Source organism: Plectropomus leopardus, chromosome 10, assembly GCF_026936395.1.
Source record: "Plectropomus leopardus strain MGB_pleo_1.0 chromosome 10, ASM2693639v1, whole genome shotgun sequence".
Classification (NCBI taxonomy): domain Eukaryota; kingdom Metazoa; phylum Chordata; class Actinopteri; order Perciformes; family Serranidae; genus Plectropomus; species Plectropomus leopardus.
The window spans coordinates 30,089,171-30,206,256 of record NC_142185.1 but is presented as its reverse complement, the minus strand read 5'-3'; the positions used below and the strand labels follow the sequence as shown (position 1 = coordinate 30,206,256).

The following is a 117,086-nucleotide window of genomic DNA, read 5'->3' as shown; positions in this document are numbered from 1 at the left end:
GCCTTTAGCAAACGTTTAATCAAAACTGAAGCGTTCAACATCATATACAGCAAGTTTCTGGCATCTTTTTTAAAAAATAAAACTATCTTCCTGAGGTTTTACACAGTCAAAGTTCCTCCCATGCTGACATTTTCTTTGCATTTTTAAATTAATTTATTTTATCGGCGATCATTAAAATAAAATGCCTGTACAGAAAATCTGTCAACCCTTATTCAGACATGTGGTGTAAGAATGCAAGAGTGTGTGGTAAATGGAGTGGAAGTTATTTTGGAAAACTTCTCTGCTTTGGTCTGAAATCCTAGCCACAAAACATATTTTCCCAACTGAGTCAAAAAATCACAGCACACTCTGGATGTTACAAAAAAATAACCGAGCATGCCTGACAGTCACAGAGTCCAGTCCACCTTAAAACACAGCTCTGACAGACTGTTCATATACATTTCCTGAAAACGCCCCGTGCGCGGAGAGGGAGGGGAAAAGGAAAACTCAAGTGACTCTGAATAATAATAATAAGGCTGCCGTGTTTATCCAACGAAGGGGGGCTGGACTTCTGCTGAATTCTGCAAATAACTTTTTTTTAAATTTCCCTTTTCCTCCCCCCTCACAAAACTTCACCGCTTTGCATTCAGTCTGCTGCCTGAACCGCACCGCCGACCAAGGTCAGCGTCAGTGACCGCCCACGGGAGCTGGTAGCGCGGCATCGAACCTCCGCGCACCCCGGCAGCTTTTTTTACGGAACATGGGGGTTTGACTCACAGGCTGAGTAAACTACGGACTAACCGGCCGCGGATGGAGGAAGCGTCGGTAACGAAGGAGTGAATTAGCTTATCAAACGTTTGTGAACATGTTTGAGAGCGTTAAACGAAGTGACACCATGTTGGGAAACCCAGGGTCTTACGCTAACAAGAAGAGGAAGAAGCCTGTTCTCAAACAGTAAGAGCTGTCAGAAACCACTGTGTGACTGAGGAGCTTCCCCCTCTGCTGCGGTCACTCAGTTTTGGGGATTATTTCGTTTACGAGCGAAACTACAGGCAAATATTTTTGAAGTTAAAGTTAAATGCGTAAACGCACCATGTAACATTAGAGAGCCTAACTTTTAGTTAACCCTTCGAAGCCTGAAGCTACATCACTTTTGTGCTGCTGCTTTCAGGCGCCTTTTATAAGAATTTCAACCTGTCAACTTTGAGCAAATTGGTGCCATTTCTTTGAAAACTATCTTTTTTGAAAAGATAGGGAAAAGAAGAAAGGGATAATTAGACTATCGTAATTAAATATTTGAAATTATGTTAGAATTATTATAACCAATAATACGAGTCTTGATTGCGTTGTTATTTGTTTTGTTTAATTTGTTTTATTTTTACAAATTTTCAGGTAAATTACTCGTACTTTTTACTGTTTTTTGCAATTTTTTTCATTTCTTTAATTTCTCCTTAAATATTTTAAAATTTTCTGCATTTTGGGGGTAATTTTCTTTATTGGTATTGCTTCTTTTTTCTTGCTTCTTTTCAAGTATTGTTTAGTGGATACCTTTTTGTTAAAGTAATTTCTTGCTCATTTTGGTTCATTTCTTATGTTGCGCATTACATTTTTTCCATGCTTTTGAAAGAAATCAACCAACTTGATGTTTCATGTTTCAAAGTGTTAACTCAACAGTCAACACAACTTGACCTAAGTGATGCGCGTTACACGGACGGACTGGCGTTATCAGAGTCAGAGAGTGAATGTGTGCTTTGTTTTAAAAAGCTGTAAATGAAATCAGCTCATGTTAAATCAAACTAACGTTAGACATCGTTAACATATAAAATGAAGATAAACCGAGTTAAGGTGGACCACATCCTCGTGTAAATTTCTACCATCAGCATGTCAATGATATATACATTTTTAGATTAACGTGTAACTCTCGGTAAATGTTGTCACGGTTAGGGTTACGTTACGGTCTCCTCCGGTGCTGTTTCCCGTTTCCTCTGGACCACCTTAAGAATGTGTCTAGCTTGGATCTGGCATGGATATCTTGCCCTCGCGCATTAATCACAATCAAGTTGGAGAGTCGGCTGCTGCTCTCACGCGATGCTCCGAGGAGGGCGGAGGGGGAGGAGGGCGAGGGCTCGCGGGCCCCGAGTATGTTATTGTAATCTGATACGGCCTCGCGCTCCATCTTTGTGGGATCAACTGCTGGCTGTGGTGTGTGTGTGGTGTGTATATGTGTGTGCGGTAGTGCCTGTTGCTCTCTTTTTTACCTCTCCTTTTACAAGTTTATTTCACAGCAAACTTTGACATTACACTGGGTAAACCTGCACAGTTTTGAAGTTCAAGATATGTTTGAAAGTATAGTCCAGTTTTTAGATTGCTACTTTATCAAAGTGGTCTCTTTTATCAACTGAAGCTGTTTTAAGAGTTAAATTGTTTATACTTTGACTTACAAGCAGTATTTTGATGTTGGAGTGTGTCCAGGTGTAGCCTGTGTATTGCATTACAGTATTTTGTGAGGCTTTTTTGTACGAAAGTGGACCAAATCGTTGTTTTGCAAGCCTCAATTAATGCTAGTCTCAAGTCTTTGCACTCAAGTCCAAGTCAAGACAAACATGTCACAAGTCAAGTGCCAACTTCTAAACTTTAAATATAGATTTATGATTAGGGTTGCAGTGATATACAGGTTTCCAGGTACACCATAGTAGGATAAACTGACAGTTGTCATACCGTCTACATTTGCTTATTTATGATATTGGAAAAAAGATCGATACAACATAGTATTGTGATAGTATCTGTAATATTGAATTGAAATACAGATGCCAAGTATCAATTTAAAAAAAAAAAAAAATGTATAGAAATCATTAATATTTCAAATACAAATTTAACTTTTTGTGGCCCACTAGCATTAAAAGATAAATTAATTCCTCTATCAGTCCATTAGAAAAAAATGCTGGACTAAAAATGATTGAAATGAGAAACTTTGTCTTTAAAACTTTGTTACAGATAAAATAGATGTCCTATCCTCAGTTTGTATGTGAACAAAATAATCTTTGGCATCATTTTAGATAAGTTTTTAATGCATTTCTTCATGGTTTGAGTCTAAAGTAATAAAATCTGTGACTCAAGTCTGACTTGAGTCCGAGTCATGTAACTCAAGTCCACATGTCTGCATTTTAATAATGCAGTGCATTTGGGGTTGCAACAGTTTTCTTGCTATTGAAAAATGTCCATCACATTCACAAAGGACATGTTGACAAATTCATCTGATAAACTCACTGAACCGGTAAGGCCAGATTTTTTTTTTTTTTTTTTGAGGAGTTGGTGGAGACCAAAATAGAGTTAAACGGAGACCTAAGTATGAAATTTGAGTATACGGTTTCATCACAGACATTGCCCTCATGTAAAAATTCGAAACACTGCGTACAGATATTACTTTTAAATGTACTGGTTTAACGGGATTAATAACAGATTACCTAAATAGACAAACTAAATCCATGTCGTGGTTTGTTTACATATGTAATATTTGTAAACATGTGGCGGCACTTTTTAAAATCGTATTGTCAAACGCAGACACACTGTGAGTCAACAGAGTGCAGATACGTGTCCTTATAGTGATCTGGCTGTTTGGCTGTTCCCAGTGTAAATCCCAAAATAAAAAGGTGGCCTGTGTGCAGACGTCTGTGTCTCTGAAGATGTGGGGCTGAGCAGCGAGGACTGAGGTTTCCTGGACAGCCAGCTGGGCTCAGCTGCACAAAGGCACCATTGAGCCCGACTGTAAAAAGCTGTGGTCACTACACAGGGGCATTCCACGGCAGATCTGGCCGTCCAAATTCTCTGTTTTTCATGACCGTGGACGCCCTTCTGTGTATGCGGCCAGTCTCCTTCACTGTGCATCCTGCTACATTATCAAAATATAATGTTTTCTATGCATTAAGTCTTTCATTCTCACATCAGCCATTTTGACTTAATTTGCAGTTTATTCATGCATTTATCTACGTAAACACTTAAAGCTGGAGTGCAGACCTTTTTACTGTGAGAGTAATTGCATCAATACACTTAACACATGATTATAACATCGGCCTGCAGATTAGCATTATCTTCAAGATTTTTTTTGTTTTTTAATTTTTTTTTAACTTAAGTCCTTCCTCTGAATGCTTGCAGATACTTTTCTTGGATGCTTCTGAGGATTTAACCGTAGCGTCCGCCATTCCAGCCTGCACCGGACATCAGAAAGGCATTAAACATACTAAATTTCAACTGGATTGCAAATTTGGTTGACAATATTTTAAATCTAAGGACATAAGAATTTCAAGTTGTTGGCTTCAACATTATGATGTTTTTCTCGACGTTGAGTTTTGGTCTCCATACCTCAAGAATAAATGTCGTTATTCTGCGTTAAGATGATGTCTGCATGAGACGTTTGAAACACGGTGGAGTTTGGTTACTTAACAAGACAACTTAAAACTAACAAAGTATAAGTGTCATCTGTCGTCAGTGTTGTAAGTTGATTGATATTGGCATCAGACGTTCTGCTGGGATATTCCTGGCTGCTGATCCTATATGCTATAGTCTATTCTCCCTTCCTTAAAAAAAAAATTAAATAAATAATATTATAATATAATATTATAATATCAGGAGAGAACAACAGAATCAGGCACATAAACCACAATGAAATGCAGTGCTAAACAGAAAAAGGCAACAAAACAATCGTAAAATAAATCTAATAATTTCTCTCCCCTTCTGCTCTGGGTAGTTGACCTCAATTTCATTGCGCATGCCCGTGAAAATCACAGAAACCTGACACCAAAACTCTGGCATAATGTGAAATACAGAGAGCTTTTGCTCAATCAGCATTGTGTGAACTTGTTTGACATATAAAAGTCCCACAATCCAGCTTTAACTTCCAATGTCATAACACTAACTAACAAGCTCCAAACAGGCGACTTTCATGTTGTCACAAGACCATAAAATGATGAGAACTGACGCTGATTTATTGCTGTGCTTTTGCTGCAATGTCTTTACACAGTATACCTGCAGTGCAGCACTGCTGAAGTAATACAAACTAGCAACAGATAAATTAATTAGGAATCTGTCCTTTTGCTAGCCTTTGACTGTATTGTTTTCAACAGCAGCAGCACTCCTGCAAGTTTCTGTGAAAATATTAGTTAATTATAGTGCATAAGGCTCATTAAAGCCCCCCGAGAGAATACAGTGGCAATGTGGACTTAACACTGAGTAAGCAGATTATAAATTAGACGCTTTATAGTGTGACTATGCATTTATTTTAGCAAACAATGGTAGCCTTAATCAGAAGGGATAATGTGCTTCACCAGTGCAAATGTTTTTTTGCACAGTAATCTAAAGGGATTGTGAGAAACACACACACAGGCAGACATGCAGATAAGAGGTTTGGAAGGACGCCAAACCACTACTGGTGAACAGCAACAAAGTTGCCCTTTGTTCTTTGCCCTTTGTTTCATTTCAAAGAGGAGTCTTCACAAACAGCAGCTAAACACTTTTGTTTTTATCATCGTCTAACACTCCTACAGGAAAAATGTCTCCATTTAAGTCAGAAATAGAACCTATAAGCACAGCTAAAATAATATGGTAAAGCTGTGTTAGAATACCAAACAATGTGACTTAAAGGGACAGTTCACCCCAAAGTAAAAAAAAAAACCATTGTTTTCCTCTTACCTGTACTGCTGTTAACCCTTTAACACCTGGGTCTACGCCAGTGTTCTTGCGCTGCATTTAGGGCCTTTTACTAGCATTTCAGCCTCTAGAATCTGGGAAAATTGGTTTGATTTATTTCAAAAACATGGAAAAAACATAATGAGCATCTTGTCAAGAAATGTCCCGCAATGTGCAAACGATTAGTAAGAAATGACAAGGTAATGATCCTGGTATTATAAGATAGTGTAAAAAAAAAAATAACAAGGGAAAATGTCCAGATAGCTATGTAATTCTCTTAATTGTATATTTAAAATTATCTTTCAGAAAAAAATGAATTGAATCATGTAATATTTAACCAGTTTCAGGTATTTTTTTGTAACTTTTTAGTAATTTCTTGCTAATTTTGGACCATTTCTCGTTGCTCATTGCCCCCTTTCCATGTTTTTCAAAGAAATCAAGCCAATAGATTTAATCAGTCTAGATTGTTTTGGAGTCAGTTGCCAAATGAAGATACTGGCAGCATAGATGTCTGCCTTTTCTCCAATATAATGGAACTAGATGGCTTGTGGTGCTTAAAGCACCAAAAAATTACTTTTGAAAACCTCAGCAGCAATGTCTCTTTCCAGAAATAATGACGCACTTACTCAAGATAATCCTTGTTGCAAACAGTTTCATTTGGGAGCTATTTTCTTTCAGCATGCAACTACACATTGGCAAGAGGCTTGTGCTCGTGACAGTGTGAGATGTAAACATTAATGGCGTCCACTTCAGCTGAGCTGTATTAACGAGCTCAGCGGTGATCGGTGAGCTAACAGTGATGCGGTTGGTGGGTGTAGTTTGGCAGAAAGAAGATTGGTTCTTACATGAAACTGCTCACAACAAGGTCTGTGGATTATCTTGAGTAACTTGAGGTCATGATTTCTGGAATGAGACATTGTTGTTGAGTTTTTCAAATGTTTTTTTTCTTTTGGCACTTTGAGCATCACAAGCAGAGTGCTATCTAGTTGCATTATATTGGAGAGAAGGCAGACATCTCTACAGCTGAAATCTCCAACACTTAGAAACCCACACCAAAACCATCTAGACTGATAAACAGCACTTTGGGTAAAAGAAAAAATGTTTATTTGGGAGTTTCTGTTTCTTTAAAGTCAAATTCGTACATTATAATTTTCTCAATAAAATTTGAAAGCTGTTGTGTTTCTCAGTCAGTCTAACATATCATGTTGTCAAAACAAATGAGGCAGGTGGGAAAGCTAGTAGGTCTAACAGTGTTGGAGATTTGATCCCTGGCTTCTTGTCCACATGTTGAAATGCCTTAAAGGAAAACAGAAACCCAAATTGCTGCTGGTGTCTGAAGGTGAGGGGAAAATGTGTCCTTTTGTACAGAAGTGTTTGCCAAAGTGATGTAATGTAAACAATGGCTCAAACAAGGGATTTTTTCTCCTGATGTACATAAGTACTGTCCGTGCAGAATCTCTAAAATAAAAAATAAAAAGTTGCATGCGTGACACTAAGACAGAAACAACCAGCGTGCCTCGCTCTGTTCCCCATTGGACAACAAAATAGACAGCTTTCCAGAGCACTACTCTAGCCAGAAAGTTCAGCCCAAACCAGTCCCAGCCCAAGAGCTTTGGGTGCAAACCTGACCTGACGCCAGTGTTCGAAAGTTCAAAAAACTCTAAAAAGGCTCTAAACAGTTTGTGGCTTGCTCCCTTCCTGACGATGGCACTTATAATGATCTCCAACGGTTCCCCCCCAAGAGTCACAGCCAAAAACTCCCCATGTAAAACATCTATAGAAAACGTCTGCATCCAATTCTCCACTGTGTATCCACATGTTTCGAACACTTTCCGAGGTTTCTCCAGAACATAGCTGAATACATTACTTCTGTGTCACGCTATTGCCTCCGCAGATCTCTGAAGCTTCTCTACAGATTTAGCAGTCTATTGGCAAAGTGATGCCTCAGATTGTATCTGTCCTTGATTTTTGTATGCATTCATGCCGCTCCATAATTTTGTTTTGTGCCACATGATGCAACCAGAAACGGGCATTTACCACATTATCTGTGGTGTAAACAAGAGTGGTTTTGGTCTCAGCGTGAGCATAAAGTAACAAAAAACCTAAAGTTTGGATTGATTTCAGAATGCCGCTCTGTAGGATGTTGTTAAAAAGAGCTGCCGTCCATGTTACCCATTCATCATCCTTGTTCTTGTGCATTTATGTGCAACATATGTTATTTTGTGTGAGTTCTCGATTCTATTTTTTACCTCTCTGTCTGGAGAGCCCTTTGTAGGCTAAGGCCTAATATTGTAAACTATTCTACTTCCAAATTTGCAGTCTGTGTTTTCCAGCAGCCAAACATGTGTATAGAAAGCACGCTTTTCCTACTTTTGAGCCACTGAGTCATCCCTCTGGATCTGGCAGTAGCTCCGCCTGTTTTGAGCAGACAAATGTGTGTCAGTGTCATTACAGCAGACTGAGAGCAACATGGGCTGCCTTGACTCAGAGACAGAGGTGACTGGGTTCACATCTCTGCTCTTTTGCTCTGGAGATAAGGAAATGAAATAGAAACAGAGGGATGAGGTACAACATCTGCCTCCCGTACAATGAACGTCGTGATGTCTGCTGCTCAACCCCGTGATCCATAGCAAATCAAGGTGGAAAAAATGGTTCTGAATGTTGGCTTTTGTCTGCTCTCGGCATTTCTTGAGAGTGAGATCAGTCCTGCTCCATTTCTGAGAAGGTACAGCTTGGGTCTGAAGCCAGCAATCAAATTCAGGCTGCATTCCCTGCAGACTATTCAGTGGCAGCGGAGGAAACTTTATAGCCTATCATTAACCAAAGTTTCGGTAAAGAGAAAAATTTAGGGAGGAATTTGGTTAGGGAATTTGCAGCCTGAAACTGCAAAAATGCTTTGTTTAGAACAGACCTGGATAAGTTGTTGCTGCTGTGTTTTAGGGTTGAAACCAACTGATTTTATTGATTAGATTTGCAGAGTCTGATGCAGATCACAGATTTGTCCTTTTGATAAATCTTTGCAGAGAAAACCCTCGCACAAGGACATGTCAAAGAGCCACGGCTTATTTCTAAGAATTAACCACAAGGCTTTGCAGTACATTGATAACAATCACGTCTCATCTATTACACATTCCTATCTCCACGCAGTCAAGTGTAATGATCAATTACACAAAGTGACATGTGATTTTGTTTACCTAAACTAATTACATTATTGAGTAATCGTATGACACATGCACATGACCCCATTCATCTTACTGACCTCCATATTGCCCATCGTGTTTACACGTGTATGCTTACACAAGAATTAGCCAACTTAATGCCAGCATAAACAGCATGGTTTCTCTCAACCATTATCAGACATAAGTGCAACGATTATCCCTTTTTTCTCCACCCCTTCCTTCAAAGACGACACAGCGTAGCTTACCGGTAGCCTGCAGCTGCAGTTTAAGAGTGGAAGAAGCACAGTCCTGATTGTTATTTAGCTTGCCAGCCTCTGGCGATGAGCTTAAAAGTAAGTCTTTTGTAGTTTTACCCTCCAACAACTTCATCCTCCATCCTTCATTTTGTATACCACCGCCCATCTCCCAGGCCACCCACCCCCCTGAGCTGACTTTAGTGAACACCAGCTGCTAACTGTGGTGTGCCTGGTGCTTCTAAGTCAGTCTAATAGTTGCAAAAAGCATCACTTAGTTTTTTATTGTTGACCATATTTTGAATTAAGTCAGTTAAACTGAGACATAGTTGTGGATTACACCTACGAAGGTACTATAAATTTATATATACATTTTTATATATTGTTTATTTTATATGTTATTTACTTTTTTAAAAGATATGTTAATATTTTTTCATATTCCAAAGTCTACTTTCAGGTCTATGTAACTTGGCCAGTATACCGCAGTTGTCTCTCAAGAAGAGTGTGTGGCTTTACGGCACTACACGCACGCACGCACGCACGCACGCACGCACGCACGCACACACACACACACACACACACACACACACACTAGCCTTTAGCTAAAAAGAAGCCAGTTAGCTCGTCTGTCCTTGTCGATCCTTATAAGTAAGCCTTATAAGTTTGCAACCTACCAAACCTTTCTCACTCGCATGTAATAAATTACAATTTCCAAAGTGGCCATTTAGCCAAAGCCCGTAGACTTCATGGCAACAGTTTGCTTGAATATTTACATACTGATGAGCTGTAGACGCTAGCAGAGTCGTGTCTATGTGAAGTCACTGTAGCTTGTAAGGCGGTTCTGGCGGACATGGTTCTTCATCCTCTCACGTCTTTTCTGGCACTGCATCCCTCACCTTGTTAACAAATGCAAGTTTTCTATGACAGGAAGGCGTGTGTGTTTTACGACAGTGGTCTTGCAGTCAGAGACCTTTGATGTCCAATACGTCAGACAGTGCTGTCCACCACCCTCTCCATGTGACCAAATGATGTGTAAACGTTCATCTACTAATCTACTTGGTGATGTCTGTGGTTGTCTTTGATGCCATATGTCCCTCTTGTTATGTCTGGCAACGTTTGCTTTTCTCTTTGTTAGCTGCACTCAGGTCTCTCTTGCAAAAGAGATATTGATCTCAGTGCATACTGAGACATGCATGTTGGTTTTTCCTTTAATCTGTCAGTGTCAGCATCTGAAAACCTGCCCGATCATCAGTTAGAGAACGGCAGCCATTACAGATAAGGCAATGAAAACACTATTTGAGGGTTTTTTATTTACTTGCCAACCAGTGTTTGTAATAAAAACGAGCTGACTTTCAATCAGAGCATGCTTAGTTGACACCCTGCTGTTCAGTATGCTTACATTAAATACCACCAATAATCATTTTAAAGTGCAAAGGTCTTTGATAAAAACAGATTAAATCAAATATATACAGATTTATTCTTGTTAGGTCTTGACCGTCATTGCTTGCTATTCTTAGAGGGATGCAATGATTTGGTGTCCACTCCATGTACATGTATGGGATAGGACAAAACACAGCAACAGTCCACAGCAGGGATTCACTACTTGCATTGCTCAGGGGCCACTTCTGTAAAATGAGAGGAGGCCGGGGGCCAGTTTCCAGGATTTGAGGACATTCAGGGCTAAGCCTGGAACTCAGTCTGGCTTTATGGAGGATCCTCCCCTGGCACTTTTTAATAAACAAGCCCTATTTTGGTGCTTTTTTGTGCTCTCTGGCACCCTTTTTTTACATTCACAGTTCCAAAAGAAATTCGATGTCAAGTCAAATCAACTTTATTTATATAGAACATTTCGTACAATGTAAGCTCAATGTGCTTCACAAACAGCAAATATGCACAAAATAGAATAAAATAGGCCGTTGACTGCAAATTGAAATACATATACAGAGAAGAGAAAAGAAAAAAGTAATTGTGATATTCATAAAAGAAATACACATTGTTCAGTCCCTGCCCATCCTCCAACACAGAGAGATAGAAGGAAAGAGAGACGGACGGAGAGATTAATGCACTATTTAACCATTTGCCTGAGAGAACAAGTAGGTCTTAAACTTGCTTTTTTAAAAGACAAGACGGTGACATGATGTGATTCAGTATTTTCATCATGGCTTGGAAAATGGTTGGTGGGCCAGCTGGTAACCCATTGTGGGCCACGGACCGTAACTTGAGTATCACTGATCTAGAGTCAGCCTGCTGCTGTCAGCTGGGTCTCAGTTAAAATCAGATGTTGACGCTTGAATAATAACAAAACTGTGACTAGAGTCTGAAATCAGTCTCACACCCAGGATTGTCATGGTGGCCTAGTAAAGATACGGTCAGACCATAAAATTACGACCACAGTTACCAATTAAGTTGTTAAGTTCAATTAATTTTATTGATAATTTCTATTCCACAATGTTAATGGTGTTCACAGTGCACACAAAGACGCTTTTGTCTTTATGGAGATTAAAGACATGTTTTTGGCCGTTTGGCACTTGTCAAGATTCAGTGATTAAATGTGGTTAAACTAAACAACAAATTACGCTTATTAACATTACTTTCATCTCTTTTGGTAAATAATCTCGTTAGGCTCTATTCATCTGCACAATGCGACCTCAGAGCTGTATATCAGCGATGCTGGTCTGGTAGAGCAGCTCAGTTGGCAGGAGAAAATGTTGGCATTGTACGTTTCTGCAAAGCAATGATACATTAAATTTGGACATTTCATACATATATCAATATTTCTAATATGGCGAAATGTATGACCTCACTTTGTCATCAGGAGGTGCAGAGGATGGTGGATGGCATGACACCTGCCAAGCTGCAGATCACTGTTTGAGACCAACAAACAACAAAATGTGTTGTTTAAAGTGAGTCATTGTTGCGTATCCTGAATGTGGGTGTTTTCAGGGACATTTTGCTCCTTTTCCACAGAGGATAGTAGCACAAAAAGTGGTTATTTTTTTCATCAGGACAGATTTTTTTTTTTTAATCCCCAGCTGGGATTCTGCCACCAAAAGCAAATTTTTAATGTCAAAATATGATCTGTTCCTAACCTTAACAAAGCGTTTTGTTGTCCCTTAACCAAACCACATGTTAACCTCAACTGTTGAAACATGAAACATTAAGTTTCAATTTATCTGCTACATGATAATGTACAAATGTAATGTGTCTGAGGTGTGCAGAAATGTACAATGCCATAATTTAATCTGTTGATTAGGTTGGGCAAAGGCAAATAGATGCTAACTAAGCTGCCAGCTGGTGCTTTTATAGAGCTTTACATTTGTCAGACTGGACTGAGTAAAAAAAAAAAAAAAGAAAGAAAAAAAGTTCAACAATTACAGAAATGACACTATAAAATTCTAATTTTGACCTAAGAAGTAAAAAATGTTAGATACTAGGATTCAATACACTATAATTATGCTATCATGGTTTTGGTTTACTATGTAATAACAGATGTGTATCATACTCTTGAGACTTATCTTTTCCTGGCAGGACTGAGCTTCCATACATCAGCTGTGGTGTTTTTCCTCAGCAGGTGTGTAGCGGAGGAATGACAACAGTGGTGTTGTGTGTCGTCCCGTTGCACCCTTTCACTCAGACTTGGGTTCACTCCCGGTGTAGCATGTGTGTCTGATTTGTGAGTAATGACATGTATCTCCAGCGAGCATGGGTGGTCTCAAACCTTGTCGACCTTAAAGTGAAAGTCAAGCAGAGTAAACAAAGCTGCTGTCGTGGTAAAAAAAAATGGTTTCCATTTTGATAAACTACACAAGTAGTCGATGGAATGACTTGTGGTAACTCTGTATATTTTGCATGTTGGGATCTGTGCTGTTTAGTCTAGTCCGAGGATTGTGTCCTTGAGGAAAAAAACCTGCTCTGTATTGTTTTTGTGTTTGGAAAGATAGACAGTGGACTGGATCTTTTTGCTGCTCTGAAACTGATACATTTTTCTCATGCTCAATGTCCACTTGATATCCTGTACACCACCGCAAAGACAAGGCGAGGGGTTTCATTCCTCTTACTCTAGCTTGGTGGTGCAATTAGAGGCCCTTTAAAAAAAATTCAGTTGTCAAAAAAGTTGCCAAATCTTAGGTTGAACCATCGTCTTTAACAATAAATCTTTGAATGTCACAGTTACGGCTAAAAATGACGACAGACAAAAACAAGTTTTCTGATTTCACATACCTCTGAATCGAAATCAAATGCCCAGTATTGACTATTGTTGTTGTTAGCACTTAGTCACACTGATCTGCTCGATACAACAGTTCTACAAGCGCCATTTATTAGTCAACAGTGAAGTGACACAGATTATGATTGGTTTGTTTATTTAATCATTTATTTGGCTCCACTAGTGCAAATGGTTCCAGAAATAGACCGGTACTGGTTTGTTCCCAAGCACATTAACATTCCTGAACACTAAGTACTGCTTAACCCTTTAAAACTTGAGCAAATCTTCCAAAAACATGGAAAACAGGTAATAAGAAACTTAAAAAAAATGACTAAAAATTTGTAAAAAGGAAAATTAACCAAAATAAAGGAAAAGTAAAAGAACAAAAAAACCCACATATATGTGTGTGTGTGTGTGTGTATATGTGTGTATGTATATATATATATATATATGTGTGTGTGTGTGTGTGTGTGTGTGTGTGTGTGTGTGTGTGTGTGTGTGTATTTAGTGTTCTTGCTACTTACCAATTAGAAAATTTTCTTATGATTCATTTTTTAACAGATTTATTTTGATGAATTTCTTCAGATAAGATTTATGAACGCTTCCATTGTTTTTACCAAGGTCTAAAAGCCAGATATAGTAAACGAATAAGTAGAACACTGGCTCAAAAATATTTTTGATAAAGGATAGAGTACAGTTTAAAACAGGAACATGAACAGTTCTTGTTCCTTAAAAAAAAAAAAACACTTTTTATACTCACGTTTCTTACACTCATCATGGAGACAGATGTTTAGTTGACTCACCTAACCTGCAGTGTTTATTAGTCACATTTTCGGCTGCGTCTGTATTCCCTTAGTTGGTTTGAAGCTGTTGCAGCATTGCTAAAAGTTGCTATGTCTCATGTTTAATTGGCTTGTGTCACCATGCACACCCCCTACAGGTGGCATGCTCTGGCAGGGCCGGTTCGTCAGGCCTGATCTGAATCAGTCCTGGTTCATAGTCTTAATCACAGGCTGCATATTTAACAACTATATGTTTTTCTTTTTACTCTGCAGGAAGAAGCCCGCTGATGGCAATGAAGTTGTCAAATCAAACCCTTCAAAGCGCCACCGGGATCGGCTGAATGGGGAGCTGGACCGGCTGACCGACCTCCTGCCCTTTCCCACGGAGGTCCGCTCACGTCTGGACAAACTGTCGGTCCTTCGCCTCAGCGTGGGTTACCTGAGGGTCAAAAGCTACTTCAAAGGTGAGGATGAGTCTGGATCAGATAGCAGCCAGTGCTAACAGTCGGTGAAACTGGAACTGATTTGAGAGAACATATGCAAATGTACCGGCAGTGACAGCCAAGGCAGGAATGAGAAGCATGCAGGAATCTGGTTTTAGGAAACAACACATCCTCAGTACTTGTAACCTTACTCCACCCTCTCTGTTAGCAACACCTACAATAGTACCTATGAAAAAAAATGTTTTTAAGATTCAAGTCTGCACTGTAAGTTGATTAAACTTACAGGCACCCTGGCTTTGAAAACATGACGAGTCATGTGTGAGTCAATTATATGTGAGTCACGCATATAACATCTCCACCACCCGCAGATGATAGTTTTCTTTGAGTTAAACAGACATTTTAGCCGAGGTGTTGGCAGACGGGCTGCTGAGTAAGTTGCCTGGTCGCCTCGGGCTGCACTGATGTTGTTAGAATTTATGCGTCTTGTCTCCGTTGCTTTGTGGTACATTTTCTGTGCATTGTTTTGCTTGTATGATCTTGTAGTTGGACCCGTTGCTCTGAATCTCTCTGCCAACAAAACCCGACTGACTCTTGGATGGATTAGTGAGGAGTTTGCAAACCAGTGAAGTTGTGGCTTAAATGTGCACAGAATGTATTCCAGCACATAATATTATCAGTATAAGATATCTTTATAGTTTATCCATTTTCATTTTTGAGTAGAGCTGGGTTTGGCAGAAGTCTTGAAAAGGCAAAAAACAGTACACCCTCCTCCTGCAGCTCTCTTCTCTCTGTCCTAAGCCCCTTTGTGACGACCACAGGCAAATGCACACACAGACACATACAGTAACCCAGTGTTTTCTATATACTTTTAATAATTTAATCTCATTTCATTAAGTTGCCTGCAGTGTATTAAGTCAGCCCCTTCTTGCCTTGCTCTCTCTCTCTCTCTCTCTCTCTCTCTCTGTCTCAGACCACAAAAGAGATAAGAGCCGCTTTTTCTCTGATAGTGCTCACAACAACCCGCATCAGCGTCCCACCTTTATACTGCCTTTGCTTTTTTTTCTCCAGTGTGTGATTATACACTGCATCGTGGCATCCAGCAATCAAAAGAGGCATGACAGGGATGACATTAAACACACATGCGTCTGCCTCTAGTATGACATATAATGTAGGTGTGGGCAGCGCAATAACAAAGGCGTAATATGTCAATCACAGTTATTTACCGTCTCTATTATATGACAGCTGATCTCCTCTTCTCGGAGGGCACTGAGCTCCTGAATCTCATTGTTTTTCCAGTTTGCGGACATTTGCACCCGCTGTTTTTCTTCTTTGTATTAGCCGTTATGCAAACAGCTGCTATTTAAATTTCCTGCAGTGGGTCGCATGCATAAACATCAATCGTTGTCAAGATGTCACACTCGTGCCACCCATGGTCACAGCTTTCCGATTTAAACAGACTTCATTTTACTACCTCTGTTCCCCGCTCAGAGGCGAGACCACTTTGTCCCCCCTTTGTCCATGATCGGACATTATACACAGAAGGGTGAGCCAGCATAGCGGCATGATATTCCGCCTTGAACAGGCAATGTAAATGCGGCTAAGAATTAGCTGCTAAGCACCCCACGGTCCCTCTTCCTCGCTCCCCCGGCTGCGGACTGCAGCTCTGGAGAAGCACCCTTGCTTGGTGACTATTGTATTCAGCCGGCTCCAACCCCCCCAGCACCAGGTGTCAGTGGTGGCCAGCAGCATCACCAGGTCTAACCTGTGTAACGACAGCAACTGAAAGTTCGTTGATCTGGCGGAGAGACGGGGCTGTCCATTCTGTATGTTCCCCAGAAACTGAGGTTTGCACTGGCTGGATTTGGGTTGCTACTACTGCTGATTGGAGGTCATTCTGCGGAGTTGCTGCCGGCTGAACTGCATTTGTAGAGTAGCCAATAAAAACATGCTCTTTCTAAAATGATCTGTGATTGGCTGAAGTCTCTTTCACTGGCCAGAATTTCTAAAGCCTGAAAACAGAGCCAAGAGGAAGCGCAAAAGTCTAGTTTTCGTACGGTAAACTTGAATTACAATATTCTCAAAGTTCATAATGGGACTTTTTGAGGGTTCTTCTGAATAATGTATTTTGTGCAACCTGTTATTACACAACTTGTTTATGTATACAGTAGCTCACATTGTTCACCCAGTGAAATGATGAATGAAATGAAAGGAAGACCTAAAAGAGCCAGAATACAAAACGTTTGTAGTTGCAGACTGTAATTAGCACAGTGGTTTGCAGTGTGAACATCCAGTATGAATGGACGTGTTTCATGCAGACAGAGGAGTTGTGACATTCCAACGCTGCTTGTTCTCACACCCTTTTGCCTACTTTCTTTCGCTATGCAGGCGAGATAGGCTGAAGAGCTGTAGTTGCACCATTGTGTAATCATTTCAAGTAGCAGTTTCCATAAAGTTGCTCACCTGCATTAACAACTTGACATTTTTAACCTTTGATAAACTTTCCCCAGCTTTGTTTATGTGCTTAAATTCCATCTGTTTTTCTACTTATAGACATTTTTCTTAGGATGTTTTCTCGATGTCTCAGAAATTCTTTATGCCAATTATCTTATTGTGTTAACCCCAGCGTTTGTAACTAATGACATATGGCTAGAAGTTTAGAAGTGGAACTCGGGCTTGTAAACTTTGGTTCTGAATTACGTGCATCCAAAGAGATTTTGATCTGAATTGGACTACCTAAAATATAGGTGAAATTAAGTCAATCAGTCTACATACGGTGTATTATTTGTGTGGCTGTGTGCACCAGACAGTGGCATTCTGTCCACCACAAACCACTACAGCCCTAAAAGGTGCATCCTCTCTGGTACAGGTTCTGTCATGCAGTTAAAGAAATGTTTTTCTAGTCTTCCATGCAAGACGGCTTCTATGTACATGGTTTCCCTCCACTGTATTTATACATGGACAGACAGCACATGTAGAATATCAGCAGTCACGTCAAACTCCTATGAAACACCTGGGACCAGATGCTTTATTGTTTAAACTCGTAAGCTATGCACATGCCATTTCTTAACATAAACTGGTGCTGATAAACGAAGAACATGCAGAGCGAATATGCGCACCTCACGCCTCACCGGATGAGGTTCATAAAGCTGACATGAAGAATTGACATGCATTTTTCTGGTGTTATGCATTGTTGCCTTGAATACTGTTGAATGTTTTCTTTTGCAGTCCTTTACCAGTCACTGTTGTCCTTATCTATCTCCGATTTTTCATGTACTGTCCTAATTTTAACCCACAGCACTCTCTAGTCAAAGGTCAACCAAGTCACTGCACCAAAGTAACATTTGCAGACACATACAACCACAGAAAGCAGAAATGAAACTTTTTCTCTCTGCAGCACTGGGTGGACTAAGTGTGTAAACAGCAGCGCAGTTGCTATATGAAAATGTGGCATTTCACATTTCTGCAAATCATACATAGGTTGCATTTGCCTACCTATTTTATCAAAGTTTCTAAAGTGATGTAGTATAAGAGCTAACTTTGTAACTGGGAGGCGGAGGGGGCGTTGGATGCCGTATCATATAGGCAAGATGCCTGAAAAACTCCACACCACTGTTTCACACCAACAAACAACAAAACTGGTTGTATTGAGGGATCCGTCAATGTTTTTACTGTGGCTTTTAAAGCAGCAAGCGTGGGTCTTCTTAGGAGACCTGCTGATGTTTTTTCAGTGAAGATAGTTCCACGAAAAGTGATTGCTTTCCACGAGACATTGCTTCGTTTCCAGAGGGGATAGTGGCGCCCAAAATAGGTATTTTGAGCCAAAACATGATCTTTCCTGAAGTAATTGGTTCTTTTTTTTTGCCTAAATTTAACCGTCAGTTAACCACAGCGCTCTTGAATACTAAAGTTTCATTTTAGCCGTTACACAATAAAATAATGTAATGTATCTGTGGTTTGCAATGCCAATATTTTTTCTCAGTCGACTAGGTTGCAGACAGCCTTTCTATAATTACTCCTTCCCCACCTACATTTTTTTTTAAGTTTATTTCACATCCAAAATATATAATTGCTGTTGAAAGTGTCAGGGCTCCTGCAGTCAAAGAAAACCCAGAAAAGTAATATAATTAGTAAAAATCATTTGAAATTTTGGAAAAGTTACGAAAATATGTTGTGTTATGAAACTTCCACATAATGTAACAGCAAATGCATTTTCTTTGGCTGTCAACTAACATAAAATGCATCAATTTGTGACTTTTTATTTACCATCATGTACGTGATGGTAAATAAACGCCCCTAATGCATGCCAGCTAGCTGAAATCATGTCAGAATAAAGTTTGAATCTAATCTGTTTGAAAAATGTCGAGGGCAAGTGAGGCAAGAAAAAAAAATGATATTATGGGTCCTTGAAAAGTTATGGAAAAGTTTTAAAATTGTATCTACGCAAATGTGTGGGAACCCTGAGGTGTGTGCTGATTTAAAAGTCCCTGGTAATGATGCATTCTTGTGCAGCCATTTTGGAAAAACATTACTTCTCTAATCAGTTTTGGTCGTGAATGCAGTGCTGCTCTCCTGCTGACTGAGTCGAGTGTTTTGACCACAAATAAACTTTAAACTGTGGGAAACGCTAACAACTGCACATTGGAAATATCCAGTGGTTCGTTGGAGAACATTGAACTTTACTGAAAACCTTAAAACTACCAATATAGTATATAGTAATAGTAAAAAACTCAAAATTAGTAATTCTCATGGAGAATTTATGTCTCTGTGCAGCTGTGCACACCGCAGACATCTTCCTCTCTGTGTTTATGCCTCTGCTCGTCTGCTTGACACTGCCTTACTCTTCACCCGTCTCCTTCAGTTGATTTGACATCAGCAGCAGTCAGACACACTGAAAAGACAGTCTGTGCCCTGTAGCAACTGAGGGCAGGATCAAAATCACATGTCACAACACACTACCCATGTGCAACCCATCACCCCATAAATACTGCTGCTCTGTCACTATAGATATACACTTAGTGTAGTTCACTTTGCTGTCTCAGTAATAACAAATAATCTTTGACCTTAGTTATTCATTCAATGGTCTGTTAATGATCGGTTTGTGCTGATGCACATAAAATAAACCAGCATGGCTCATAATCAGACAGGGTTACTGTGGGTGAGATGAGTTGTTTACAGAATCATCCATTAGTACTTATCAGTGCTTGGAGCCTGTCAGTCTGTGGGATATTGGCCTCCATTTCAAGATAGTCTTTGTTTGCTGAGGGGAAAGATTCACCACTCAGTAAATAGCTGTTAGCAGGCTGTTAGCTGGAAGAACAGGAAGTTTGTTGCAGCCTTGAGAGCATTTAGAAAAATGAGAAAACAATGGATGAGACAAGTTTGAAGGATGTCATTAGCAGAGCATCTTTGGTATGTTTACATTTACCGTGTGAAAGCTGATAGAGAGTCAAAGATGGTTCGGTGTGTTCGCAGGCCCTTTCATGACTCTGACATCTGAGTTCTGCACGCTGTGTTTGGTGCATTACATGTCAGAATATGGGCTGCACTTCACTCACATTGCTGCCGTACAAATTTTACACATAAAGGTCAGTTTAGCAGTCAGAAGGCGTGTTGCACAGCCTGCAGTATAATGTCCTCTGTTGATCTGGAGTTTGTCAAGACTAATAAAATGATCTCAGCTTCAACAGAACATTTTAGTTACTAAGTGGGAACATGGAGTTATAAAGCTGTTGGCGTTTTCCTGGCAGTACATAGATGCTATTGATGATAACATTTTGAAAAATGTACGGTCCAGTGTTTTTGAAGTCTGACCCACACGAGGTAATATGAAGGATAGACAGGCCTCTGCTGCTTTAGGTTTTGCTGTTGTGTCTACTATAGGTTTGTCACAATAATTAAGTTATGTTAAGGATGTATGGGCATGACCTTGATATTTTGCAGATCGTTGTGTTGACTTGTGTGCTTGTTTGCTCATGGATATCGTCAACATTTAACCAAAATGATGCAAAAATAAACAGCGGGGTTTTCCTGGTGGTTATAGGACTTGGACACAGCCATTGCCTTTTTATTTTCTCTCCACACCCGCCTATTTAAACAAATCAAAAGAAAAATAAAACTTTGAGGAGACACAGTCACTAGCTTACCAACCCCTTCAAACAAGCCAAAAATGCTGTCATTTGTAGTTTTAGTTTCTAATAACTTCATTCTCCACTCTGTAAAACCACCAGAAAACCATCTGTTTCTCAGGCCGACTATACCACACCTGCCGTATTATAGTGGTAAGCTTGTCTATTGGCCAATTTGTATTGTCTGACTGAGTAATTTTTGGCCTCTCCTGTTAAGGTACTATAATGTTATATGTACTTTTTTGTATGTACAAAACCATGTTAAATATTTCCAATGTCTAAAAACAGTAGAAGTATATATATATATATATATATATATATATATATATATATATATATATATATATATTCCAATAGCACTCCTAATGAAGGTCCATCTCTAAAAATAAAAAATCTGTACTTGGTGACAGATGTTATAATTGCCACTGCCGCAAATAAATGGATGTTTGAGAAACCATGAATGCTATTACATTACTTTATACCAATGGCATGAAATAGTCTAAAAATGACCATAATATCATTTATCACTATCATTTTTTTAAACCAATTATTTCTCAACAAGAGTAGTAATTGTGACAGGCCTTTTACACGTTTCTCTCTAAGTTTCTGAAGATCTAAATCAATGGACTGCACCTGTAAACGTATTATCTTTGATGTGTACGTGACGGTTGCTTCTCATTGCTGACAGTGTGATGTGGGTCAAATCTGGGTCAACACATAATCAGCTGACACTTCCTCATTAAATTCCTCCTGACCTGGTTGAAAGTTGGTGGTAACCAGTGTTGACCAGGCTTCTTAATTAAATCAATAATAATGATGTTAAAAGTAGTTTTAAACTTGAAGAGACTAAGAGAGGGGAAGAATACATGCGTGAGAAAGAAGAAGAGAAAGGAAATTCAACTGGTAGTTATGTAATGTAAATTGTGCATAATTTCATGGTTTAGCAGTAAATTGTAGTAAACTGCAGACTGGTGTCTCGCTACTAACAGTTAACATAGATTATACATTCAATAGTCGTCCCATATTAACATTAACAACGCCTGTCCTGTGTAAAAGTGGTATTGAGGTGTGAATTAAAACAGACCGCCCCTGAACGCTTTCACAGGCATCAGACACGTTCACATAGACAGACACTCATTCTTTACCTGTTGGCACTGGCATGGATGTGAGATGTGATACGTCTGTAATGACATGGAGTGTCAACTTTCTCCTTATGTGACACGGCTGGTTGATTAGTGCCCAATCGAAGCCAAAAAAACTGTGTTGTTCATTATTAGGAAAGATATCAGATTGCAGCATGGAGGATCTCAGCGTTGCGTTTGTCTACTTTTAATAAAGTCATCAATCTTCTTCAGTATCACCTTTAGATGGCCACATACAAGTAAAGTTTGGACTAGACCCTTTGTTGTGTAATAGAGCTAATTTTAATAATTGAAAAGAAAGCGCATTGTTAGCATGAGTGCAACTCACTGCATGTTTACTCATGAGTGTAAGCTTCCTTTTTTATTCTGAAACAAGCATTTACATCTTAAAGAGGGTATTCAGAGCATATTAAACACGGGTCTTAACATGGAATTGGTAGGATTGTAATGATGCATCAAATCTGGATCAATACAGGGTTTCCCACATTCTTTAACTTGTGGCAACCCGCCACGTATTGATTCTGTACTTTCGGAGCAGGACCTACGTTAGAAGTGCTATTTCTCCACACTCTTGTAGCAAAGAGGATACTCTGGGCACAGATGGAGCAGCAGGACATCAGATGCATTGAAAGTGAAACTTAACTGTTCAGTGCGCTGGGTCTTAAGGTTTGCATTCACTCTCTTCTGCAGCAGCTGCTCCTCTCATCCATCAATCTTGTCTGATCAGCACTGATTGGATCGAAGGATTAATTGTCCAACCCACAATGCAAACTTCAGTGGAGTAAAAAAAATAACTCATGAAGAGTTCTGCCTGTGCCGCGTTCATGGACCTGTGTAAATATTTGAATTTAGAGAGGGGATATAGAATGATAGCACAAATGGAATTACTGCATTATATATCAATTAAATGATCAATGATCCAATATTATTGATACAAAGTGAAAAATCATTATATATTTTTGTCTTTTAAACCAAATTTATTTTGAAATTCCTGTTGCACGTCTATGTCACCATTTCCATCCACCTCCTTCTGAATCATTCAGACTGTGCTGACAGTCTAGCACCAGGCAGATCGTGGTAAGCAGCCAAAAAAGAAGACCCCTAGGAAGAGTATCGTGGCAGACTTTGTGATATAAGAAAATATCTTATCAAAGAATCAATGTAATATCGTATTATGTTAAAACTTCTCCTAGCGACTCCTAGGAGGTAACTGAGCAAGCTGCTACCATGTAACGACACTAACTTTATAGCAGTTTTAAACAATGGCAACAGTGCTAACAGAGTTAAAAGTTACAATGCATACAATGCAGTCTTGATCAGTGGTAACCACTTTAGTGTAGTGCAAAGTGGCGTCAATAAGCTAGCCGGTAGGATACAGACATTCACTAACATTAAAAGTATCACTGGCCCAGTTTACCACAACAAACCACAGATAAACTCAGATTACAGCATACTAGGGTAGCAAGACTTTATTCTCTACCCAGGATACTGTTACTCTTTTGTATCTTTACATCGCAAATAGTGTTTTCCTGCTATATTAAAGAAATACTGTTTCACAGAGATAATGGCCCCAGTCACTGTTTGAATCTTGTGAGAAAATGTTTTATAGCTGAAAGGTTTTGTAAAATGTTTAAAGACCTCTGCATAATGTTAAGTTAAAAACACCGGGTCAATGCTGTGTTGTACCATTTCACCCAAAAATAAGCTCTTGAAAGAAAGTGTAGAAAGCAAACACACATTTCCAGATATACACACATAGACAGCTGTGCAGTCTGATAAGCTCTAAACTTCCTCTATTTAGGAAACTCTGTAGAGTTAAATAACTTAAAGCCAGCCTTAGTTTCAGATGAGCTGAATTTGCACAACACATTTAGACAGAAAATGGTTTTATGCAGTGATAGATTTTTCTTTGCTGAACGAGATCACCGTGGTTGCCTCTCAGGGGTTATCCCAGTCAAAACATCAGCCTAGGACGTGTATTCAAGTGGGGACATGCCCAGAACTTAAGATAATGATCCCATAAATTGTAAGGTAAAAGAAAAGGCTTTAGAGAAAAGAACAAACATAAGCAATTTCAGGGGATACGAGTGAGATTTAAAGAGCTGATAATGAAACTAGCTATTTATGGCTGCCTTGAAAACGGCAGATCTTTTTTGGAGAAAGCTGGACTGTTCGCCTCATCGCGTGACTTTATGAGGCAGTACTGGATATTTTGAAAGGCTTGTGGCTCGCTGCTGCTGAAAAATGTGGATTTGCTTTCCAAGTTCATTGAAAACATCCAGGGCCTGTTAGCAATCATAGTTGATGTGGTAACACCGTATCATGTGCTATAATTTGATATAATTTGGTATTCGGGATATCTGAACCATGTACACAGAAACCCATACACATGACACAAGTGTAACAGAGGGAATAAAGAGGTAAGAAGAACGTTTTAAGTCCTGGCAGACGTTTGCAGCTCGGAGGAGAGAAAGTATCAGAACGGGGAAGCCCAGTCTTGTTTGTTATTGAATCCTGATGGGCTCATTATGAGGATTTTTTTTTTTGAACGACGTGTGTTTTACTTATACATGCCCTTAAAACCTCAGCATAATTCACCTGTCATCTCCATATCATAATATGTGAGAGGAGGACATCTCACTGAGGTGACAGCAGTTGCCTGTTGGCTCTTGATTCATGACTCGCCTTTCAGTATGTCGTGAGAATGCAAGCAACCGCTGGGAGACAGATTTAATCATGTTTTCATTTTTTCCAATTTCCATTCTCTGGAAGGTTTGTTCTCAGTCTCTCCTCCAGCTTTAAAACCACAGCGCTACATCTCCCTTCATACCCAAACCTTTTCCTTTTTTTTCCTGTTGGCCGGAGCTGAGCTCGCCCACCAACGCTTTCTGTGACATTTAGAGTCTTCCAAAACTGCTCGTGTTTGTTTATGTGTCGAAACAAAATCAGCTGTCGTCCCACTCAGAGTTTGGTTGGGGGATCAGAGACACAGAAGATGTATTATTTCATTTATTTAAGGGCCTTGATTAAAATCTGTCAGGATTCGGAAGGAATCTGAAAACATAAACAGTGATTTTTATCCAGGATTGTGGTATATTAGCTTTTAGTGTTGATTGTAATTTGCATATATTTACAGGATTCAGACATTCATATTGCAAGTACTCACTATATGTGGGCTAAATTTAGCAGGCAAAGTTGGTATTTGTGCCTCAGACTGTTGCCTTACATGATTCCTTCCCTCTGAGAGCTTTGATGAGCGCCTGGAGACTGATAAGAATCATTTTTGCGATATGATATGTGAGGCACGCCTAACACAGCGACCTAAATTTTGCTTCTTTTTTTTTTTCTGTGTCTGTGCCCAGTACCAAACCGATGACAATACTTATCAAGCAGATAAAAAGAGTCCAGACAGCCAAAAATAACTGAGCGGGTGTTGATTAAAAAAACAGATGCCCTCAGACTCCACTACCACCAGCACTACCAGCAGCAGCAAAACAGACATTGTGTCTTGAATGGTATATAATCACTGTTTATTTTGATCATCAAGGCCTGCTTGTGGGTTCTGTGCTGCAGCACACAAACCTTTTGAAACCTGCAGTACAACCCTGGCTCAAGAAAGCTTTTGAAGGCCATAAACACAACTAAATGGCCAGAACAAATGTTTGCATTGTTCGTCTCTGCAAACCACTGATATGTTTCATTTGTACGTTGTTAAATAACACATAGGTTGAAAGTTTACATTTCTCTATGTTTCAGTAACACTAAGGTTAACATGGCTAGGTTAAAGCACAAAAAACACTTATGATTTGGAAAAGATTATGTCTTGTCTTACAATGCCTGCTATTTGTGGCACTATCGCGGCAAGAAGTGCAGTATCGATATCTTGGTAAAACACAACTGCTTTTTGTCGCACTATGACGTCTGGAAACACAGCAATATCTCAGTTTACAACAACTGCTTTTTGTTGTACTATCTCGGCGAGGAATGCAGCCGTGTCTCCATTAAAAACAATGATTTCAGGGCATCCGGTGGCTCAGTGGATAGAGCAGGCACCCCATGTATGAAGGCAATGTCCTTGCCGCAGTGGCTGTGGGTTCAACTCCAGCTCACAGCCCTTTGCTGCATGCCGTCCCCTCTCTCTCCCCCTTACATGCTGTCACTCTGTTCTATCAAGTGAAGGCAAAAATGGCAAAAAAAAAAAGTTTTTTCGTGGCAAAATTTCACCAGTATCTAGGCAGGAAAAGCAGCAATATCTCAGTAAACAATCGCTTTTTCATGGCACTATCCTGGCTGGAAACGCAACAATGCAAAAAAACAAATGCTTTTTTATGGCACTATGTAAGCTGGGAACACTGTGTTGTCTCTGTGCATAATAACCACTTTCCATGGCAACCACGTCTTGGAAAAAAATAATCTTTCTCGTTGCACTATCTTGGCTTGAAATGCTGCAATGTCTCTGTAAAAACAACTGCTTATTGTGGCACTCTCCCAACAGGAAACGCAGCGATGTCTCGTTAAAAAAAAAACAACTGCTTTTCGTGGCACTATCCTGACTGGAAATGCATCAGTGTCAACAATCGGTTTTCGTAGCAGTTTCCTGAGCAATTATTTGCTTAATCATAGCCGGTTTTGTTGTTTGTTGGTCTTGAACAGTGGTCTGCAGCTTGGCAGGCGTCTGGTCCTAGGTGTCACGACATCCACCATCCCCTCCGCCTCCTGATGAGAAAGCTCATGTTCCAGGTCACTTTTGAAAGGTTGATATGATCGGTATAAAACCTTCAAAATGTTAAATGTATTCGTGTTTTGCAGAAACATACAAACACTGCAAAATGTACATGGACTTTTAACATACACACACACACCCCACCCCCAACTTTGTAATAACACTTCAAAATCCAAAAATTTGTAATATAAATTATTTTATTACAAAATAGCACCTCCATAGCCATAATAAGCATGTGCAAACCTCTGTTTTTCATCCAAAGCTGCTCTTTACTTCCGTTGCTTGACATATGAGATGACACTCTTGTCTGATCATGGAAAAAAAAACATGAGGCTGTTTCCTTCCCCTAAAGTCATGGAAGTAAACGGGGACATTAATCAAAAGACTAATGGGAGGTTGAACCTGTGGACTGAGTGATCCAGCTGATTGGCTGCTAGTTGTTGCAAGCACTGCCCTTTCCTGCACATCTGCGTGAGAACACACATCTCTGTACAGGATCTACTGGAACTAAATGTTTTCAAATCAAGATAATATTCCCCTATGCATTGCTGGCATGCTTTATTCTCTCTCTGAACCTGGCAGTCTTCCAACGCGTGACAGCATTTCCTTTTTCTCTCTTTAGTTTCAGTGTGTCCTAACTACTCCGTGCCACATGCTAATACTTTAAAGTAGAAACTGTAGTTTTTCTAGTTCAGCTTCAAGCATTTCAAGATTTAGTTTCTGTTTTATTTTCCATTGTTTGAACACGACCCCAAATATATGACTTAAGCCAGTTATGTCTGTGTTTTATTCTCACTATTCAGGGCTTCGAGCTTCACTGACACTACTTTGTACTTTGACTTGTTTTTCTTTGCTTTAACTTGTTTCCCCGAAAAACTCCTCCTCGGCTCCTCACAGTTCTTTGGATTTCACTTAATTACCCCATGATGAAAAGACGTCAAATCCGTTAAAGGCTACCTCATCCCCTGAGTGACAGGGATGTTTGCCTGGAGTGAATCTCGCATCAAAAGCATGCTCCACATTTCACAAATCCCATAATGGCCTGTTTTCTCTGAAAGAGGAAGCGACAGTTTGATGCTGAGAAGTGACCTCTCGTGGTGTCAAATTACACTTTGGCCTGAAAAAGTTTTTAAAGTATTGGAAAAAGCTTTTAGGGCAGCAGTAAAATGTTTTGTATGAGTGCGTAACATCACAGCTGGATATGGTATATGCTTTAGTGACTGTTTTGCCAACAGCCATAAAATGTGAATTTCCCAACTTTGTTTTTTAGATATCAGATGTCAAAAGCAAATCTAACCACTATTACATTACTATTCTTACATTAGACTTTTTTTTTTGAGAATACCTCAGTAATCCATAATAATGTAATGTGAGAACTAGAAAATGGACATAACTGTAAGTGTCTATTCACACCATCAGATGTCATCAATTTATAAAAAGTATCGAAAAATTATTGTGCAACAATATTTGGCTCATATATGAAAACCCCTCTCCTGCTCTGTGAGGGCATTGTGTGTGTGTGTGTGTGTGTGTGTGTGTGTGTGTGTGTGTGTGTGTGTGTGTGTGTGTGTGTGTGTGTTTGATGTTAGTGGGAATCTGTGTTTCTGTTCCTTCACTACCTCCCACAAACTTACAGGAATGTCTTTCCAACTTCTGGTCAAGCTCTGGCCAGGAATCATCAAACATGTTTCTCCTGCAGCCGCACGGAGAACTGTAAGTGCACACGAACAACTCCGCAGCGCCATTAAGTGTTGAGCCGTTCGCAGAAAAAGAAAGGGAGGGAGAACATGATGCAGAGTCGACCACTGGGGAAGAAAAGCCTAATGAAAACAAACAGACGGCCACAATGAGGCCCACTTACTCACGCAAACACTGAATTAAGGAAAAAAAATCAAAACATGAGCGATGTGGCGGATAATCCAGATTTGGACTTCATGAGGCAGGGTCTACGCTTGCTTGTGTATGTTTGGCTGAATGTGTGCATGCCTGTTGATTGACGTGATTTTAATTTTCGTCTACGTGGCTGCACATGTAACTCAAATTTTATTCCGATTGTTGTTGTGTGCATAGATTACATTGTGTGTCAGAACGGCAGCTTTTTGTGGTGCAGACTTGTGATTGTCAGGCTGTGCAGGTCTGGATGTTGTTGTAAACACTGTGTGAGTTCTCGCTAAAGGGTGGGGAGTGTCTACTGTATGTGTCTGTGTTTGAGGGGGAGTGTTCAGGGGCCCCTTCCCTACTTAAAGGAGTTGCGTGACAGGACTGGACAAACGGGTTGGGAGAGGCCATATCCTGGGATTTTCCTGTAGTGGCCGTCCAGATAAGGGAAGCGCTCTTGTCGGCTATTGCTTACAACAAACCCCCAGGGACAGATGCAAGAGGACACAGTGTGTTTGTGTGTGTTATGTCTGTGTATGTGTTATGTGTGTGCAGATATGCAGGCTGCCAGATCAGTTCACCGGCAATGAGAAAACCTGTCTTTTGGCGGGGGATCAACAATTGAAGCTCAACTCGAGCCAGACAGCTGATCCAGCACACTCATGATCCTGCAGTCCGATTTTATATTGATCCCAAAAGAGTACACTGTGTGGCCACATGGGTGTATCAGTGAAAGGAACAGTATGTTATTTAATACGCCATATAATGTGGATATACCCTCTAAATCAAACATATCATAAGAATTCAGCATAAATCCTAAAGTTACATTATGCAAAAACTGTCGGTCACGGTTTGTAAACGGTATCATTAGCTAAAGTAAAAATGAAAGCCAACTCCATATTCAGTCTTCTTGCAGAACAAGCTTTGTCTGTTTGCTGTTTTCTACGCTATATTGTTTTTGGCGCTGTGTCCGCTATAGGGTTGCAAATTGTAAGCACTTTCCTTAATCAGTTATTGGTTAAATTGACGATCGACTAATCAATTAATCATTACTTGAAAACATAAAAAGTTTGCTCATTTCAAACAAAATACCTTTTTTTATCCTCAAGTAAAGCCTATAGAACATATTGCATATACTTTTTAGTTAACTGATTAAATGCCACATGTTCAATTAAATTCTTAAGGAGCGATTAATAAATCTTCAGTTATTTGTTTTTCCTGGATGCGTGCTACTTACAGTGTGGCACCTGGTCACTTTGGTAAAGTTACGAATTCGCCTGCACACTTTGCCCAGGAACAGCCTAAACACAGAGAAAAAGAAGAATGATACCTTGGCAGTTAACCGCTGTCAAAACTCTGTTTTTTGGCTTGCTGTGCCACATCTAACTTATACTTTAGTCGACTTCTGCATCGTATCCAGCCTTAAAGCTTGCAGCTTCAGCATGTTCAACCACTTGGGACCTTAAACCTGCAGAATTATTCCAATGTTAACATCTCTCAGAACAATAGCATGACTCTTCTGAATGTGAGAAGCATTTTAAACATGACATGACATGTCGGGGCTGCTCAGAGAACAATGACGAACAGTGAGACGACTTTCAGCAGGGACTGAGTGACTTTACCCAGATGCCAAGGTAAAGCCAAAACAAACAGCGGGGCTTGTTTGTGCACTTGGTGAAGGCCGTCGTTCCATTTGGACATGCACACTGCCTTTTACAAAGTGATGCAACTCCTGCTCACACTGGGGGTTTGATTATGTGTCTGCACCAAAGGTACCCAGGCTCCTCACACATCTCACTATTATAAAAAACACAACAGAGACGTTGCCAAGTTTTCGTAATCCCATACCTGGAAATGGTTGTCTAAACTGGCTTTGTTCTCTAGCTGACATGTTTTCAACACTCAGCGGCTCTAATGAATGTCAGCAGTGTCCTGTTACTTCAGATTCTTTCAGTCTGAGGACCTCTGAAATAATGCTGATGAAGGTGGGGATCAGTCGACAACTTCGAGTACAGTCACATATGTGATGGGTGGACAGACCTCTTAAGTGGCTTCATTATATTAACAGAAGAGTGTGTATCTATAGCCTCAGAGAAGAGACCCATTGTGCCATTCTCATCCTTCAACATGCCGAGGCAATGAAACCGTTTCTCAGACATCAAATAAACCTTTTACTTCAAAATGAATAATCAATCAAGCTACATGCTGTGCATCTGGAATGTGTATGAGAGACTACAAACAGTATGTCTTCAGGCAAGATGCAAGATTTGATGCTGTTGCCATATGATATTTTGCCAAGTGCACTATATAAAAGGCCCATTATCTGCTCCCCTGCACAATGCTGTGTATACAGTGACAGTTTTGAACCCAGAGACCCCGACTACTGCCATTTGTTACAACCAACAAACTTGCTTGCGTGCATGGTTTGTGCTTAAATACCTGTCAAATAGAACGTCCATAACTTTTCCACAGTGCTTTAGGACTTAAATGATTCCAAAACATATAATTTATTTCAGTGGAATGGTAATAAAGTCATATTTCAGACTTTATTGTTTGTCTTACTCTCTGTATGTGGTTATGGCTCTCTACTTTATTAAAAAGTCAGTGATGATTGATAAGAAGCCGCTCTAAGAAAAAACTTTAGAGTAGAAGAGATAAAAACACTTTTCCATTTACTTTATTGAAATTACAGGGAGTCCTGTATAAGGGATGGTTGGGATTTTTTGAAGTGGGGTTGTATGAGGTACTTATCCATATTCAGTATATTACATACAGCAGATGTCTGTTGGCACGCCCCCAGTTTGGAGCTGTAGTGCTGACACGGAAGCTAAGCAATGTACTGCTGTGGACGGAGGCAGCAACATAATGTCCTCCCTTAAAACATCTATAAGCGTATGTTATGTTGAGAGTATTTTTACTGCTTTACCTTTCTGTCGGATAGCTTGTTTTTACAGAGATGCTGTTAAAGGCTTAAGTTCCCCATCTACGCTCTAGTCAAAGCCACCAGACTCCATTGAGAAAAACACTAATTTAAAATTAAGGAACATGGACTACTACTGATGATTCGATCAACGAATTACTTTGTGTTATTGTGTGACTTGGTAAATCCAAACCAACGCTTTTAAATGCCAAAGTCACACAATAACACAAACAAAATAGCCGGTTGAGGCAGCTGCAGACCAGCATCTCCTGCATTCAGAGATGTTAAATCATTGTTTTTCTCAATGGAGTCTGTCTCAAGAGAGTGATATAAAGTCTGTAGTTCCCCACTGGGAAATAGCAATCCGAAAGTAAGGTAAAGCAATGAAAATACTGTAAGTTGATGTTGAATTTTCTTAATATGTGGCTAAAATATGTCTTGCTCCTCACCCATCCACAACAAGAGGTCCTATGTTGCTTAGCTTTTGTGGCAGTACTTCTGCCAAACTGGGGGTGTGTAGACTACCATCTACTGTAGGTAATACACTGACTATGGATAAGTACCTCAAACAATTGTACTACAAAAATTGTCAATATTTCCTTTAAACCAATAGTTTTTGAAAGAATAGTGTTGTAGAAGTGAACTGAACTGAATTAAAACGTTTAAGATGTTAATGTAACCTCTCCTTTGTTTTGTGCAGGGGCCATGAAGAACACTAACAACAGTCTGATGTTTCCTGGAGTGAACGGGCAGAACGGGAACAACAACGTGGACACCGCAGACTTCTCTGAGGGGGACCTGCTGCTTCAGGTAAAACACTGACAAGTTCTTGGTGAATTAAATAGTGAATATAAACTATTCCCTTTTCTCCCGGGGACCTCCATGAACTCTCTCAAGGACCCCTGAGGGTCTCCAGACCTCTGATTGACAACCACTGCTATGGAGGACAACATGGAGAACAGCAGTCTGAGACATACGCTGAATTAAAACGGTCTGCTGGCGGGTGTTACAGAGGAGTCCTTGACTTGATTTCACAGCGCGATTGTTTGGAGGACAGAATGATTGACTTCTATTTCTCATGCTTTATTCATTAACCCTTAAAAACCTGTTTCGTCATCAGTTTTCTTGTGCTGCTGATGTCAAACTGACCTCTTACAGCCATTTAACCCATTGAAACGTGAAAAACTGGTTTGATTTCTTTTGAAAACATGGTGGAAAAGGCAATGAGCAACTTGGTAAAAAATGTCTTACAAATTGCAAGACATTAGTGAAAGGTGACAAAGAAAATATATTTATATTTCTATATAATTATTCTAATTTTATATTTTAAATACTGGAAAAATACTCTAAAAAAAGATTTCTGCAGTTTTTTCTTGTTTCTCTTTGTTTTTACTTTTTGTGTACTTTTTACTCTTTTTTTGTAGGGATGCACAATAATATCAGGATGTCATCAGTATCAGCAGATATTGGCTTTAGAATGAAATATTGAATATTCACGCTGATTTTTGTTGATATCACAAACCAGTATTTCTGTTTTTTTTTTTAAGAATTATCGTTAACCATAAGTGTAAGTATTTTTTAAATTTTGCACAATGAATGAATATTACATACACTGAAAAGCTGAAAAGCATTGTATTTTACATCTCCATCTGCTGATGCACCACTGTGATAAGAGTATGTATAATATGTTAATATTCTAAAGTTTAGTGGGAAAAAAGTCGACATTTTGATATCTGTATTGTATATCTATTAAATGAGTTGTTATATATCGGCATATGAGATATCAGCAAAAAAATCCAATATCATGCATCCTTTTTTTGGCTTATTTTTGATCATTTTCTTGTAATTTTTTTATTCATTTCATGTTATTTTTGGGGATATGTGTTGTTACGTTACTCACTGCCTTCTCCCCAGGTTTTGAAAGAAATCAAACCAATTAGCTCAGGTTTCAAAGGGTTTAAAAGCATCGCCAACGTAGCTACATAATTACTTACACCTATGTTGATCACTGTTCACTTGTGAAAATAACGTGTAGACAGTCTGTCTGATCTGAGAAGCAAATCTGATTTGCCTGTAGCATAGCATAAATGTCATTTATTTGCAAAAAACAACAGATAAACGCGCTATCCCTGTAAGAAATACCTATTCTTACATACTGCCCAATTTTAACTGACGGCAGGAGGAGCAGGGTCATGAGGCCAGCACAAACTCAAACACAACAAATTAAATCCAGTAACTTTAAAATAGTATAAATACACCTTTAAACACTTTGATTGAATGCTATTACTGTGCGTTGAAGAAAAAGTCCTACAGCCAGATTGATAACTAAACCGCCTGAGGCTAGCAGGTGCATTAATGCACAGTCAGACTTTGTTTATTTGTGCGCTAGTCGTGTTGTATAGAGCTAATCCAGATCTCTCCATGCAGGAGGAAGTTTTGACAGGTGAGGCTGCTCCTCTCGGCGACTCTTGCCAAAGCTCGGCCACGCTTTGTGGCTCATAACAAAACCTGTGCATTGTCATGTGCTCTGCACCTTGTTTACTGAGCTCACCTGTACATTTTCACACTTTGTTCTACATAATGAGCACAACGGGCAGTGATTGTGTAATACAAAGGGCTGTTGAAAATCCGCAGCTGGTGGCGTTATTTGGATTTACAGTTGTTTGTTCCCTGTACAGCTTCTCTCAAACTGAAAAATGGATAGAAAAGAGCATAAGTATCACTCAGCAATTATTATCATTATGAATGATAATAATAATATAGTTCTTTTAATTATTTATTTATATTTTTTTGACCGAATGTCTGACAGCATCTCACATCTAAAGACAATGTGAGTCTTTTGTCACAGTAGCATTTTGAAAAGACTGAGGATCTTGCAGGATCACTAATTGCAGGACTATAGCGAGGTTTCTTTTGAGATTATTTCCCATCCTACTTCTGATAGAAAACATTACACCAAACTTCCTTTAAAAAATGTGACATTTAAAAAGTTCTTATGTATCACAATAACACATAATGATAGAAACACAAGATTAAACGTGTCATGTATCCACAGTGTTTTTGTTAATTCGGCATCAATATACCCTGTAAAGATGAACTGTGTTTGCTTACAAACTTTAAATTATGGACTTTGTCGCCTCAACTCGCTACCAGCCTCAGTTGGTTAGCTGTGCTATTTTAGTGAGACGAGATGCTGGATATGAGAGGCGAAGTGTTGCATAAATTAAGATATCTCACTAAAATAAGGTTTATCTGTGAGTGTGTCAGAAACATACCTGACATGTGTACGTGCATTTTAAAGGAACCTCTGAGTGCTGACTGATTGTTCCTCTGCAGGCGCTGAACGGGTTTGTGATCGTGGTCACGGCGGAGGGGTTGGTGTTTTATGTCTCGCCCACAATCAAGGACTACCTGGGCTTTCATCAGGTAAGATGCTGGCCTTTATAACTAGTAATACTACACACTTATATATATATATTTTAAATACTTGAAGTGTGACTGTTAAAGGATTTGCATTTTCCTCCTTGAGATTTATTCACTTTCATGCCTCTTTCACACTGGACAGAAATCCCACTGACAGCCGCCAACATCTGATTTTGTCTATAGTGGGGAAGGTTACAATCAGCATTCGTTCCCGGAACAAATTATTCTGACGTCACGTCATTGAGCTGTTCGACTGCTGGAAATCACCTGTTTTTACAGTGTTTTCCCATGTGTAAAACGCCTGCATATCTGTGCTAATTTTTGATATAGTCAAAGCAGGGGTGACAAATTAAAAGAGAGAGTGTGTTGTGTAACACTTTGGTCCAAAAATATACCAGAGAAATGGTTCCAATTATTTATCAAACCATTTATTGATCCTTTGCTCCCTGTTTAAAGAAGCATGTATTTGTTGTATTTTTCTGTTTAGTCATTTTGTCACCCAACACCAGTCCTGCATTACAAACCAATCCTGAGCTTTCATTTCGTGTGATCATTGTCCTCTAAACCAGTTATTTTCCATTAGTCAGCCATGGCTTACTGGTGAACCTCAGAGCGCCATCTAGTGAGCCACAGAGGTATTGCTAAAATTATATAAAAATGTATGGTAATTTATAAGGATGGTTTTTTTTTAAGACTGCAAGGATTCACATCCATAATTTCAATAACTAGTTACATTTGAATATCACCACACTACTCACAAAATCATTGGATAGAGACAAATCAGAGTTGGGCCTTAATTACAACAGGTTGAAAAATCCCTGTTAAAAAAACACTGCTCCTATGAAGGCTTTAAAGGGTTGGTAGCTCTCTGGAAAATTTCCAGAAACTTTCTGGAAGTTTTTCAGTGGAAGGTTAATCTCAGGAATTTTTAAAATATTCACATTTTTTCACATTTTCAGTATAAAAATTACACCTTTGTAAAAATTAAATTATTTTGGAGCAAAGAAGCAAAACTGTTGTAATATTTAATTGTAACATATTAAAGTTTAACTACACTGAACTTTTCAAAAAAATGTATGTATATATATATATCTGCTTAAGATCTAGTAGAAGGTTTGGTTCTACCTGCATATGACATATTAAATATGCAGCCTAAGCATACAATAGATAGTCAGCAATAATATGGTGTAAGATGAAAAAGGAGGGCATGAATAGAATATACATATAAATAAATAAATAACCCCTATATTTCCTGTCAGTTCCATGTTTCAGCCTTTAGTATTCCAGTTTTTTTAAACCCTACTCCGCTTTTAACACCAACTCTTTCACAGGATTCCTGAATTTATGTCCACCTCATGTCTGAATGATCTGAATTGTTGATGAAGTCTTGTGTTGCCTCTTCTGCCGACAGTCGGATGTGGTTCATCAGAGTGTGCTTGAGCTCATCCACACTGATGACCGGGCCTTGTTCAGACAGCAGCTTCATTTCGCTCTAAACTCCCCATCTGCCGGCGCCAGTGGAGACGGTGAGAACTGTGAATGAAAAATAAGCCATTTTCTTTAATCTGGTTTCAACAGGAGCTCAGACTCTCCACACCTGTGTGTGCGAACAGGACGGAAGGCTGACATGAATCAGTGGCTGAGGTAAATTGCTCTGACATGTTTTATCTCTGCCTGTGCTCTCAGGCCTGCCGAGTTGTGGCAGTACAGCGATGTACAGTCCTGAGCAGCTTCCCCCGGAGAACTCCTCCTTCCTGGAGAGGAGCTTCGTGTGTCGCTTCCGCTGCCTGCTGGATAATTCCTCTGGCTTCCTGGTTAGTACAGTATTTTAAAGAGACAGTCCACCCCAAAACTAAAAACACATATTTACCACTTACCTGAAGTTCTATGTATATGTCTAGATTGTTTTGGTGATAGTTGCTGAGTGTTGGAGATAACGGGTGTAGAGATTGTCACCTTAGAATTTGAGTTATTTATATATTCGAATTCTGTCACATATTTTAACAACGTGAGATTTTTTTTTACATGCATTTTTGGACATTTTATTTAGAAAACGAAAAAGTTTCATGCCATCTTTGCTATTTGGAAATAAAAACTTTGAACCTCAGTTATTGCAAAACTGCTCCAAATGCAAATAGATCCTAATCATTTTAAGCTGGCGAGATGTCTGTTTTCTCTCCAGTATAATTGAACTAGATGGCACTCAGCTTGTGGTGCTCAAAGTGCCAGAGAAGTACACTTTTAAAAACTCAATAGCAATGTCTCTTTCCAGAAATCATGACCCAGCTGCTGAAGATAATCCATAGACTTTGTTGTGAGCAGTTTCATGTAGGAGCTATTTTCTTTCAACCAAACTACATCTGCCAGCTGTATCACCACGCAGCAGGAAGCATGCATCTACTCATGAATGAGAGGCTCATGACATTGCAAATGTAAACGGTGTGCTAGTTGAGCTAGCAGTAGATGCACGCTTCCTTCTGCATGGTGATACGGCTGGTGGGTGCAATTCTGTAGGAAGAAAAAATTTCCTTTTGAAAGTGCTCACAACAAGATCAGTGGATTGTCTTGAGTAACTGGACCATGATTTCTGGAAAGAGAGATTGCTGTTGATTTTTTTCAATTATTTTTTTGTTGGCGCTTTGAACGCCACAAGGCGAGTGCCATTATTTAATTCCATTATATTGGAGAGAAGGCAGCCATGTTACTGCCAATATCTCAAACAGTTGGCAACTCACATTAAAATGATCTGTATTGATAAATAGCACTACAGGTAAGAAGGAAATGTGTATTTTTGATTTTGGTGTGAACTTTCTTGTATATATTATCAAAAAATTGCTAAAGTTGGGTGCAATGTGGATTGATAACCTTTACTTGAATTGTCATCTCATAAATCTCATACAGTTCTGATGAAATATTGAAGGCAATTTCGGGATTTTTTTTTTGCCTTGTTAAACTGTTTTAATGCTAACCCTCATAGGCTACTGATCTAATTTATTTATTTATTTTTTCAACTCATACCAGGCTCTAAAGTTCCAGGGACGACTGAAGTACCTCCATGGTCAGAGGGTGTCAAGGGACAATGGGAACTCTAGCAAACCTCAGCTGGCTCTCTTCTCCATCGCCATGCCCGTCCAGCCTCCAACCATTGTGGAGATCAGAGCCAAAATGCTCCTCTTTCAAACCAAGCACAAGCTGGACTTCACTCCTACAGGCGTAGATAGCAGGTGCTACAAATTCTTCCAGTCCTTTTTTATTTTGTTTTGTTTATTATTTATTCCAGTCAAATCTAAAAAAATAAATAAACTGTGCAACAGAAAATTCCAGATGCTGCATCTCACAATCTTCCAGTGTCGTCAGCTGAAGTGTATTACAGCTTTAACAAACTCAGTGTTGTTTTCTTTTGTCTCTCTCCAGGGGGAAGATTGTTCTGGGTTATTCAGAGACTGAACTGTGTATGAAAGGCTCCGGCTACCAATTCATCCACGCAGCTGACATGATGTACTGTGCCGACAACCACATCCGCAGTATGTTGGCAATTTGAATTTGACTTTTACATTAAATATGAATAAATATGAATATGAATTTAATATTTGATTGAGATGCAACAACATTATTTGTTCATTGCAGGAGGTAATTAAACAGGCAGCCAAGTATTCTTGAATGCATTAAGTATTGTTTCTCACAAGAAAAGACGTCCGAAGAAATATACTTGTTTTTAAGAAAATATTGTAAGATACTCTAATACTATACTTTTAATGGTGTGATGTTTTGGAGGTATCATAGTATAACAGAGATTAAAGTTGGATGCAGAGTGATATGTAAACTTCTGCCCATACTGACTTGAAATTTTGTTGTGGTTATTCTGTGCCCCCCCTTGAATTAATCCTTAACTTTCAACTAACTAAAATAAAACTGTTTTTAGTCCAGAAATAATGATAGATTAGTTGGGAATCCTGAAATGTATGCTACATAAAGGATGAAGCATTTTGATTTTAATGTCCCAGTGGTCTTTCTCATAATCCTACCCTCAAGAGAAACTTTATTTTTTGGTTCAACTTTAGTAAAGCTCAAAGAACAGAACATTTCAGTATACTGTGTGGTGAATTAACCATGACAGCAGTTACAGCATTTACATTTACTGCCACTTTAGTGGAAAGCTCTCATTGTGTGTTTTGTTTCTGTCTTTCTATCACAGTGATTAAAACAGGAGAAAGCGGTCTGACTGTTTTCAGGCTCCTGAGTAAGTCGAGCGGCTGGGTGTGGGTGAAAGCCAACGCCAAGCTCATCTACAAAGGAGGAAGACCTGAGTTCATCATCGCATATCAGAGAGCGTTGGTGTAAGTATTTGACTCTTAAAAGTTGCCATAGGCAGCGGACCTATAGGAGCTGTTTGAATTCAGCCAGTGCAAACCTCCCAGTGCTGGGTGTCACAGCGAGCTGGTGGCCAGCTGCAGCACCGGGTCTAAACTGTGTAACGGCAGCAACAGAGACTTTGCTGACTAAGCGGTGAGTCTGGGCTGTCCCCTTCGAGCTGGGGTTTGCACTGGCTGGATTTGGGTTACTGCGGCTCCTGACTGGGGGTCTATCTCTAGAGCTACTGCCCACCCTCCCCCCAGCGAGGTGGTCTGTAGAGTGAGGCGGAGGACACACTGGGATTTAAGGATCTAGCTAATGTTGGCTACAGAAATGTAAACTTGAAGCTGCAACTGTGAGCGTTAAGCTTCAGTTAGCAGCAGACTTACAGGGTTCCCACACTCATAAAAAACAACCCAGGAAAGTCATGGAATTAGTAATAAACATTGAACGTTTTGGAAAAGTCTGGAATTTTGTTGTGGGTACTGAAATTGTAACAGTATTTTTTCTTTGGATAATGTCCATGTAACACAATGGCAAATTTATTATATAATTTAACGTTGCTGTGTCTATGAAATTATGTTTATAATCACATTCTTAAATTTGTCCCCATTTTCCAACACTCCCTTCATGTGTGCCAGCTAGATGAAATTATGTTTGAACAAATAACTGAAGAAGAATGGTTTGCTATTTGTAAAACGCAGTGCACGGCCACCAGCTCCAAGATCTGGAGAGAGTTCAACTGGAAAAATATGACTAGATTTTTTATTACTCCAAAAATTAGGAAGGAATTGTTATCTAGCCAGCAGCCATGTTGGAGAGCATGTGGACACATGGATGTAGGTCACACACATATATTTTGGTCTTGCCAAAAGATAAAAGGATATTGGGAAAAAATATGGCGAGGCCTTAAAAAAATAATTGGGTATGAGATACCCAAATCATGTAAGATATTTTATCTAGGAAATTTGACACAGGATATAGTACAAAAAGAGGACGAGTATCTACTTAAAATATTGTTATCGGCAAGCAAAAAGGCAATTACAAGACTATGGTATAAAGTGGACCCACCGACCGAGGAGCAGTGGCTGTGCATTGTGGAGGAAAAATGGAAAAATTGACACATAAATTGAGATTGCAGGAGACGCAATTCAATGAAAAATGGGAAAAATGGACTGAATACAGAAGCCAGGAAGAGGACACCACCATTACCACTGGACAATAAGGACTTTGAGAAAACTATAAATGACTAATGAACTATTCAGGATACACCTTCTAACTGTAATTGTTCAAAGAAAATGTTAATAAAAAATAAGTTATAAAAAAAAAAGAAATTATGTTTGAAAAGATTTAGAATCTGTTAATAATAAGGTCGAAGAAAGGTAGAACACAAACAAGAAATGACCCCAAAAAGGTGTTGATTTTTTTTTTATATGTAATTTTTCTGTTACATATTATATTTACAATAATTATGTTTTCTGTACATTTTTCCTTTTTTTAAATTTACCCCCTTTTTCAGGTGTTTTTCTTGTAAAGTTTTACTAATCTCTTGCAATTTGTGGGACACTCCTTGGCAAGTTGCTCACTGCCTTCTCACCCGTGTTTTTGAAAGAAATCAAACCAATTTGCTGAGGTTTCAAAGGGTTAAATAGTTTGTAAAAGGTGTCTGAATGCAGCACAAGAAAACTAATGTCTGTCTAGGTTTCAAGGGTAAATAATGCCAAAATAAAACTGCCTATCCCAGCTTTAAAGCCCTTCACTGTCAGTGGCTCAATTAGTTGCTAAAATGATGAATGTAGATGACATGCTGTCAACCAGGACAGGAGATGCACAAGCAAAATAGACGCCTCCTCTACCAAGGTTACTTATTCAACTCAAAAAGATTCTTACCTTTGTGTCAGTAATGTAATATGTGCTGTTTGGTCTGTTTCAGCAATGCTGAAGGGGAGGAATATCTGCGTCAGAGGAGGATCGAGCTCCCCTTCAGCCTCACCACGGGAGAGGGCTTCCTCTACAACACCAGCCCCACAGTGGACATAAACCAATTTCAGTTCAATAAAATGTTTGGTAACGCAGACGACTTGAAAAAGGATGTGACCCCTGGCTCTCTGCTGGACTCTTTCCTGAACCAGGATGAAACAGCCTACATACAGCCGGTGGAGCTGCCTCTACCTGTGGATCAGGTGTTCATGGACAGCGAGGCCCTGATTAGCGTTGGCAGTGACACATGGCACGAAAATGGAGCTAACGATACAGCAGGTGACGCTGTTGTGAAAGAGGAAGCCAAGCAGTCAGTGATGGCTGTGATCGACAACCTGGAAAAAATGGCTCAAGACGGTGACTTCTGTGCAGCGCTGCAGAATCTGGAGGTGGGAGACACAGAGCTGATGGAGTGGGAAAACACCCTCAAGTCATTAAGTCAGGGTGAGGATCAGCAGAACAGCGTCAGGTCTGAGCTGGACAACATCCTCACCAATGACATATTTGACTACATAGATAGCGTTTTGTTTAAGGAGAAGGGAGAGCATTGTCTGAATGCCAGCACTCCCAGCTGCCTCACAGCAGTCAACAACAATCAGCAGGACCCCTTCACTCCGGCTGCTCGGCTCTCTGCAGCTGGACTCCCTGAGCCTCAGTTGTTTCAGACGGATAACGCTGCCTGTACGTACTCTTCAGTGAATGGTCTCTATGCTCACCAGCAAGATGCAATGAACGGTTCAGTTATTCCAGAGCAAAACTTAGCAGAGTCTGCTCAGATATTCAGCAGCACCCAGAAGCTCTCTCACCACGGCCCCCTGATGACTCAAGCTGACACCAGCCTGCCTTCTCTTCAACAGCTGCAGCTCCAGGACATCTACAGCCCCTCTATAGAGCTCCCAGAGCTCACTGTGCCGGGTGCCTCTGCTGGTGCTGCTTCAGCCCCGTTTCAATCCTGTGGGCAGACATCTACCAGCCACATGGGCTACCCGACTGCACAGACGCAAGCCGGTCAACTTCTACGGGGTCCTCAAAACAATCTGCAAGCTCCTGCAATGTCAGTAAACGGACAGATGTTGCAGAGCTCTGTCCAACAACCAAACAATGTAGCACCTGGCGTAATGGACATTTTGCCGCCCCTGATTCCCTGCAATGACTTTACTTCCTCAAACACAACTGATATTTCCATTTCCTTTCCCACAAATTGTCTGCAAGGAAGCCCCGCTTTTGAAACGCAGAACCACCAAGTTCAGCAGTGGCCGCAGAGCCAGCAGCAGAAGCTGCCTCATGCTGGCATCATGCAGAATGGACACGGGCTGATATCGGCATGCCACAGCCAAACTCCACAAAGCCAAACATTCCCACATGCTGGCCTTTGGCCAAGAAATGTCACCAGACTGAGCCACACTCAGCAGGGAGGGCTGATGTGTGGCCAGGCAGCTACTCAAAGCAGCTGCATGTTTGATCAGCACTTTTCTTCCAGTCCAGCAGGAGGCGACGTCCTGGCTCTGTCTGGGTCGTCAGGCCTGAGGGGGGCCGACATGTCTCTGGATCAGAGTCCCCCTCAAGGTTCCTGCTACTTCCAGTGGAGCCGCAGTGAGCCTGTGGTGGGCACATCGGCCATTAACCAGGAGAACGTCAACATCAGTCCTCTGACTGCTCCGCCCAGCATGTCCTTGACAGAGCACACACTCGACATTCTGCACGACCTGGAACACCACAGACAGACACAGGTAAACTCACCAAATCACCTACACTCAAAGAAATGATCTGGTCTAATATCAGTTTTACGGACTATAGTTACATTTAAAATTTCCATCCTATTGAGTGTCATGTAACTCTAGCAGAAACCAAGAAACAACATTTATGCAATTAAATCAAATAAAGAAGAGAATAATAACTTAGAATAACAAAGACTGTTTTAACATTAATTACATAAACTTGATTAAAGTCTATTATGTAATTTTATGTGCCATTGTTGCATAAATTCCCATTGTCTATTTATCTGATTTTATTTGATTTAATTACAGTTTGTTCTCTTAGTTTATGTTCATGAAATAGTGTTATTCAATTCGATGGAAATTTTAAATGTTATTGAAATACATAAACCTAAGAAATATGCCAAATAATTTCTTTAAGTGCAATAAGATAAAAGGACAAAAACTGATGATAATAAATGTTTTCAGACAGTAATTAAATGTAGAGCCTAAGCTAACTATTATTTTTATGATCAATTCTGATGATTATTATTTGGATTAACCCATTAATTGTTTAAGTCTGAACAATGTCAGAGTATAGTAATAAATTAACTTTACCATTTAAAGTTCCCAAGAACCCAAAGTGATAAATTCAAGTTGTTTTTTCTTCAGGTCAGCACTTCAAAACCCAAAGACAAATTCTCTGTCATGATATGAAACAAACAATTTGAGCGGCTAGAATCAGAACATTTTTGCCATTTTTGAAGATAAAAATAGTTAATTTTCTGTCATTGGCTCTGTAAACAGTAACTTTACTAATTGTTTCAGCAGCAATAAAATGTAACAAAGTTGAGAAAACTGAAAATTAGATTTTAGATTGATACTGACTCATTTCTTTACCAATATGACTGTACAACATTATCTCATGTGGTTGAGCAACTGTTATAGTCTAAGAGGCTAGAAAGTCTGAGAAATGCGGCTGGGAGGGGAAGTGAAGGGGTCAAACAAACTCTGGACTTTCACCTGGAGAACTTCTGTTCATCTCCTGTGTAAAACCAAGTCAGCTGACTTATTTAGATAACAGCGTGTTATGTGTTGCATACTACAATAGAGACGTATATCATGTGATGTCTCATGATGTTAGTAACAGATGTCAAACTGTGTTTTTATTTTCTGAACATAACCACGGACTTTGGTTGCATAAACCTAAGTAAACCTAAAAACAAAGTGTTTAACCCACATTCAAAGTTTGTTTTGAAACGAAAGTATATGCTTTTAACGAGCTGAAACTGTACATTTCCTGTGAAAATTGAAGTTTATTGTCAAATATCACAATGCGTGTAACCAGGGTAAATTGACACGCTGTCCCCCAAGCGCCCAAAAGTGATGCTGAAGGAGTCCCTAGAGTGTCATAGTTTGATGTGTAGGGCATCTGACTGAGCATCGGTCATTGACGGATTGGGAGTGAGAATGTGTTAGTCTTTATGAATTTGTATTGTCTTTATAACATTTAATTTGTGGCTTAATATTGTCAAGTTGAAAATGATTACTTCACACCTTCTTCTAATATTTCCATACACTGTTTGTGTATGTGTGTGTGTGTTTGTGCGAAAACAACTCTTAACCATAGTTTTCTTTAACCATGTGTCCTCTCTGCTCTCTCAAGCAGGACGACAGAGTCTCAGCTGAGCACGGTGGGATTTTTGCCGCACCTGCGTGTCATGTAGCCATGTACCTGGCAGAGTAAAGCCGCGCGCCATATTGTCATTTCCGACAAAATCCAGGACAAGGACAAAACTCAGTACAGTTTGCCTGTATCAGTGCTTATCCACGGACTCTTGAGCTTAATTGTCATGTGTTTTATATCACTCTGTATCATTTATACTTTGTCCCGTCTGCAATGTTTAAACGTCTGTTGCTTGTCAGCTTTTAGTGAAGATACACTATAGTAGTGATGAAGTATAAAGCCACAAGTGCGCTTAACCAGGATGGAGCTTGAGCCAGCTAGGAGGATTGGTCAAGTAAATCCAAATAGCCAAAGAAATAGGCTTTTATAAGGGAAACCAGGTGTCGTCACTTCCTTGTTTTCAGCCAGGGACATTAAAAATCTCTCAGTGAATCGAATACCTGAAAATAGTTTAAAAAAAAAAAAAATAACCCAAGCATGCTGTTGTTTAAAAAAAAAAGTAATCATTTGATGCTAAACAGAGTGGACACTTTATATAAAAAACTTTGTCTTTGTAAAAATTTGTGTAAAGAATCACTTAAAATGATAACTACCTGAGCGCACAGCTGTACTTTCAAATTAATAATAATTACAGATAAAACAATCTGTATATTTCAAATGAAAACCTTAAACAGGGTTAATGTAATTGTATAAATACAATTTGTAATTGTTTGTAGCAACAAAAGTTCTGCTTTGGCTCACAAAAATGACACCTCAGCATGTGATGTTTTTTCTTGTGCGGGATGCAGAGAAATCTCAAATCCCAAATTTTTAAGTCTAACCATCAATAGAAACAAGCAGAGAAATCAGGAAAACTTTGCATCTGAGGGTCATATTTACTCTGTACTGACTATTTTCAAAACTGAGAGAAACATGGCTGCATTTGAGTGTCAACATGCATCTTAAAATGCAGTCTTTAAAGGATGCAGTCCTTAAATTTGGACGTAGCAGATGAATAAAAACAGCCTCCAGACCTAAAATCAGCAGCGTCCTTCATCCAAATAGACTTCTTTTATCCATTCTCCCATATCATGTGATCCTACATACCCTAAAATATATATTGCCTCAACCCAAACATTAAATTCTATTTTAGCATACAGCATGACCATATATGTTAATCAGGTGCCTTAATGCCAAATCAGCAGCTTGAACGTATCCTCATATAGACTGTTAAAAACTTGACAACATAAACGCTCTTTAAATGGGTCCCTTTGTGTTTTCTTCATGTGAATGACATCAGTTGACAGGAAGCGACCCAAGCTGTTGCCTTGTAATGCAATTCAAGGGAAACGGTCTATAAATATATCTGTGCCTTCTCATATAAACATCTTCAGTAGTTTTTGTTTTTCTAAAGTAATCCTTCAGAGCTGCACTAATTCAGGAGAAGCCCTGTCTATACGAGATGCAGTAATCTTACTGTTAATTAAAGGTTTTATCCGAAAGTGTATTTCAAGGCTCTGAAAGTCCATTTTCCATTTAACAAACGTCCATAACAAATGGAAACAAGGGAAAATACTTAACTTGACCTATCTCTGTAGAGATGGTATGATTTCTTTCACTGATGTAGTATCAAGATCGTGGAGATTTAAACCAGTCTAACAATGCATTCAGATCATATTTACTTTGCTTTGTTTCCTGTTTGTGCTCTTTCATTTTGGCTCCTTTTTTAAAAAATCTGCTTTTCAACAAATCTTCATAATATTCACACTACCAAAAAAAAAAAAAAAAGAAAAAAAAAAAACAGCATTAATGGTTTGGATTAACCTGAGCGAAAACATCATTAACATGGCAGCTTTACCGTATTCCTGCTGCACTGTGGGAAATCACTCAGTATTTTATCTTTCCTTATGAATCTATCATGTATGTTTTTGGATATACCTTTCCGTACAATGCTCATTAATGGAAAAACATTACCACCTTAAGTGAAATCTTAAAAAAAAAAAAAAAGTCACACCAGACTGTGGAGGCTCTAAGGACAGCCTATAAATCGCCTTTGATATCAAACTTTAATACAGACATGCCATAAATATTGCCACTATTAAAAAATGAATAAAAATGGAGCCAAATGTTTTATTCACAGCAATGTTGATGTTTTTATCCTAACATGTGCCTTGCCATATTTCTGTTATTTGTTAAAAAAAAATAATAAAAATGGAAAAATTCATCACATATTACGTTTCATGTAATCCACTTATATTTAGCCAAGTAGTTATAGTATCTATATCATAATATATGTTAAATAAATAACCAGCCTTTGTCTACTGTTAATTCTTTTTCATAAATACACGTGTGCAATGACTTAAACTGTGTGTGGCTCAATTCTTTGTAAATCAGATAGAACTATATTGAAGCATAAAGGGAAATTTGGTGACGCTGAAGCAAAACTAGTTGGAAAGCAAGGATTTCTCTTATACTATGTGTGGATGAATTTATTGTCATCTTGCTAATTTATCTGAATCACCATCAGAGACAGACCATCAAGTGTCTGAAAACATGGAAAGGATCCATACAAAGAGAGACAATTTTGTTTAAAAGTAAAATCTTTTTTGTTTAACCAGAAACAACCCCGAAATCAAATCATTTGACAGTGGCAATTTCGGGGTTGTTTCTGGTAAAACAAAAAAAATCTTATGCTTTAACAAAATCTATCTTTGTAGAGATAATTTCCATAATGTTACCAGACACTTACACCAATAATCTGAGCCTGTCAGTGGCAAAAACAAGCACTTTTGTTGGATGTAAATTAAAGGTGCACAGTTGCCCAGAGAGGTTACATTGCAGCCTGATTTGCTGCTGTGGCTGCAGTGCTGTCCCTCAAAACTGGACCAATTTTAAAAATATTTGTCTCCATTAGTCACTTGGACACAAAGATGAGAAAAAGTAGGGTCCAGGTTGAAAAAAACAGAAGTTCCCCTTTAAACAAAATCTGTTGTATACTGTTGAAGTAAGCATCTGTCTGCTGATTATATTTGTTTGTCCTCCTGCCTGTTTCCTCTCCCCCAACGCATGCCGACTTGTGTCTTCTTTGGAGGTGAGAGTCGGGAGGAAGGAGTAAAGCGACAGAAGTGAACAGAATTGGGTCAGCTGTTCGTTTTTTGTTGTCAGAGAAGGCAGTTTCTTTCTCGTCTTTTCTGCATGTAAATGCATTTGAAGCAACAGAAAAACAGCGAAAGTCAAAACAAATATGTGGACTCAACAAGAGAGAGAAGCATGTGAGCATATAGAGCCGAGCCTGTTAGAACCTGTGTGTATATATATATATATATATATATATATATATATAACTAAAATGTACTGTTTCATCACCTTGGGTTTAAAGAAAATGTCATTTTTTTACGCCATGATGTTTTATAGATCAAATATAAATGGTTAGTCCAGTCTAGAAAAAAAACACCTGTGGGGACTGAAAAAATCACTCTCAGCAAAAGAATATCTGTTTTATTTATCAGTCATTACACAACATGATCAGATGTATGCAAAATATAAATCATAAGTTGGTTAGAAAACCACCTGTGATCATTAATAATAAAAGGAGGAGTTGGTAAAAGGGGAAAATGAGTGTGAGGGTTTGAAGGAGGAAATAAAACGCAGCAGTGGTGAGAAAAGATTGTGGGCTGCACTTTTTTTTAGGAATATATTATGTTTTGTCCACCAGAGGGCTCGGTTTCCCTCTCATCACCCATCAGTATGTCATGTAAACAAGACCAATATACTGAGGAGGTTAGGGTGTATAAATATTGCAAAATAAATAATCATTCAATCAATCAGACTTTATTTGAATAGCTCTTTTCATACAACAAATTGCAGTGATTAAGTAAAGCATGAAAAGCACCAGAAACTAAGGAAACATAACCATAAGTGAGGAAACACCAGAGGCAGGATAAAACTTAAAACTAGAAACATAAAACAGCAACAATGCAAGATAAATAAGTAAAATACTCAAACTGTAAATAAGAGGTAAATTACAGGATAAAAGCAAAAAGTAAAATAATAACTACATATGCTGAAAAAATAAAATGATACAGAAAATGGTAAAACTGTGAAACAGACTAAATGTATAGATAAACAGTCAATATATAAATTGATAAAGATAAATTAAAAGACAAACTAAAAAGGTAGGTCTTGAATACATTATTATTATTATTATTATTATTAATACCATTTAAGATCAGTGGCTGATATAATCCTGATTTAACTGGAAATAAGAGTCCTTGCTATGTGGAGGGAAACAACAGTGCGCATGCTCACAGCCGAGCTTGATTGTTGCACGCGGGCATTCACCTGCAGCCCAGCTGTAGTTTGATTGGCTGTTTCCCAGACGTCACATCATTAGCGTTTCCTGTAAGGAAGACAGCAGTCACCGCGAAATATACGGAGTACTTTCCACAAATTTCAAAGTTTGCCTTTCGAAGAAAACCTTCAAAATTGAACACCTCGGTGCTCGCGGGCCGCGGGATGTTGTTACGGACCTCAGGTAAAAAATAATCAGATTTAAGGCGGAGTGGTTCACCTGGAAATAAATGGCTGACTGCTAGCTTGCCCGAGAAGATGTTTTTCGGAGGACTTGATGTTACCTGGTCCAGGAGAGACATTCGGGTTTATAAGCATCTTTCTGAGCGGATTTTAAACCTGAAAGCAGCCGTAAAACTGGGACAAACATGGCGACCTAAACTAACAGGGAGTGGAGCAGCAGCGCTGCCGGACGTTGAGGAGAACAGGTATGTGACCAGTCATGTTGACGTGTGTGGAAAATGTGAAATACCGCATATGTCAAATTGTAAAGTTATGTATTTTCCGGACTTTATATATCTCTAAAGAAGTTGTGGCCCCATCATTTTTCCTAGCACATTTTATAATGTGTGACGGTAAAAGCAGCTGATGTATTATTCTAGTAGGCCACTAAAAGCTTAATTTTTTATTTGTAATATTAATAATTTACATAATGGGAAAAAAGAGATCCCTATACGATATCGTCATGTAAAAATATCACAATTCTCTGTTGTATCAAAATATCAGCCCTTATTTTTACAGTTCAATCAGTGTGATTGATTTGATTATCATCAAATAAATGACTGTATTGCATGTGAAAACATTGGCCAGTGTCAGCTGTGTTTATAAATCAACACTGTTTTAACATGCATTTAACTGCATATAGAAAACATTATCAACTTAGTCCCTGTATTAACCCTTTGTACCCTGATCAAACTGGCTCGATGTTTGGTTTTTAGGCCCCCACCTTTATTCTGTTACTGTAAACCAATGTAATTTTCTTTTTTAAAAAATCAGCTTTTCCATGCCTGAAGAATATCCGTGGTTTTCTTCAGACAAAAAGAATAATAAAATTTTGTGGCCTGCGTATTGATGTTGTTTTACTTTTGTTAAAGGAGATGGTGACAATGTTTTCACCACCAAAGTTATTAATTTGTATTTTCTTGAAAGCAGTTACATAACAGGCCCCTTTTCCCCAGATGAGCCCCAAACCACAATTCTTAAATGATGACTTACAAAGCCACAACCCTCATTCATTTTTCAGTAGTTTATTGTTTTCCACTGCAAAGGCACATTTTAGGGTTTGTAGACAAAGAGCCTGCATGCTAATGTAATATAAAGCTCTTTATATGAATTATTTCCCAGTTCTCTTTGAAAGCATGTCCCTCTCATTTAGTCATGCTTACTTTTTTATTTCCTTGGAAAAATGAATACAGTTAGAAAACGAGTCCAGGCAACGTGATGTACAAGTAAAAGATCAAATAAAATAAACCCACGCATGTTATCTGTCCAGCTCCAAACAGCCAACAAATTACTAATTATTTTGTTAGGAGAGCAATCACAGCTAAAATGCCCAGAGTTAGTGAAACCAATTTGAGAGTGAATATTGAGTTTACTTTTCTTACACGATTCTATGGATTGACATTAGTCAGTTGTTTAGCCAAAATAGATAACATTTGAGGTTCTGGGTTAGTCAACTTATCAGTTCTTCTGGCGTGAGTCATGCATTAGCATGCCTGATTGATAATAGACACTGATAAAACTGATAATAGACAGTTTACTGCAGATCAGACTGACAAATCCACTTGTCTTTTTCCATGTAAACAGATACAGTGAGTGATTGTTTTTGTCGTCAGTGCATTTTTTTGGTGGACTACACTTCATTAATGCATAAGCTATGTTGGCTTTTTGCTCACATAGCTTTAAGAGTACTTGTAGCAGACATAAGATAAGACAAGATAAGATAAGATAAGATAAGATAATCCTTTATTAGTCCCACAGTGAGGAAATTTGCAGTGTTACAGAAGCTATGAGGCACAGAATAAAAAGAACAATATAATAGCAAAAATAGAAAAAAAAATACAAATATAAAAAAATAGTGAATATTAAAAAAAAAGGTGCAAAATAGTAACATAAAATGACAAGGTGCCAACAACTCACAGTCTAGGAAAAAAAATAAATATATAAAATCTGTACAAACAATATATACACTAATTGCACATGGAGGATAATTGCACTTGTGTAAAAATTGCACTTTTTGTGTAAGTCCGGTTGGTCGGCGTGTACGTATGGTCTACTTGGAGCAGTGGGGCAGTTGAATCTATGGTTGTAGAAAGCTCATCAGGCTCTCCTCCGCTCCTCTTCTCTGAGCAGGGAGCAGAAACAACACATGCTGTAGTTGAACACAAGATGCGAGATTGTCTCATACTAAGTAGGGGAGAGTGGACGAATGGTGCGCTCCGTATTGTTATGCACAAGATTAAAACATCTATGTGACAGCCAAAATTGAACAAAGGATCAGATTGCTTTTTTTAAATATAGCAAATCTTGATCAGTGACAAAATGCCTTGATTAGCCCCGAGTCTGATGTTTAAGATCAGATCGGGACATCGCAAATCAAACAATCACACCGCTAACTACATCAATGTGAACCTTAACTATGCAGTACTTGTTGTAGTTTACTGGTTCTAAGAACCACCTCGGTGTATAATACCTGGGAAGACATGTGGCAGCTTTTTTTGGGTACATTTGTCGAAGCGGAATTTGGTTTGGAAGAAACACTTTAACAGTCCCACATCCACAAGCCTGATGTGCTCCTTCCAGTCTGAATGGACTCCTCTGCTGAGTGCTCGGCTCCCCTGCGGGCCGACAGGACGACCTTGACTAGCAGACAGACACAAAAGACCACAGCTCTCTTTCTTCCTCGTTGTGTCGTGTTTAGAGCATGAAAAACACATTTACAGCTGTGGTGGCGTCTGTCCCAGGGGACACGCAGTGTCTAAACAAACACGAAAACCTTTCTTGTCCCCAACCCAAAACTCCCGGAGGAATGAAGGGCAATACCTACAGATTTCTGCAGTGGTGTCTACAGGCAAAAAATCCAAACAAACACATTGTAAATTCAAATTCAAAAACAAGCCTTATGAATGAGAGATTCATGTAAATAAGTGTTAAACTAATGTTTTTGTTTGTCTTAAAACTTGTGATCTGAGCAGCCAAAAGCTGAAAAGGTAAGGCGACCTGGATCTAAAAGTGCAGCATAAAAATATGGTTTAAACTGGACAAAAATGTGGATTTATGAGAGAGCTTCTGGTGGAAAACCACGATGCAGATGCACGCGTTGACCCTGAGAGCTCAACACTCTGCAGAATTAGAAAACAAGCAAATAAAGAAACATCAACTCAGCAACACATGAAAACATCAACTTAATACGCAGCACGTTTACATATACATTGTGTAGTTGATTTTTAAGTTTTTTGTCAGTTTGATGTTTTAGTTTGTCATCAAATTGCTGTTTTAGTCTGTCGCAAAGCTGATGTTTTCGTGTTTTGTCAATATGATGTTTTAATGTGTCGTCAAGATGTTGTTTTGAGTGTGTTGTTAAGTAGGTGAAGATGTTTTTTCATTTCCATGCGTTTTCTTAATTTGCTTTGTGTTGAGCTTTAGGGGCCACAGTGGTCTGCACTTTGACGCTCAGAATATCAAGGGCGTAAAGTAAAAAAAAAAAAAAGCACCTTAGTTATAAATTGTTCCTCCGTATGTTGTTGTCATCTATGAAAAGACTCAAAGTACACCGAAGGCAGACTAATTGATAATCAAATTATTCAAACGGCATTTGTATAGAAAGAGAATCTTTCTATACAAATGCTGTTTGAATAATTTGAAGCTTTTTACAAGCTTCAAATTATTCTTTTTATAAGTTGTTGAACACTGTAGGCGCTTTTCACTGTATCTATGAATTAGACACTAAATAAATGTAGTCGACTACAATACAACCGATCAGCATGTTGGCCTAGTTTTCTTCCTCCGTGTGTTGTGGGGGTCTTCGGCACCCTCAGGGAGTCTGATCTGGTCATGTGACTCAATGTATGCATTTATAGACATATCTGTCTTTGTCTGCTGTCACAACACAATTGCATCAAACCTCTGCATCTCTTGTTTTCACACAATGTGACAAGACTGAAGTCTCCCCGAAGGCAAATAATTTGAATTACTTATATTTCATTTATTCTGTAAACTGTTCAGTTATATTTTCTGTGAAAGTAATTTACCAACATTAAGGGAATTTATGCTTGTTAAATGCATTATGTCTTTTCAGAGAGATATTGGCTTAAAGTATCTGTTTAATGTACCATCATGTGATATACCTCACATATGTCAAGTGACATGCATCACTACTATAGAATGCTACACATACTAGAACGCTGCGTTTTAAAAAAAACCCCGACATGATCGACTTTTAGTGTTGTTGAGGAAATCAACAGCAGTCTCCAAAGGTTTGATCTATCCCCCCTCCTCCAGAGCTTTCTCGCTGTTTATGCTACAGCAGTTGCTTAGAAACTCAAAAAATTGTTGCCGCCCGCTGCGTCTCATACTGCTGCTAAAGGGTGCTCCAGTACATGATGAGATCTAAATGAGACAGGGTTGGACCTGCTGGAAAAAGTCAGCCCAATATTCACTCTCTTTTAGCTCTATTTTTGGTCCCCACCCAACCTAATCTCACAGAAGTATGTGAAAGTAAGTGCATTTGTTACTTCCACAGTTTTCTAGTCCACAAAACACCTTGTCTTTTCCCCGTGAAGCTCCGGCACTGTTTTGTGGGACAATAAAACTTCACCCACCTTTCCATCTGCATGAGGGTGAGCAGATAATGACAGAATTTTCATTTTTGAGTGAACTATTCCTTTAAGTTATTTCAGAATTCTTATATTACCTTATTACTGTTAATTAATAATTGTTCGACTTTTTGATCTATGGATGAATTGCTGCTCTTTTTTTAACTGGTCTTGTAAGATGTCCCTGGGTGCTTTGAGAGGTGCCTATAAATGCAATTTATTATTATTATTAATATTATTATTATTATTATTATTACTATTAAGTTTCTACAGAAAATCGCCAGTTTCTATGTGGAGTGGGTTTAGCTTTTTTTTACTTAAAAACAGCGGCAGCTGAAAATGAAAGCGGTGAGATTGAGCCAAATCAGTTGTCGGCCGGACTATCAAACAATAATTAAATAATTCTCATAGGTTTGCATTGGAAGAAAAATAAAAATTAAAGTTGCTTTAAGATCTAATTCCCAATAACACTGTTGCAGATAAATTATCATAATTTTTTGCTTTGTGGTGATTTCAGGCCGTCGGTTCTTCTTTTTTCCCAGCACAGGAGCAAAGATAAACATCTCTGCAGGTAAACGTCCACAGAGAGCTCTCCTGGATGTTGAAATGAATTCAGTTACCTTATTTAAAAGTCTAACCCCTGACCCACATTCAGCACGGGCCACCGGCAGGCTCAACATAAACCGTCGCTCATCTGAGCGCTGATTGGACGGCGCGACTCGCTCGGGGACGCGCCGGCGTGGACACGCTCGGCCTGTGTTTCCAGGAGACTCTCCCCGTGCCCGCGCGTGCCTCCTGCCCCGTGCTGCAATTTGTAAGAAGCTTCTGGAGCGCGCGCCCGTGCGAAATCTGTGTCGGGCGTGCCCGCCGGTGGAATGCGCGCACCCGGTGACCCCCCCTCCTCCCTTGCAGCTCATGTCCGGCGCTAATTGGAGTGCAGCACTGATGTAGATTATAAAATGTAAATACTTGAAGCTTTTACTGCGTTCATTTTAAGTTTTCAGTTGTATTTATAATTAGAGGGATGAGGAGGAGGATTTCTCTGCAACCTGCGTCTTTTCTTTCATAATTTCATCCTTTTTTTTCCTTCATAAGGATGGAAACTCAACATCGCCTTTTTACTTGGAGCAACTTCATCTTTCCGTGAGGGCTGATGGGACAACAACTGTATTTTCGAAATTGTCCTTATTATTATTATTATTATTATTATTATTATTATTATTATTTTGGATTGGATTTTACTGCGTCTTTTTTTTCCTCTGCAGATTTTGATTTAACTCTCAAGCGGAGCGGCCCATAAAACGCAGAAAGCGTCCCGTTTAACTTATTTCGTTCATTGTTTTTTTTATTATTTTTTTTTATTCGTTGTATGGGATTTTTTTTTAAGAATGTGTTTACAGTCTTGATCTGGAGGATTATAGCAGAATTTTGTTGGTGGTTTACATGTAGCGGAGAAAGAGGCTCTGTGTGTTTCTGGGGGATTCATCAGAGGCTTATATAAGAAGAGCCGTCATGTATGCAGGACGCAAGAGGAGAAAACCAGTTCAGAGAGCGTAAGTTTGTTTTATTTGAGTTTTTATTGTCAGTTCTTATGATATTCACTCTTATTAAAAGGTAAAATCATGATGTCAGTTTTTAAAACGCACAAACCTTCTCCAAGTAAATAGCTTTAAGAAAAGAGTTTTCTAATCGATTTAAGAAATAGATTTATTTAAGATTCCGCTTGTTTTTTAACACAAACTCATTTAAACGCACCCGCGAGGCGTTAAAAAATGTATATTTTCTTACAGGATATTTTTTAGGTTCTATAATGAAAAATATGTGGAAATTTTCAGTGCGTTGTAGATGTGCACGGTTGCTTTAATGCCTGCGGATTATTGCAGGCCTGCAACCGCGGCCTGATTTTAACCTTCACCATTTCTCTCTTTGATTTCTATTCAGAGTATTTTTTTCATAATATGGCAAATATTCTAAAAGAACACAAAAACAGTTTTTCTTTTGCATTGTTTTATTAATTTCGAAATGTCACTCGGCCGCTGGGACCCTGATGCGGAGTGTTGCGCCATTTTCTGTCAAAACGCCCTTCAGAGGATCAGAGGGAGCTTTTTTCTCGTCAGGTTGTTGTGATTGGCTTGGGACATTTAATGATCTATCATTTCTTCATAAAATTGTGCATTTTTATATTTTTATTATGCTAGAAATAGTAAAAACTGGCCCTATTTAGTCTATTTGTATTTGTATTTTTTTAGATGGAACTGTTTTTTAGGTTTTGACTTAACCGAAAAACCCCACAAACATATTTTTTTCTGACATAAACATTTTATTAAATCCTAATCAGTAATGATAAGAACCTCCAAATTAAAAATGAACATTTTGACATTAATAGGCAAAAGTCCGAGCAGCTGCAGTAACTGTTTTGGTGTGACATCATGGTCAGACAGCGTCAAACTGACGCCATTTCCCTGCCAATATTTTATAAAACAATGTCAAACATGCAAGTAAAATACAAACGAAGACAATGCATCCAAAGCAGGCCTTTGATCGTCTTTGTTCTGTGATGTGATCACATGTGACTGACTTTGGAAAAGCTCCAAACTGTGCACAGTAAGACACAACAGTCTGCTGCCTGATGAGGACATTATTGTGGACAGTATGTGATGCTGCAGCTCTTAAGTTTTACTCCACTAAGGAAGTCATTTTTCATAAAAGATAGGTTAATACTTAAGCAACTCTGAGGGAACTTTAGAGGCATCTGGTAGCTTATATGACACTTGCAAAACTGACACACAAAGGGATAAAAATTAGAAACTTGAGAATAAAAACACACAGCAGTGAAATGACATTCACACCAACAGGACTACCACAGAGAGCTGTCACTATTACATGGGTGTATTTTCAGAGGGGGACCGAGGGGACATGGCCCCCTTAATATTCAGAACATGTGCATTTATAAACTATACAATGCTGTGCAAAGGTCTGAGGCCACCTTAAACTTTATTTTAGCAATGTTATAATGATCATGCATATTTATTTCTCAGCAGCCTTTTTACTAAAATACTACCAGAAAATACAGGAAATACGTATACAGTATCAAAAATGCAAATATTTCAGAATGAAATGACTTCAACAGGCTGTAGTTGCACATCTTGAACTCTCTGAGGCAGACAGTGTGAGATTTACAATGCTAATCATGTTGTGTATTTACACCTGGTTGCATTTCAGACATGTCCAAAGCCCAGTTTTGATTGTTTGAGCTACATTTTGTTATGGTTGTACGATTCCATGTGCGACTGTAAATACTGACATTATTCCGAAGACGACAACAAAAATCTTTGGTGGCCTAAGACTTTTGCAAAGTACTGTAAATAAAGTAAGTATAATAATAATAATAATAATAATAATAATAATAATAATAATAATAATAATAACAACAATAATAATAATATATTTTACCCTCTCAAAAAACACATTACAGCAGCAGAAGACTTATATTTTGACAAGATTAAGCATATTTCTACCATAAATTTATGCCAAAAAAGGCACATAAAATCACCAGAATGAAGGACATTTTTTGATGCTCTTTTCTTTCTTTTTTTTTTTAACTTACTTAACTTTAAGTTTTTCCAATCAGTGAAAACGGTGCAGTTTGAGTCACAGGTGATGTTTTCAAGTCTAAACCCCCCTCCCCATTCCCACCTTCAGTTACGAGGTCAGAATACAAAAATACATGTAAATTAAATTAGCAATAGTTGAAATAAAAACTTGGAGCTCAAAATATTTTTGGTAGAGCATCCCCAAACCTCCTGTGTCATACGTGTCCCCCCAATGTTGAAACAGAACCTACGCCTTTGTGCTATAATTTACAGTATGTGCTAATGGTGGTAGTGCAAATGTAAGCTTGTTTTATGGTGAAGGTATTGCATATGTAAACTGATTAAATTTGCTTTTCTTAACAGTACACAAATATTGAATATTATAGATAACATTAAATCCAAATTAAAGATAAATATACAAACAAATTTGCAAAAGTTATTAACCTGTCATGAAACAAGTTACAGACAGTGAGACCGTTCCCATTTAAAATGCTTTAATCTGGGACAAATTTAAGGCAGAAACTGATCTGCAGTACACGATAATTCCTAAAAACTCAGCGTCTGCAAATGTAGGACTCACGAAAAATCCCCATAATCCTCCTCTGTGACGAGACAGACTCATGATGGACTAAAAATGTAGGTGAGACACTTTTGGGTATAAAGAAGCTAAAATATGACAGAGTGGATCAGATTTTGAGGAGGACTGAAGATTCTGAGTTGTGGTTCATGGCAAGGCCTTTAATGTACACACTGACACACATTGATTGATTAATGAATGTTTTCATAATTGATTTATTGCTTGCTGGCTGCTGTTTTTCCAATCTGAACGTGTTGCTTTTCTGCGCTTATGGTATTTTGTGTCAAGTTTCAGTTCATCCATAAAAACAGTAGAATTTCAATTATCCTGTTTCAACCATTGTGAATCCTCATTGGTGACTGAGAGTTTAGAGCTCTCCATAATCTGAAATCTCAAAATTGAGCAACTGTTGGTTTTTTGGATTGGTAATCAGATTAAATAAGTAGTTTGAAGGCATTACTTTGCACTCTGGCAATTTATGATATATAGCCGATGTGATTTCATGGCATCATATAATTCTGTTTTTATGGGTTTAAGTACAAAAACACGACACCCAACCAAATGAACATGCAGACCTTTCAATCATGTAAAAAGGGAAAATTAATAAATAGATAAATATGGAAAGAATGGAAAATAAATGATAAATAACTACATAGAAAATAAAATACAATCTTTAAATTAATGAATGAGGGGGGAAAAGAAATGAGTGGTGGAGTAATTGAATAAATTAAACTAAATTAAATTAAACTGAATTAAATTAACCAAACTTAACTTTATTTAATTTAATTTAATTTTATGTAACCTTTTTTTTTTTTTTTTAACTTTTCATTAATTCAATATGAAAAACAAATCAAAACACAAAACACATACAACATACAGCACGTTGGAGATGTCACATACCATATTCAGCATTCATGCATCTTATAGACTGAACAGTTAATAGAAGAAAATAAGTGGTGTAATTATTATGAAAGTGCTTGTTTATTGCAGTATAGCACATGCACACACACACACACACACACACACACACACACACACACTGAAGAACATCCAGCACTGCAGGTCAAGCACAGTGACATCCATCACTTTACAGTGTAAACACATCTCCGTTCATATTCATGTCCAGTGATAACATGTGACAGTGTGTCGGTGTGTATGAGATAGGAATACAACTGTATACTGTCAACTCTTATTGCTGCCATATTGTTGATGTTTGTGCAAACAAACAAAAAGTGAACAAACATAATCCAAATTATTAATTTTCGGATTCAGTTAAATGCTTCTTTACATTAGTTGTGGTGTGAAATGACTAGAAAATAAATAGAATAAAGACATGCTTTTTTTTCAACTGAGAAACAAAAAATTCTTACTTTTCATTTATATAAAGGTTTAAATGATGTAAATATATAACTGTTGTTATTACAGTCAAAATTGCGATTTAATACATTCAGCTATCAACACAGTTAATCAGTTAATCACATTATGTTAATTCTGGTGTATGTTGTTTACATACTGGACTTGCTGCTTTAACCACATCATGTAACTTTAACTTGTAAGTATGTGCAGATTATGGGCTTCTGGCCAGGTCTGCAAAGAGTCCCACTACGATTTATGATCAAGACATACAAACTCTGTGGTATTTTTGCTTCTTTTTGTAGTTGTTATGCAATGTTTTGTGGTGGTGTTTTGTTTTGTTTGTTTTTTTCTTTGAGGTAATTTTGTGTCTTTTTTGTCGTTTTGAGTCTCTCTCTGGTCGGAAAGTGTTAATTTCACATTTGAAGTTTTGCAAGTAAAGGCCAGACACTTGGGCCCCTGGACTGGTGCCCAATAGGCCGGTTCAGTAATCCATCCATGCTTATAACTTTGTCGTTAACTGCTCTGGTTTAGGTAGTATTTATACCTGAATGATGAATTCAGTTTGATCATTAGTAACCTATTAGCAAAGGTAACGCCCCCTTAACACTATATAAGTGCAGGTGTGGTGTCATGTGCACATATTCTTGCAAATGCCCAAGAATTGGAGAGATACCATTTTAAAAAACAAACAAACAAACAAAAAACAGCTGCAATAGGAAAAGCAATAAAATAGTCTTAAACAAAATGAATGTGATTATACAGAGTGTAAGTACTGGCTTTACAGGAAAATAAAAAAATGTCAATTTTTATCTAGTTAGTGTGTAAAAACACACAAATGTCCTTTCTCACTTTGCTGTATATCAGTTGATTTAACCTAAAGTTTGGTATATTGAATTTAAAAATGCAAAAATTGAATCTTTTAATTCCAAACTTACCAAGGTGGACAGTAACAGATAATAAGAAGTAACAAACAAATATACACCTGCTCCTTTTTAATGTCCATTAACCCTTATCTGCCCCTTCCCATAGGTCTTTCTCCAACTTCTTTTCTATGTCTTGCACATGCACTGTAGAATTAAAAGAAAAAAAGAGTATGAAATACAAATTCATGTCATATTGCTCGCTAAGTTGAGTACCTCCTCCCTGGTCCCAAGCATAACATGTCCTGCAACGTTCATCCTATTAACAGAGGATGAATCTCAGAGAATGTCAATTAAAGAATAAATCCACTGTTTAATAGAAAGAGTGTTAGGCAGTTGTCACCCAACTGCCAACATTTTTTTCAGCATGCTGATAGCCATAGCAGCTTTTGAGTATGGCTAAAACTCTGCCTTGAATCCTCATTAAGTAGCAGACATGCAGGAGGATGTTTTGTTATTTGTTAAAAAAATTTGAACTGATGGACCCTCCCATATTATATTTAAGAAAGTCCCAGATTGATTTAAATTACACAGGGTACATGTTTATTTCTGCCATAAAGTTGGGCATTTAATCATCGGGGTCTATGGGGATCAACTCTGTTTTGGAGTCAGCCTCAAGTGGCCATTAGAGGAACTGCAGTTTTTGACACTTAAGGACTGGTGTCATTTTTCAGCCTTGGAGGTTTGGTGGCGGCTCATGATTTAGTTGTAACCTTTTTTTCTTTTATTATGTTCATCAGGGTGAAGCAGGCACCGCCTGAAGGAGCCAAGTCCAACCCATCTAAACGGCATCGAGATCGTTTGAATGGAGAGTTGGAGCGGTTGGCCAGCCTGCTGCCTTTCCCCGAGGAGGTCACCGCCAGTCTGGACAAACTCTCCATCCTCCGCCTTAGTGTCAGCTACCTGCGGGCCAAGAACTTCTTTTCAGGTAAATTTACTAGTTATGAGAGTCATTGAATCCTAATGTTTGCCATATAACAGCAGTGGCTCTTTGTGTTGTGTGGTAGTGTTCTCTGTTGACAAAAGCATGCAATACTGCTCATTTATCATATAGTCTTGTGCACAATAGCAGTCACATGGATGCATTGATCATGTCTGTCACATAAACTTGTTTCCATTTAGTGGGACAGTTTGGGGGACATCATTTTGTGTGCTATGAAACTCAGAGAAGATCAATATCAAATTAATGAGCATGTGTACGTGTCCAGCACACACAGAGAGGTCTGCAACATGCCGAACTTAGCTTAGCACAACAACTGAACGCAGAGGGAAACTGCTAGCCCAGCAACATCACATGTTAAAAAAACACCTCTGCAAAAGCGCTGCTTTTTGTGAGTGTGTGTCTGCGAGAGGCAGAGAGCCGTAGGAGAGAGAGGAAAAAATAAAACGCCAAAGCCAGTCTCTTGCCGGTGGCTAAAAAAAACAATTTATACTCTGTGTTTATAATGAAGTTATTTTATACATTTTACGTGGAACAAACCGGGATACATCAGCTATATTCAATTCATCCCCTACCCCTAAATGAACATAGCTATTTTCGTATGTCAAGTGTGCACATGCCTTTTACATCTACGGCAGAGCTGTATCTTTAAGTGATAAATTCAAACTTGAGAGAGCAGGTTAAAGTGGGTGGCTGTTCCTAAATGCCCTCGCTTTACAGCTTTGGTCCCTCCGACCATTACGAGGATGTCACAGCAGCCGAGTTGCTCGTCTCTGTGTTTGTGCTGGATGTGTTTCCCCACATCTCACAGCTCATCTCATCAACCAGAGATGTGGAGACCACCACAGCAAGAGAAGAGCAACCAGCCACCGCCTTATTCAGATGATTTCATCCGGGGGAAAGGCCCTCAATATTTCATTGAGACCCGTGTGTGTGTGTGTGTGTGTGTGTGTGTGTGTGTGTGTGTGTGTGTGTGTGTGACATCACTTATTGGAGGATCAGCAAATGGAGCTTTGCTTTGACGTTCCATTAAAACTATGCGCTAAAGCATAGGACAGAGTTGCATGCCAGTGGATGGATGTGTACGGTCTTCTCTACTATGCAGAGTGAAGACATTGTTATTTTAGGCGGTGATCTTTCAAAGAGAATGCTGCAATGCGGCCGTCGGATGCTCTTGAAGCATGAATAATTGAGAGAAACCCCGGAGTTTAAAGAATTTATGAAATGGAGGCAGAGCAATGTTTGTTTAAGGCAGCGGCTTTTTGAGATGGCTGTTTGGGGTGAGACGGACAGGATACAGCAGCGGTGATATGAGTGTGTTTTAGGCCGATTTCGCAGATGCATTCCATATTTTTATTGTGTGTGTGTTGGTGTGTGTGTTTGTGTGTGCAGCTGCTTGGTTCATATGTTGTGTATATGTAGAGTATGCCCCGAGGAAACAAAGTGACTGGAATCTGCAGCTTTGTTTTCCTCTGACTAATAGCTATTATTACCATTTAATCAATGCAAGTCATGTCTATTATTCCCATACAATAACATATGGAAGTATTCGCTGGCTACTCGAGCTGTCAGAATGAATTATTGATAATGGATTTCAGTACCAATAGGTCAAAGTGTAGCCTATAGACGAGCCCTCTTGTCTAACTGCATTAGCCTACTTCCTGGACAGTCTCTAAGTAATTAACGAGCTCAGGGCTCTTACATTAAAGAAGCAGCTCCGCAGAGAGAAAGCTGCGTGGACCCCAAGGGCCCATCGCTTAGGGCCGCCTCTGTGGTCAGCCATAATTGTTGTATGTAAACAGCGCAAATCCTGCTTGTCAGAGGCGACCGAAAGTGGGTGGTCTGCGGAGCGATGACTTAGCTCCAGTACACTCTGGGAACGCTGCCACTGCTTTCAGCTCTCAGCTCTGTTTGGATGTTTAGAGGAGCTGTTAAATGCCAAGGGAGGCTCATGAAATATTAAAATGCATCAGAATTGCTTTGTGTGTTGGAGAGTTTACTTGAAAAATCATTTTATTGTTTGAAGTTTGTTGCATCCAAAAACTCATGGCCAAGGCTGTGCGTGTTGCTGAATATGTGGGAGCTGAACAAAGCCCTGGCAGAGCTCGGTTAATCTGGCTGACAGTATTATCCAGCCCAGCTGCCATCTTTGTTATTGTCAGGAGCTACAATGGGCTCGTCCCTCTCAGCCAGTCTGAGGAGAGGGGCGTTAACTCTCTTAAAACCGATAACGCCGGGATCACCCCCACTCTGGGTGCGAAGCAGCTCTCAGCCATAAGAAGCATCTTCGCAGCTGTTGTCTGCCTTTTGGATCATTTATGCTCCATGCGTGACAGCAGAGCTGTGATCATTGACGAGCTGAATATGGAAATTTGTCTGTTAATCATTGTGTGTCCCTGGAGGTGCTGGAGCCCTATGTTGTGCTTTACTCTAATGTGCCATGTGCAGCTGTCAACAGCAACATAATTCTGCAAGATTTACACTTTGAGCTGGCAGCTTTACACCTCATCACTGGTAGTTTGTAACAGTTCTGCACCGAAAGGCCACAAGCAGCGTTTCCAGCATTGTTAATGTTGTCACAGATAATTAAGTGTGGAGAATCAGTGATACGCTTACTATGATTGGTATGTTCGCTCCTTCTCATCCATGTGTGGCGTAAATTTTACCGTCTGTGTTAAACTAGAAACACTTAAGTCAACAACTGGTGGTCAGATCATCATAAAATTTGGATGTCTACAATTCTCTAATGATTTAAGAGATGACTCCTCCAGTATTTTGTTCAAGTAACTTGAAAACTAATGGCCATATTTGCTGCACACATTCATACTCTTCAGGGGAAGAACATTTTACATCCTCCAGTTAATTTGCAGGCCAACTACTATGCAAGACTACTATTTTTAGGAAAACGTTGACATTGTATTTTTCTGCAAAACACGTTACATTTGCATTTGTCCATTTACATCATCCATTTATATATATCCATTTATATCCATTTACATATACATATATATATATATATATATGTATACATATATACATATATATACATATATATATATAGAGAGAGAGAGAGAGAGAGAGAGAGAGAGAGAGAGAGAGAGAGATTAAAAATGCTGTTATCAGTCTGATAAAATATCGTATCCATTTCTGCATTCTTACATGCAAAGAGAAAGTAACCTTTTCCATCATAAATCTCCATCATCGCATCTGTCTACTTATTTATGGAAGGACCATCTTAATATTTGTCTTTCAAATATAGTGGAGTCAAAGTAATAAGTTTCCCCCCAAAAAAGAATACTAGTAAATTACAGATACCCAAAAACTGTACTTAAGTACAGTACTTAAGTAAATATACTTCGTTACTGTTCACCACTGCCATCAGCTCTGGTAGATGAGCAAAGGTCAGTCTGGATTGGTTGTGGAGGGAAATCGTTACGGTGAGAAAACTCTGACAAGATCCTGAATGACACAACTAAGCCAATAAGGGCTCTCATGGGTTTCTTGGAAGAGTCCATTGCCTGTAGCCAAACGCCTCATTTAACCCTTTTCCTTTTCCCGTCCGTCCTCATGCACACCCAATGCCTTCCTCTTCTTTTTCATCTTCTGCTGCTTCTTACTGACTCCCGATCCCTTTTTCTTCTTCGTCTCTTGTTTTTCTGAAAAGGTTCCCTGAGTTTTTTCGAGGCAGGCTGCAAGAATAAAACCTGCCATCACGTGACCGCTGTTGCATAACCAGCACTCTCACAGATGCATGTCAGATGGTCATTATTGTGCTCTGAGCATTAGATACCACTGTAGTTCACAGTTTAAACCTTTAGTGGTAGTGGACATAAAATCATTATTAATCCTGTGATTTTATCAGCACAGCATTCCTGTTGTTAAAGTGAACCGCAGCTCTTTGAGATACTCGCTATTGTAAGTATAGATGGAGATTAAGAGAAATAATCCCTGCTGTGACTCCAGAGGGATTCATTTCACTGTGGTTTGGTGTCGGCTGTGTGTTTGACACTGCGGGACAGTGTGGGACTGCTTTAAAAGTGGAGCCCAGATTGTTTGAAGTTTTAGCAGTATCGCAATTAAAAGTACCTGGAATATTTTACATCTTTTTTACCTGATTTCCACTAGTGTTTGATGTCAACACACATCATGAGGTTGTAATGTTTGCCAGAGGACAAAGTTCAGCACAGTTTACATGAAAGTGACATTAATTATTGTGTAACACTATTAAAGCAATTGTGTAACGTAGAAAAATGTCACTTGTATGTACAAACCCACAGAAAATGATCACCTGAATCTGCAGCTCCCCTGGCTGATGATTTTGTTAAATGATTATGATATTTAAACAACTGCTGGGTTTAGGTGGTTTACTCAGAAAGCTACAGTCTTTGCGAGTCGATTGATACGGATCATTTCAAGATCTTTACTGCTAATTTCTCCTCTGCTCCAGTTTCTTAAGCCTGGTATACGTTGTGCGATTGTGGGCTTTCCCAGACGAAAGATAACCATCGTGACAGAAATGTGGAGATATCTTTGGTTGTGCTGTTTAAACAGTGGTCCTGTGCAGTCTTGAAATCAAAGCCAGCCTGGGATAAAATTCTGACAAGATCAGAAATTTGGGATGACCATCTCACTCTGTGACTGCTGTTGCAACCTACGTCTGCTAACCCTCTTTTCCCCAGCCATGACCACATCCACATTCTCCTCCTCTTCTTTAGATTTTAGGACATACATAAATGCCACTATAGCAAGGGCTTGATTTGTTTGTTTACATAGGTATGCATAGGTGGATGACGCACGCTGATGTTGTTTTGTTCTTGCATATTGATGTCAATGGACGTAGGTTGTGGCCTGCGATTCAGTAGGCGATGTCATCATACATCCTGCATACATCAAACTGTAATCTGCAGGAAGCTTTACACTTGTCTGCTCTGAGACAATTGCAAAGCCTCCAGCCATCGTCAAAACCATCATCATGTTTTCTGTCGCCAAACCACACACATACACACAACGCACTCACTGAGGCGCTAAACTTCCTGTGATTAGTCTGAGAGTCCAAACCATCTAAAAAATGTTTTCACACCAGAAACAAACCAAACCATTGTGTAGTTCCTTTTGGACTGAGACCATCTTCCTTCATCAGAAAAAGTGGCAGAGTCTGGATCATGGTCCCGTGAAAGTTTCATACCTGTAGTTTTGGTTTAGACCAAATTGAAAAGTCCAAAAGTACAAGTGAAAGGGCCTGTTGAGAGCATCTGGCCTGCCAAAGGGCCTAAGTGGACTTAGTTTGTGACCTGGCCGCCATGTGTACAACAGGCAAGCAAAAAAACAAGCACAGCCCACCGACTGTAGCATTTTACAGCTAAACAGTACACTAAAACATGTTTCTGATAACATATGAGTAGAAAAAAGTCAGTGCAGTAACAGAATCTTGATTTGTATTCGATCAGTGCTGCCGCAGTTCACCAGCAGTGATTGACATGAGAGACTCAGTTTTGATGTTGTTTTTGTTCACATGCTGCAAGGCCATTAGGCAGAGGAATATGATTTAAAGATCTGTTGTGATATATTGACAGTTTCAGCAAATATGACAATGTTATTTTTACAAAAGTTACCAGCTTCAAGTTTATATGGTAACTATATAATCCAATTTTTACCTAAACTCTTGCATTTTTGCTTGAAATTCTCTTATTGTTTTTAAATGATCTGATTTCTGATCTGATTGTCCTCATCGACATATGGCAAAATATCAATCCCCAGTTGACCGTGTTGACATTGGCACACTTTTGATTCTTTTGTTTTACATGTCCTTTCAGCGGCGGTGGAGGAGAAATTAATTTTTCAGAAGTTTCCATAAGGCAGACCATTATATCTATTATAAAAGCACTGGCTTCAAACGTCTTCCATTAATAGAGAGACTGCAAACATGGACCTTCACAGCACACACATTATGCAACTCCCGCTGGATCAGGACATGAATATAGAAAATGAATTATGTAAAACACTATTCTGATCTGAGTAGAGCGTGGCCTTGTAGTTGGTGTGGACTAATTTAATAGAAACTACACTAAAGCAGCATCCTGCATCTGTTGTTTTCCTCCAAAGTGTCTCTTTTGTTAGATGTTTTATTGGCAAATAATGCAGCTGAATTCATGTCAATCATTTCAGATTAATGTGCTGTCAGTTCGTCTGCAGAACGTGTTGCTACAGGCCTGATGTCTGAGAGAGAATGAGGCCAAATAACTCAGTTTTAATGAAATTAATGTGCATACATCGCTGCTATGGCACGACACGCATAGAACTGGCACACAGCTGGAAGTATCTGTCAGAGCTGCAGTCGTTTCTATAGCATGCCGTCGCCGCCGCCGCTGCTGCTCCAGGATTGGTTATGTAAGCTGTTGTGAAAGTCTTGTGACATGTCATGATACCTGTCTCTGTTTTGGTCTGAATGAGGGTGATGATTTGTTATCTGAAATGCCACCTCCCCTCCCCCTCCTTCCTATAGGTCATCTATCCGCACACAAATGAAAGGCAGAGCTATCCGGGCTACATGATTAGCAGCGGGTCATCCCTTTATGACGACCCTGCCTCCCTCCCTCCCTCCCTCGCTCTGTCCGTCCTTCTCTCCGTCCTTCCCCTACAGGGCTTAACCCCATCCCCCAGCCCCGCTGATCACGATACACCACAGCGAGGAATGCAGGCCACCAAAGGGAAAACCTGGTAATCAGTAGTGACCCCTCCCCACCCTACCCCGCCCAAATCCCATCACTCCTCACCTCCTCCTCCTCCTTCTCCACCTCCCACCTCTCTGGATCGCCTCTCATAAGCAAATATGCAACCATGTGATCGAGAAACCTCAGGAGACACGAAAGCAGCACAGGGTGCGTGCTTTCCCCCTGCATTAGTGACCGCGTGTTCATGTTCAGCCTCTATATGTGTGGCCGTGTGTGTGTGTAGCGTGCATCCATGTGTATGTTAGTGGATGTGGGGGTGGTTTTGTGTGCATCGCGTGTTCATTTACTGCAGTGTTTGGGGGGTGAAGGAGTTGAAACGTTCTATATTTACTCGCTGCCATTCACACTCTGGTAGAATAATTAACACACAAACACACTCACATACATACTGTATGCATGCACTGTGCTGTAGCTGTGTGTGGCTGCATGTGCTGACACACACGTTTACTCTGCTACTCTTCTGTGTGTCCTGCACAGTGAGGAGATGTAGAAATATGATCACTGCTGTGCTGAAGTGAAGCTTGTTAACTTTTAAAGGTTGGACGATGTGGTTTTGTTTTGTCACATGATGATGTGTAGTTTTTTAACTCACGTTTACTGCAGGTCCTTAAAAAGTCTGAGAAAGTCTCAAATGCAGTATTGGATGTCATCGGACGTAAATGTCTACAATGTAAACATACTGTTTATTGATAGCATGACTGATCAATGGTGGAGGAAGTAATCTGAGGTGTTACTCAAGTATAAATAGCAATATCACATTGCAGATATACAAATTTTAGTAAAAATAAAGTGAATTGGCATCAAAATATACTTTTAAGTCCCAAAAATACTGAAAAGTCTGACCTGCGGCAACATGAAAGACATTTACTCCATAAATTGATGTAGAAAAAATCTCAAGAATGCAGGAAATTAAATGTTTGATGTTCTAACACTTAAGCATCCTTGTCCCCCAAATCCCTGTTTTTGTGTCCCCTGACCTCGTTGAAACAAAACTGTCCTTGTTCTGAATTGTAGTGAAGTACAAGCACTAACAAGCAATAAAGTAAATGTGACTCAATATTGTACTTAACGTTAGTAAATATACTTAGTTACTTCCGCCCCTGCTGGTGCAGAAAGTAGTGGACAGTAGTAGACTAGTTGTGGACAGAGTTTTATTTGGATTGATTGACAGAGCACGGCATTGTAAGAAGAGAACACACACACACACACACACACACACACACACACACACACACACACACACACACACACACACACACACACACATATATACAGCACGCCAATTGTCACTACTGATCTGCTTCTTCTGTGGCCACAGTAGCAACATCCTGACCTGCACGTCCTGATTAGCTGCTAACATGTTACTGTACAGATTAACACCTGAGCTGAGCAGACAGTTTTAAAGAGTGTTGCAGTGAATTTAGACTTCCTGGTGACAGTGTGATGCTAAAAGAGGCTCAAATCATTCAAATGGTTTTCGCAAGTAAAGCATGCAAACTGAAAGAATCCAGGAATTATCTGAGTACTGTCGTCTAAGATCCCTCATTTCACGACAGATTTTTAAAATAATTGGGATACATGTTGGAATGTTTTTAGTCATTTTTTTGTAATTAAATTGTGGGAGCAGGTGAAAATCGTCAAAGTAGTTGTGATTTGTTTTAGTATAAGTAATTCAAAATTAAAGGTAAGTTATTCTAGTGAGAATAAAACCGCACTGTAGTGAGTTTGTGATTCGCTCTACACTAATGTTAGTGATAACCATGCAGATTTAATCTAACTCACCTTTAGTCCTTCAGCACTTGCAGTAGATCTTGATGCAACAGTTTCTGTCGCGGTGATTTGTTGTGTTCGTTGTCCACGCGTTTCAGCCATTCTCCGAGTGTGAATAGTGGTAGAAAAATGTTTGACAGTTTGACAGTGTTTCACCACAACGTTGCATGTGGTGCAAAACAGTTGACTCCCACTTTCATTTCAATGAAACTGTCTTGCCCTTTTGGCAGTAATTTTATTTAAATGGCAGATGTTTGTGTTGCACATATCTGCATCTTCACAACCAAAAACAAGGAAGTGAGTTTGGTAACGTTGTGCAGGGGACTGCTATGATTGGTGTCACTTAGGGGAAACTATGATGATGATGATGAGGATGAGCTCACCATTGTGGACTTTAATGATAAAAGGTAAAACCAAAACGAGCAGACGGTGGTGTCAGCCACAAATGATTGACAGCCTTCCAGTCAGTAAACCTTTTGGTCTTTGAATTTTCCTTTCAGAAAAAGAAATGAAAAAACAAATAGTTATTTGATTTTCATTTCAAAATCAAAAAATGAAAAATGAAAAACAAGCCATTTTTATTTTGGGGGGTCGGAAATGGAATATATAGAATAGAAATGATGCTTAATTTTCCTTTTCTCCTATTAAAAACCCTCCAAAATAAAATAAAATCGTCCATTTTCAGTGCAGAATCTCCTGCACACCTTGCAGGAAAACCCCTGACTTCCCATGTACTCATGCGACAAACACGCAGAGATTTCTGTAGGTGACAGATGTTGTTGTGACGAGTCAAAAATGAATATGGGTCCAAAGCCATTAGTTATGCCAATAAGCTCAGTCTTCACTACTTCACTTGCATTTACAATGTTATTTTTTTTCCCAAGACAACTTTTGGTTTCAGGATATTAAAAAAAATTAAATAAAATATTAAAAAAAACCAACTAGTTTTTCATCTTTGTTTTCTTGGTGTTTTGTTTCATTTTTATGACAGGAGAAAAAGGAATTTAAATGGAATTTTCTGTATATTCCATTTCTGACAACTAAAACTTATACTGGCATGTTTTTTAATTTTTGTTATTTGAAATGAAAAGTCAAACAACTATTTGTTTGGTTTTTTTTATTTCTGAAAGGAAAATTCAAAGACTGAAAAGTACACTGATCCCTTCCCAGCCTTATAAGTAAAAGTAAGATTGCTCTCGTCCTCGCTGCCCGCGGTCTGAATCGGTCCTGGCATGGATCCAAAATAAACTACAGCTCTCTCTTCACCTCCCTGCACTACGTAACCAGCACGGGTCATGTGGGTGGGGTGTGTCCTCTAATCATCTGCTTTAACAACAGCGGCTGAGGATGTCCAACACCACGGGTCCCTGTCACCACGGCCCAATAACCCCCCCACCCCCTGCAACAGGCTTAATACGCTGGGTTAATGCTGTCCAAATATAGCACTGTTTCATGATTCAGACTCCTGCTATTGTTATTCCGTCATGTGACCTGATAGCAGAGACATGCAATGTGTGGTGTAAACAAACAAGTTAATTCTGAGTACTATACGCTCTGCTCAGTCACTGGCCGTGAAAAGAAAGCAGCAGTTTCTATATAATGCTATTTTTTTAATTTATATTTTTTGTTTTTAAGTTGCAGATATTCCATAATACTATCACTATAACACACTGAAGCTTGTCGTTTTGGCCGAACTCACTAAAGTCTGTACAACTACATCTACCTAAAAATAACTCCGCCATGACCAACAAGCGAAAGTGTAACTCGGTCTTGGTTTTAACCGCAGATCTCTGGTGTTAAGTAACGCTTTATCCCAAATCTGCCCTGTGATTGGTTGCAAACACTTTAAGTCTCTTTTTGGCAGCGTCATGTGTGTGTTTTTTGTTATCAAGTGTACATGGCGGCAACACAACAGGACGGCATGTAGGGATTGGGCAGGAAATTGAAGCGGCGCAGGCACAGAACATCCCCGCTAATCCCGTTGTAAATAGCATGATGGGACAAATTGAAAGTGGTCAAATATTTGATAAATATTTGCAGTGAGCTAAATGTTTTTTTGGGTTGGGGCTTCCAGCAAAGTAAAGCCCTCAGTGAGATAAACCCCGGCGCACTCGGCCCATGTCTGGCTCTCTGTGGAGCGGTGTCAGTAAGCTTTATGCTGGAGGCTCCATGATGAAGGCCGGGAGCAGAGCCAAGCTGGCCTCTAGGTCACAGTCCCGGGACAGAAAGATTTGTCTGCTGAAAGTGTCGACAACTGGACGTAGTTTGGTCTTTAAGGTCTAACTTCTGATGATATCCTGATGATTATGAAGTTGCATGAACAGTATACTGATCAGTATTAAAGTTCATGCGGTTTCTGTGTCACCTCCATATGAAAAATTGACCCCATCATTTACTATAATTTATTTTTGGTCAGACTGCAGAGTATGCTGCACAGTTGGAGTTAAATTAAATATAAATATAAATATAAATCTCTGGGTTCTAGCTGCATACCCTCGAGAGACACCGTGCTATAAAAAATGCCTCCAAAGGCAGCTGATGTATAACAAACTGTCTGATTTTCAGGGTCACTGCTTGATTGTCAGGTTTGATCTGTCAAATACTGGAGCAGATACGTTAACTGAGGGCCGACATGGGGCCCAGTGAGAGGAGGACCCACAGCGCCTCCAGCACTGTTCATAGAGTCCTCTCTCCATCACTGAACTGCAGCTCCGCAGCAACACCAACAAGTCATTTCATGTGAGGTTGAGTCTTAGCCAGTGGACTGGGTTAATTCTGATTCTTTCCACTGCAGTTCCCCTCGTTTCAGGGATTTTCTAGTCTTGAAAGAAGACAGCAGAACTGCTGATGTCTCCCAATAACAGCGAGCTTTGAATTCTGAATGATTTGTTCTTGCTGTTAATTATCAGATGAAGACTTAAGATCAGGAAGTACAGGGCATAGATCACCTAAAAATGAAAATTCAGTCATTATCTACTCACCCTCATGCCGATACAAGGTTGAGCGAAGTTTTATAGTCTGCAAAACACTGCCGGAGGTTCTCGGGGAAAAGGCATCTCCCACACAACCGAAGCAAATGGCGATCAAGATTCAAACGTCAAAAAAATATATAAAAAAAACACAAAATGTCTCCATACTGCTCATTGGAAATAATCCAAGTGTTCTAAAGCCCAGACGTGCCAATTTGTTTTCAAAAACGTCACTGGTGTGATATTTTTAGCCTTGTTGTAGCCTGTTGCTCCTAATGTGGGCTCTGCTCATGTATGCAGGCTCGTGCAAGACTAATGAGAGCTTGTGGTATCTGCACACAGTGTTTACATGTTACCTGGAAGCCCCCCCACACACACAAAACACTAGCTGTGCAAGGTGATGCGAATGAAAAAGAAATACAATGGTTTCATCTGGACACACGGTATAGGGTGGGAATGTTACAATACCAGAAATGTAGTATTTAATACCATCAGTGAAATTTCACAATTCTTGATACCCAGTTTGCTACAGTGGTAAAAAACAAAAATGTCCTCTAAGCTACTCTTTTATTAAAAACATTTAAATTAAATTTAAATTGTATTATCAATCCCTGCAATGTACTACTCTATGTGGGTTCATGAGATTTTGTAGTTGAGGAAATGTATGAATATAAAGTCTACAGTATATTATAGTACATATTTTTCCTCTGTTGTTGTTGTTGTTTAACCTATGTTTGTTTAAGATGTGAAGGTTGTTCTTTAAGATAGGCTATTTGTCCAGCCTTTCCTCCATTGTGATAGGACAGCTGGCTAAAGAGTGACAGTAACATATTTTTCAACCCTTGGAGACCAATAAAAAAAAACGGCAAATGTGCAGCTCTTAGAGTACATGTCAACAGCATTTTTGGAGGCAGAATTGGACGCTGAAAGAACTTCAGTCTTTGGCACTTCGGTGTTAGCTTCATTTTTCAGCCCCAGAGATTGGCGCTTGATGGACATATGACCTTTGGAGCAGAATAGACAGTCAGTGCCTTGTCTGCTGGCGTTTGTAGCGTAGTGTAAATGTGCTGCGCTTCTATTGCAAAGAGTTAACAAAATACACTGGCCACAGAAAAAAAAGCTTTTCTTGAGATGAAGCATAGCTGTTGCTGCAGCTGTTCTTATCTGCATCTTCCTCATGTCGCTGTTTTTAATCCCTGCTAGTATGCGTTCTTCTTCTTTTGGCATTTAACTGCACACTGGAACAGTTGTGGGTGTATGTGCTGCCTTTTCATGTCTGGAAGAACTGCATCCTCTGTACTTAAAACATTGAAAAAATAATGAGTATTCAGAATTATGGCATTGATGATACTGAAGTAGTGATTTGCGTGACATCTGTTGAATTTTGTTGTGTGTTTTTATGTATTATTTTGCCGTAACTTTGGAGCTCTATCATGCAAAGATAAGCATGTTTGGGAAAGCCAAGCTGTTCTCTTCAGTTCACTGGAAGCGCCTCTGGGTGACTGCCGGAGCGCTATTATGCCACATGTATGTGATGGCAGTGGGAATGTAAATTTTTCATTATGTACACTTGTACCCACTGAAGCTTGATAACAAGATCTGCTCTTTGTCCTCCACCTGGCCATTCAAGAGGCTTTGTGTTGGCCCACTTTTTCTGGATGGATTACGTCTCTGACATTACTGCGTACCTGTGGTTTCTGATGTGTAAACTCCCAAAGTAGAAACGCAGTAAACACAGCCGTAATGCACACACAGATAATGACAAAAGGTCGTGCTCATTGACAGATGAGGCAGATGTACAGAGGGACTGTGCATGTTGGAGTAATGATTTTTATCTGATCATAACACTGCAACCTACAGAGCCCCTAAAGGGACTTGGGGAAAAAAAACATTTGATGGTGGAAGGAAACTATATGGTGGAAAAAACAAGTAGTGTTTGTTGTTAACATTCTTCTTTCTTGGTCTGTTTTAATTGTTTCATTTAATTGTGTTGTCATTTCCCTACATTATTAAAAGTGTAGTTGTGAACTGCATGGGTCAAAGATTTAATTAAAAAAAATGTATCCTCACATTGTATTTTCAGAAATGCGCTGCGGTGTGTCTGCTGGAATTTCAAGAAGTGCCTAGAGCAGCGCTGATCACTTCGTGCAGCTGAAACTTGACCACTCTACTGAGCTCACATTTTTTTTATTATTTTTTGGGGATTCTGCCTTTATTATAATATATAGCAGAGCTGATGTTTGAAGGGGGGGATAGAGGCTGCAGCAAAAGGCCGCAGGTTGGCAGATTAGCCTACTAAATTCACTTTTATAGTCTGTATTTTTGGCCATTATAGATGTTCGCTAGAATTCCCTAGTCCATTATCATATCACATATTACCACTGTAAAATTCACAGTTTGCGCCTGATATTTTGACGCGTGTGCACTTTATGCAGTCCGTATAAAAACAATTGAAGGTACTGTTTTAACTTCATACATGTATTAATTGCTTTTATTGCCAATGTGTCAACAGAGGGACAAAAAACCCTGGTTGTAATTACACTGGTGATATTGCAATGACATAATACACAAAGCAACCAGTAGGCCGCAAGTATATACCAAATTTATTTATTCTTTGTGTTCCAAGCTGCCTTAGAGCCATTGCGTCAGTGTTTTTTAAATCATGTTTTTCCAGCTGTTCTGCATTTCTTTGCGGGGCAATAACGCCACTCTTAACATATCTAACGCATGCGATACATCGCCCACGCCATCTCCTCACCAGAACATAAGATTATGTCCCACATTGTTGTCGGAGATCCTAGAAAAGTCGATCCAAGGTTTCTGTATGGGAACAAGGTCAGGGGTGTCTAACCAAAGCTGTGTCTCGTGTGAACGTCCAAGCCACGTCGGACTCTCCTCACAAAGCCCATATGCCATCCAGTGTCTGTCCTGACACTCCTAACACCGCCCCGCCCCACAGATGGACTCCTTGTTAACCCCCTTAGCAGACAACAAAAGATCTGACCCAAAACCCAGTCACCCAATCATGTCATACATCACCCTCGGGGTCAAAGGTCATCATGGGTCGCAGCACGGTGCTGCTGCGAGGGTCAGAGATTAATGTGCTTGACCGGTGCTCTCTTTCTCATGACATCACTGCAGCTCATCATCTCACATTATAGAAATAACAATTGATTATGGTGATATCAACGGCAACTGAAAATCTACTTTATTTTCATTTATCAACGGACAATCACAGCTTTTCAGACAGACTCAGTCTCTCGGGATGTTTCTAAAGTCCAAAGCGACAACTTTTTATTCTGATCAACAGACCAAAATCTCAAAGTCCAGAAACTCGGAAAAGAGCTGTAGAGAGACTGTGGAGAGACTGAATAGAAATGGAATTTTTACTTGATTATTGAGCTAAACAATCAGTCATTAATACTTTAATTCAAGTAATTTTGTTTCAAAAGTTGTAAATAAATAACTTGTATTTTTACAATCATATCCTGTAAGTCTAAACAGCCATAAGTAATATAGCGAGTTCAGGAAAAAAACTAAAAGTCATTGATCAGCTGAAGTTGGGCCTGGTTTGCTTTGTCTGACACACTACTAAAGAGGTTTGCTGAGACCCAAAAAAAGTATTAATGAAAAAGATCAACTTATTGTTCTGTTCACAAAATCATAATCAGAAAAATCAAAGAGATCATAAGATAGTGGCAGTCAATAAACAATACTGCAACCCACTAACCTTTGCTCCGACTGACTGCACACAAATGAGCAGGTGTTTATATCAACGTTTGAGATTTACCGCCTCAAAGTATGGAAAAGTAGAACAGCTGGAGCTGCTTACTATGTAACTTTTTTGCATCAAAATAGGATTTTTTTCCCAGTTTCCTACAGGTGGCGGACTTGTTGGACTCTTTTTTTTTTTTTAATATCTTTACCTACTTGAAAAGTGCAACGCTGTGATATTTATGCATATCCAAAAACCTGTTGATATCCACGTCTTTCATAAAGTTTAAAAGCAGATTCTCCTTCAAACCAGAAAACGTATTCTGTCTTACTCAGAATACGCTTAACTAGAAAACGGCCTGATTTTTTAATATTTGAACAGAACATGCTGTTTTTCTGACCCCCATCAAATTCAGAGTATTGTCATATTCAGAATAATAGGGTGTGCTCGTAGCCAGTGTGTCATGTCACTTCCATGCTGATGGCATGCACATCCATGGAAACATGCTGGCAGGACATATGTCACAAACAACACAGAGAGCTGCTGCTGAAGATCGCTCTGCAGTGCCACTAGTGGTTAAAAACTTCATAGATTACTTTCATGTCAGGGACACATGGGAGGAGGGTAATCAGAGCTGTGTGTGCAGAGTGAGACTCACTGCAGCCATAATAAATGTTCATGGTTTTTGATTTTTGATATTTCTAAGCTTAATAAAAATAGCTTTAGAAACAAGTTGCTTAGTAAACATATTTGTCTTTTGATCCTTCAAATGCATGGTGGGAAAACATCTCTTGGACATAAGTTCACATATTTAACCCACCAGTTTGCCAACAGCTTCTCATGCCCTGAGCAGCAGAGCTGGATGAAAGAAAGAGTTATGATGTCATGCTGGGAAAAAGGAGAATCCCATTAGGATGAGAACAGCTGGGGCCACCAGCCAATGAACAACTGGGGGGGGGCAGAGGGGACAGGGGGGAGGAGCAGAGGGAGTGGTGAGACTGGATAGTGAGGAGGGGGCTGAGCAAGATGTAAAGTGCAAATATAGTGCCGCCTGAAGGATCTGTCGTCTCATCTCGCTTGAATGTGGCAACAACGTGTTTTTGTGGGAAAGATTGAAAGCTTTTCTCCAACAGTTCAGTTCCCTCATCATTTTGTTCATCATTGGTGCGCACACTTCAGTAAATGTTGGACTAGGTTTGCAAAATAATGCTTTTCTCATACAAAGATCTGACTTATTCTTCTTCATTTGATTAGTTAATCCTTGATGTTCGCTTTACATCTTATGTTGTTTTGGGACTCAGGCACACACTGCTGTGTGTAAAATAGTAATAATTGAAAAATGAGACAATTGCGTTACTTATAATATATATTTACTTACTTCTGACTCTTCTTTAAAAGAAGTAATTATAATTTGGATTAACATTTTAATTTTTTATTATTGCCACATGGACATTGTGGGCTAGACGCCCTTCTTCAGCGTGAGGATTGTATTTCATATTTTTAAACCCAGTCAGTTGAAAATGATTAAATTGCTAACCCATCTCTTTGCTACAAACTTAGCTTGCACATTTGATGAAGGGGACAAGATATAGGACGGAGTATAAAGCATCAAATACAAATATATTTCATGTTTTATTAGTATAGTGTAAGCAAGGGAGGACTCTCACAGAGAAAAAAGGTATACAGACTACTGTCCAGAGTCAGACTTTTGCACTGAGGAAATGTTTGCACTTTTGCACATTTTTTCACTGTCTGTATAACTGGGGTTAAGATGGGTGTGTTATGTAGGCCTGCGACAATTATTAATCAATTATTATAATTATTTATATATCAATACCTAGTGATTAAAATGCTGATTATACTCTCACTTAATTGCTTGTTTGGTGAAAAAAAACATGTCCAACTGTCTCAAAATTGTGTAAAACAATCTTCAAATTACTTACTTTGTTTAACCATCAGTCCACAAATCCAGTTATACTCACTTCACTATCAGATAAAACAAAGGAAAGCAGCAAATACGCAAACAATAAAAATAGTAATTAAAAAATTACAAATCTGTAATTGTCTAATAGTTGCAGTTCACTTCATTAGTAGTTTGTTTCAGTGTCGATGTCAAATATTAATATTCATTCACTTCAGCCAGTCGCAGTATATACAGAATATCAAACTGTGCACAGTGTTGCACAGCTTTAGGTCTGCAAAACTCAGGACATTGAAACCACAACAACAAGAGATTTGTTTTCTGTTGTAATGTATATTACTGATGTTTCAGGAATCACGATACAAGCAAGTTTGACACAAAAACAATGTCTGGATTTGGTGAATTAGACTTTCAGATTGCATGTAATGAATGTTTAATGAGCTGGGATCAGGCGCGCATGCAGCTATTCTGTCGTACTAAACATAAGGCAAGCTGACAGTCACAGCAGTGTTTTGCAAACATTATTACAAGACTAAAAACCTTCCTCTCCCCACCTCGAACTCAACCTCCCTCCCTGTCTGTCCCTCTGTACAGTCGCCCTGAACGGAGTGACTCCAGCTGGTGGGAATGATGACGACAGCAAAACAGCAGGATCGGTGGAGACCAAGATTCCTGAAGGCGAACTGTTGCTGCAGGTCAGTAAAAAAGCTGTGTTTAGTATTTTTCATTTTCTTTTATTGATTTTAGCTTTTGTTAGTTTCTATCACAAACACTTCATTTCCCAAACTGCTGTTCAATCCGTTCAATACGGTTTGGGGGACAGCGATTGTTGATGGGCAACTGCCCTGATTCAATTTGTGTGTCTGGATTGCTCTCGTGTTTTCTGTTTTTTCTTTTTTTTTGTTTATTTTTTTCCTCTTGACAAGTTCCCAAATTCTATTTAGGCCAATGACAGAGGCTCAGAGGCTCAGGGCAGCTTACCACTCAATACGTCTGGCACTGTCTGCTGCGCCCTCATGAAACATTAGTTGACTGTTTAGTGAAGCCAGTCGTCTGCTGAACTGGTGGGTAGACCTTGTGTCTGGGACTAATCTGAATTTGACCTAAAAAGCTCTACATTTGAGATAACTTTGAGATAAAGAATACCCGCCTAAAAGTGGATTCTTTTGAACAGAAATGTGATATTTAAAGAAGGATTTGTGAATCAAAGAACCAATTTCAGCTGGTTAGTCCTCAAATAGCATATGGATGAGATTTGAAAAGATTATCACTTTCATGCTAAAAGGGAATTTCTGGACTTTTTTTGTTTGTTTTAAAACTTGGGTCATATTTTTGAAGTTTTGGCCATCATTAATGTCAGATATAGTCTATTAAAAAGGAACAGATTTATTTTGGAAATATTTGTTTTCTTGCTGAGAGTTAGATGAGAAGATAAATACAATCTCATTTCTGCTGTCATAATCACCACAGCTGTTCAAGGGCGTTGTCGCTTTAAGGGACAGTTCACCCCTAAAATTCAAAAATACAATTTTTCCTCCTACCTGTAGTGTTGTTTATCAGCAGTGTTAGAGATATCGGCTGTAGAAATGTCTGCTTTCTCTCCAATTTAATGGAACAAAAAGGTAAATAAAAAAAACAAAATGGCAATGTCTCTTTTCAGAAATCATAACCTGATTACTCAAGATAATCCACAGGCCTTATTGCGAGCGGTTTCAGTAGGAACTACTTTCTTTCTGATGAACGAGAAGGAAGCGTGCATCTCCTCATGGATGAGAGGCTCGTCCTCCTGTCATTGCAAAATGTAAAAATTATTGTTGTCCTCAGCTGAGATGCAGAGTTATCCAGCTCTGTGGTACAAAGTGAGCTAGCAGTAGATGCATACTATCCTGTGCAGTCATACAGTTGGCAGGTGTAGTTCAGTTTAAAGAAAATAATTTCTACATGAAACTGCTCACAACAAGGTCTGTGGTTTATCTTGAGTAATTGGGTCATGATTTCTGGAGACATTGTTGTTGAGTTTTTCAGATGTAGTTTTTGATGCACCACGAGCAGAGTGCATTATAGTTCCATTATATTTTAAAGAAGGAAGACATTTTTACGGCTGATATCTATAATCAGCACTACAGGTAAAAGGAAAATGATTGATTCTTAAGTACAAACCAAACAACAACTGTTTGTGTCCAGCTATTGAGCTTAGCATCTTAAAACATGTCAGCGGTCACTTTACCTGCAGGCAGGGACTCTCCTCAGCAGCAGAGGGAGGAGCACAGAGGACAGGAGAATTACTGATGTCTGTGTTTTTGATTCTGTCTAAAACAGTGTGTTGTGATGGCAGAAATATGATTTATTTAGGGTTTTGGGGGTTTCCTTTGGCAATGTGAGGGTCTAAGGACAGAGGGATGTCGTATGTAAAGCCCTTGGGGCAAACTGTGTTTTGTTTTGTGTTTTTTGGGCTTTATAAATAAAATTGAATTTAATTGACATTCTAATTTTGTGTCCAGTGAGATATTGTGTTTATATAGTAATATTGCTGTTTTAATATTTATGTTGCTGCTCTGGAAACAACATTTAGTTATGATATTTTACTTCTAATCCTGTTCTGATTTATTATTTATTGAAGTAATTCCTTGTAATAATTCCTAGTAATTTACAGCATTAGTTCTCTGAGAATCTCTTTCCCATTCAAGCCAAACTGGTGTTATAACTGAAATATCCAAAACTGAATCAAAATTGAATTGAATCGGGTCGGGACCTTGAGAATCGAATCAGTTCGGGAAGTCAGTGGTGATGTTCAGCCATGTTGGAAACACATCTCTTTGTAAAACGTGACGTTTTTCTCTTTGAAGATCTGAAGCATTTCGCTGCACTTTTGGGTCACAGTTCAGCTTTTTAAGAAAAGGCGATCAGTAGAACTGTTTTCCAGAAAAAAGTCTCTCCTGGTTCACGGCGGTTATGTGCCCTCTGCACTGTATGTGTGATTGAGTGGAGAGCTGCTCGTTGGATGCCAGATCTTTTTGGGATCGGCTGGAGTCATTGATTTTCCAGTCCAGTTCCTCCCAATGTGCATCACACTGGCATTCCAGGAGAGGAGAGGAAACAGCCTGCCCGCCGTACCCCAACCCTACCAGGGAGGTTTCATTATTATGATAAGCCTACATTTCCCCAGCTTGTTAGTAATGAGAAATGAAAGCTCATTTAGAGAAAAAGCGAATGAGCGTTCCACAGGGGGCCTCTTCTTCCTCTTCCTCCTCCTCCTAATCGTCGGGATGAGAGGGGAGATGGACGGCGAGCGGTTCACAGGCTGAGATATGTGAGGTTTATGTCTGAAGCAGTGTCTGAGCTGGTTTCTTTGCTGTTCTTCACATCAGACGCTGGTGAATTATAGAGGAGGTTTGAGCATATCAATTATTGACACTCCAAAATGGAGGAAACATGGCAGGATGTATTAATTGTGCTTTTATGTGGTCATTATTGCAAATAAACACGCAGAATTGGCCATTTTTGCTATAACTGATAACAGCTGGCTCTAACAATGTGGAGCAGCCTTTACTTATTTATCTTTCTCTTATGTTAATGCAACATTTGGCAGCCATTGCTCTTCTTGTGCTCATGACTGATTCTAATCATTTGCAGCTGGGAGGTTAATGAGTGCACATGAGTAGACTATCTGGTATTAAAAGGTATGGCCTCATTTCTGATGGTTGAACAGACGTTCACATCACATCAGGCTCCAGCAGCAACAGAGCCCTTCGCATTCATTTTCCCTAAATTTGAGCAAACATATGTGGGAAAGAAGCAAAAATATTTCAAGCTTAGTGTCTCTGGAGTAACTGAAAAAGTTAAACCATCATATCATGAGACATGATTTAGCCGTTTCTTGGTGGCTGTTTATGTGAAACACTCAGCCTTGACATTTGGGTGTTTGTGTTTACTCTGGAGGAAGTGCTGCAGATAATTGTGGTGAATCAGGGGTGCAGTATCAGAAAGAATAACATCTCCAGCATTAGTCATCGCTGCACCCGGCGGGCTGATTTAGGAAAGAGATGACTGTGCTTGTGCGGATGTTTGTGGCTGTGTGAGGACAGTTGTGTGTATGTTTGTGATGCATGTCTATTTGTGTGTTTGTTTATGAAATGTTAGCATACCGGGGGAGGGCACGTGTGCGTTAAGTGAGGTGGAAATGTTGGACCAGCTGTTCTTCTTTGAGGAGAAACAATGAATGTGCTCCATTTCACTTAAAGGAACAGTTCATCTCAGAATTGAAAATGCATATTTCTCCTCTTACTTGTAGAACTGCTTGTCTATCTAGATTGTTTTGGCATGAGTTGCAGTGTGTTCAGGATATCGGCCATCTCTCCAATGTAGTGGATCTAGTGGGCACTCAGCTTGTGGCGCTCAAAGCACCAAAAAAATACATATGAAAACTCAATAGTCTCTTTCCAGAAATCACAACCCTGTTACTCAAGATAATCCATAGACCTTGTGGTGAGCAGTTTCATGTAGAAGTTATTTTCTTTATACTGAACTACACCTGCCAACTGTATGACCACACAGAGGGAATTGTGTATTATTTAATTTTGTGGTTACAGATGTTGATGGCTATAGCTCACCTGAGGATGCAGGGGTGGAATTTTGATTTAAAAGGTGAGGGGTCACAAAGTTAGTACAGGAACAAATCCTTAAAAGAGCTTTAGTTTTGCAGATACTTGATCATGTTTTTTTTTTTATTATGATTTTAATATGTCCCCTTCTTGAAATGTATGGTCCTAAGAATTTTATTCAGACATTTTATTTAGCAAAAAGGGATGAAAATGCTCAATATACTGACTAATCCCATAAAAAATACATAACAAGCGTGAGTTTGCAGTAGCTGAAACCTGCATGCCAAATTTCAGGCTCCTAGGGTAAAAACTGTGGCCACCAAAGCCTGGGGAATTTTTGTGTACCAGACAACAGAAGAGCTGTAGTGCTGATAACAGCGCAAGAAACTACTCTGATCGATTCTCTCAATTCATTCTCAGTGTAATTTCCTACAACTTTCTGGATGCAAACAACATTCCAACTTTCATACCTTTATTCAAATATAATGTTAGTTTTCGGGCCGCAAAAAGTGGAAGGGTCTAGCCCTTGTGTTGTCCTTGAGGTCATTCTGACCCCAAATGAAATCTTTTGCTGTCAAAATATGTTTTTGATACTTATGTAAACATGTTATGTTATGAATTCCTAAATGAAGGGGAAAATGTGAGGTAATGGGTTGGACTGATGTAAAACTAAAGGTGTAACACAGAATTGATTGACAATTTATGATTATATGCTTTAAATAGCAGTCAAACCAGGCGGGGCAGGAAAGACCCCAGAGGACAAAAGGTGTATGGCAATCGGGAGGACATTATAAGGGCTAGAATTACCTTCTGAAAAAGTGCAGGGGGACATGTCAAGCCCTTGTGAGGAGGACACTATTACCATTTACATCTCACGCTTTTGCGTCCATGAGTAGATGCACACGTCCATCTGCTCAGTGATATAGTTGGCAGGTGTAGTTTGGCTGAAAAATAATTTTCACATGAAGCTTCTCACAACAAGGTCTGTGGATTATCTTGAGTAACTGGGTCATGATTTCTGAAAAGAGACATTGCTGCTGAGTTTTTAAATGAATTTCCCTTCTAGTTCCATTATACTGATATATGGCCAATATCTCCATCACTCTGTGAGATTGATAAATAGCACTGCAGGTAAGAGGTAAAATACACATTTCTGATTTTGGGGTGAACTATCCATTTAACATTTTTCCTCACTTTCCTCTGCTCTCCTTCTATCCTTTCCTTTCTTCCTGTACTTCCATCTGTGATTCAAGCAGTTGTTTTACTGTAGCGCTGCTCATCTACTCAGATAACACAAAAGGGAGTATCCACGCTGCAGCTGTGGTGAACAAATGAGGGAAACTGTATGTTTTCTCCCTTTTACAGAAATAGAAAGAATTGAATAATTCATATCAATAGAAAGGCTATAAAGGGAACGGGTTTCACATTATATATGTATGCCTATATGCGTCAAATATGTTTGTTGACAAAGGTCCACATTTATTCTGCCTTGATGCTTTTCTGCTTCTAGGCGCAAAAATAATAGTTATTTTCATCGCTGCATTATAACGGTCTTTTAACTGTTGGACTGAGGTTTGTGACAGTGCCGCCTAATCTTTTGTGACAATATAATCAAACGACCCTCCCGATTCTCTTCTTCCCTCAACTTTTCCTTTCCACACTTCTTCATGATCACAGTGCAGATCATATAGAGGGTCGTTCAGGGGGAACACTCAGAACTGGACGTCTCCACGTGTTCAGAAAACCTGAGATGACCTCTGTCATTAAGGGCCATCATTTCATATACGACATTTTGTTTCTTTCACAGCCATAAAAACACGTGACTTACAATAGCATTACTCAGGTGAACTTTAACAACGAAAATATGGTTGAAAGTTTTCAGACAATGAGAAGTCTCTGCTAACTGTCCGTGTCTCTGTGTCCTCTGTTTGACTCACAGGCTCTCAACGGTTTTGTCATGGTGGTCACTGCCAGCGGGACCATCTTCTACTCCTCTCACACCATCCAGGACTACCTGGGCTTCCACCAGGTGACGTATCACTACACCTCTTTTTCTATTTCATTTCTTATTTGAACTCCTACCCTTGGTTTTCAAGTGCCCCTTTCCCCCTCACTAGTGGTTGAAATCTTCTCCAATGAAATGGGACAAGCCTTCAAGCCCCTCTACATCATTAGTATTGTCATCGACAGTGTTCACATAAACTGATGTGACTATAATATTATCACAATGAAATTTGCCATTTATCTGATGAAGCTGGAAAAACATGGACACTCGCATTTTATCACAATTTAGTTTCCACGCCATCAGTTGAAGTCATCAAATAAGAAAGAAACACTGATTCATTGAATCTTTATTAACAAAAAAGGGTTTCTTCTGTTTCTTGTGCAGCCATCTTGCTGAAGATAGCACTCGGTTTGAAGCGTGCTTCTAATAAACGTTCATTTAGAGGCTTAAAGGATAGCTCACCCAAAAATGAAAATTCAGTCGTCATCTTTTCACTTTCATGCCGATGAAAAGTCAGGTGAAGTTTTACAGTCCACAAAACACTGCCGGAGTTTAATGGGGAAAAAGGTGGTCCTCTCATTTCCCAAACAATTGAAAAGAATAGTGACCAGGATTCAAATTTTAAAAAAACAAAACATAATAAAACCACAAAAAGTCTCCATACTGCTGATCTCAAGTAATCCAAGTGTCCTATAGTCCAGATGTGCCTATTTGTGTTGAAGAAACATCACTGGTGTCATGTTTTTAGCCTTGTTGTAGCCTGTAGCTCCTCGTGTGGGAGCCACATCCATGTATGCGAGCTAGTGCAAGACTAACGAGAGCTTGTGTTATCTGCACACAGTGTTTACATGTTACCTGCAAGCTCCACACACACACAAAACACTAGAAAAATGTCACTGGTGTCATGTTTTTTGCCTTGTTGTAGCCTGTAGCTCCTAGTGTGAGAGCCCCGTTCATATATGCACGCTTGTGCAGGACCAACGAGAGTTCAGTCGTATTTGCACACTTGCACACTGTATTTACACACACACACAAACACACTCACACACACACACACACACACATACACATACACATACACACATGTAAACACTGGCGTGCAGATACCGCAAACTGTTGTTGGTCTTGCACAAGTGCGCATATGTGAATGCAGCTCCCACACTAGGAGCTTAAGGCTTCAACCATGCTAAAAACATGGCACCACTGATGATTTTCAAAACAACTTGGCATGTCGAGGATTCATTTTGTGTTTTTTATTATGTATTTTTTTCAACATTTGAATCCTGGTCACCATTTGCTTCAATTGTTTGGGAGATGAGTGTCATGCCTTTTTCCCCGTGGAACCCCGGCAGTGGACTATAAATCTTCACCCGACTGTCCATCCACATGAGGGTGTATTTTCATTTTTGGGTGAACTATCCCTTTATGTTACCGTACACCTCTATCTCTCTATCTCTCCGTATACCTCTATCCCTCTGACTTGGGACTGAACCTTGATATTAGGAAAAATCTTATCGTTCTAATGTGGCCGGCCTCCAGAGCTCAGACACCACCAACACCTCCAGCTTCACTTCTGTAAGTCTATGTTTATTAGCTTTGCCTCTAAGAAGAGTCTGAGGTGTTTCCAGAATCAGGAGACTCTTGAGGTACTCGCTATGATGAGTCTGAAGAGGATCAGGCAGTCAGTAAGAATAGGGCTGATGCTAGCTCAGATACCTTGTATATACACACACACAAACTTGACGCTTATACATGAGAGTGTGATTGAAAATACTACTAAAATAGTGAGACACAGAGAGGTGCAGATCTATAGAGGCACATCTTTTATCATATTAAACATCCAGAAGCTCTTTTTTTTAACAAATTGACAGATGGGTCTGGATGGATGGCTTGCGTGCAGCATCTGCAGGGAGCGGCTCGGGGGTCTTGTTTGATCCATCGGTCTGCTCCCTGTGTGGTGCAGAGTCAGACGCTCAAACAACAGCAAAAAGACCTGACCTATTTATAGCTTGGCCTTTAGTGCAAACCACCAGTCACAGCACAGGGCTGCAGTGAACAGCACGTCTCTGCCCCACAGCTCAGCAGAGCAGCACACGCTGAGAGTCTCTGGACAGCTGTGTGCACCTGTGCACGCGGGTTTCCAAGAAATACAGGGAGAGTTTTTTTAGACACACTGTACTGATGGAGACACACACACTTATTACGATTACATGCAAAAAAAAAATTGTTTTTGCACAGAAAAAGATTATATTCCTACTAAACTGTTTACATGGCTCATTATATATAGTACTGTATATAATATATAGTATATATATATATATATATATATATATATATATATATATACAGTATATTCTGCTAGAATTTCTGTTTTCATGCAGCTGTGATTGGCCGTGTTATGGCTGTGTTTGACAGGGGTCCGTGTCCTAACATGTCGTTTATCACAGGACGGCAATCCAGCCATTCCAAAAATATATAAATAAGGAAGGAAATATTTTTTTTAAAAAAACTTTATTGTAGTTGCTACATCATAAAATGAGTCAACATGTTTTAACCACCGTTGGTCTTAGTTGGGTCCCAGATATGACAGGTGAAATAAACTGACAATAATGAAAACACAAAATAAAAGCACAAAATAACCTTAGATAAGAATACCCAGAAAAAAATAAATAAAATTCCACTTATTTCACTTCAAAGAATGAAAAAGTGGAACAGCTGAAGCCAATTGTGCCAGTTTGCTTGTTTGTGTCACTGTGTTAATGGCACATTTCTAAAAAGCTGCTTTGATAATGTCTAAAAGCAGGTGTGTTTCTTCTTACAACCAGAAATGTGGCTTTTCTTTTTGGCGTGCATCTCTAACTCAGCCTTGCAAACTGTTGGAGAGTTTGTGTGTGTACAGCGCACATAACTGACCATCAAAAGGCCTTACAAATTGCTGTAATACCCCCAGATGAGACGCATATTCTAAATGTGCCGCAAACATGTCCAAAGAATGCCATTAAAACCTGAATAATATGGGCATATCTCACGTCTTAATCGGATTATCCTACATTTGGAATAAGGCCTAGTTTGAAATATCCAAACTGAATATAGTGGTTACATGTCCTGTATCAAACACAGAATATTGTGATGCTCTGAACTATAGTGGAATACTACTATGCCATTAAACATAGCCACTGATGGGCTTATGTGACTGCTGCTACTTATCCTACTGCTGTGGCTTCTGTTAATACTACTACAACTAAAGCACTACCTCTGTGGCTGCCAAAACATTTAAGTAAAACATGCAGGTGACTTTTTCACAGCAACCACCCAACATCTCCACACTGTACCATGCAACACAACAAAAACCAGTACCAGTGCAAACTGATACGATTTATATTTTCATGATGGGTTTGTTATTTTTTTTTTGATTAAAATTTTTATTGGAATTAAAATTGGCGTACATTATGCTGCTCAGCATACTTACATATTTTTCTGCTTTTAACATTAAAGTGGGAAAGAGATAAAAAAAAATCAAAATAAATAAGAAGAATATGTTGTAAAATTATTTACACAGGCAACGGTGATATTAATAGTATGTTTTTCTGAAAAATAGAAACAAAAAAAGAAAAAAGTCCCTCTACTTTTGTATTTTTACAATTAATTATAAAATGCCATACTTTTGTATATCACTGTTTAAATTAAATTGCCAATTAATTTATTTTGGCACAACTAAATCTTACTCTGTATCTTTTCTCAGACGGATGTCATGCACCAGAGTGTGTATGAACTGGTCCACACGGAGGACCAGCAGGAGCTCAGGAGAAACTTGCACTGGGCTTTGAATCCTCCTTCTGCCGCTGCACCTGCCATCACCCAGGACTCCCCGCAAGGTGATCACTCTCTCCACCTACATGAGTCTGTTATTAAGACCACAACAAATACTCACAAATCCTGGTGGGACTGAATACAGGTTTCTAAACTAAAATTTTTATCTGAAGGCCAAACATATAAAATGTATTTTTATTAACAGGTATTATCATATTTGAAGCAAGGAAGTGGATTTGTTGAGATGAAACCCCACAGTTTTATGTGACCATGGTGCTGAGTTGTGATGCCGAAAGATGGCTGTTAAATATGTGCGACTGTTTTTTCTTATTTAGAAAATTCCCTAGAATTAGCAAAAAAAATGTATGAATATCTATTATTTTCAGTACGCACTTGCAAGGGGTTCCTATCTATATATTCCATGTACGTGAGGAGATTTCAAGTGTTTCAAGAGTTTCAATGCATTTTGAGGATGATTGTCTGTTTGCTTCTATTAACTGTAACTCCAGGGTTTTGCAGGCTGTTTTGGGGATTGTTGTTACCTTAACTGCCTGATCTCACAGCAGCTTGTCTAAAAAAAAAAGGGATACATATTGCAATGTTTACAGGTAGTTTTTTCAATGCAGTTGCAGGAGCAAGTAAATGACAAAAGTAGTTGTGATGCTGTCTCAGATTCTGATCTTAATATTGTGAGCTTTCAGTGTTTCAGGTAGAATTACGATCTTTTGGTGATGACTTGACCAGCATTCACATGGCAGCAGCAGCAGCTAACATCCAACACCAAGCTGTTAAACAGTCCCAACAATCTCACACTGACACAGAAACCGCTCCACTCTGTCCAATAGAAACTGCATTTACCAATGAATATTTAACAATTTCACTTGCAGGCATGAAGGGGTTAAACATTGCTTTGAAGAAGTGTATGTGTAAAGTGTTCAGTGCTAAATGTGCATTGCTCCCCTGCAGCTGCCAGCCTGTATGAAGATTCACATTTGAACATCAATATTAGACAGTTAAGTACACACAGTTTTAGGCAGTTAGCTATAAGACCATCCTCAGGTCAAGTCACGTGACCCGGTAATCTTCACCGTGGCTTAGGAGGTGAAGTGGTCCCAGATCTGTATTTGGGTTTTAAGATGCTTATGTCTATGTGCTTTGGTTCTGGGAAATGTGTTTAGGCTAAGACTCACAGCTCTGACACAACTAACCAACTCCTGCAACGAGAAGCCGTTAACAGGCTTCACCCCTCGACCTGTAGCACATGCCGTCACTCAGTGTGTTAAGACAGAGATAGCTGCAGGCCTCATTGCATAAGTGCAGATGATGTTGTGAGACAACATCATCGTACAGTTCAAGAGTACATGTGGAGGCTGACCTGATAGTTTCACTCTTACTTTTCACATTTGTGACAATATTAAAGCAATTAAATGTACCATAATAATATTACTTTCCAGAATATACTTATTAATTCGGCATATACCTCCCACTTTGCCTTTCACAGTCTGTAGGAGAAATATAAAAGTATTGCAAAACAGTAATAATAATAAAATATAAACAAAAGTCAAAAACAAAAACCATAAAAAGAATCGAACAATTAAAAACAAAGAAATAACAAAGACAAAAAAATAAGTAACTAGATTTCTGGAAACGCCCATATTAACAAGGACCATTGCTAATTAAACCTGTCCATTTTCAACTGTAACCTTGCTGAGATTTTTTTCTGTATTACACACATTCCTCACCCTGTCTCTCCACTAGTTCATACTGGGGGGCTGTGGCTTTAACCAAAAGGCCATTATATATATATTTTTTGCTCTCAAGAGCAGAATCCTAAGTAGATTTATCAATTTTCTTTCAGATTACCCGTCCCGATACCCAGTATAAACAGTGCTGGGTCTAATATGACGTCAACACCTAATAACCGTCAAGAGGAATTTGATCAAATTATTTTTTGACAGCCTCATTCAAAAGTGGACTTTGGACAAATCCAGAACGATATGAACCTGTGGAGGACTGTTAGTTCAGTGGGCTTTCAATGACACATTCTCAAGTTAAAGTTACTATGTTTTTTTTATTATCACTGACATTATCCGATATTTTTTGTAATTACAGAGATGGAACCGGACAGCAGCTCATCTGTGGTGACCTACAACCCCGAACAGCTTCCTCCAGAGAACTCGTCCTTCCTGGAGAGGAGCTTTGTGTGTCGCTTTCGCTGCCTTCTGGACAACTCATCAGGCTTTCTGGTAAGTTAAAACTTTCAACAAAGAAGAGAAAACCTGCAAGCTAAAGGGTTTTTTTGTACAAGAACTGGAGACATGATGCTTTTGACTTAAATTCTACCTGTCTGCTGCAAGTTGAAGTCTGCGCTTCACTGTTTAGTCCCCTCCCACAAGATTTCTCACCATTTCCACCTGCTACATCAGATATACAATCCCAGTCCTGCCACATAACTTCTACCCAAAACGTCTTTTACTAAAAATGTTTCCTCCTTATTGTGCATGATAAACATGGCACGATTAGCTCTTAAAAAAATCCTTCTACAGTCACTACAAAATTTTTAAAGCCCCTTTCCCAATGGACAGAAACCCCACTAACACCCGTCTTTTGTCTTAAGCTGCAAAGGTTACAATCAGCATTAAATCATTAGTCACATAGTTGCAGGTATTTATCGGCTCCATTTCCGATCAGCTCTGATCAGCAGTGATGGAAATACAATACCAAGCTGCACATGCAGATTTTCACACCCTACGGTGGTTTTGGCTGTTTTTTGTTGTTATTGTTTAGATTCTCTTTGTAATCATTTGTTTTGTCTCTTTGTGGTTGTTTTGCTCCCTTTTGTAGTTATTTTGTCTCTTTGTAGTTTACATCCCTTTCCGGTATTTTTTAGTCTCTCCCTGGTTTACACTCTAATTCTTCTTCCTGCTATTTGTTCGTGTAGAGGTGTTATGAGAAAAAAAGTGTATAATGGGTTTTTGTTATTGTTTTGGAAATCATACACTGACATGAGCAAATAAACCAAATATAAATGAATGAATGAATTGATTCGAGTGACATTTTGCAAGTGAAGGCCAGGGTGGCCCTGACACTTTGAGCCCCTGGACCTGTGCCCAGTAGAGTGTCTGTGGGTGAAGAAAGCCAGTCACTCTGTATGTATATCATTCAAATGCACAAAATGTCAAGATTTGGACCTGAATCAATCAACAACACTAAGTACTCTTGTACATTATGTTTCAGCTGAAAATGTGGTTTGGGGATTTAGTTACTCTTTAATAGAAATACAGTTCAGTAGTATTATCTATTTTCTCTAAAATACAGCCCCATCAAATTTATTGGGAGACTCAGAGTAATGGCTTCCAAAAACTACTGTTGGGCTCTGCAGTCTCTCAGATCTCAACACAATTGAAGGACTTCATTTATTTTCCTTTCTCTGCAGGCTTTGAACATCCAGGGCAGACTCAAGTTTCTGCATGGACAGAACCAGCGACAAGAAAACGGGGGAAAGGCCCCGCCTCAGCTCGCCCTGTTCGCCATCGCGACTCCTCTGCAGCCTCCATCCATCCTAGAGATCAGGACCAAGAACATGATCTTCAGAACCAAACACAAGCTGGACTTCACACCGTTGGCCTGCGATGCAAAGTAATGATATCTTCTAGTATTGTCACTTGCATTGATGATTTTTTTTTGTGGATTAAGCAATTTTACCAGGTGTTAATGTTTTATTCATGTAGGAGAAGCTTCACGTACGCTGATAAAAACAGCACGTGTGTGTGATATATACATTTTTTTCCAACACTTTGAAGACCATTCACTATAGATATGGATGTAAGATGTGGATGTGGCGTGTACCATGACCAATGTCTTGAAAGTTAATTACGATCTTTTTGTGCAGGGGGAAGATCGTGCTGGGGTACACAGAGGCTGAACTGCGGGTACGAGGATCTGGCTATCAGTTCATCCATGCAGCAGATATGTTGTACTGCGCAGAGAACCACGTCAGAAGTAAGTTCTGTTAGTTTACAACAGTGGTTTGTTGCATCTCTTTCTCCCTTGTTTCCTTCAATCTCTCTATTGGTGCAGACAAAACCTCAAAATATCAAAGCAGATCACTGTTTAAGTTCATCCAAAAATTAATGTGTGTCGTTTTATTGTTTCTAGATTCTAGTTTATGTTGTGAGCTGCCGAGTGTGGGAGATATTGGCCGTAGAGATGTCTGTCCTCTCTCCAATATAATGGAACTAGATGGCACTTAACTTGTGGTCCACAAAGCACCAAAAAATAAAAACTCCACAGTAATGTCTCTTTGCAGAAATCACAATGCGATTACTCAGGCTATTCCAGACTTTGTTATGAGCAGTTTAATGTAGGAGCTGTTTTATTTCTACCAAATTACCCCAACCAACCATGTCATCATGCAGAAAGTCAAGTCAAGTCAAGTCAATTTTATTTATAAAGCCCATTTTCACAAAACACGGTTTGCCTCAGAGGGCTTTACAGCGTACGACATCCCTCTGCCCTTAGACCCTTACATCATCTAAGGAAAAACTCCTGAAAAAGAACCCCTGTAACGGGGGAGAAAAAAAAGAAGAAACCTCGGGAAGAGCGGCAGAGGATAATGAGGGATCCCTCTTCCAGGACGGACAGACGTGCAATAGATGTCATAAATAACAATTAAATTACAATTATGACAAAAAGGAAAGATAAACAGATAGAGAAAGAGGGAGGGGGAGAGCTGCACAGCAATAATGGAAAGAAACGCATTTCATATTACAATAACAACAGGTATAAAATTACTAAATGCACTCTATGATAATATTGTGAGTGTGGGTGTAATGTTTACATCTCGCCCCGTCAGGAGCACTAGCCCCTCGTCCACAGGCAGATGCATGCATCTTTCTGCACAGTGATACGGTTAGTGGGTGTCGTTCAGGACGAAGTTTTTGTGAAAGTTGGTAGATCTGTCATCACCTTAAAATTTGCACAAGAAATAATTTAATTTATGTAAACTGTGCTTAATCATTATTTTATATTTATCACCGCAAACATGTTTTAATGCACTGTTCAGCTGTAAATTGAAAAAGTTTGTGACCTGGCCACATGCTAGAAATGAAGAGAGCATATGGCAAAAGGAATTCATCCATCTTTGATATTAATCTCACAGAGACATTTTGCCATTTTAGATTTAGTCCTGTCAAAAAAAAAGTTGTGGATGTCTGGTCCAACCTGGTCACAGAGTTCAGACAGCTTTCGCAAGTAATCCCGCTGGATTACGGAGCAGATTGAGCAAAGCTGCAGAGCTGCCAGGGAGAGGATAGGGCCCACAAATCCACTGCATGAGCAAAGCATCAGAGATGATCCATAGAGCAGCAGCAACACATAAACACTGCAGAGGTCAGATGTGTTACTGACCACTCTCTGTTCACTGCAGCGCAGCGATCAGTGAGGATTAATCAAGATGTAAAAGCAGGTTAAACTTCTGCACAGAAGAGCCAGCTGATCTCCATTCAGCCTAACAGTATATTGTAGATACATGCGCTGTGTTGTCATAGTCGGGAGGTGTTGTGAGGGCGGAGTCAGCAAGGGAGAAAACAATCCTTTCCTCTGGCCTCTAAATGCTGAGAAAGTGCTTTTTTTTTAATATGTACTGAAGACGTGACTAATTAAACTTAATATAATATCAGAGCCCTACAGCTGTAAGTGCTATAATGTAATAGACTAGTATGTTTTAGTGATTGCCTTGCACGTTTAGAGACAATAGCAGCGCTAATGTTAATTACGCAGAGATTTGCAACCTCAGGAACTACAGGTCCTTTGAGACTCACAGCCTTTTTTTAACAGTGGCTAAACAATCTAACACTATTTTGATAAAGCTTTAGATCCTTTTTGTTTAACCAGAAACAGGCTCGACATTACCCACAAGACTCTATTTATCCATGCTTTAAAATTCAAATAATTTTGCTACATAATTTAAATTATTTAAATATTATGTTGAAGTTTTTCCCTTGACATTTTTCCCTACCTTTTTTTTAAAAAAAATCTATATGTACTAATTTCTTGCAATTTGTGGAACATTTCTTACCAACTTGCTCGTTGCCTTTTTTCCTATGTTTTTCAAAGTAACTGCAGCAATTTGCTCAGGGTTCAAAAGTTTACATAGTTGTGACAGATGTCTGAAAGCTGCAACAACAAAATCAATGTCGCTTCACGTTTCAAAGGGTAAATTGTTGCTATTGCTGCATTACAACATCCTTGAGGGACTGACCAATATGCAAAAATGCAAAGTACTGCTTTTGACTCTGTCACTGACTCTGTCACTGACTCTGTCACTTTCAGCAAGTTTATTTATATTTTGTTAATTCTGCGATACAGTTAACATAATAATATAACACCACCACTTTTGTGTTCTATCTTCGTAGTGATGAAGACCGGAGAGAGCGGTCTGACTGTGTTCAGGCTCCTCACCAAGGAGAATCGCTGGAAATGGGTCCAGGCCAACGCCAGGCTGGTGTACAAGAACGGCAAACCAGATTACATCATCGCCACCCAGAGGCCCCTCCTGTATGTTTTACTATCAGTTTATGCTGAGCCTGAAATGAACAAAATTTGACAGATATATTCAAAGATGAGCAAAAGCAGTGTGACATAGTATCAAAGTTTATATGGGGACAAATTATAATTTCCCTTGTTTTAAATCTGATTTATATTGGGAATTTTTATTCCACGTGTAGATGCATGTGTAGATCCCATTTTATAAATGTGACTTTTATGAGACACCTCCAATCATGGATAATTTGGTAAGAAACAAAGCTAATAACTTTGTGAACAGGTAAGCAAGACTAGTCAAATATGGCAAGTTTTTGTAGCTCACATTAGCAGAGCAACATCTTAGGTGGTGAAGGGTACTAGGGGACAAGATGTTTACGTATGTACGTGTATACTGTATTGTGTATTTGCACGTTTGTATATGTATGTCTACGAGCCATTGGACTGCCTGGGTGAGTTCTATGTGGCTGCCTTTAAGTTTGGTGGTTTTTTGTGTTTGTTTACTCTTTTATTTTGGTTCAGTTTGTCTTACTTGGTTTCATTTTTTAATTTTTTTTATTGTTTATTATTTTATTGTTTTATTTGTATTTTTACAAAGTCTTAAAGTCAGTATGTTTAAATGGTTGTTAAAGTGAATAAAAATTTGAACGACAAAACAAAACTCCGTAAATGAACTGCCCTTGTCTGGTATCCAGACAGTAATCGTGTTTTCCATCTTTACAGGGATGAAGAGGGAGGAGAACACTTGCGTAAGCGCTCCATGCATCTACCTTTTACCTACGCTACAGGTGAGGCTCTGCTCTACCAGTCCAACCATCCCATCGCAGCCTTCAGAGATGGGAGCCATGAGAAAAATGGCAGTAAGTCAAAGAAGAGCCGGACTGAAAGGCTGGTGAGGGACGGTCTGGACCCCGGCTCTCTTCTTGGGGCGCTCATGAGTCAGGATGAGTCGGTGTACGTTTGCCAGCCTGCTCTGGAGCCCAAAATGTCTTTCCATAGCTTCTTTGGAGACCAAATGGGCTTCTCTGACTCTGAGCCCTCCAGCATGCACAGGAGCTGGGATGAGCCGAGCAACGGCGTGCTGGGTGCCAGCGTCACAGAGCCAGGCACCAGCTTCGACCCGCTGCTGGCCACTCTGGACTCCCTTTCTCTGGAAGGACAAGGCGTTGTGGATTCGGAAGACAGCGGGTGTTCAAACGGCGAGCTGTTTGGAGCTCTGGAAGGACTGGGGCTGAGCGCCGAGGACCTGGAGCTGCTGCTGCTGGATGAGCGGATGATCAGAGTCGAGATGGACCCTGAACGCGTGCCCACTTTGGACGACCTGTTGACAAACGATGAGATCCTTTCATATATCTACGACTCCATAGAGGGGAAGAGTGATTCCACGGAGCACGGAGGAGGACAGGTGCCTCCCAGTACGGCCTCAGCGACAGCCACCACAGTGTCACTACCTGAAAGTAACGCCACTCCTGACACTAATGTGCAAATGCAGTTTCCTCACCATAAGCCTCCCCTGGTGGGGCAGGCTCCCATCGTGCAACTGTCCCAGCAGATGCAGCAGCACCTCAACATGCGACCAGGTAAAGTGGCGCACGAGTGGGGCCAGCAGAGCGACCATTTGGCGAACACGGTAGCTAACGGAGATCGGCTGGGGCAAAATCAGTCACTTCCCAACGGACAGTGGACAGCGCAGGACATTCTGGTCAGTGCGGGGATACAACTGGAACACTTTAACACACAACAGACTGTTTTTAACGGCAAGGCGTCAGAGCTGGATGGAGAGTTTCATCAGCAGCAAACGCATCAACGCTTCCTTCAGCAGCAGCCGAGGATGCAGAACCATCTCTCACAGCAGTGCCATGCCAAACAAAAGGCAGCCAATCTCAACGGACTGTGCGGCGTCTCCAGCACGGAGCACTCGGTGGGGAAATCCCAGTGGCAGGACTTTGCATTCAGCGAGAGTCTGGGCAGCAACCCCTGCCTCGATAATGGCCAAAAACCTCTGACAAACACCTCACTAGATACTTGCATGGATTTTAGCATGCCTGATATTGACAATGCGGATTACTCGATCAGTGGAAGTGGTTTGTTCGGTAGGAACGAGCATCAGCTCGGGGCCGAGTCCACGGTTTCATCCTTCCAGGGGGTGAACCATAAACGGCAGCAGGAGCAGATCCCAGTTCCTTTGGCTCAGGTCATCTCCAGCCTGTCGCAGTGCCCTCCTCCCAACGCCTCCCTGGAGCAGATCCTCGGAGTGGCCAAGCCCTGCCGGCAGCTGGACCACTATGGCATGGTGACCTCTGAGATCTCTCATGACCCCAGTCCCAATAAGGTGAGGTTGCTGAAACACTGAGACTACATCCACACTAATACATTTTGTGTTTCAAGCTTAACTATTGCTACATATAGCGTCCACACTAATCCAGCGTTTTGGAACACCTAAACAGACCCTTGAAAATGCTGCTGAACCTCTTTTTCGTTTGAAAAATCTAGGGTTGCGTTTAAGTCTGGATGAGCAGAAACAGTGACATAGACACCTTCATTCTCTTCTCAGTTGGGTCTTATCAGTCACAGATTATCAAATCGAAACATTATAGCTAGGTCTACATACCTTGTGAGATTACATCCTTGTGTTGGTACTATTTTTCCCATCCCCACTGCCTCCTCAGGCAATTTTGTATTTGCATTGTAATGATTCCCAATCTGTATTCAGCTGCCTTAACCACCTTATACTCATGTGTTTCTTTCAGTAACAGTCCTACTTCTTCATTGGTCCAAACAAAGAATTTCCTGGTCTTACTTTTCACTATCTCCATAGTATTTTCGTAACTGAGCAATCCCCAACAACCTGCTTTCTGTTTAAATTAGCACACCCCAGTGTGATGTGCGTCATTCTGAACCGGTGTTAATTTACTCATGAATACAGAGGTAGGTTTCATTTAAAATGCTGTTTTTGTGTGTGTTGGCCACTCTGCTGAATTTGTGTCGTCTGCATGTTGTAATCTCGTTTTTTGTTTGTTTTTCTTGGCTGTCTTTATTAAGGTTTTGCTGGATCAAAGAATGTATTTTACAGCAAAATTTTATGCTTATTTATTCATGTTATGTCCGAGGGAAAGAAAAGGCACAGATTCGGCAGAATGGCCCATATAACAGCATACACTCAAAAGCTAAACTTTCTAGCTTTTAGGAGCTTTCAACTGCCTCTTGGATTGTTTTTTAACATCCCGCCAAAACATGACCTACACTGCTGGGGATAAGGTTTGCAAAATTTCTTAAATGACCATGAATTATTATCATCATTACCTTTAGTAACATTATTTTTTTTGCTGCATTGGTAGTCTAGGGGTTGGTTTGGTTGGTTGGTATTGGTCCAATACTTAGGTGTAGAGCTTCAGCTGTTTGTATCCTAATTTATCAAAAGGAAATTTATTGGCATCATTGACGACATTTTTCAACAAGAATGCCAAACATTAGTGAAAATTTGTTGCCTCTCATGAATTTTTAGATTGTCTGTCAAACGTAACATATAAAAACACTTGAAGGATCTGTATACGACATTCAGAGCATACTGAATGAAATGAGCGTGTGAGCCAAGATTGTCTGCAAACGGCTCTCAATTTGAACGTGATGAGACTGTGGCTAGCAGCTAATGGTGCTAAAGGCGCAAACAGTTCTAGTCTATAATATAATACCTTAAAGACTAATAAAAAATATTTTCAGGTTTGCTGTGGATATTCATGACATACAGAAGATAAGTCATGGTGATTTTGGTGACACTCTGACCTTTCCTTTCAGTGGTGAGCCTAAAATTACCAGCTGTGCCACCTGCAGCGTGATCTGTCAACATTTTATACATGATATCTCTGATGGGCAGACGGCCATGACATTTACAGAGAAAATTAACTCACTGAAGGACCCCTCAGATTTGAACGATGTTTGACCAGAACGTTCTGTCAATACTCTCTCCTCAGTGGCATCACAGGAGAGAGAGCACATCGATATGAGGAACGGTTGAATCCTCGGATAGGAAATGTAGACAATTTTAACTGAAAAGTGTTTACTGTTAAGCATTTTGCCTTAGTTAATGGTGTTTTACATTTGAATCACAGCATACGTACAGTATATTGTGTTGTCAGGTTCATCCGTGCATCTAAATGTCGAGTAAAAAATTGTAGGACATGCACTGAATTTTCTGAAGCTTCCTAATAAAATTATTTTCTAAATTCTTAGAAATATGTTGCACCTTTGCCTTGCAGTAAATGAGGTAAAATAAAATCATGTTTATTTAGTGTTATCATGGGAGAGCTTGTGATTCCTGGTGTTTGGGTTAAATAGATTATATCTCATGCCCCCAGACTTCTTACTTAAATTTTGTCTAATTAAAAGCTTGTGTAAACAAATTTACAGAACAGCTTTTTATCTCATAAAATATGTGTAATGCATTTCAAATACTGTATATACAACATGTATGATGAGTTAAAATCCATCAGGTCTTTGCCAAATGGATCAAACTTGAATCAAATCAGATGATCTATTCCTGGTAGGCAAACATGCCAGAAGAGGAAAATATCTGAGGCAGAGATCTAAGAAGACGTACAGCGCAGTGTTTTTTTTCTACATCTGTGTCTTGTTTGTTTTGTTCATTTAGGGTCATTGCTCAGTATTCAGAGACTGAAAAGACTTGATGTGCTGTGACCTACAAAAACTGGAAGCGCTGCGCTGTTGTTTTTATTTGCTGCAGAGGCTGAAAGAGGAGATGCAGCAGTGCAGAGTTTCTCAAGCTGAAGGGCGAACAATGGTGCAAGAGAATTCAAAAGACTGATTCAAATAAATAAATCCAACAAATGAAAATATAGCCATATTTCTACATGATTCTGTGCAGAATAACGAACCCCACGAAGATTAAAAAAATTAATGGTTTCATGGATTTGTGAATGGAAAGGACACAACGACAGTATACAGTATAATGAATTGATGATTCGTGTAATTTATCTAGTTAGCTAAGCTTAGCTCCTTTCTCCACGGATTGTCCATGCAAGCTGCTACAGTAGCAGCTGTCAGCTCCATAATTGGGATTGTAGCAGGCCTTAAGGGTGCCACCTCGGATTTTCCCATTATGGCACTGTGTGTCTGAGACTGGTCGTTGTGCAGCAGCAGATAGGTAACAGTTTAGCGTCTCTAATGTCCGGGGTCTCTGTGGGTGGTTGCATCACTTTTAAGTAAAGAGCTTTTAGAATTTGGATTTCTGGTAGTGCTGCATGATATATTGTTTATCATCATTGCAATGTCAAGTTGCACAATAACATAACATAAAATGCTGCAATATACTTTAAGCTCAAAAATTCTGATGATCGTTAAAGATGCATTTTCTGCACAGACTCATACTTAATGTATGTGCTTGTATATTCACAGAGTGGATGACTTCACCCACTCTGAATGCACAAAGTGGGTGAAGTCATCCACTCTGTCATCACATGACACCATAAGATCTGTATGATTATATGTAGAAAAAAACTGGGCTTATTCCAACTGTTTCCTGCATCCATGTTTCAAAATGTTTTTCCACTTCTCCTTTCAAAATAAATGTTAAACGACAATTAACAGCCAGCCCAAACATTGGGCATCATGCATGAAGTGTAATATGACCAAATTTACTTCACAGTATTCACAAGTTATTCTTATTTTGTTAGCATCAGTTTATATCTTTTCCTTTTTTTGCTCTTCTCTTTGGTCAGAGAAAGTTTTGCGAGTGGTCAAGAGCACTCTAACCAAGATTTTTTTTTTTTTAAATGGCAGAAATCAGGATATCAGGATTTGCTGTATTTCTTTATCCTATATTTAATGAAACTGAAAATCTTTGAACTGTTTTTGACTGATCGTCGAGCACAATGAGACACCACCATGAGACATCCCACTCGGTTTTGGGAAATTGGGAACGAAATTGGGGGATTGCATCATTTTCTTGAGACAAAACAATTCTGCCCCATAAAGGTTGACCACAGTCACAACAGTGAAACTGAGAAAAATTGCATCTAAGTTTCAGCAGATCTGGATCATTAAGAAACATTGGGTGCATCTGAAATGACTTCCCTTTTTTTGTCTCTTGGAAGAAAATTGAGGGAAAATTTAAAAGAAATTTAAGAGAATGTTGCTTTGAGGGCCTTAGTTTAAATCCACAGAACATTATTTTAAAGCCTAATAATCCCAAAGGGGAAATACTGTATGCATAAAATAATGCACATTTCCATTTAATGACACAATACACCACAAAGAATTCATAACATTTTTACAAAACTGCATGATGAAGGAATAAAATCTGCATAACATGGGTTGTTATTGTTGCGGTTATTATTATGAATATATTTTTTTATTTATATATTTTTTAATTCCATTTATGACTGTACTTTATACTATGACTTCCAGCAGTCTGTGCTCATGATGTCCCTCTCGCCTTGTGCAGATGGAGAATGGCTGCATCTTGAACAGTTCTTACCCAGGAGGCTGTGCTCTGCCCAATAGAAATGGAGCGGCGCCCCCTTCTGTCCAGATGCCCGTACCTGAGACCTTGTCCAGCCTCCCCGACCCGCCAGCCACCGGCTTCTACCTCTGACCAGCTGACCAGGACCAGTCATGCAGCGGGACTCTGTGAAAGGCCAGAAACACACAATGACTGGACCAGCCTTATCCATCTAGATAACACAACAAACAAAGCTGAATAAACGTAGGCCTATATGTTTTTTTTTCTTTCTTTCATTTCCAATTTGTCATTTTTTTTGTGTGTGGGATGGGGGGGATCATTGTGTTGTATTTCAAGTCATATTATCATATGAGTCCTTTGTTTACAATAATGCAGTCAAGAGTGCTCAGTGGAGTATATTTTAAGTAAAACAGAGAGGTAAATATGACTTTTTAAAGATGAGTTTCTCAAATCTGCGTTCAGATACAACACGAAGAAGAACTTTAAACAAAAAGTATTAGTGCTCCACATCTAAATTTAAAGAATAACAAACATCTGTTGTTTTTCATGTAGCTTTTTGTCATATACTGTGTGCAGTGAAAGATAACACGAGGAGAAGATGTCCTAAAAAATGACGTACTGAGTTTCTATTTGGTGCTGAATATATGCCCTTAGATATCACTTTCAGTAGATATTGAACGGCTCAGTCAATCGACAGAAAATTAACAATATTTAAAGAAAAAATGCCAAACATTTACTGATTGCAGCTCCTCAGATATCAGGTTTCACTGCCTTTTTTCGTCCTATGTTGAATTTATTTGAATACCTCTGAGTTTTTGACTGGCGGTACAACAAGACACATTTGAAGACTGTTTGGTTCTGGAAAACTATCACAGACATTATTTTAACATTTCTGACCCTACAAGAGCTAACCACAATAACTACAGTAACACTGAACCAGAGAAAAATGGCTGATTGACTCTCCAGCCAAATGTAGGAAGAGTATTGGTGATGCATTAAATAGGTATTCATAAGTAATTTTATTGCCTAAATCCCATCATCAATGATTTGGCGTATATCCCCTAAAATTTCAATTTGTCTTTTTTTTGTCGCTGGCCTTATTCTCACCTTAACAATTCCTCATAATACACTTCTGCTTGATTTAAGATCAGTGAGTGCCACAAGTTTTCGCCTGCCCGTGCACCTCCGACACCTCAATTTTGACCAAAATTTGACCTGCGGTTAGCCTTTGTAGGGCAGAATAATTAAGAGAATAACCAGCAGATGGAAAATGAGAGTGGTTGTAGTGTAAGAACAGATGAGGTGAAGAGAGGTTGCTGTAAGTCTCCACGTATGAATGTACAGAGGGATATTAGTATCTGACTGAGCATCAAATGCAGTTTGTTTTTTTTTCTCATCACTTTTTCTTCCATCAGATTGTCCAGTTGTTCATTATAATTTGGATCTAGGCTTATTTGGTTCGCTTTGTATCTGAACGTACCTAAAACACACATAAACACACACTCTTATTTCCATCGGTGCAACTCTAATGTGATTACAGGCTTTTTTTTATTTTTATTTTTGTTACTGACAGTCGACAGCATCGCTCATAGTTTTCCGTCATGCTACAAGAATGTAATCTCTCAGCGTTCAGCGATTTCTTTGTTGAACTCGTCAACAATGAGATTAATCCATAAATGTTTGAAAAAAAGTCTAGAATCTTGAAATTATTGCTAGAAATATCCTGCACTTTATTTCAAGCACCCACTTAATGCAGATGTGTAGTCAGGGATAAAAAACAACCTGTTTATCTTTGAAGCTACTGATGCAACACGGACCAGTTTGCATTTTTTTTATTCTTATTTTGAGGCACATTTCAGGTGATGGGTTAATGTCCTCACAAGCACAAACACTTCTGTACTACTGTTAGTGTCATTTTTATCTTTTTTCCACTTGAATTATTTGTTTTGTCGTCGATAACAATCTTGGACCTCTGGGTGAGTTTTCTTTCTTTTATTTTGGTTAAAAATTGAATTGACTTGATTAGAAGAAGTTTAATTTTCTGTATTTATTCATGTCCTGCAGCAAGTACGCAGTCTTGATTGTTTTGAAGTTGATGTGTAAGACATTCTCTTGTACAAAACAAACAAACAAACAAAAAAAAAAGAAAATGTAACGCTTTGTCATCCTCTTAGCTAAGCAGTGGTTGCACTTGCTCTCCCGAGGGAATCAGTGAATCCAGACACAACACAACAACTCCGTCACAGTGCAGTCCGAGTTTTTAAAGGAAAAGTCCGACATCTTTGGGGAATCCTCTTGTGTGGAGTCAAAGGAGAAGACTGATTTAAGCCCTTTTTACACAAAGATCGCGCTACAGAGCCATTACACCGTCCCTTTCTTATGCCGCCTTTACAGTTTTACGCAGAACCAACCAACAGCTGCATCATGCTGCTCCAATGTGTGATTTTAGACAGCATGCTGGCATCGCAGAGGCAAATAAGGTGTGACAGGAGTGATACTGAACACAACAATGTCAGCCTCTAATGTGACATAAAACATAGGCATCAGCAGCACCTAACAAACTACAACAATGGCATAACATGGCAATAACAATCATTTACCGTATCGGTTATGTGGCATCTGATATCATCTTCTGCTCCAAGGTTAAAGAGCTCCCAAATCTCATTGTTTCATTTGTCTCATTTGCCACTTCTGCCTGCAAAAGCAGCACCTGACAGCTGCCTCGTTGAACTGCTACGTCTTGCAGTTGTGCGGTGTTCACACAGACAGCGTTGCTGCTGCGCCGCTGAATATGAGAACTGTATTTCAACAATTTAAAGCACACACTCCACTCGTTTATGGAGTCCTGCAAGCCACTGCATTATCAACCCCATCTTGCAAATATTTCTTACAAAAGCCTAGTTTTAACTAATGAAGGAATTCTGTTCGTGAAAGTGTTGTCATAGGGCTTTTATTTTGAAACTGAAACAAAAGAAGTTGAGTTTCAAGGTACATATTGATTATATATATTACCGTGATAGATAGACATTGAAACTGTAGTGAAAGATGTCATGATATCAATATATTAACAAAACACCATTTTCACTGTCTGTGTGGAGATAAGAGGCCAGACTCCAGCCCAGGACCAAGTGTGGCACTCAGACTCATTTTTAAACAGCCCCCGACTTGTTTTTCAAAATATCCTATATTTTTACTACTGATATAGTGATATCAGTAGTATGATGATTAATCCAATATTGGTTAATAAAGCAAGACCACTTTGTTTTTTTTAAATTACCTCACAGGACAATCATACAGTTTATAGACACCAAGTAGGAACTATGTTGAATAATGTCTCACTTTAAGATTTGACAGTTGCATTTGTGTCATGTGTATGTGATTTTTTAAAAATGTATTCATTTTTAAATAACCCATATGATGCGAGATACAGCTGCCCCCTCCGCCCAAGTATTTTCAGATTATCTTATCTGGCCCCCATCGGACACCGCAGCAAAGAAGCGCTGCTGCTCCGTCCTGTTGACATGGGTGCGACACACACACACACTCCACACACACTCCACACACAGGTAGTGTGACCCGGGCATAACTGCTGATAGCTGCTGTCTTCACACCCGTCCCGTCCATGGTCTCATCCTGCCCGTGCTGTATCAAAATGTGCTTTGCAAATAGCGTTGTGTTGTTGAGCTGTTGTTGTGTGGAACAGTCAGCTGTCGCTAACTTCGCTGCTGGCTTAAAGGCGACAGAGACAACTCTGTCCCCGATTCTGCGGTCGTACCTTTTACATAACAAAGCGGCATAATGGCGTGATATTCCAGCTTTTAACAGGCAGTGTAAAAGAGGCTGTAAACACACAGAGGTGTAATCTCACAAAATGTGAGACTTTTCCTTTTAAATCGTAGAAAACTCGGCGATATATCAGGTCAGTAATTTCAGGTCACACAGCATCTCCGAACAGTTACCGAATGGCAAACACTGAAAAACCAAATGTGAGTATTAAACCGAGATCTCGACTGGAAGGATACAGATCTGAATGTTTCTTGTACATAGCAAAAAAATAACCGGAAAATGATGCAGAGTAGAATTATTTCGTGGCGAAGAGATGCTGAAAAGAGATTTCCATTTTAATTGTTCGAATAATGTCATTACTATTGGTATTAATATTATTGTTCTATGTTTTATGTTGAAATGTGATACACACGTGGTTACATGTCTTTCGAATCTTTCCCTTTCTTTTTACTACAGCGGAAATGTTTGCTATATTTAATATGATTGATGTGACTTATTAACAATGTGAAAAAAAGATGTGTATATAAAGGCAAACAAGCTTTGACAAATACAGGTATGTACATAGTTTTACGTCAAGTCACTCGTTTCAAGCACTATTTTTAAAACACATGCTTATCAAACTCCTTTGTTGATTCATTTTTTCTGTTTTGTTTTTTAATTGTAAATAGTACTCTCATCACAAAACACTGGACTCTATGACAGCCTGAAAATGGTGCCATACTACTGAGACTTGTTCAATAGGCTATAATGTTGGAGAGTTTTAATTTTGTCTTTTTGTTTAGCCACAGTAACGTTAACATGCTAACAGGACAAGGTGTAGGTGTTGCAGATTTGACCCGTGTCCTTTGACTGCTTGTTTCAAATGTATTATTTTCTTCCTTTGAAAAAATAAAGGATTTCCTCAATCACAAAAGTGAAAAAACACAAACATCTTGCAAGCATATTATAACTATTACCACTCCGTGCATCTCCTTCTCTGAGCCCTCCGGTTTTCTATTCACGCGGACAGCAAACGGCAAACAGCAGGGATTTCCAACCTGTGTCAGTGACTCCTAACTGTGGACCCCTGACATGTGAAGGTGCTATGTGTAGCATTTTAACATCAATAAATCATTACCACAGTAACTGGGAGAAGTCTGCATAATTACTGGCAATAAAACCACTTGTAGCTAACAGACCACACAGATACATTTTTTTTCTAACAAAGGGTCACAGACAGCACACTCCTTTAACCCTCTGAAACCTGGATTGACTTCTGTTTTCTTGTGCTGCCTTTAGACGCCTTTCACAATCAGTTAAACTTTCAAAATCTGACCGTATTTGTTTCCTTTTAAAAACATGGGGGAAAAGTGATGAGCAACTTGAACTGTTCCGCAAATTGCAAGAAATTAGCAGCTTTGGAGTCGAGAAAAATAGTGAAAAATGTCCAAAAAGTTATATTTATAATTATCATTATTATATATTTAAAATTACTTTGCAAAATTAGATCATTATATTTAATGGGTTTTTTTCTTCTTTTTATCTTCCAATTTGAATGCATTTTTTGTAGTTTTTATTTGATTTATTTTTTCTGCAAATTTTTGGGTCATTTCTTTTTAAGCTGCTTATTGCCCTTTTCCTGTGTTTTTGAAAGAAGTCAAGCCAGTTTGCTTAAGTTCCATCGGATAACATATTGTAGAGAATCTAGTTTTCTCAAACCACCACACATCCCGTTTGAATGGTGTTATGTAGGAAATGCATTGAAACATGACATTTCAACAACGCTGTGGATAACGTGGTAAATTTTTGACAAAAAAAGCCACTTGGTTGTGGTTATGAAAAGCTGTTTTGGCTTGAAACTGTCCACTTTTCTTTTCGCAGCACCATCTTGGCAGGAGAGGCTGTAAACATGTTTATTTCTGCTGTAAAATTGGGCTTTTTAACACAGAGGTCTACAGGGACTGACTCTGTTTTGGAGCCAGACTCAAGTGGTCATCAGAGGAACTTCAGTTTTTGGCACATCTGCTTCATTTTTCAGGCCCAGAGGTCACTGCTTGATGAAAAAAATAAAATGAAATGTCATTTCTTTTAACAGTTTAACAGACACAGGGTACATTTTTCTGCAAAGACTATATTTAGTATGAACATAGTTATTTTTTTTCGTATTTTTACAGTGTGGTATTTGTACTTATGTAAAGGATCTGAATACTTGCTCCACTGATGGATGGCATCAGACCTTTTTATTCCGTGCTGCTGTATCAGTCTGTTGTCAGTCTGTTTACAGCTAACATGTCAGTCCAGGAATCACTGAGGTTTATCTGAAAATTCAGGTTGTTCTAAAGTTTTGTGAACATTCGTTCCTGCTCCTTGAAAAGCTTCTGACTCAGTGTTCAAACAAACAGAGACTTTTGCGTCCTTGTAGCTGCTGTTGATGGAGTCAGTCCGACGTTACAGCTGCTGCTTGCAGACTTCACTGTAATTCACTGAGACCAGCCGGCACGAGGAGGCGAGAGAGGACACGCAGTCACAATATGCTCCTTACACCGAAGCACACTTCTTACACTTACTGACACGCTGTCACACACACAAACATTGTTATTTATATCATCAGCGCTGCAGCAGAAGATGAGGCTTTCATATTGTGTCAAATCACAATTAACCCTTTGAAACCTTGATAGATGTTACTTTTTGTGCTATGTTTCCTGTTTGTTTTGTTGTTGCTGATGCTGTTTACTTTCCCTTTTTTCTTTTTTCTTTTTTGCTAACTTTCAGGTCATTTTTTTGTACTTTTCAAGTTTTTGTTGGTTTTTTTTGCTATTTTTTTCTTTTTTTTTCTCTTTTCTGAAGGTCATTTCTTCCAAGGTTGCTCATTGCCTTCCACCCATTTTTTTGACAGAAATCAAACCAATTTGCTCAGGTTTCAAAGGGTTAAATGCCTACTGTTTAAAGAGAAAGAGCTACATGTGAAACTTGTGAATACTGTTTTACACAAATGGTTAACATTGTGCTCAGCGTCTCATGAAGTGTTCCACTAATGTGAACTTTGTTTTTGTCTCCACAGACAGTTTGATGAATATTTGGGTGAGAAACAGGTGAGAGAATTTTCAGAAATCATTTATATGATATATTTCCACCAAATTTGTTTTAATAATCCCAAACTTTTTGACATTAACAGGAATGATTTTGAGTCTTGTTCAGTCTAGCTGAGCTTTGTGCTGACTGGATTTGGGTTGCTGAGTTGGTGAGTCTGTCTTCCTTTTTCTGGGTTGCTTTGTAGTGTAGGAAGTTGTCTCTGTAGGATTCTCCTCCATTGAATCGGGTTTTCTTCTACGTGCTTCTGCATTTGTAGAACAGCTAGAGCTCCCTGTCTCTGAAATGACCTGTTATTTGCCAAAGTCTCCCATCATGGCTAAATTTTCTAAATCCTGAAAAGAGAGCTAAGAGGAGGTACACAAGTCTAGTTTTCTCTCAGTCCACTTGAATTCCAATACCCTTAAAGTTTAGGATGGATTTTTTTTTTGCATAATGGTGCCAAAATAAAAGTGCCTACTCCAGATTTTAAGTAAATTTCATGAGAAAAAAACCCAAAAATGAATAGTAGTCATGTTTTGTCTCAATGTTAAGAAATCTCTGGAGTTTCACCAAAGACTAATGATTTGCTCCTGATTAAAAAACAGAGACAAAAGCATTATCTTCTGAGTAGAGATAACTTATTTACACAAAAACTGAAACAAAAACATTAATTAACTGACCTAAAAATGAAGCAATTCATGATTTTTCATTAAACTTTTTACAGAAATTTACGTTAAGCCCTTTGAAGAGAAAACAGCTGACGTGTGACCCCAAAAAGCAGGTCATTTAAGAAGTTATCCCTCAATTCACTAAAATCTCCTCAAACTGCAGCAGAAAAGAAAGCTGCTGTAATAATCTGTCTTAAATTAGATCAAAGATGCTAAAAAAAGATATTATTTTCTTTGAATATGGAGGCCCCAGGCTGTCTGACATCACTCATTGTTAAGAGCAGAAGAAGAGGGCTGAAAAAGACTCAGTGTGCACCAATAATCCTATCATTAGCTCCCCCGGATTTATATTTGACACACAGCTTTGGGAAACTTGATATTGCATCGTTATTACTCAGGGTAAAACCTGTAATAGTGCAAATTAATGTTAAGATTTTGAGGGGAATGTCAGAAAGAGACAGTGGAGACGTCACTTTGAGTCTCCTGAGGGCGCAGCAGCATATTTCCAGGGTGAGGCTGGATGGTGGTTCGGGGGGGAGGGGAGGTGGGGTGATGCAGTCGTTGTTTATGGAAAGACACATCTCGCTTTATTTCAGTCTAACAAGGCAAAAGAAAGAACAATGAAACTGAGTGTGCCCTGGGGATATTGTTATAGATGTGAGCTTTGTCAGGCTCGCAGACTGCAGACATATTTAGATAATAACTATCCAATTAGTGTCGCTCTGAAGTGGAGGGAGAAGGGACTGCCGCCTGCTTGGGACGAGTGAATCATCACCCCAGTACATCTGCTTCTCTGTCATGATGTCCACGCTGTGGTTTTCATGGACGTCAAAGAGAGAAAAAAAGAGCTGCCAAAGAGAAACAATCCTGCACGCAGAAACATCTCAGAGTACACAGTTTATCTTAATTAAAGCTGGGAGTGTGGAGAGGTGGAGAGGTTTATCTTGTGGATAGCAGACCTTTTTTCACAGTTTGATGAGTCATAGTAGGAAAAGCCTGTTTGTTACTTGTGTTGAAACTTTAAGTACGTTGGAAATTGTAAGTGCACTCTTTACTCGGTGACATTTATTCGACAGGTGTAGTGCTTTTATACTTTGCAGTTTGTGTTTTTGTGTCTTCTAAATGTCAAAGTCCCACAGCAGCTGTCGACCAGCAGCTCCTGTGTTCAATGATGTTAAATTACTGTTTTTCTAAACGGAGTCTGACTTTCAAGAGAGCAATTTAACCACTTAAGTTCCCCGTCTGGAACTGCTGTCTGACAGCAAGATGAATTTAGCTAAATTCTTTTCTTATCAACTGACTGGTACGGTCTTTTTTTGCCTTGATATGTTTCGACTGCTGTCTTCCTGCAAGTCTTCCTCAGGAGAGTCCCGGGATGTTGTTGTGATTTGTTCTGTCAGCTGGTTTTTATGCCGGTTTGGTCGTCCCGTCTGGTTTGACGGGACGATCCAGTGGTGATGCTTGTTGATCTCTGGCGAGTGACTTTGGACTTTTCGCAGTCCATGATGTGCTTTTCTATTTAGCAGTGCTCAGATATGGCTGATTTTAGGTTTTCCTTTGTGGTTAAACTCCACCACTGCAACAACAACATTATTTGCAGAAAATGTACAATTAAAATAAAATATTTTCACATTCATATACTTATACATACATATAAACACATACACATAAACATACATACCAATACACATATACATATGCACGTGTGCGTGCACACACAGACACACACACACACACACACACACACATATATATAAAGAAAAGACTGATTGTAGTCATGTCTTTTTAATTGATTGTGAATGTTTTGCGTGATAATTTCGGCCTGGTACGATGTCAGTGCATTCCTGCAGAGCCTCACAGGTGTTTCCACTTACTCCTGCCCGCTCAGATCTCTGCTGCGGTGGAGGCTGGGTGGAGCTCTGCAGGGAACAACATGAGCTCATGAAGCAGGTGCAACAAAACTAACAGCAGAGTGAAGATTGAAGATGTCAACCATCTCCAGTCTGCACACCCACACGGTCCTGCAGAGCGCTTTAATCAGGTAATTAAGTGAAAGCACCTGTGGGTGCAGCCAGGTCTGGTTCAGGCTTTAAAATGTTTGTTCAGAGACACGTGATTGCTGCTCAGGATTTTATACCAGGAATGTTCCTAAACCTCAGTACCTCCGGGCTAAAAAGGTGCACTGACTTTAAACTGTTTCGATAAGCAATAGAAAGTCTTTTTAGACATGATGATCCTGAGCTTTGTGGGGTTTCCTTTTTTGGTTGTTTCGTTGTTTGACTTCAGCACAGTTGCCAAAATAAATGTTGGTGCTGCAGGTTTCTGCAAACTGCAGATACATTTGTACATTTCATTTTTATCAAATGAAAGTACCTAAAGTGACAAAGCAGCTGCAAACCGCAGTTGAGGACAAACAAAGAACAAGTTGCCTTAGTGAGTCATCGCTGTATTTTAAGTGGGCTTTATTCACTAAATGTGGGTATTTTTTAGGCATCTGTCACTGTGTTACCACTGGAAAAAGTGACACAAAAGATTTTTTTAACAAAAACCTCAGTGTTTTCTGCCAGTGTTGTGACACCAAAAGTGAGTAATTAAAGCCAAATCATAATAGTGTTTTTTTATGCCCAAACTTAAGTACACATGAACCATTTGTTGTTAAAATGAAAATAAAAGAAAAATGAAATGAAAAGAAAATGTAAAATTTAATCAGTTATATAATAATAATAATAATAATAATAATAACAAATAAATAAATAAATGCACAATACCAGGCCAGCATTTATTCTTCTGGCCATTAGGCTGTTTATTTCCAACAGGATCTACTTTACGGTGCAAAGTATGTTAACAACTCTTTTATCCAATACAGTATTTTGCATATTAATTTAGATTAATAACTGTATGTGCATGCACAAAACTTTATCTTTACTCTTATTGCCAGCTTGTGTCCAAATATATGCTTGTTTGTAGTAATTTATTAGAGTTTTTCATATATTTTAATTATGGCTTTTTACATTTTTACACTATAAAGCTGGAAACACTTTTGAATATAGAAAAAATGGAAATAAAATTGTTGGTCTGAGTCTCCCTCAGTTGTTCACTGTGGGTACTACACTGGCTCCCAAAATGTTTCCTGTCCTTAAAGGCCCTGCACACCCACGCATGTGGTACGTCAGGTCATCAAAGGCCATGCACTGTAAAACTGGTAAATACTGAAGTTGTTTCAACACAAGACTAAACAACATCTGTACACACCCACACAGTCCTGAGAGGAAGGCTAATCAGGCGCAATACTGTGTTCACACTGCAGGCCCAAAACATATTTTTTCCCCGTTATATGACCCAGATGTGATTGTTTAATGTCAGTTTGAACAGCACAAATCACGGAAACTGAGCCTTTTCTCTCAGATTTGGGCCACTTTCATATGTGGTTCTAAATAAGATAAAAATCTGATTTTTTAAAGTGTGACTTCAGTCTGAACACCCATGTGACCCGTATTCAACACTCAAAATAAACATCCTTCTACAAAATTAAGAAAACTTTGTCCTTCCATCCGTTCATCTGTCCCTCCGTCCATCTGTCCATCCATCTGTCTGCATCAGTTTTTCTCCTCCATGTGTTGCCCGTTCAATCTGAAGTTGCACATGGGTATTGAGAATTACCACAGGTCGAGACAGATGAAGCATTCACCCACTGCCCGTGCCCGTTTTGTTTAAAAATACTCCATATACTTCTGTCTTTTCCATTTTATGCTACTCATCATCTACTTCCACATTCACATGCACAATAACTTAAAAATTAAACTGTTAACAGTCACAGTCAGTGGCCTTCGTGTTTATTATAGACTTCTTCTCCTTGTTTACTTCTGTATACACAATGTGCTGTGTGAGACGTCTTGATCTTCAGGGCACATCAGGGCTATGACCAGTTCACATTGGAGTCTCATTTGCCACATTTTTAAACAGTAACAATACATTTTTAAAAATCGGATCTAGAAAAATCTGAATTGAGCACTAAGACTTGCAGTGTGAAGTAAGTGTTAACACCTGAAGGGGTTAACCCAGCGTGTGAGCAGCAGTGGCTCCGGCACCAAAAGTTCTCTCAAAAGCCCCAAACCTTTTAGGTTTTTATAATACTTTGTGTCATTTACGCTCTCTGAGTGGACTGGTAAATCAAAGAAGGAAGATTTTTCACTTCTCTGTTAGTAAAGCTGTTTTTGCCAAATTCCTGCCTCACCTATGTTACGTAACTCTGAACTAGCAACATCAGATCAATGAAAATCAGTCCTCCTCAACATTTTTTGTTATTGTTTCATCAGGATGAAGACAGTTTCAGATCAGTTACATATGAAATAGAAAGTAAAATGATGCTTTCACTAACGGAGAAGTGTTGTTCTGAAATCTCGTGGACTTTTTAAAACTTTTGTCGAAATGAGCCAAATATTGAGCCACGACACCGAAGACCTTTTAGAAAAGACTGAGCTACGCTTTCTGTACGCCATTGTAACAAGCTATTAACAGCATTTCTCTTTCCAGCTCTTTCTCACGTTTCCATCGTTGTTTACCTGCTACAAGTCGCCTCTCGTGAGATTCCAGAAGAGACTTCCTGTTAACAAGATTTGAACCCAAAACAGACCGGAACAAAGCAAAAGGTATGACAAAAATGTTTTTTCCCCTTTCAAACTCATAATAACAATCTGAACCTGTGAGTGGCAAAAACAAGCTTTTAGTGAACATAAATTAACTGTGAGCACCTGACCTGTGTGATTAACCCTTTGAAACCTGAATCAATATCACTTTTATTCTGCTGCATTCAGGCGCCTTTGTGCCTCTCGCAAGTACTGAAACCTTTTAGGCCTGAGCAAAGTGACGCAATATTTACATAGGAAAAATCTATACATAGGAAATAAGGTGATGAGCAACTTGGTAAGAAAAAATTGCAAGAAATAAGTAGATTTAGAAAATTCTGTTTAAAAAAGCTGGGGAAAAATATAAGGAATGAAAACACAAAAAGCTTAGGAGAAGTGTCTAATTATCACAACTGCATATTTAAAATAATGTTACAGAATTATCATAGAAATTTTTATGCACAATTTCCAATTCTTGTTTACATTGTCTGTTTTGTTGTTTTGTTTTTTTTTTTTTACTAATTTTCAGGTACTTTTCTTGTACTTTTAACTAATTTATTGTTAATTTCTTGGTTATTTTTCACTCAGTAAGTTGCTCATTGTCTCCTTTGCATGTTTTTGAAAGAAATCAAGACAATTTTCTCAGGTTTCAGAGGGTTAAATTTCAGCCTGTTTTGCTGCTGCTGGCTGCAGAGCTCTATCTCATTATTGGACCGATTTCAAAAACTGCTCTTGACTCAGACACAGCAACATGGGAAAATAGGACTCAGGCTGAAAAGTACTGGAGTTTACCTTTAAGGCTCATGAGCGTCTTCTAGAGTGTGCATTCATAGAGTGAGGGACAGTAATTTCTCCTGGACTGTTTCTGCATGCTTCTTTCTGGAAAAAGAAAAAATAGGACAAGATCAAATACAAGAAACTGAGGAGTTAGAATCGATTGCAAAAATACAACAATTTAGGACCAAAAAGAAAGGAGGAGGGCGAAAAAACTGAGTTTGTGATCGTCTGTTGTGATGGACTGTAGATTGTCCTCATATATCACTGGACAAGTCAGCAAGCATGAAAGAAGTGTATTATTTAGCAAAACCCCAAACCATCCACTCAAAGTGACCTGGCAGGGCTTTACCGAGGCCCTCTGCTGCCGTCAACTGAGACTAAAATCACACGACAGCAATATTCCTGCATTACTTATCTGCTATGTGCAGCCGTGTCCACTAGATGTCAGCAGCACACAGTGAGAGGAGACAGACTGCAGCAGCTTGTGTTCGGCCTCCATGCTGATGGGGTGATGTGTCAGTGAGAGGAGGACAGGCTCACTCTGAAACCAGGGTCAAAGGGAGTGACAGGGACATGTTGGACAAGTTTATCTCTGGACGAAGGCCAACACACAGGCAGCCTCCTCCAGAGTGGTGGTGAAGAGGAGAGCAGGAGGAGGAGGAGACAGATCGCTTTATGTTAAAAATTTCTCCTCACAAACCGACCGGAGATTTAACAGCTTGAATAAAACAGTTTGTTGATATGTGATATAAAACTTCCCTGAATCGACAAAACTTAATGAACTGAATATTTAATTTCAACAACTTTTTTCTTGTACAAAGATATTTCACATTTGTTTGCTTTTAAATACATTCTCCATCTGTGGTTGCTACTCCATTTGGGCGGGCACAACAAGCTGACTCACATATTTTCAGCCTTATAACTCAAATGTAATCATACCTTTACCTGTATTTGCAAAGGTGGCATAAATTAGGCATTTTGTGGAGTTTTGTTAAGACTCCTCACATATTCTCCCTTTAGCTCTGGTTTTGTCTCGACTTATTCCGTCGTTTGCGTGCAGTTTTGGTGCTGCTGGTGCAGGTGGCATGAAAGTGAATTATTGAAGCTTTGTGGTAATGAGTGCTGAGATTGAGATTGGATTGAATCAGATGTGCCGTAAAATCAAATTAATTAGCCCAAAAGATACTAACACGCTCAATAAAACTGCAAACTTTGGTGAGAATTTCTATGAGTTTGTCACTGTAAGAATCTCCTTCCCCATGCCGTAGCTTGATTCATTGATAATATAAAGTTTAATGGAGCTTTAACACGGGTGGATATCCTTCATCATGGTTCAGATACAAGGCAGGGCGTATGGATAACATCTGACCTACTGTAGCACAGTTTTGACTTAAATGAACAGGAAAAGCTTCCCCTCTATTTTCAAACTGGATCTTTATTGAACATGCATTTAATGTCAGTTTGTTCCAGCTGCATTACAACGCCACAACCCAATCGTCAGAATAAATGTGTCAAAAAAGTTTAGAAAAATTAATATAATGTGTTCCAAACATATGCAAAAAAATGCTGCAAACTATGATATGTTTCATTTGTATGTTTTTATGTAGCAGATATGTTAAAATTTTGCATTTCAACAGTGCTGTGGTTAACACGTGGTTATGTTGAAGCACAAAAACCACTTGGTTATGGTTAGGAAAAGATATTGTTTTGGCTAAAAATACCCACTTTTGGTGACACATTTCCTGCTGGAAATACAGCGCTGATTCACTAATTATCAAATGTTTTTGTGTGTGTTGGTCTTTAACACTGGCCTGCAGCTTGTCAGTTGCTGACTAAAAATGTAAGAAACATTCATGTATGAAAAGCACAACTGTAACGTATCCATGCTGGGCTGTGCTACCAGTCAAGCACTATCCAATAACTTCATCAGTGAGGTCACGGTTGAGTCACTTCTTTGTGTTTGTGCTTTTGTGATGCATCTTGGTGAAGTATCAACTGTAGAACAACTGAATCTTTACTTCCGTCCTTAAAGTAATGCGTTGCTTGATTGAAGTTTCTGATATTTATGAAAAAGCGGAACTTTGGAAAACTGTAAATATCTACGTTTTTTTCTGTAACAGATGCAAAAACACTTGTTTAAATATTTCCAGTTTGCCTCTTGAAGTATATTTATTATCCTTAACCATTAGGCTGCCCCATCTACTTCCACCTCAAGACCCATATTCAGAGAACTGCATTTCAGCCTCCACATGTCATAGCTTTATTTAGTCTGTTTCAGAGTATGTAAAGTCCTGCAGAGTGTTGTAAATGCAGTAAGAGACAAAACTCAATAATACTGTTCACACAGCAGTAGAGGATGTGACGGTAAGACAGGATGAGGCAGTTTGCAGATAACATACATGATACATGAACAAAAACCTTTATTGCCATGGGGAATTTGCTTTGCACAATCGACCATAAAAGAAAATCAAAAACACATCAACATCAGCACACGACATAAAACAAGCATCATAAAAACATCATTAAGTGTTGTAAAAAAAAGGCATCATCACTGGGTAATAAATTAAGGACATAAAGGCCAAGAATTGCCGGTCACAGTCATCATGTGATCAGAGCTTGTTCAGCAGCTGAATCCTGCTGAGATGAATGATGCGAGTCCTCATCTTGGGCGTGCTCTACC

The 117,086-nt window shown here is 39.2% G+C and overlaps 2 protein-coding genes across 4 annotated transcripts; both read left to right on the top strand.

Moving 5' to 3' along the window:
- The first annotated feature begins 465 nt into the window (after positions 1-465).
- LOC121949391 (aryl hydrocarbon receptor) lies at positions 466-46,770 on the top strand. 2 transcript variants are annotated; one of them, XM_042495063.2, is made up of 11 exons: positions 466-933; positions 14,333-14,523; positions 31,991-32,100; positions 34,627-34,716; positions 36,125-36,239; positions 36,400-36,527; positions 37,735-37,937; positions 38,128-38,237; positions 38,909-39,050; positions 41,000-42,776; positions 44,407-46,770. In XM_042495063.2, the coding sequence occupies exons 1-11, from the start codon at positions 845-847 to the stop codon at positions 44,485-44,487; spliced, it is 3,036 nt and encodes a 1,011-aa protein (XP_042350997.2). In that variant the 5' UTR covers positions 466-844; the 3' UTR covers positions 44,488-46,770. The 2 variants fall into 2 exon arrangements, with proteins under 2 accessions (XP_042350997.2, XP_042350998.2); XM_042495064.2 differs by having other exon boundaries at positions 467-933; positions 44,410-46,770.
- A 1,975-nt stretch (positions 46,771-48,745) lies between these two features.
- Positions 48,746-106,410, top strand: LOC121949302 (aryl hydrocarbon receptor-like). 2 transcript variants are annotated; one of them, XM_042494957.2, is made up of 11 exons: positions 48,746-49,184; positions 60,757-60,944; positions 78,657-78,757; positions 84,603-84,692; positions 88,411-88,543; positions 90,591-90,724; positions 91,915-92,117; positions 92,371-92,480; positions 94,895-95,036; positions 95,745-97,353; positions 101,482-106,410. In XM_042494957.2, exons 1-11 carry the CDS (start codon positions 49,015-49,017, stop codon positions 101,629-101,631), a joined length of 3,030 nt encoding a protein of 1,009 aa, XP_042350891.2. In that variant the 5' UTR covers positions 48,746-49,014; the 3' UTR covers positions 101,632-106,410. The 2 variants fall into 2 exon arrangements, with proteins under 2 accessions (XP_042350891.2, XP_087939669.1); XM_088083543.1 differs by lacking the exon at positions 48,746-49,184 and adding an exon at positions 54,448-55,123.
- Positions 106,411-117,086: the final 10,676 nt, after the last annotated feature.

Bases quoted from the DNA above. Each gene is read 5' to 3' on its own strand.
- LOC121949391 (XM_042495063.2), top strand. From the start codon at position 845: ATGTTTGAGAGCGTTAAACGAAGTGACACCATGTTGGGAAACCCAGGG. The intron at 32,101-34,626 runs GTAAAACACTGA...GTTCCTCTGCAG, and splicing joins AGGGGGACCTGCTGCTTCAG to GCGCTGAACGGGTTTGTGAT. The intron at 36,240-36,399 runs GTGAGAACTGTG...CTGTGCTCTCAG, and splicing joins TGCCGGCGCCAGTGGAGACG to GCCTGCCGAGTTGTGGCAGT.
- LOC121949302 (XM_042494957.2), top strand. From the start codon at position 49,015: ATGTTTTTCGGAGGACTTGATGTTACCTGGTCCAGGAGAGACATTCGG. The intron at 88,544-90,590 runs GTGATCACTCTC...TTGTAATTACAG, and splicing joins CACCCAGGACTCCCCGCAAG to AGATGGAACCGGACAGCAGC. The intron at 95,037-95,744 runs GTATGTTTTACT...CCATCTTTACAG, and splicing joins GCCACCCAGAGGCCCCTCCT to GGATGAAGAGGGAGGAGAAC.